Raw genomic sequence first — 124516 nt, forward strand, 5'->3', positions numbered from 1 at the left:
GGAATGGGATTTAAAGTGAGAATTCATGAAAATCCCTTTTGGTTGGATATGACTGTAAATCTTAGAGAGATCTGTGACACTCTCTTATTCAGCTGAGTCCAGCTGGGAACTGGCAGGTTGTGTGTGTGTAGACCTTTGCTCTCTGCATCAGTAGAGAATGAAGTCAGCTCTCAAGTTCAATTCAGCCCAGTCCTATGGTGAGGAAGGATGAGGGTGTTCTGGTACAGGTTGGAGAGGATGCCAGTGCTTGCACAGTGGCTGTGATTACAGCTGGAGAGTAGACTGTCTGCAGGGGTTCCTAAGACCTGCATCACTTTCATGAAACTGGGCTGCTCTCAGCCTTTTGGTTTGGTTCTTGATGAAGAAATTAAAGATTGTGGAAAGCTTTCTGAGCTTGGCCCTGATGTGCATATCACTAGACATCTGTTTTGGCTTTTGCTGGTTACTTCTCTTTTAGTATTGACTCCACAGACATCTTCAGAATACAAATCACCATATTGTGCCATGCATCCTTAATACAGGAAGCAATTATAGTCACTGCCAAGTCGAAAACATCTGCCTGAGAGAACATTTTGCAGGCCCAGAGCATGAAGGTGTTGCTGTGAGATAGACCAGTGACAGGTTATTCTGGAACTTCCCTGTTGTGTGGCTCAGCTCAGTTCATCTGATCATGCCTCCATCTTACTTTTTTTTTCTACAGTGCCCTTGAATTGATGGGTAAAAAAGGCCTCAGTAGCTGAGAAGGACTGGAAGAGCTGCTGTCTGCTGCAATAGGATTGGATCAAGTACTGCAAGGGCTGTAGAGTGGCAGAAATCATAGAATCATAGAGTGGTAGAGGTTGGAAGGCACCTACACAGATCATCTAGTCTAATCCCCTTACTAAAGCAAGTCCACCTAGATCAGGTCACACAGGAACACTTCCAGGTGGATTTTGAAAACCTCCAGAGAAGGAGACTCCACAACCTCCCTGGGCAGCCTGTGCCAGAGCTCCATCACCCTCACAGGAAAGAAGTTTTTCCTTGTGTTTAAGTGGAACTTTTTGCATTCCAGCTTATGCCCATTACCCCTTGTCCTGTCACTGGAGACAACAGAAAAAAGTGTCTCACCCATCTTCCTGACAGCCACCCTTTAATGGACATCTCTCCTTAGTCTTCTCTTTTCTAGGCTAAACAGCCCCAGGAAGGATGGCAACTAAAGACACTGGTCCAAATTTGTACACCTGATTCAAAGTCACTAATTATTATACTTAACAAGAGGTTGATTGTGTTGCATCAGATTTCCTTTCTGTTACAGGGTAGTTGGACAAAGCTGAGTCTTGCCAGATCAACAGTCATCATTGTCTAAAAGATGGGAAATACTTTTATATAAAGAGAGATGGAGGAACCACAGCTGCTTGATTTAGAAAGCAGATTAAAAAGTAAATGTATGGAGTAAATACAGAGTGGAAGATACATAAAATAATAAATCGTATAGAAAATCAAGGTCTCCTATTTATTCTTGAGCATAATGCCAAAACAAGGCACTTTGAAATGGAAGTGAAAAGTGGCATATCCTGAGTGTTGTAATATTCATTTATGGTATTGACTGATTGATTGATGCATCAAATCAAAGGATTTAGTAAAATGAAAAACAAGGAAACTATCTCTGTATGGAGAATGAGAAGATCTAAACCCTGTTAGACAGCACTAGTGGCATGGGAACAAAAGGCAGGCACCTAATTAATTGTTAGTGGGTTTCCTGTCCCTTCCTTTTGGCAGTGATCTGATCAGGTGTTTGAGATGGCTAGATTATTCCTCTGTTCAGGTGTTGCAATGCTGTACAGAGAGGTTTAGGCATGTTTTTACAAAAATGTGTGTATTCACATTTCCAGCTAAAATATGTTTGACATGACTTCAGTTGTGTGGACTACAGACAAGCTGCTCAGCAGCAGTTGCTTTTCACAGCCTAAGCAATACTAAGGAAAGTGAATTTGGCAAGAAGCTTAACCAAGGAGGAGAACACGCATTCCTGAGGTAACTCCACTGACCTTGCTAGAGTTGCTCCAGAGTTCAGTCTAGCCTTGACCTGTTTTTCTGTATTTCACAAGTTGTGTGACTGGAGAACTGCCTCTGCTGTTCCATCAGTCTTTGTTCAAACTAATAAGAAGAGGATTAAAAAGGGTTCAGGGAAGGGTGACAAACATGATTGGAGAACAGCAAAACTCTCCTGTCCAGGGAGATTGATAAGGTTGGAGTTGTTTTCCTTAGAGATGAGACAAATGAAAAAAAGGCATAAAAAAGGAGACAAATTAATAAATAGTTTAGAAGAACTCATCCACATACCCCTTGTAATCCACTAAAGGAACTTTTGAAGTCCGTGACAATGTAGTCAAATGAAACTACTGCTACCTGGCTCTCGTTGCCAGTTTGCTGCACAGTTACACTCTCTGCCTTCTGCCTCTTTTGCCTTGTGGGGCATAAAAGCTGAAAACCATTAGTATAGTGAAGGTAGGTCAAGGGCAGCTGTTGTCTGTTTCCCACTTGTGAAAGCAGGGGTAGTCACAGAAAGTCAGAGAATGTTCCAAGCCAGAGGAAAGGCAGATACTTTTCCACATTGTAACCCAAACATCTGTGGAGCCAGGCAATAAATAATGTTTGAAGAGGTTATGCTTTGTAACAAGAGTTTCCTGGGTTATAAGAATGCCAGTAAAGCTGGGTGCAGTCATACATGCTATGGGGAGGCTGCACGTGGATGTCTCTATCCTATGAGCCCGACTGGGTGCCTTGGGTAGGGGTGGTAATTAGAGGGCTACCGCCCTCCCAAGCCTCTTGCTGTAAGTTTGCCCCTGGTTACCACTAACAGGTGTGCTAGCATGTTTTCAATAGCTTATAGTAATTGGAACTTCAGAGGAATCTTAATGGAGCATCTTCATCATACCACCTCTGCTTAACACAGAGCATCTCATAAGTTCTAACGCCAACTCTCTGCATGCTGCTGGAGTGGGATGGACAGGCTGTGATGGACCATGGCTGCAGCTCCTGTGCTCCTGGATCTGTCTGCCAGCACCAGGGCCGTACAGCCAGCCTGAACAATTAATTTCTTCTCCAATAGGGAAATAGCTCCTGCCCTGATTCCAAAACCAGCTATGTGTTGTCCAAAAGAGTTTTTTCAAACCATTTCTTTTTAGAGAGAGGTCAGTGCTCTGAAAGGGGATCCTTTTGTGCTGTTTCAAACTCCATCCTGTCTTAGTTACATCTCATTCCTATGTCTGAGAATAAAACCTAGTACCTTTTCAGATCACTTAGGGATTAATGTAACATCAAAGTCATCAAAATTTGAAAGCCATAATTGCAAATAGGCTAAAACAACATTACATGTTTTGAACTTTTCTGTAAGTTCATTGAGGAGCAGGAGAGATCTGGGATTGGTTTTCTTGGAGAAGAGGAGGCTGAGAGGAGATGTGATCAGTCTCTACAGCTTTCTGAAAGGAGGTTGTAGAGAAGTGGGAGTCAGTCACTTCTCCCAATTAACAAGTGATAGGACAAGAGGAAACGGTTGAAGTTGTGCCAGGGGAGGTTTAGATTAGACATTAGGAAGAACTTTTTAACTGAGAGGTGGTTAGACAGTGGAATGGGCTTCCCAGTGAGATGGTGGAGTCCCCATCCCTAGAGTTACTCAAAAGACATGTAGATCAGGTGCTGAAGGACATGGTTTAGTGATGGGCTTGGCAGTGTTAGGTTAGTGATTGGACCAAATGACCTTAAAGGTGTTTTCCAACTGAAATGGTTCTGTGATTCTATGATTGCTTTCACTAAATCACACCTTGCTATTCCCACCTCTACCTTCTGCCTTCCACTGGTGTTTGCCTTGAGTTCTGTTGGGCTGGTGTGTCTCACAATGTGTGCTAAAATGTAACATGACAAAAACCAGAAACAGCCATCTATTGGGATGGCAACCTGAACTGACTGGTTGCAGCTCAAGTGAGTGATGGCTGACGCCCAGTTTAATTTTCAAGACACACAGCTTAGGGTTTGGGTTGTGTTTTGGATTGGGTTCTTTTTTTTGTCTTTTAGATAATTTATCAATGCAATTTTCCCAGCTGCAACTAGTTTAGTCTTCTATTTAAAATGTGCATCTGTCCTTAAAGAGCACAAACAGCCCAGAGCAGACTGACTGTACCTGCCAGCTGGGGCACTCACCTGGACTGGCAGAGGTCTGGCCTACTGTTTCTGTATCAATGTTTCAATATTTTACAGTAAGTTGCTTTTATTTGGCTAAGCAATTTGATAATTGATGAGCTGATTAAGAATTTGTCGCTCTGTTGGTGCTCCTTGCTTTGCAAGGATGAAGTTTGGGTTTTCTCATTCTACAGGGTTAAAACAAGCAACTAGGGAACAGGAGACCTGCCCTCCAAGACTATCACTGCTGAAGGAAAAGTTCAATTCCTTAATCACCTCTGGCTTACCAAGAGCCTGCACCAGCGTGTGGGAAGGTGTCTGACCACTCCTGCAGGATGTGCAGTTGCCTGGGTGGGAGAGAGGGTGCACAAGGAGAGGCAGCCACCCTACTTCCCAGGGAAAGGCAAGGCAGAGGTGTCTGAGTCCTCAGCCACAGTGGGGAGACAGCTGCCTGGATTGAGGCATCCTTATCCTGCATCACCTGAGCTGTGAGAGTCAACGTGGTGTGCGTACAGGCCTCATGGTCAGTGTGGAACACAGCAACTCCTGGAGAGATGAAAGTGGGTCAGAGAGAACGTGGTTTCTCATGCATTTGCAGCAGTCTGGCAGCAGACACGTGTAACTGGTTACCATGGTTCAGTTGGTGTTTGGCAACTCTGGGGGTGATAGTGAGATATCACGAGACTAAGTCCTAAAAATACACCACCTCATGCCTCTATTTCATAGGAAACAACCATCGTAACAATCTCTGAGGACTCGTTCAAACAAGTTCCCTAAGCAGTCCATCATAGCGCTGGCCTTTCTCAGTACATTCAATTTTGTGTCAGTGTACTTCATTCTATAAATTTTTCATTTTTTGCTGCATGGCTTCAGCAGCAGAGGGAACGGAAAGTGCCACAGCCTCGCCTTTCACTCGGTGGTTTGCTCCCAGCATGCCTGGGTTTGTAACTCAGCAAGCCCCAGAAATTGTAAAAATGCATCTCTCATGCCTGGGCTGAGTACTGTGGCTGCTCCCTCACTGCCCAGGAATCACCAGCAGGGATTGCCGCAGGCAGAAATTCATTCCTTTCGGAAATGGGAAGTGCCCGGGTGTCAGACCTGCTCACAGGAACTGAGCCCTGGAGATGGCAGTGGATTCCTGTTCCCAGTCTGATGGGAGATCTCTGGGTCTTTTATCTTTAACTTCTTTTTATTGCATAGAGCCTTCAAATTCCAGGAGTTTATTCTTCTCTTAATATGAAGGAGTTTACACCTGATAATTCTTGATAATAGCTGCTAATGGGAATTTTATTCTTAAATTTCCTGTGTTTTAAAGTGCCATTTAATTTTCAAAGCAAACTCAAATTTGTAAGCATTCATGAGAAGAAAAAAACCTCCCATACTAGGCTCTGTACTGCCTAGCTGATGTTATACAGCCTTCTCCAATTCTACACACCTAGACACAGAGCTTTACAGCGCTTATCACTTCGAACATGATATCAACAATCTCCCCCCAAAAAGAACAGGTTGTAGGGTGTGTAAGACTCCCTTTTTTACTCCTTCAGAGAATCTTTACTTTTAATATCAAACAGTTCATCTGCAGCTATTCCCCCAGCTGCTTCAGCGTGACTCCAGATGCTGAAGGTGAGCTCACTTCAAAAACTGGGGCACCCTGCAAGTTCAAAGCAAAGCAACTGGGGTGGGAAGGGATGCACTCTGCAGACACACCTCCTTTCATTATTCTTTAAATTCCCTTTACTATATTATTTTATTATATTTCTGTTCTATTTTTCTTCTCATTTTTCTGACCCAATTAGTGTCATTTCATTTGAAATGGTTTGTATTGTCATTAGAGGGGATTTGGGGAGAGGTAGCAGCTGTGAAGTAGATGCTGAGATCTGATAGCCCTCTGTGACTGCCTCTCTTTGTATTCTCAGAGGCCTTTTGTACATACTAACCTGACCTAGGTAAGTTTATCTAAGGAATTTAGGCAGATCTCAGATTGAGGGGGGGTTGGGTTGATTTGGGAGGCTTATGTGAAAATTGGATATGAATGTCAACAAAAATATCAGTAGAACAGAAGACTATGTAAGAGAATTTTGCCTAACGCTGAGACAAAAATTACAAGTTTGTATAAGCTAAAGCACGGAGGATGAGCTTTCTGATGACTGAGTGTAGGAATGCTTATTTAGGCCTCAAATATCAGGTTGCCTTTTTAATTTTCATTAATGTATGTGAAGAAGTAAGAGATCATTTGCAAGGCCTAGTGTAAAAGAATTAGTGTCATGAAACAATTGCAATATTTTTCTAGGTGAACTTCTGAAATTTATTGTTTGGTCTTTCTGGCTTTAAGCTGTGATTAAGAGTTTACAAGCTTTTCCATCCTAATCTCTGGCTCACATCTATTGAGCTGATGTCTTGCATATTTGTTCTTTTCTAGAATAAAAGTCATCTGTCTTTAAACTGAGCAAAATTTTCTCAAGGACTCTTTGTAGAAAAAAAAAAAAGATAGGAAATATGGCACAATTGTCGTTGTATCTTGTGAGATTTTCTTAACTTGAAAGAATCCAAAGCCATTCTTCAGAATACAGATGCAAAGAATAATTTATGAAGATATCTGTCAAATTATTTTTACAATGGCATTAGAAAACTGCCCTGCCTTGCTGCAGTTGAGCTGAGTCTGCTATGTCCTATGCCTATCATACCAGCCAATCTACAGAAAAGTGTCTGGACAAAACAAAAGAGGGAAGACAAGTGTAGCAATCTGTGTTTGTATTTTATTAACATTCAAAGTGTGTTGCCTTTTGGTGTTAATAGGCTTTTAATGATTTCGCATGGGAGAATGTCCTGTTTAAAGAAAGAGGGAACAGCTGATAAGTTCAAATCTAGGAAAAATAATTTAATGTAACTTGTGTAGCATGGCAGCATATTGAAATTTATAATGTAACTTGTGCTGCCTCAGTTTTGAAATGCTCTCATCTTTATTCCACTCCACACAGTTCAGCAGTCATCTGAAAGGCTACTGTTAATAACTGTTTAATGCCTTCACTAACAGCATTATTTTGCAGCCCATTTTCAACACGTGCTGCATTTTAGAAATAGACCCTATGTTAGATCACGTCATAATGGCCTCTATCCCAAAGGGAATAAATAAGCTGCTTAAATCACTTCATTATTGCCTTGGTGAATGCTTATATGGGCAAGTCTGAGACTTGTAGCTTGCTGGACGATGGGGCTGGATTGCTGTTGGCTGTGTCTGCTCACTATTAAGGGCAGTGGTGGGGTCTCTGGCAGGGGGAGGTGTTCCTCACATAGCCCCCTGCAGCCACCAGCAGAACCTGCCCTGCTGCCATTAGCATCGTGTTATTTGGGGAGATGGTGGTGGTTGATGGCAACTTTCCCTCTGACGTACAGGTGATTTTGAACTTTATTAAAGCTGCCTTTCACTTGAGCTGAAGGGAGGAAGGATTGAGAGCTTGAAGGAGAGCTAAATTCACTAAAAAGGAAGCAAGCACCTAAAACCAGAAGCGTGATAGATAAATGAGTACAGAAAAAAAATGATTCACTCGCTGCCTTGCTCTTGTTCACCCTGTCTTTTGAAAGCACAGTGAAACTCCACACTGCACCTTTAGATGAGGAGCAAGAGTGGTATGTGACTTACAGGCTTTACCTTACACAAGAAGGAATGGTGCTCCTAATCCATCAGACAAGTAAATTGCATTGCATTTAGGCAGTAAAAGGTGGATATTGGAGGAAACAACCCATTAAATTGCCATTTACTAGTCCTAGACAGATGTTTCTGAAGAAATAGACCACAAGGGTGTGAAAGAGCAACCAAGTTTCTCATCAGCTGATTTTGAGTTTGGAGAAAAGCTGTCTGTGCCTGGTTCTGTGTGAGTCAGACAGCTTAGAGTAAGTCCATTTAAAATCTTCTTATTCATTACTACATGGAGAAGAGACACGTGGGCTCCAAGTGTTGTGCATTCCATGCAAGTGGTGCATAGGGTGCTGTAGGGGACCCTTCCACAACCAGACACCCAGGACAGCTTGTAGCAGGTGCATGTGCTCTCTGCCACCCTTTCACCAACTCTGGAAATGAGGTGGGCTTATCCACACTTCTATTTTTTATTTTGTGGGTGTTTCAAATCCTGGCACAGGCTGGCAGTGTGGGGCTGCCTTCACAGTCAAGGGATTGCAGTCCCAGGAGCGCCCCGGCTCTCCAACCCGTTCTGTCTCTCCCTGGCTCCCTTCAGAAACTGCTTAGCTCATTAGCACAGCAAAAGACTAATCAAGAAGTGATATTGTCTGTTTTTCCAGTTGTAGGAAAAAGAACACCTTAATTTGGATTCTGGTTTGTGGACTCAATCTAGGGCTGCCCCTTCCAGATGAAGTTGCATGATGTGAGAGGAGGGTGTTGCACTTGGGGCCAAGTCTGTCTGTCTCTCAGGACTTCAGCAGAAATCTCATCTTCTCAAGAGACAAATAGTTGCTTTTTTTTTGTCTTTTTCCAATTTCCTCCACTGCTCCCACTGTCAGATTTCTGATTTAGGTTTCCCTTTTGATGAACTGGTATTTTTTCCTGAAGAAGAATAGGTGTTGTTGAAAAATCTCAGTCAGCTGTATCCAGGATGACTGGAAAACCTCTTAGAGGGTTGGCTGTGCTTAGCAAACCATCTTACAAGCACGGCTCTTGGGACTGGAACTTCAGAAACCACTCAGGAGTGTTTCAGATATGGTGGGTGAGCAGTGGGGAGTGAAATCCAAGGGCAGGATGAGAAGGTCAGTGGCCAAGAGGTGACTTTCAGCACTTGGACTTGCAGCTGTCATCCCATATGTGAACCCATGCTGGCCATAAGCTGGTTATGATGAGTGCAAAAGCTTTGCTTTGGCTGGCTATATATCCTGGAAAGAAAATCCTTGCACTGGAGCACTCACCTGCATCCATCATTCAAAAATGCAATGGTTAGTGCCACAGCTGGCCCCACCCACCTTCTATCTGCTTCTGGAGGAATGGGAGCTGGCAGCTTGCTCTCTCTGCAGACACCCATACTGCTATTCTCCTCTGTGGTACCATGCTTCACCCTGGAGCTTCCCAAAGCACTGAAAATATTTGTACTACTATTAGTAAAACTAGCCTGGTTTTACAGATTTTAGAACTTGAACGGGTTTTAAAATAAATCCAGTCTTTAAAAAGCAATATCATACATCTTATTTTATTTCTAAGCTAAAGTATGAGTAACAAATGTAAACTGTCAGAAATTATTGCATAACTTTTTAACCAATGTAAATATTCCATTTTTTGTTTTGGTGGGGATTTTTTTTTTTGTTTTTTCATGATTTTTTTTTTTAAATGCAGGATTCATTGTGTTTTTTCCTAATTTACAACCCTGGAAATTTGTTCAGTTACATTTGGTACACACCTAAGATTCAGATGCAAGAGCACTCAGATATCTTACCTAGAAATTCCTCTAACACTTAAGTTTAGAAATGTGAATCTTAAAGCCACCTAGCATCTAAGTAGCTCTTTTACTGATTGATACAAAAGTGATTGAACTTTTTCCATCTGTGTACAAGTTGTAATAAACATATAAAGCACTGATCATGTTTTCATCAAACCTCCCAGAAAGGACAAAAGCCAAACATACTTCTTGACAGATACAGAACATTGAAAATCAGCCTCAAAGCAAAATGAAAATAATTTTAAAATCACCTGTTGGACAACTAAAACTTTCAGTCCTAGCTGGTATTAGCTTTCAAACTGTAAATGGTCTAAAAACATACATTAGTGTCAGTACTGGAAAAGAGTCACATAAAATCTGGATTTTTTTATTTCAGTCAAATTGCATGACAAAGCTAAGGGAAGTTAGGCCTCTGGTGCTACCTGCTGTGTGCTGTGGACTTAGTTACATTTTAGCAGCAATATGTCAACTTTATGGCTATGTAGAATTATGTTAATTTTCAAACTGAGGGATCTGTAGATCAATATGAACTTTGGGAATTTTTTTGCTCATTCACACACTTTCTGTGGAGTGAATCTTTCTTTATTTGGTTATCACTAAACTTATTAATCTAAATTGAATTTGTTAATGCCTTTTTTTTTTACTGACACACAAATCCTTGAGGAAAGGTTTTTGGCTAAGGTGCCATGATTCTGGTCAAAGCTGAGAGTCGAGAGGAGGAGGAGGAGGGAAAAGAGGAGCAGGGAGGAACATCTCTTCCTTCTGCTATGGTTGAGTATCCAGGGCCTATCCTGGGATACTGAAGGATTTGACTCAAATCAGACTTCTCTGACAGAAGATTTGGCAGAAGTGTGCCCAAATACTGGATGGTAGCTGGGATAAAAGTTAGCTGGGAATGACTCTCTGAGTTTTTTCTAATGAAATATTTTTCTGTTGCCATTTTAGGTAATTATGCATTGGTACAGGGACATCAGTCTGCTTTCCCCAGATCCCAGGTGAAAATACTTGACTTCAGCCTTTTTCAGGCTTTTAAATCTGCTTGTGGAAAACTTCCCAAGGTCTTGGGTTTGCCTTGAGTTGTGAAATATAAAACTGTTTGGACTCAGAAATGCTCTGGGGAGAGAAAATATTTCCCATACAGCTCTAGTTAAAAAACAAAAACTTTAAAAAAATTTCTTCTTTACTCAGTTTTAAAGGTACCAGCTAAGAGATTGATAGTTCATTCCTTAAAAGTTGTCTCTTCATGGAGCAATTAATGTTCAAATGTTAACAGATTAAACAAGCTGGTCTTGTTGTATTGGAAAGTACTGCAGACAGCAGGCCTGTGAGTAGATTAAAAAAAGAGAAAAGATGAAAAATGCTTGCCATGAAATTAATTAGGTGTTTAAATAGGAGGAGCTGATTTCTGTAAAACCAAGAGTGCTTTTTAATCTTACAGAGTGATTAAGAGATTCAGTCCTCAAGTGGAAGAAGTCCTAGAGGGCAACGATAATGTGTTGATAGGCAAAGGACACAGACCAGTGAATCAGAAGGCAATATCTGTTTTATAAATACATAGAGACAGCTTCATCTCTGTAATGTGTTCATCATGCAGTGGTAAAAGCACTTTGGCCCCATATCTTGAGAAATATTCAAGTTTTACCATTATTGCAGTGCATTGCGTGTCCTGCTTGGTGCACACGCAATGTATCTTTTGGGCTTGTAATTAGGATGTGTTGAGGGTTATTTCTTTATACTTAAATAGTCACAGAATCATAGAATGGTAGGGGTTGGAAGGGACCTTTAGAGATCATCTAGTCCAACCCCCCTGCAGAAGCAGGATCACCTAGATCAGGTAACACAGGAACATGTCCAGGTGGGTCTTGAAGACCTCCAAGGAAGGAGACTCCACAACCCCTCTGGGCAGCCTGTGCCACTGCTCCCTCACCCTCACAGTGAAATAGTTTTTTCTTATGTTTAAGTGGAACTTTTTGTGTTCCAACTTCATCCCAATTCCTTCAAACATGAGTATAATCTTCCACTGCCTTATCCTGAAAGCAGTTATGCAACCATAAACAACAGTGCAAAACGACAAGATACTAGAAGCATGGTGATTTATACTTATGTTGTACAGGCTAATGGCCACGTAAAATTCAAGGTATCAAGAAAGTTAAACGTAGGTGTGTGGTTAGATAGATTAATTCCTTCTGATCACAAAATTCACAGAATCATAGAATAGTTAGGATTGGGAGGAACCTCTGAAGGTCATCTGGTACAAAATCTTTTTGCACAGGCAAAGCCACCTAGAACTGGTTGTCTGGGAATGTGTCTAAATAGCTTTTAAATATCTCCAAGGACAGAGACTCCACTACCTCCCTGGGCAACCTGTGCCAGTGCTTAGCTGGTCTCACAGTGAAAAGGTGTTTTCTTATGTTCAGAGAGAACCTTCTAGCTTTCACTTCGTGCCTATTACCTCCTGTCACTAGGCATCAGCCACTAAGAACAATCTGTCTCCTTCTTTACTCTCATCCTTTCACTGATGATATCCCCCTGAGTCCTGTCCTCTCCAGACTGAACAGCCTCAGCTTTCAGCCTGTCCTCATAGAATCATCGAATGGCAGGGGTTGGAAGGGACCTTTAGAGATCATCCAGTACAACTCCCCTGCAGAAGCAGGTTCACCTAGATCAGGTTGCATAGGAACATGTCCAGGTGGGTCTTGAAGACCTCAAATTAAGGAGACTCCACAACCCCTCTGGGCAGCCTGTGACACTGCTCCCTCACCTGAACAGTGAAATAGTTTTTTCTTATATTTAAGTGGAACTTTTTGTGTTCCAGCTTCATCCCATTACCCCTTGTCCTGTTACTATCTACTATAGAAAAAAGGGATGTCCCAACCTCCTGACACCACCATTTAGATATTTATAAATGTTAATAAGATCCCCCCTCAGTCTCCTCTTCTCCAGACTAAACAGCCCCAGTTCCTGCAGCCTTTCCTCATATGAAAGATGTTCCATTCCCCTGATCATCTTGGTGGCCCTGCACTGGACTCTCTCCAGAAGTGTCAATATGGCTGCAATGGAGCCAGTGGGACCAAACTTCTTTATACCAGCTAAGGGTCTGGTCCTGCATGATTAAAAACAAATTAACGACCGAAAGACCCATCTATCTACTGAGAGGTTTCATGACCTACTTCTGCAGCTTTCCCCCTTGTATGGGAAGGCTCTGTTGGGCTTCTGCTTCTTCATCTCCTTGGTCTCCCCCAAATTGCTCACAGAAGCGCAAGAGCAAGTTCCACTAGAGAGGGAGACAGCTGCTTCTGCATATATTAATAATACATGGCTCTATAAATGATTAATAAAAGATACCACTGACTTTGGTTTATGGTGCAGTAATTCACACTTTGCTGTTTAGATGGCACTCAGCCTTCAACCCAGTGTTGCACAAGGCACCCAGGATGAATGATTACCCTGTCATGCAGTCTGTTGTTTTTTAGCTGCTTAAATTGAACACTGCATATACCAGCTGGGATCATATGGTTGATTATGGCACATCAGAGAGACCTTGCCCACTACATGGATGGTCAAAATCAAAATGATAATTTTTTCAAATTGCTTTATGATGTATCTGTAGGAATGCTGTTATCCATAGACTGCAAGGGCTTTGTCCTTTGGTGTGCTGGGGACCTAGAGCTGGTCCAAAGAGATATTTAGACTTGTGATCATATTTAATCATTCAGGCATTTTGGTTGATCCTGTGAAGTGCCTAGTGTAGAGTGAGGTCCTGATCCTCCTACGTTGATGGATGTGGTCACATTGTCTTTTTCCAGTTGTTCACTCCACAAACAATCACTGCACTTTCTACTGTGCCTCACTGTTTTCTCCATGAGGTTTGTATTTGTGTGAGATCTATTCCCAGAAAAGGAATACTTCATTTCCAATATGAATTTTTGCAAAGATGAGCTTGTGGTTAAAAAAAAAACCCACAATCCAAACAACCAAATCAAAACACACAGAACTGAGATGCTGAGAACTTAGTAAATTAAGTTCTCCATGTGTGACAGAGAACAGAAACAAAACCAGTGTTGACTGGTCACCTGCAGACAAGTGAGCCAGTCCCCATTTACCTCCAGGAGATTCACCACATCTCCATGTCAATCAAAATGTATGAGATGGATCATGCCTGAAAGGTGCCATTTTTTCTCTGTTAATTAAAAAGGGATCCTGGGGTGGCTTGCTCAGATATAGATATCTCAGTTCCAGAGCCCTAAAACTTGGGGAGGTGAGGCTTAGCCTTTAAATCCCTGTTTTCCCTGTCTTCTTATATTCTGCAGGGGTGACAGTACACAGGAGATGTTTCATATGCTGTCTCCTTAGCACAGGTGAGTGAAAGGCCACAGTTATTGCTAATAACCTGTTCATTGAATAATATTCAGTGTTAAGATGCTGTAGTTAAAAAAATGACTCTGCTGATATGGAGCCTCTAGGTGTGTAAAATCCCCACAGGAACCTTGTCTGTGGGAGGTGGAAAATCTGGTTGGGTTGTCCCAGATGGAAGGATAAACTCCAAAGTATTTAGATTCTCAATTGAAACCTCCTTCCTCTTCAGAGAACAAAATGAGGCCTTAGGAAAGAGGTTGGTGCCTTTGTGCTGGTTTCTGAGTGAAACAAACCTTTCAGGGGAAACAATGCTAATAGAGTCATTGCTTTGGCACATGAGCCCTGCTGGAAAGAAAGTCTATTAATCCCCTCTATAGTCTCTCTATTTATACCCTTAGGCTGCACATAAACTGTCCAAGTACAAGAACAAAAGCAGACTAGAAATATCTCCTGTGACTGTTGTTCTCAGGAGCTATTATCTCCTTTATTAAGGATCAGGATAAGAACAACCTCTGTTAAAGACAATGTTCTGCAAAGAAATGTGATTATCATGCTGATCTAGGTGAAACTTGGCCCCTTGTCTTGCCTCTCCCTCTGCCCTGGCTGCCCATTTTTCTTATTGTGTTTTTAAGTGGTGATGCCATCAGTCAGGCTGGAGGAATGCTGGACCCCTGCTCAGCGAGTGAGCCCAGGGCTATCTGGGTTTGCACATGCACAAGACCATTATCAGCCTAGAAGTACAACTTGGCTTCTCAGACAATACTTTAAGACATTTGAGAATATATTTTTTAGAAAAAAGGAAAAAATAACCATTTGGACTATGTATTTGTGTGTCACCTTAGAGATGAGGTCTTTCAGAGGAAGGGCAAGACATCAGACTGTTCACCAGACCACTGGTGTTCTTCATAGAGCTTCTTATGATCATTTAATAAATTAATGAATTTTCTATTTCTTTTGTTTCTGTAATATATCTGAAGCTTGATAATAATTGTGATTATCTTCTCTGCAGTTTTTATTTCATTACTATAAAAATCCACACCAAGGTCCTATTTAACCATGACCAAAAACCAAAACAAAAAAATTGGGTTTTTTTTTCCCCAAATCTGACTCATCCTGGGATTTGGAGGTGAGTATGCTTATTTTTTTTATAAAAGCAAGACAAATCAGAGTATGTTTATTAGATGTGCACAAATCAGCTAATCCTGACTATGGAGGAAGGAAAATCCACCTCAAAGTCAAAGTTGAGGCTTCCTTATGTCTTACTCCTGGCTGAAGAAGAGGAAATTTGGAGAGTCGATTGTCCACCACACTGAAGATTTTCTCTTTGAGTTTGACTGTCTGAATTCACAGATTGTCTCCTGCCCATTAAAACAGGGATGATCTTCAAGGAGGGTGTCGGTACAGAGCCACTAACACTCATGTAGGAGCTGCAGTAGCAAATATTGGAGGAGAACAACTAGGAGTGTCCCAACTGTATCATAAGAATTTCTTTCTCCATTAAAAAAATCTATTCAAATGTTTCAGAAGTTTTTTTCTTTTCCTAATAATTCAGCTTTAATGGAGGAGAAAGATCTGGAAAGTGGAAGTGTCCTTCTCGAGGCAGCTGTTTGCCAGCCTTGTTAGTATTTCTTTGTGAAGCCACTTAGAGAGTGAGCCTCCACAGCTCCTCCAGCCTCCTCCTGGCCAAACCTTGGTGGTTGCTCAGCTTCCTCAGGGGTTTTTTATTAATCTCCCTTTCACTTTCCTTTGTCTCACAAGTTAAGACATCACATACTGCTCACTCCTCTAGCAATGAAAGGGTTTAATATTAATCTGTGTTTACTCATCAATAAAATTGTATTTAAGATTTTTTTAAATGTAACGTTGATAAATCAAGCACTTTCTTGACATTTGTTCACCTTCTGTCTCAGTCTATTATATAAGTGCTGGACAATGTAATGCATTGCATTCACAAATACACAATAAAGACAAGGAGAAATAACAATCATTTCCAAAACAAGTTGCTTCCTGTGAAGCAATGGAGCTGAGAGTGCTGCAGTTCCCGTGCAAGACTGAGGATGGCTCAGCTGATCTAATACATCCTTACCCCTGGAAGAACAGGTCCAATTCCCCAGCTTCTGACTGTGTGCTCCCTCACCCCTTGCACTGCATCTGGTAAAAATGGGGGTTGGTGAGTTCCGTTGCCTTCTCACGGGGTCTGAGGAATGCACACAGTGAAGGCGGAGAAGGGGAGTGAGGACCTGCTCAGTAGCAGAGATCTATTAGACCCACTCAGCTGCCTCTTCCACCTCCCCAGCTAGGACTGGCTCTGTGAGAACTTAAACTAGTTCAAATGGGCCCTGCTGTGCTGTGACACAATGCCTCACTCTTTCCATGTACCAGTAATTGTGTCCATCCAACCCTAGGATGAGCTGGTTCGGTGTGCTAGACGGTCAGAAAATCATTCAGTATTTGTATGGTTTTAGTTGGGTCTCTTTCACTTTTGCATGTTAAGTTGGTTCAACAGGATCTCGAATGAACACAAGTGATAGTGGAGAAATGTGTCAGAAACTTTGCCTGCAGACACAGAGGGTGGTTGAACTGTGATGGAGGTGGCTTAGATAAGTTGAAACTGTAGGCTGCAGTTCTACAAGGTATCTGGTTTTTTGCATTTCTCTTTTCCCTCTGCTTGGATGAATGAGAACCACTGTCACATTTTTTTGTCTGATTGATTTTCCATCTATACAAAGCCATTGGTATACAATGGACTTAACTCTGGAATCTGGTTTGCAAAAATCTGTACTCACTCACGGAACCTGAGAGTAGCCTACAAGAAGAGAATCTATCTAAAGAACAAAGATACATTAATAATTTTAACAAGATCATACACAGACATGAAAAACAAAACCTGAATCACCAACTCACGTTTGCTCATCAAAAATGTCTGTAGCTGGTCCCATTAATTTGATGAGGTGCAGAAATTAGCAAATAACTTATCTTAAGCTCCCTGTACTTGATTGAGTTTGTAGTGCTGGTGATACTTCTGTGAGCTATGCACACTTTCTGTGTGCCTGGGACTGCTAAAGGCCATTGGAGAACTAAAGCAGTCATTGGCTTTGATTTAGTAGCAAAACCTGTTTTCATTACTTAAGTCTTAAGTCCTGAGGACAGCCCAAATCCTCCAGCACTGCAGCTTTCAATAAGACATTGTTCGTTCTGCTGTGCTGTCAATAAGATGTCATTAGTTTAGCTGCAAGATACGAAAAGATTTGTTAATGGTTCCTCTTGGGGGATGGTGACATTTTTTCCCCCTCATAGATCACTGAGAAAAAATATGGGAGCACTCTGTGGAGGAAAGAAAATCAGTTTGGCTTATTTTTTGCATTTATGCCTCCCAGTTAAAGCTTTAAGTTATGGAGTGCACAAATGCAGACTTTTTCTATTGTTTATTTATTTATTGTCTTTTTATAGAGTCATATGTGAAAACAGTGATATAATACACACTGTACATATCCCATATACCTTTTTTTTTTTTCAGAGGAAAAAAATACTTCAGCATATCTTCAAAAGGAAACTGCTGTGAGAAATGGCAGGTCTATAACCTATTGTTAACCTGGAAGTACAGTGCTCCAGGAGAGGCTGAGCGGTTCTTGTTTTTTTCCCAGATCTAAGTAGTTACTAATTAATACAGCAAGAATTTTTTAGCTCTTGTTTTGGCATATCTGTCAATGGCATAACCCAGGGAATGAGCAGTTGAGAGACAAAGTTGCTCCAAAACTTCCAGCAAATCCCCCTGTTCTGTGTCATCTCTGTCCCCAGCAGCACTGTAGGCTTCTACAGGCTGCCAACACAAAAGTCCTCAGACGTCCTGGGGTTTTGAGAGACTAGGTGACATTTTAGCAGTCTCAGAAAAAACAATGCTGTGTGCTTTGCAAAACCACCTTTAAGACAACGGTTAGGGGCCCGATTCTGCCAATTTTGCACCAGCTGTGTAACCTTCTATGTCGTTAAGTTTAAGAGCACACAGATGACTTGCCTGAACTTGAAAAATTCAGGTGAAGCTGAGCTCAAGGCACAATAGCTACCCTTGAATAGAGATATTCAGAGGATCCAGACCAAGTGCCAACACCAACCCTGCCTGTTTGCAATTGTGCAGGGGACTCTTAAAGGCACAGCCCTGCCCATTCAGCTGGATAACCAGCTCAGGCAGGCAGGAAAGTTCTTTTTTCAAAACTGATTAAAATAGTCATGGGATGACAGCTGGCTGAACACGAGCCAGCAGTGTGCCCAGGTGGCCAAGAAGGCCAATGGCATCCTGTCTTCTAACAGAAATAGTATGACCAGCAGGGCCAGGGAAGTGATTGTCCCCCTGTACTTGGCGCTGGTGAGGCCATATCTTGAATGCTGTGTTCAGTGTTGAGTCCCTCACTACAAGGACACTGAGGTTCTGGAGTGTGTCCAGAGACTGTAGTAATGAAGCTGGTGAAAGGTCTGGAGAACAAGTGTTATGAGGAGCAGCTGAGGGTTGTTTAGCCCAGAGGAAGCTGAGGGCAGATATGATCACTCTACAGCTATCTGAAAGGAGGTTGTAGCGAGGTGGGAGTCGGTCTCTTCTCCCGAGTAACAAGTGTTAGGGCAAGAGGAGATGGACTAAAGTTGTGGCAAAGGAGGTTTAGATTGCACATTAGGAAAAACTTGACTGAGAGAGTTGTTAAACACTGGTACAGGCTACCCAGGGAGATGGTAGAGTCACCATTCCTGGAGATATTGAAAAGCTGTGTACCGAAGCACGTGGTTTAGTGGTGAGCTTGGCAGTGTTACGTTAGTGGTCTTTTCTAACCAAAGTAATTCTGTGAGGAGCACATTTGGTTGCATTTTGGTAGATTTCTTGGGTGAGAGACTGCCCAGCTGCTGGGCTGCCATTCTCACTGCCCTGTTCCCCACTTTCCAGTCTGTATGACCCTCCATGGGGCTGCCTGTGCCAGCACAGCCCCCTATGCCAGCACAGCCCCCTATGCCACTGCACTCTCCTGCCAGGCATAGAGCTGCAGAGAGGTTGGCACAAGGCAGCCCAGGGGTGGCTGGGAAGAGGCTTATGCTGGCATAGACACCAAAATATTTTCACAGGACAAGTAACCTTAACGCCTGGCTCACCTCTTGGTAGCTTGGCTGCTCTCAGCTATATCAAACCCAAGAATGTGACAAACCCCCAAGCACCATTGACCCTCAGTGGAGGGGATGGGTGTTCAGGGCTGAATGCCAGACTAGGGGTGTAGGTCACTATTTCTACCAGCTTGCCAGGCTCCAGCAAGCAAAGATGCTTCGCCTCTGCATTGCCCTTTGCCACAGAGGCATACATGGAACTCTGCTTTGCTTGGAGCGGCCAGACTGGTTTAGAAAATGACTGTATGAATGAGCACAATACAGATGTAACACAAGACCAAATGGAATCCCAGAGAATGGGAAGGTAAGGTGATAGCTGCAGGTGCCTGTGGCTCCCAGCACAGCTTATTTAGCAACCTGTTTTGTGATGTTCAACAAGAAGCTGAGAAATTATGAGAGAGGCTTACATGGATACTATATGAATATCTAAAACAACGCCCCAAACAGAGCAGGCTGTAACTTCCCTTGTGTTATACAATTTAAGAATTTGAGATCCCCTGCTTTCCATAAAAAAGTGGCTTTGGCATCCTGGCCTGTGCTTGCTGCACCATGGAATGTAGTGGGATTTCCTCCATGGTCTGTGTGGTCTAGTTTCTCTTCTTTTTCTTTATCTTCAGTATTTAGAAATTACAATAGCCTATGTATTTATAGAGAATAATCTATTTTGATGTAATTAGATGGAAGGTTCTTTTTCTTTTCTGGAAATGAGCATCTTGCAGTATGAGGCAGGCCAGGAGTTATGTTCTTAACAGTTGGCAGAACAGGCATCAGTGTGTGAATCTGTGTGCTTGAAAGAGGATAGAGTACACATGTTCACGTCTGCATTCCAAATTCTACGCTAGGACTTCCTGGAATAACCAGAGAACTGATGAATCCGTTCTAAAAGCAAGACATTTAATTTCTTTGCATCATTGCTGACTGATAACTGTAACTTTAATCTCAGTGATTAGCATTGCTTTCACAGGACAGCAGCATCAGATAATGAAATAAAAATTGTAGAAAGCAACTTGAAAAGGCTTTTTTGATGTACTTCCATCTTGTAAATAAAACCCACTTTCTTCGACTTTCCTGTTGCTATTATTAGGCTATTAAGATACATTATTTTCTTATGAAGAAAGTATTGCTCCAAGCCATGTGGAGGTTATTTATGAATAACTATAGCCACATCTTTTCAGTGTTTTGTATGGTTAAGGTTCATATAAATGCTAATAAAAATGAAGCTGGTACCTTTGCTGACCTCACCTTTGCTGGTGCTATGGAGGTGGAGTGCAGTGATGAGGAGAGGTGTACCAGGTAGGTCAGAGCACAACTTGCTTTCATCTGGCACACACTGGCTATCCCAATCAGTGCAATTCATCCATTCAGTGACAGAAAGAATTAAAACTAAGCAGGCACCACCAGAAGTAATACTTTAGCTATTTGCCTATTAAGTAGAAAAATGCTAAAGCCTGTTCTTGGAAGGGTTTTTATAGGTGTCAATTTAAAAACACACCAACCTCATATAGGTTTGGCCTATGATGATAGTATAGCCTTCTGCTTGCAGGACAAAACCTTTTTATGGTTCATCATGAAGTTTCTCTTGTTCTCACTCTGATAAAGCCAAACTGATGTAAGAGTGGCAGAACAGCTTGGGTACTGGCATCTGTGTGACACATAGCCCAGAGGTAGTACCTCTGCTTCCACAACTATCATAAAGCTACCACAAGCAGACTTTGGAAATACCTAAGGGAAATAAAAACAGCACACTTCAGTGAAGAGAACGTCTCTGTTTCAGATGACTCTCTAACCTTCCCATCCTCTAAGTCTTAGAAAAGGATTTCCTTGAAGTAGAGAGGAAGAGTCAGAGCAGAAGCGGAAGAGAACTGATGGCTGGATAGATGGACTGTAGGGAGAGACAGAGAGAGTGTGGACTGCTTACAGGTGGGAGCATCACAGACTTTGTTCAGATGAAGAAACAAATGATGACTCTGAAACATAACATGGGGTTTATCATGACAGGAGTGAAAGGTATAAAGACCTAAATTGTTTATTTGTATGAGAACATAATGGTCCTTGTCATCGACTTGGTGTTGAAAGGAATGACTTCCATCTAGAGGATGCAGAAAAAACAGGAGATATATTTCAGTACTAGTACCAGTTTAATGGAAAAAGATTGAAAAAGAGGAAGAATATGGAAATGAGACAGGGATGACATTGTAAGAATTTAAATGTGGCACTTGGCAGTATCATTCACAGAAAACCATCAGATGTTATTTTAAAATAGACTTTATTTAAATGACAATAAATATAAAGAAACCTTAATATTCAGAAACTAACAGCAAACAGTCTTAGAAAAATTACAAAAAAATACATTCTTACATTCTGACTTTTATCAAAATACAGAGTTTAAAACAGTGGCAACGGTCTGTAATTTGTGCTGTTTGTTAAGGAAATGAAATGGTCACTGATTCAAATTCACCCTGACTTCAGCAGATCTTTACAAAGTAAGTTTGGCCTACATATCAAGTGTTAAAAGAAGAGTAGAACTGACTAATAGTTTAAAAAAAAGGTTAGTTTTCCCTTCAAGCAGATCTTTAAATATTATTCAAGTGACCTAACCATAAAGAAAAAACAAAGTTACAAATACTCATATGTTTGCAACTGCCTCCCCAGCACTTGGTTCTGATGCTTCCACAAAGCTCCCTGTGTATGAGGAGAGCACATTTCAGCAGTTGGAGGTAGACACTGCAGAAACTGCACAGTTTAATCAAAGTATTAAGATGCTATTATTAGGCACTCGTGGTTTTCCTCTTCTTTCTCTCTCATTCAGAACTGTGCTGTGATTAACACCGTGCATACGGCAAACTGAACAGAATTTCTGATATCACGTTTTCTGAAATGAAATGTTGCAGCTCCATTAGCAAGGAGCACGGCATTTCAGAAGCAAATCACTAGAGCAGAAAGTTGACGTTGACTAGGTGATGTCTAACAGTACTCACTGCTCTCTGCAGCCTAGCTCTTGGCTTTAGCTCTCTGGACTAAGTGCCTGTCAGAGATCATTAACTGCATATCTAAAACCTGCCTTCTGGCTCAGTTTAAATCACAAGGAATCCAGTCCGTGTGCCCTGAGAACAGTCTGTGATGGTAAGAACTGCTCAGACAGTGGGGACAAGTGGAAGACTATTTTCAAAAGCACGCTCTTGATCTGAACAAGGGAAATGTAGAAACACACCCATTAGGATTTTATTGTGGGAGGAGCCATAGATAGACACACTTTGCTGATGCAGCACTTTTTAAAAGTCATTATTTTAAAGACAGGAATGTAAACTCTCGATGACACTGAGGGCCAACTGCCCCTTTAGGAAATGCCACCAACTGATGTAAAAAGGGGGAACTCAGAGACCACAGGAACCAAACAAAGAGCAGAAGCATGCAACTCTTTAAGCTCTGCTCACAGTGGGACCCCAGGCGAGGCATTCAATTCCTTTGTTTCCCACTCTCTTCACCTCTGGAAGAGGGCAATAAATGTTCAAGACCAAATAATTACCTGAAATGGCCCACTTGGTACTGCATTTTTTCCCTTTACTACAGGAGGCCTCCTTGCCTGCCCCAGCCCTCCAACAGAGCACCTGAAGAGGTATTTAAGGCACACTAGTGATCACTGAGGGAGTATGAAAATGGCATCTCTCTCAACACAACTTCAGATAGGGAAGAGCCAGCTCAAAGCTAAAATCAAAAGCTCCAAGTCTGAAAGGTGCTGGCTGGCCCCTCTAAACCAAACCCATTTTACACAGGGAAGTCCTGAGTTTTTCCCTAAAGTAGTAAGATTAAAACCAGTTTTTTGGATAAAAATTTGTTTTAAACAGAAGTTTGGTTTACTATGCAGTGACAGGACCAGAGGCAACGGACACAACCTGAAACACAAGAGGTTCTCTCTGAACATCAAGAAACTATTTTTCACTACGAATGTCGTTGCACTGGCACAGGCTGACCAGAGAGCTTGTGGAGTCTCCATCCTTAGAGATATTCAAACGCTGTCTGGATATGGTCCTAGGCAAACAGCTCTAGATGGCCCTGCCTGAGCAGCAGGGTTGGACCAGATGACCTCCAGAGATCCTTTCCAACCCCAACCATCCTGTGATTTGGGGAAAAGGTCAAACTGGTATTGAGGGGATATACTTTGATAAGAAATTCTGTCTAGCTTATAAATTTCTGAGTGTTTGCACATCTGCCCGATTTATATTTGCTTCCCAGTAAATTAAAGACTTGTTACGATTCTGATGAAACTAAAACAAATGGCAAATGGTATAACTCCCTGTGCAAAGAAGCACTGGTTCCATCACTGCTCTGGTTGACTGTCATTTATAGTTATAGTCTATCTTGTTTTAATGTCCTGTATCTGGTTTTTTTGTTTCAGGTGGTGTCTACACAGAGTTTTCTGGGCATTAAAATAAATAAGCTTCAGTCCTTCAGTGTCAGAAATGCAAGTGTTTCTCTTGAACCTGTGACTTTCTTTCTTTCATCTTTCCTCGATTTTTGAACCAAGGTTTCCTCTCACGTTCTTCCATGCAATCTTGCTGGGTGAAAGCTTGTGTATCATGACTGCTGAAAGGACTTCCCTCACCTCTTACCTCTTCTTGTGTAAATGTTGCTGTTTCAAACGACAGGCTTGAGGTACACAGCAGAGTGTATTTGGAAGTTTTGCTGCAAAATTCAGAAGCTTGATTCTTTCTGACTATTAATGGGATAAAATACGTCTTACAAATGCTACTTAGTTTCTGCAAACAAACTTCTTAATATGCAAAAAGCTGTATGAATAATCAGCCTAAAAAATCTGCACATCTATTACATTTAAGAAGAGTACAAAATTATAAACACAAAAGTAATCATCTGGTTTACAGACTACAGGTGTACTTTTGCTTTTTTAACAAGATTTGGGTTTCAGAGCTTGTAGAAATTGGTCCACTGAAACTGTCAAAAGAGAAAGCAAGTTAATAATCCGGAATATCACCGCTGCAGACATAAAGCAGAGCTCTGCATACATGCTTCACCTGTAATTACCGAACTCCCAGTTTGCAAAAGGTGCCAAAATAGCCAAGCAGATCTGCAGCCTAATTTGAAGATGACTGATGGCTCTAGCACATGAACCCACATCTCTAACGTCCGTCCTGGTTATTTAAAGCTTCATAACACATTAAATGCTTTATTCCAGTCTCTAGTTTCGATAGATTCATGATGTTGTCAGAATTCACTTTATTATGCAATGTTGTATCACAACAGGCCCAGCTGCACATTCTTCCTGTGCCAAAGTCTATCAGGGAAGAGCTTGGTCTGTGTGATGTGGGAGAAATGCAACAGACAGTCCTACACAAATATTGATTTACTATGTGAAAAGACTTTTAACACTCGTTACTGTTACAGGTAGGAGATCATCAAGGCTATGGTCATTCAGAGCAGGATGGGCAAGCAAACTAATGAAAGTACATTGACCGTGGAAAGATAAAATGCTTGAGTTTTCTACTCACTCAGAGTGCTGTAAAGTCAGTTTGTATGCACTGATTTCAAAGGCAATTCTGTTTATACAGAGATTGATGAACAGGATGGGCTTACAGTCCTGACGCTTCTTGTGATCCAAGTCCATGATTAATTGAAATATCTTGCTATCCATTGAAGTCTCAGTGTGCATAGCTAATTCAGTGCAGCACAACAGCGCTTAGTATGTCAATTCCAATGGCTTAATAACACGACTTTCAACTTTATCTTCCTTCTCTTTCCTCCATTTGTTGGCTTTTTCTCTTCACTTTATAGTTGAGGTTTGCATTAGCAAATAATCAAAACTCCTTCAGAAGACATGATAGTATTCTTATAACAAATGCTTCTTGTTGTTAAGGTTTTATTCAAGTCAAAACAAAAGATCTAATAGTCGATACCTAAATAAAGTGGAAAGCACTCTATGTATGTGAGAATTGATCTGTGTCATCCTAAGATGATAAATAATTTTCACCTTCACAAGTTAAAAAAATATGGCTTACTAAAGCTCTTTAAAAACTGCTAACTCTTATCTAAGTTGCATTGGTTGCATTTGTCCAAAGAAAACAGGTAAATGAGCTCTTAAAAGAGTTGCAAGAAGCAACGTTTAGTAAAGAGAATGAATGCAAAGTGTTTGATTAGCTATTGGTAACATCTGGACAGGTATTAGTTGGTTAAATACTGTTATTCCATATTAAGAAGTACTCATTCAGCTTTAGGTCGGAAAGTGCTGTCTACTTCCTTGATGATTTTGTTGGCTATTTTCCCTATGGTTTTCCTCGCAACTTTGAGGTCGTTCTCATGCAAGAGTTTCTGTGTTAGGTACTTCTCTCGTTTGACCTTGCTCTTGGTCTTTTGCGATACATCCGGAATTACGTATGAAATAATAAACTTCACAAAGTATATGACATGCTGGGGAAGGCAAAAATGAAAAAATGTCAGTCAGGCTGAACAGAACATTATCATTATTATAAACGAGATGTCACCTTATCTCTTAAAGACTGCGAGCTGGTTCCGTCCCAGGATCACCACAGTGGAAGGGCATTTGAAAACGCAGACATGACTAAGGATTAGAAAAATGGGCTGGTAAAAATGAATTTCTGATTTTAACAAAGACTTCTGTGCCTGCTTTAGGGGAACCCTGGTACCCAGTGCTTGCACTTTTCTCTGTTATGGGAGCTCTGACCTATCCAGCTGCATGTTTCTGATGTCCATTTTCTAAGTCTTCTAGAGACTCACCTCTTTCAGTGACCGTCTTTATAGACTTCACTCAGCTAGTGCACATCTATCATGTACATGTATTCACGAGGCTGTGTGCAAACTTTTTCTTCTATGTAAAAATATTTTTGGTGTAACTGTCCCTTTTATTTCTGATACTAAAAATAATTGTACAGTTCTTGAGCAAAGAAACTGCAAACAAATGGGGCAATCCTCAGCTGATATCATGACTCCAGAGACTTCTTTTTCTCATGGTGCTATACGTAATTTACATCTCCCAAGCTTTTGCCCATTCTAGCAGACATCGCCAGCTCTGATAGCTGTACCTGGACAGAATGTCTTTGAAGGATTTTCTGCATGGAAGGAAGAGAAGTTTAAATAAGTAATGCTCAAAACTCAGTACACTTACCTCCATGACAATGATGAAAGCCAGCTTGGCTGCAATGACATGCCAGTAGTATATGTTATGCTCATATTGGTGCGGGTGACCAGGAGGGTAGCGGAGATCTCGGTACCTAAAAGCAACATAGGGCAAGTCAGTAACTCGTCTCGGGCAACTCTGCAGTACTGCACTGTGGCCAGAGGATGGAGCAAGACATGTCTCTTAATGCACCTAGGAACAGTTAATGTACATAACTACAGCAATTGGTAAAACCATATCTGCAGAATAAGCTATATTTCACTGAAATGTCCTGTTTTTTGGTATAACTTCTTAATATAAGAATGACTTATAAAACCTTTAAAGTGCTTTTTGGGAGACTGTGATTATGAGACCCAAAAACAGAGTATGAATTTTCTGAGTAGTACAAACTTACGGGTGAATACTTCAGTGCTGCATTCAAAATATAATGACTTTTACCATGTTTAAATATTTCATATTGGGTATCACTCACTGAATTAGATGATTTGGATATTAAAAAAAATATTTATTGTTGTAATTGGAAAAGAATGGTTATCTGGCACTTGCCTGCATGTCTTCTGGTTCCCAAGCCAAGGGGAAAATGGCTTGCTTGCATTCTTGAAGTCTGATATATTGAAGATAGACAGCGTACTGTTTATATATCCTTTCATGGTGTGACTGCTGTGACTCCCATAAGGAGGGACTGAAAAGGACCAGTAATAAACCAGACGAGGAATCATGTCAGATGTAAAAGCGATGATCATAGCCTGCATTTCAGGAAAAAAAAAGACAAAAAAGCAGAACAGCATTTAAGAAATGAGCCTTAACATGCATGGCTTGGCCATATACTTAGTATCTCAAAAATTACAGTATGAGCTAAAAATAGAAAATAAGTGCTTTTCCAGTCAGTGGTTCCCCCTGTAAATGAGCACATAGTCACTCATGGGCATGAAACAATCTCTTTCTGGAATGTGCACTCTGTATGGTTTTTAAATTATGCTAGCTCTGCTGGATGCCTTAAAAAAAGTTACACTGTAATGCACTTTTTTCTTCATGATCATGCAGTGGAGGTCAGCAGCTAAACTCACCTAAAAGTACTCTAAGGTAACCTTCAGCGGACATGTTTGCTATTGAATGTGCTTATGAGAAGCTTAAAGAAATCCTGCCTGATAAAACCCACGGTAACAATGGAAGACTCCTTCAGTAATAGAAACTGAACATTTCACTAGGAAACTTGAGGTCTGAGTAAAGGAATTAAATAGATTATATATATAGCTGATCCAACTCTGACCCTAGAAACACTCCACTCTTTCCGAAGTGCTAGCCAGTCCATGCTCATCTTGGCAGTTGTTGTCTCATCAGCTTCAGTGTCAGTACATGTGGAAACTGCTCTTGATGCCAAGATAATTTTTTCAGCAGGAGCTGCATAGTGCTGTTTTACACATGACATGACTGTTTGTTTTTGTCACGTTCCCAAGAAAGTCCCTGTCCTACTTGGTCTGTTAGTCACAAACTAGATAGGACATTGGATCTGTGGGTTTGCTGTGGGAAGTCTTTTCTAAACTCATGAACTTCCCAAAACATCCTATTCTGGAGGACAGGTTAACTATGTTTAATCCAGTCTCCTCCTCTGCTATTGCAAATTCAAAGGCTTTCCCTGTGAGGAAGACTTTCCACCAGCAAGATCTGCAGCTGTGTGCCTAGCAAGAGGTTGCCTGGCCAGCTGTAGAAAAAGGAGAGGGGAGAGATGAGAAAAGGTGAAAAAAAATATGCAGACATCTCTTCTACAGTTCCTCAAGCAACACTTTGGTGGCAGTACTAGCTAAAACAATCACCGTCCTTCCTCTTCTCTGCCCCTAGCAGCTCAGGTGTTCCTGCAGTAGATCAGATCATGGCATTGATCTGGCCGGGAATCCCTGTGGGATCCATTGCCTGACCTGGTTCATTCTGTGTTTGTCGAAGTGCTGGTGCCAGCACAACACAAGAGACAGGGGAAAAGAGAGGGAAGGCGAAGGGTAGGGAGCGGAAAAGGGTGCAAGAGCCACTCCACCTCAAGTAGCAGCACTGACAAATGATGAACATTACCCTACTGTCCTATCTTTTGAGCTGGCTTACTTTGAGGTACTTGAGAAGCTAAACTCAAGTTAAAAGTCACAGAAACAATACTTTTGAGATCATGGTCCCAGATCCAAATTTAGTTCTCCAGAATATTGTTACAATTAAGTTGAGAGAAAGTTAATTTGGCTGATGAGAAAGAAAAGGGAGGTCCCCTAAGATGAAAATAAACTTGTTTAAAACTTTCAAGGATAAGATTTATTTTTTTATACTGTATGCTGGCTTAAATCAAATGCACTTGGCATGCACTTTTAAAAACCGTTTTTAAGCATTACATGCCAGTGTGAAATGAAGTGAAAAAAACATGCTGTTTATATTTACATGCAGAGTAGGTGTTTCTGGCAGACAAGAAATATATATTGCTGTGTCTTGCAGTTGCAGGGAGACAACCTCACACTTAAATTACTCTGTTTTTAACTGAAGTACAAGCACAGGAAAAATTTAGTCAAATATTATTTCTTCCTGTTCATTAGCTCCTCCAGTCAGATCACAAATGAACTCATAGCAACTGTACAGTCAGGCAAAAAAAATCCCTCTCCCATTTGGACCAAATGAGTTTGATGCTGCTTCTTTGTATCATTTAGAAAGACACTGGAATATGGTACTTACCCAACTTAAATCTTTGCTTTTACTGAATTTTTTTGCAAGGCCCCAGGTCTCTCATAATCCTAAAACTGAACCCTGTCTCACTCTCCTCCCTCTCAGAATTATTTCCAGATGTGCTTCAGATAGCTGCAAGGACAGAAATATGAAATCTAATCCTATGGCATCCTCTCAAAGGAAAAACTTTTCTTCATTCTGAATTATGGGCTGCATTTCAGAGTATTGCACCGGAGAACTACAAACAAATGGCACATTCTCTACTTCCCAAGCTTTCCTCCACAAAATTTTCAATGTATACCATAACTAATTAAAATCAGTCTTCAAATCAACAGCAGATGCTCTGGTATCATGCAATAGCATGTCCAGTGCCCGAGCAGCAGTCTCAAAACTGATAGTTTTGTGTAGAAGTTGCTTGCAAGTTACTGGCAGATGTTACAAAGGCAATGCATGAAGGTGAAGGTGATATACTATCTGAGTCTAATCAGCTATGAAAAGTCACACAGATGAGAAGAAATAGTTTCAGTGTACTAAGAAAAAAAATCAAGGCAGGGATGGTAAAGGAAAGACTGATGACCCATACTAGACCCTGGATATCAAACAAGAAATAAGCACACTTAAAGGAAGAAAACTGCTTCTAGCACTAGTACATGGCTTTATAGCCCACACTTCATTACCAAGAAATGCTGGTCTCTCTGAGGTCCTGACAACACTTGCAGCAGGGCCTTTTGAATATGAGAGTCTCTGGTGCCGTGCCCCTTGCATGGTAATATCCTCACCAATGTCACCTGTAAACACACTGCACTCACACTGACATCAGCTGTGTCCAACACCTTAAACCTCCAAAAAGGGTAACTCTAAAAGAGACATGTCTTCGGTTAACAGTCACACAAACATTGGGATTGAATGCCTGTCAAGGAGGATAGAGATTAAAAACAAGCTATAAAACATACTTTTGCATATCGAGGACTCCATGTTTTCAGCAACAACTTGTGGGTTGCAGCACGTAAGGAGGAATTTGGAATGAAAAAAGCAGCAAAGCTCAGATTAGTCTCAAGTGGGCTGTGACTGGGTAGCAACAGACACCTATTGGTGGGTCATTTTTCTGCAAAAAAAGCAGGGCATGAACACATTCCTAACAGAAGCCTGACACATGTCTGAGTCAACGTAGGTCACAAAGACCACTTTAACCCTGCCCTGAATTTCATAAAAGACTATGACTAAGGTACCTGTAACAATGTTTTAAAGTCATCTTAAGATGCATATCCAACTTTTTGCTTCAGAGTGGTATTACAAGATCCAGCTGGATTGACTACGAAAGACAGCTTATCCAATAGTATAACATTTTTGGTTTTCTTTCAGGCCACCAGAAACTTTCTTGCCTTTTGTTTTGCAAGTTTCCCAGCAGTACAGTTCGACAGATGATATTAATGCACCAATAATGTTACCTCTACTTTCAGCTATGCTAGGTGAAGCTATGCTTCATCTGTGAATTTGCATTATCTGCTGGGATTTGCATCATTTGCTAGGATAGTTATCATTAACAATTTTTTGCACAAGCACTAAAACAAATGAGCCCCAAAGTATCTCTGGTGCCACCTCACATTTCTAACAACCTGAAAATGTGTCACCCATGTTGCTTTTTTAAAAAACCATATATTTTAACACCAAATTTACTAGTAGGCCTTGGATGTTCACATGCCCGTGGAACCACTGGATTTATGTTTGGCTTGCCTCAGCTGAACAGTGCGAAACAGATGGAGCATATGCTTGAGCTTGTTGCCTGTCTCCCAGATTCTCTTGTAAATTTTCCATCAAGTTCCCTTTTTCCTTCTGACGTTTCTCTGTGCTTAATTCTCTGCCTTTATGTCCTCCCAAGTCTGCTCTCTATGTCCTAGCTGTGTTTACCATACCTGTTGAATTACTATAACGCAAAATAAAGTTCTGAACAAGAATAATGGTCATTTTGGGAGACATTTGGATAACTAAAAATACAGCTGAGGCCGATGTATACAATTTTCCTAATCACTGAAATCCACCCTGGACTCCTATTTATACATGTTACCACTCCCAGCTCCCCAAACAATGAAAATAAACTACTGATAACCCAGTAGGCAGTCAGGTTATGGAAGCTCACCTATGCATTCTTCAAAAGTAATCTCATGCCAAAACAAAGATTTCTTAAAATGGGAGGAAAAAAGAGAGGAATATGTAGGGAACTCATCTGGGTGTGGGAAAAGAAGGTGCATATACCTATATCCCTATATTACTTTTTAAAAGCAGAATCCTTAGCGTTGAGACCCCAGACCAGCCAAGCACCTAATAACTATGACAGGTGCCTGAGATACAGGAATATAAATTCATGCCCTTATTTAAATGTGAATGCTTTTTTTTTGCTTGAAACAAGTGCCTTAACTATCAAGTTAGTATTCATAGTAGAGTGCTCAGCTATGTCGCTCTCCTCTTACTCAAAGTCTACCATTCTCCAAACAGGCAAAGTCTCCTGTGAAAACTTCAGCTAAGATGAACTCTTGTCTTCAGACTCTTCTGCTTTCTCCAGAAACTGCTATTGAGTGTAATAAGCATCCTTGTTACTGCAAAGATGAGGTCCTGGAGGAAGTGACTACCTTTAAATGTGTTAGAAGGAATCCCTGATCTCACTGGTAACAGTAGAAAATTGTGACAGTAGCTATATTCTATTTCCAAAACATCTGGAAAGTAACTAAGCCTACTTCACTGACACTTAAGTCTCACAGGACTGATGCTTGTAATCTATTTTACGATCATTTAAGTGCTACATTGCCACACGTGGCATTCCCACATTTGGAGGTAATGCCTGCAGTGAAGGCATTTTACCTTTTGCAGTTGTTGGCACTGTACTTACATTGGTGACTACGGCCAGAATGGCTATGCCTTGCATGATGGGCTGCCAGGCGCCGATGTCCTGTGCCTTCTGTGGAACCATGCGCCTGAACTGAGTCGTCAACTTCCACGCATCCAGACGGATTTCCAACATGTTGTTAATCAGAGCCAGAAGAGGAGCCAGGGGGAAGGATGCCACAAACAGAGTGACAAAGCCAAACTGTATAACTGTCAAAGGGAGAGGTTATATACATCGATGAGGCTTTCACTTGCTGGAGATAAGCATGTCTGTGTGTGTATACTTTGTGCACTCCAGCTCTGGGAGAGGGAGGCAAGAAAGAGCAGGTTCCTAGCAAATCTTCTGCATGAGAATACAGGAGGACAACAGTACTAAAAAAACCTGCTAGGTGAAGGGGACAGGAAAAAGTTACAAGTCACAATGCACCAAGAGGAACTATTCTGGGTATTTAAACATCCATTTCTTTCTTATGTCTTCATCACAATGACGTAGAAATTTAATGACTGTCTGTCTCAGCACTGTGCTGGAAAGATTGAATTAACAGTCATTCTGTTGGTGTCCCAGGGTGCTGTGACAAGTAGGCTAACAATGCTGTGTCAGACTGGACTGTGGCAACAAAACAGAGAGCTGCCAGCTCCCAAGAGACCAGTAGCAAGTCCTGGTGACTGCAGACTCCTGGCAGAGCAGTGTGACACAGGGCTGTTATACAACACCACAACATGGTCTGCCTTCTCAATGCATTTCTGAGGATGAGATAAAGAAGTGGCAGTACAACTCCTTGTACAATCATGTACTGCTTCCTAGTCATAAATTGGATTAAGGTTTAGCTGCTTAATAAAAGCTTGCAAATCTATCTCATCAAAACTTGTTTTGGAAAACAGTGTCTCTTCTGTCTATACACTTACTAAGCATTGCTTTATATGAAGATTTTCTTTAGAGTAAGTTTGTACCTAGCAGTAGTGGTGAATCTGAACTAAATTGTTACTTACCCATTTCAAGATACTCATAAAATAGTCCAAGTTTTCCAATGGGCTGCAGGTGGTAGTCCTGTTCCCAGCGTGGAATAACTTTTTCTGATCTAGCAGCTGCACAGTATCTTCCAATTAGATTCTTAACCCAACTGTCAGCCAGGGAGAAAAAGACCACTAACATTGGTAAAAAAAGTTCAGTAGATGGAAAAAATTTACTTTTGCACTGTTACAGCTTTGAACGGTGGATTTAGTTACTCTTGAATTACTGAAAAATTCCTTCAAACATGAGTATAATCTTCCACTGCCTTATCCTGAAAGCAGCTATGCAACCATAAACAACAGTGCAAAACGACAAGATACTAGAAGCATGGTGATTTATACTTATGTTGTACAGGCTAATGGCCACGTAAAATTCAAGGTATCAAGAAAGTTAAACGTAGGTGTGTGGTTAGATAGATTAATTCCTTCTGATCACAAAATTCACAGAATCATAGAATAGTTAGGATTGGGAGGAACCTCTGAAGGTCATCTGGTACAAAATCTTCTTGCACAGGCAAAGCCATCTAGAACCGGTTGTCTGGGAATGTGTCTAAATAGCTTTTAAATATCTCCAAGGACAGAGACTCCACTACCTCCCTGGGCAACCTGTGCCAGTGCTTAGCTGGTCTCACAGTGAAAATGTGTTTTCTTATGTTCAGAGAGAACCTTCCAGCTTTCACTTCGTGCCTATTACCTCCTGTCACTAGGCATCAGCCACTAAGAACAATCTGTCTCCTTCTTTACTCTCATCCTTTCACTGATGATATCCCCCTGAGTCCTGTCCTCTCCAGACTGAACAGCCTCAGCTTTCAGCCTGTCCTCATAGAATCATCGAATGGCAGGGGTTGGAAGGGACCTTTAGAGATCATCCAGTCCAAATCCCCTGCAGAAGCAGGTTCACCTACATCAGGTCGCATAGGAACATGTCCAGGTGAGTCTTGAAGACCTCAAATTAAGGAGACTCCACAACCCCTCTGGGCAGCCTGTGCCAGGGCTCCCTCACCCTCACAGTGAAATAGTTTTTTCTTATATTTAAGTGGAACTTTTTGTGTTCCAGCTTCATCCCATTACCCCTTGTCCTGTTACTATCTACTATAGAAAAAAGGGATGCCCCAACCTCCTGACACTCACCATTTAGATATTTATAAATGTTAATAATATCTCCCCTCAGTCTCCTCTTCTCCAGACTGAACAGCCCCAGTTCCCACAGCCTTTCCTCATATGAAAGATGTTCCATTCCCCTGATCATCTTGGTGGCCCTGCACTGGACTCTCTCCAGAAGTTCTCTGTCCCTCTTGAGCTGAGGAGCCCAGAACTGGACACACTACTCCAGATGAGGCCTCATACGTAATGTGCTCCAAGCCCTTCATCATCCCTGTGGCCCTTTGCTGGACTTCCTTCAGTATGTTCACGTGTCTCTTGTACTGGAGGGCCCAGAACCAGACCTAGTACTCCAGGTGTGGCTTTCCCAGTGCTAAGCAGAGAGGATGGATCACCTCCCTCAGCCTGCTGGCAACACTCCTAATGCAATTGAAGATACAGTTATCATTCTTTGTCATAAGGGTACATTGCTGTGTCCTTTCTTCCACGAATTCCAGTCCCTTCTCTGCCAAGACGGGTGGCCCCCAGCCTTTACTGGTGCATGGGGTTGTGCTTTCCCAGGGGCAGGACTTTGCACTTTCCCCTCATGAACTCCATTAGGTTCTTGTCAGCCCACTTCTCCAGCCTGTCAAGGTCTCTCTGGGTGGTGGCACAACCCTCTGACTTAACGGTTTGGTGACATCAGCAAAATTGCTGAGGGTGCACTCTGTCCCTGCATCCAGATCATTCATGAAGATGTTAAATAGGACGGGACCAAATAGTGATCCCTGGAGTGCCATGCTATTCACTGGCCTCCAACTAGACTTTGTCTCACTGGTCATCACCCTCTGGGCCTGTCCATTCAGCCAAATTTCAGCCCACCTCACTACCTGCTTGCTCAGACCATATTTCAGTAGCTTCTCAGTGAGACTTTTATGGAAGGCAGTGTTACCAGTCTTACTGAAGACCAGGTAGACAATATCCACTGCTCTCCCTTTATCTACTGAGGCAGTTATCTTGTCATAGAAGGTTAACAGGTTGGTCAAGAATGACTTCCCCATGGTAAATCCATGGTGGCTAATCCTGATGAGTTTTTGTCCTTCATGTGCAGCGAAGAATCACATTCAAAAAGAAAGGTGGTGGTGGCAAATGTCTATGAACAGAGAAAAAACCTAAAAATACTTCTCTTTATGCTTGCAGAGATGCAGAAGAGAGTAGTTAAGAACAAGATCGAGAAGTGATACTCAAATGTTACTTGTCATGCTGGGAAGTGAATTAAAAATTCTGGTCAGATGAATAGATTTCCTGTATACAGAAGGGGGTGTCAGTTATCTATTGGCTGGAGCTGACATCTTCAGCTATGCTCAATCTAGGGACCCTTCTCCGGGTAAAGGAAGATGCTGAAAAGAAGGATAGGTCTACAGGTCCATCCTGCAACTAGCAGCACGTACAGATCACTGAGGTCTGGAAGAATCACCCTACACAGCATTTGTGACACATCTTGAAGTGTGGTCACTGTGCAGCAAAAGAACACAATTCGTGGGCTTGGAAAAACCACAGCCAGAGGGAATACAATGCCATGGGCTGGTGCTTATGCCATTCAGGAGGGCATGAGTAAACTGGGAGTTCCTTGTTCCAAGTAACATAACAGCCACCAATCAGTATAAAATAAATAACAAGTCCTGGGAGAAGAAGTAGAGACCTGAGTAGTACCTCAAATGAAATGAAATTGAGGGCATTCCCAGTTAGCAGTTTGCTTACTGCGTACATTAAAATGGGACCTTCCAGAGATCTGCCCCACTGAAAGAGAACTTACAGGCAATTAAAACTAAATAAGTTAAATTAATAACTTACATATAACTTTTTAAAGCCCAATGTATAACAACAAATCATTATTAAACAACAGGCTTTAGTTTAACATTTTCAGAGCTTCTAGTGCCTCAGTTTTAAATGTCCAACCTGAAACACATTTGAGTGTAATTTGCAGAGGGAGGAAGCATTTGTGATTAGAACTAAAACCAATCAGAATGACAGAGACAGGACCTCAGATCTACCAGACCAAAAATATCCAAACTGTCTAAAAAGGCCCCAAAGGACTAGCCTTTATAATGTGAGCCTATCAAATTTAGTGACCAAATGCCTGAATCAATCAAAAGCAGTACATTTCAAATATGAAAGAGCAGATTATTTACTAGTTTGAACTTACGGAAGAAGCACTTCTTGAATGTTGTTCCAGATTGCTTTACCTCCTACTATGATGGCAAGCTGAGTTGTGAGTTCCAGGAGACATCCGCCTGGATCACACTGAGGGTTGGAAGAGACACAAAAGATTTTTGAAGTTGGGTAATCTTTCAGGTGTGAATGAAGCATTTAAAATAATGCATTTATGGTTATTATGATATAATTTCTTACAGCAATACAGGAAGACTATTTAGGCAAACCTTTTCAGTAAGGTATGCAAAAGTCAATTCCAGGCTGCATATGGTCACATACGAGAGGTTTGACAGGACACTAGTGAAAGACTGAAATACCAGATGAAGTTTTGCAGGTCCATACTGTGCTGACACTAGCCAAGGGTCACCCGGGAGCACAGGATTACTTATACTGATACTATCCGTTTCCATGTGCCAATTCACAGATTGTTGGACTATGGTAAGATAAGCTTGTCTGGGTAAATGTAATACACTTCTAAGCCCGATTGGTCTTATGCCATATTCTTTCATGCCAGGGGTTGCTAAGGAGATATTGGCTTGGGAGGCAGTCACTTTTTGAACCCTCATGTTAAATATGTACAGCTATGTTATAGACTCCTAACTGCAGCAGAATACCTGGACTAATGGCTCCTGCTGTTTAAAAACAAACACTATTATAAATTCTTACCTCTTCACTGCGATACCTTCCCAGCCAATAAACTGGATTTCCAGGGTGACCTACAAATTTACCCTTAAAGAAGGCTATGTAGAAGCATGAAGAATAGTAGTTGACAAATTGGAACAAGAACATCTTTGTGGTCAAACTGTTTTCATAATCGGTTTGTGTCCTTGGGAGCTCTGCAATTTAAAAAGAAGAAAAAAAAATCTATCTTAAAGGTAACCTACAAGCTGCTTTAAAGCCTCAGCTGGAGAAGTATGTATATGCCTTGTATTCCTTAATAGAATGGGCAGCACTATAAATTAGATTGTACATAATCCCCATGTATACTGTAACCATCATACTAATTCTTAAACTATATGGGTTGTGAAAAGGAAAGGACTTGTTCCCAGACAATAAAGAACAAGCAAAAATTTTGATAACTCAGGGGAAAAAATGCACACCCAAACCCAGCACACTCGGGAAAGATGCAAATGTGGCACTTTGAACTGATGAAACAGTACTAAATGAAACTATATTAAAACACTGCACCACTTCACACATCTAAAGTGAAATAGCTACTTTAATGTTGATGGCCTGGATATAAAGAATAATAATAATATTTGTGACTGTTTATCTATTTAATAACATGGGAATGGTATCTAGCTTTGGAACAGTGACCTTATTTCATTTATTTACAAGAAAATAGCTATTTTTCCCATAAACAAAAGCTAATGTAATTGAATGTGTTATGCGTTACTGATCTGTTTTCATAAAGCTTGGTTATTATAGTAATTTTCTTTGCTTTGTCTGTTTCACAAGCACAAAACTGTAAACAATTGATCTTTCATGCTGTCTCTACCAGGCGATTTCAGGCAAAGAGATGAATATCGTGTCCCTTTGATATTGAGAAACTCTGTATTTGAAAATTTCCAGATGATGTTGTATGGACTTGGTGGGAAAAATCTGAAATAGGTCATACAAGAGTTCATTTCTTGGAGTTCTTACTCTACATATATTAGCTATTTTATCCCAAGTTTCTATCTGAGGTACGTTGGTGACATACCAAAGTCGGTAATCAGGACTGCCACTTTTTCATAGACGACGTTGAGCACCATAATGACTATAAAGCTGATGAGTGAAGCAGTTACTGAGGTGGCTGTCTGTGGAGTCAGGTACTTGCGGATCGCCTCCGTTCCGTTAATGTGCTGTGGCAACGTTGAGGAAAACACCAGGAAAACCGAGAGCCTATAGACAATGATTCCAATAACTGAAGCAATAATCAAAAGAATCTGCCAAGGGAATGCAAGAAAGATGATAATGTCAAACTGTAGGAAAAAAGTGAGTTTGAAATGCTGTTTTAAAATAGGCAAAAGGGAACCAATTGTGTGCCTGTCATCTCATCAGAAGAGGACGATCAAATAATACAGAAGGCCATAAACATAGAATCTATAAAAGAAGCCTTTTTGTTTTCATGCAGCATAGTCAATCCACAGGAAAGAAAATAGATGGTCTGTTTTATGACTAATAACAAGGTTTGTACTGAGGCGAGCAAAGATAATGAGATGCGTAATCAAATCTTATGCCTCGAGGCATGTGGTGGAAGAAATCTCTCTCTTTTGACATTGGGCAACTGGCAGGATGGCAAATGCACGTGCAAGTTTGCATTGATTATGGAGGGGGAGGTACCTTCTCTTTCACATGATAATGTTACAGATTACAGACCTCTCAAAGGAACAGACAAATTTTAAGCCAAGTCATGGAATCTGCAGGAGTTGTAATAATGATCCATGCACTCCATCTTGTTAATCATCTCCTCTCTGCTTCTCCTCCTGTTTGTATATCTTGTTATTTCCCTAGTTATTGTTCAGATTGAAGTCCACAGAGATGTTCATCTTTTCTTCACTATCACTGCACACTGTCATGAATTCACCTGCCTTTTTCTACCCTGCACATAATACAGGTGCAGTAACATAAATGACAATACTGGACTAAATATCTTCCCTGAAGTCCTGCCCATTTAAATCAACAAGCCAGTATTCTTTCCTCTGTGTTTCAGATGTGTTAACACTGAGGCTCTCCTGGGCTGCCAGCCACCACTCTATCTCCTACCTGTCTCTTGTCACCTAGGATGAGGTCTTTTTCCAGCTGCTGTTTGTGCTACAAGGTGAGAAGGACACTGAGCATGCTAAAACACTGAGCTTTTCAAGGTGACATCCTTGACATCCTTCTCAGCAGGCTCACCATGTTATATATTGTCTCATATGTGACTGGACTGCTTTCAAGGTTTAGTTGTAATTAAAGTAGCAGGTTTGGAAGCCTAGAGAGTGTCCAGCTTTGCTACGTTAGGTGAAACGAAAACCTGAAAGAGGCCCAGGACTGAAAGATGCGATATTGAAGCAAACAGCCTGAATAAGTAGGATAGAAACTGGTAGGGAGAACAGTCTATCAACCAAAATCTTTACCCTACTCTCCCTAAAAGCAAAAACATCTCTTTTATAATAATGAGGAGAAAAACAATGGATCACATTCACAAGCATAACTCACAAGCTACAGTTGTAGGATAGTTTGATGTATATTTTCTATTAACTGTATCCTGATGAATATAGGTGACTACAGCTACCTTCTTGATGTAGATATATACAGTCTTGATTTATACATCAGATGGAAATCCAACTGAACCTCTTCCATTGTTGCCTTTTGGTCAGCTCAACAGGATATTTTTTAGACATTCACTAGAGAAGTGAATTCATGAGGTCAAAGAATAAGAGGAGAACTTTACCCAGAAGAAGACTGCACTTGTACAGAAAGCCATCCGTATGCACTTCCCACAAGGAGTGTATGGCACATGTTCTTCTTCCTGTAAAAGATTTAGAAATGGATCAAGGATACATCCAATCTTTGCTTCATATTTTTCTTTGTGTTCTCTAATTAAACCCTTTGTGATATAGAGGCCAGAAAAAAGGGAAGAAGCCCCTAGTTTCCTTTCGTGCTTTGTTATCCTGGAAGCTCACATTTACTTATGATTTCAGAAGTTTACCTGATTACATATGTCTTTTTTTGCTGCTCATTTTAAGACAAAAATTACTTCCATAGAGGGTGAGTGTCCTCAGCTCTTTCTTACTGACTTCAGTTATGACAGGGTGAATAGTCCTTGTGAATGGACTCATCCTTCTTGGTTGATCATAGCATCCAAGGTCATTATCTTTCAAACCCCATTGGCTAAAATTAGCAGGAACTAGAACTTTGGTCCCTGACTTCCATTTTTCTCAACATATCTCATAGGAACAATGAGATGGTCCTGCCAAGGAAAATGCTTACATCAGTACAGTAGTGTGAGAATTCACTGAGTTTTTATAGTATTTCTGAGGATCAAAATCATTCTGTTTTAGTATATTTTTCACTCTTCAAACTGTCTGAAAGGAACTTTCTAGCTATGACTTTTTACATTAGAGGTGGCATAGATTTATAAGGTTTTAAACCTTTTTTGGGTTTGTAGTGTAAGACATAAAAAGATCTATATAGGATAGTTTCAACTATGGCAGTTAATTTTGAAACTTTTCAAGTGCCCTCTAATAAACTTCAGTATAATGTGGATGGAATATGAAAGCAATGCAAATGTTCAGCTAAACGCCACAGTAATATATTGACAGAAAATAATAAAAAGTGAAGCTCAGCTGGAGTGAGCCACAGAAGCTAAAGCTACTAAAAATGTATAATAAATAGAGATATAAACTAAGATCCTCATAAATATGAATCCTATTTCATTCCAGTGAGACTTATCCTTGTCTCTTTGAGTTTGCTGTTATTAATCTTAATTTCATCTACATGCACTTCAAAACAATACCTTTTTATACGTTTCAGACAGAAACAGCTTTGGCTAAAAAAATAGTCTTGTCATGATATATAATGTAATATCTTTCTATTTCACCCTTCTTTCCTGATGCATTCTTTGTCAATGATAGCAAATGCTCTGTGATCTTGGCCTCTGGCAGCAACACTGAATAGTTTCTAGGGGGATTTATTAAAGCAGACTTAGTCTCCCAAGCTGGAGACAATGCTTACTTTTGTTTATTTATGACACAGGAACCTTAGCAGTGCAAGCTCCTAAAACAGACAACTACTTTAAGGTGTCTACAGCTAGATATCATTTCCCTGTCACACATCTGTACTTTAGAAGTTTACCATTTCCAGGCCAGTTTATCAACTTTGATTATCACTGCTGATTTATATAGCTCCAGTACAAATGCACCATTTTCACAGTATCCTCTCACATCTCTATTGCAGCAGCCATCACCAGTCATCAAAATATTCCTTACCTGTGTGATTTCATTCATTACTACACGAGTACACTGGGCTTCGTATTCTGGGCGAACTTGTTCTTCTTGCTCTAAGTACTCAACTGTGTCCCACTCATACTCCAGTTCAGCCTGCCGCCGCTTCCAAAACTCCAGAAACAAAGTAACTGTCCAAAACATAGACAAAATGAGTATTGGATACTGCTTGTCCCCCTAGGCTAAAATGTGTGACTCAGTTTTCCATACACCTTTCCACAGACATGGTATAAAACCCTTATTTGCTAACGCAACGGTGAAAATAATGGGATCTATTCCTTCACACAATTAGTGCTTTGGATTTATAGGTACTTCAGTAAGAGAAATCTGAGGCAAATGGTGTTGTAAGCACATTGTAAAGAATGCATACATGTTTATTTGCTTTCTGCCTAAGGCTAAAATAAGAGCACTTTGCATTTCATATTATAGACTGCTTTTGAAAAAGTTTACCCTGGGATGTCTAAGAAAGTAAGTTGGTTGGATAGGTGAAGACAAAATGCTGGAGAGTACAGGACTTCTAGAAAAGAACTCAGTATGCCAAAAATTGCCACAGGGGGAAGTAGTCTGCAATTTTTGTGTGGACAAAATTACCAGCTTGAAGACTGAAAGAACAAATGATAGTTCAGGTAAAGTTGTTTAAACATAGCTATCCTTCCTCCTCTGCTAGCATGAATCCGAAGGGGCTGCAGCTCTTTTTGCATGGCACAGAGCTTAGAAACTCTTCAGCCTGGGCCAGCAGTTTCCTTGGTCTGTGTTTCTGCAACTGGAACCACTCTGAGACTAAGTACACAGATGACTAAGTGGTACTGGCTAGACCAAACTCATCCAGCCAAACTGTACCTTGTCCCACAACATTATGCAGGTAGATCTGGCAGAAGCAGCAGTGACAGACCTAGCTGAGAAGGCTGGGAGGAGCTCAGAATAACAAGTGTCAGTACGACACTCCCCAGTACACTCAGATACTTTACTACTAAAGACTCCGTCCTCAGACTAAACGAGTGGTGTGGCTCTGCAGCACTGCCTCCAGGAGGAGTTAGTATCCCATTGCTACACTCCCCATTTCTCCCATTGTCTGGGAGTAATTAACCCCAAAAATAGGATTTTTTTCTTCAGTTTGGCCCCTTATGCAGAATGATGAAACATCAATGGCATGCAGTTACAAGTCCAAACATTAAAGGTTATTTCCAAAATCAGGTATGGTTAATAAGCCGCAAACTGAAGCACTTTAAAACCAGAAAACTCCATAGGCTGGGCTGAGAGACGACCTTGGCATCCACACACAAACCAAATCCCTGGAAACCCCCCTCCCTTGATTTTCCACAGGCCTCTTTCACCAGGACTTCTCCACTACTTCATGCCTAGAAGCACAGAGGACATTCCAAGCAGCGGGCCAGAGAAGCACAGTCTGTCTTCCCCTGCAGAGCAAGGAGATTAGTCTTCCATGAACCTTTAACTGCTGCCCAGCCCAATCACAGGAAACTGCAGGCTATACTGATTTGCTCCAGCTGAAAATCCAGCTGCTGCTGGGGAGCCCAGAAGTGCAGGGCTTCCTTCTGTGGTAGCTTCTGAGCTAAAGCACAAGGAGGGCACATAACATGGTGAAAGCTGTCTCAACCTCAGAACAAACAAAATTTCTACTAGCTAAACTAAGCCAGCAGCCAAGTGTTCTTTCAGAACCAGGAAGGAGCTGCTGCTGGACTTGACATTTTCCTTTTGTTTTGAATCTGTATTTTTTTTAACAACTGGAGTTTCAGAATCAGGAGATTTGAGCACTAATACCACCTTGTGGTGTCCCCTTTTGCATGTCCCTCAATGCTGTCATTCAGTATGGCCCATGGATCCTGCCTCTGAAGCTATGCCACTAAGAACTGAAAAGAAATGTCTCATTTGGAGAATATTTGCTTGTTTAACTAACTGATCCTGTTGAGGGAGGTGATGCAGTGATGGCAGCAAGTGAAGTGGAAGCTGCTGCTTCAAGACCCTGCCAGTCTAGGGATACTGTCACAGAAGTGGCAGAAGCTCTGGTCCAGAGCACTAATATATTTATAGAGGATTCACTCCTGAGGCTAAATTCCCTGACGTTTTATGGTCCTTTGAGATCTTTGAAGGGAATATACTAAAAAAACCCCAGTATTCAATTACTAGAAAGTGCACTGAAGATAATGATGCAACAATATATCTAAAAATCTAGTATTTTTTCAATTGTTTTGGACCAGGAGGTCTACAAAAGTATTAGAGGAAGATGAAAATAACAGCTGGAATTGTACCAGGACCATGGGTCATTTGGATTCAGTACAAATTTGACTACATTTCTGCAATACAATTCACCTTTTTATATAGCAGGATTATGATAAAAATACCAGTGGACCTTGCAGACAGAGCTATAACCATGCAGCTTAACTTTGTAATTATCACTCTTGGAATCGTTCTTCAAAACCAGGAACACAATTTTAATTAAAAAGCAAATTGCAAATACATTCACTATTCAGATGTCAGGAGAAGATTACATTAGTATCAAACTTCTGATTTTCTTTTAGTAATTTTCCTGCTGCTATTTTAATAGCATATTTTTAAAGAAATGTTTGTTTCAAAATGGTATATTTCATCTTGTGTTTCTTTAAAGCAGTAGCTATTTTGAAGCACTTTCAGACTTCATAGGAAAATAAAAATATAATGCATTTTACAAAGAAAGCAAATTATGTAGTCTTGTGTTGTGGTTTCCGCTGGGATAGACTTAATTTTCTTCCTAGTAATTGGTACAGGGCTATGTTTTGGATTTGTGCTGAAAACAGTGTTGATAACACAAGGATATTTTAGTTATTGCTGAGCACAGGTTGCACAGCACCATGGCCTTTCTTGCTTCTCACTCTCCCCTGCCAGCGAGCTGGCTGGGGGTGCACAAGAAGCTGGGAGGGAGCATGGCCAGGACAGTTGACTCCAACTAGCCAAAAGGCTATTCCATACCATAAGATATCATGCCCAGCATTTAAACTGGGGGGAGTTGGTGGGAGGGTGGATCACGGCTCAGGCACCAGTCAGAGGGCAGTGAGCAATTATATTGTGCAGCACTTGGGTTTTTTGGGTTTGGTTTTAATTTCCCCTTGGGTTTTATTTATGTCTCTTTTTGTTATATCTCTTTTCATTGCAAAAACAGCTACAACTTTTACTATTATTAATAATAGTTATTATTGTTATAGTTTATGTCACTATAGTCATTAAACTGCTCATCTCAACCCATGAGTTTTCTTTTTTTCCCCTGAGTTGCCTCCCATCCCACTGGCAGGGAGCAGTGAGCGAGTGGCTGTGTGGTGCTTAGTTGGTGGGCAGGGTAAAACCATAACATCTTGTCAGCCTCCATATGAATTCAAAATGTTACATGAGTTACTTTCTGTATAGTACCCTGTGTATGACATAACATATAACTTATTTTGGTAATTTATGGATAATACAGTTCAATAAAAGCCAGCTAACACACAAGCTAATATGTATAAATGAAACTGTTTCTGGGAAGATAAACCTTGCCTAATCCCTGACATACAGCGCCAAGTGGTTTCACCCATGGGAAACAATCTAGTTTCTGATACATTTTTTCCTGGTAAAAGATATCTCTGGTACTTGTTATGACACTTTTTACAATCAGTTTCTTAAATATACATAGGAGGTAAAAATTCCTGGGAAATACAATAAATAACTGTTTTTCCATGGCTTTGTGCAGTCACACAGCTGTTAATAGACACAGGCAACTCCAAAACTTTGGAAAAAACCCTGGCGGCACCCCTGCCAGATATGCTTAAGCATGTGGCCAGCTCCTGCTGGATAAACATGAGGCAGCTCTAATCACTTCTTTCAGACTCTTATCCACGTCAAAAAAACCCAAACCAGACACTGACAACCAGCTTTCAAGTTCTACACTGTTTTGGTTTATTATGATGCTAAAAGAGAGTTCCTGTGAATACATGTATCTTCTGTGGAATGACCTACTGGTGAATTCCTGAGTGTTAGAAATTTGCAAAGTATTTGCAAATTTATCCATTTTCTTGGCTGACCAAACTAGATGCTTGACCAAAACCAGATGACAAACCACAGTTATTGAAATTGACTTACCCCATATTCCCATAAATACTGCAAACACCAGTGTCCCAAAGCTATCAAATATACAGAGTTTCTGGCAAAAAATCAAAAGATAAAAAACAGGGCTTAAGATACAATTGGCCATTATTTTTTCCTCTATGCTGACCCAGAACAGAAGGTACTTACTGAATACGTTGATTTTTAGCTTTTATGTAGTTTAATAATCAGTCTTTATGGATAGTGTTTACTGAATTTCTGTCAACATATGCCACTGTCCACTAAATTAAGAAAATTAGACACAAGGCTCAGAATTAAAAAGATAAGCCAAATATGCAGCAAGAGGATAATCAAACGATGTGCTATCAGATTTCCTTCCATTGTTACATAGGAAGAGGAAAAACAGTGCTTCTGGTTTGGGAACTCAGCATAGGGTTATATATTCTTACTATAGCCAGAAAAAGGCAATGAACACATCTGGTTCTCATGAGCAGGATGACAACAAATCAAGCTAGTTAGTAAAAACACAATCTGACAAGACACTTTGGTCACAGCTTGTCTTTGCTTTCCTTTCCCTGTGTTCTTATTTATTTTACCCTTTAAGGCATTGAAGCAACACATAAAAGCTGGGCAAAATATTTTTGACAAATAGCTGAAAAATTGCAGTTTTAGGAGTGACTGAATCTATGGAAAGGAATGACAAAATGCTAACATTAGCCTACTGAGACAAGGTAATGAAGAAAGAAAATGAGTTTCCTCTAGACGGGAGCTCTCTAGACAGAGATTCTGGCTGTGTCACAGCTAACAGGACATGGCTGTGTCACAGCTTCTGTCATGGCCAACATCAGCCTCTCCTTGTACCCATCTCCTCCCTGACAACATGGGTCAAATTAAGGCACAGATGCAGATCACCTCCTTGGGGAGGAAGGGAGTGGAATTCAGAAATGTCAAAACATGCTTTAAACATTTCCTTATCAAAATTAGTTCAGAGCTACCAAATCAAGAATTTAGTAATCTTTTTTCTTTCCCAAAACCGAAGAAGTATCCTCAAATGAAACCAAAGTGGTTCATTTTCAATTAAAAACCACTTTAGTCTTGTGTAGTCAGCAGTGATGTGAAAAAAAAACCCACCACAGTCCACATTTTTTTCAGCTTAGATCAAATTGGAGCAATTAATGTTCTTGCATTTCTAAGTTCAGTTGTAGTATCAAAAGGAAGAATTATTTGCACAGTTCTAGTGATTCTTTAAGACATTAGTGGAGGGACAACATTGTTTTACACGCATTACTAGAGAAAGTGCAACTGAAGTACGTCTATAAGCTCTAAAGATAGTTACCTTGGATGATTCACAAGTGATGGTGAGGTTCCAGTAGGTGCACACTTTATCACACTGAGGGCACATTATGATATTACCTCCTATGTTGGGATCACACACTTCTTGGCTAAAAACAAAACTAGTCAGTCACTCACCAACACTAAATTCCTTAGTCCTTTCTCATACATGAGGACACTATAATAATTTCAGGGAATTGAAAAATAATTTACCAGTGATTCGCTCTCAAGAATTCCACCCCCGCCCTGGCAACACATCCCCATTTCCATTCTTAGTCATCTCAAAAATGGATGACACGGGAGGAAAATAATTTCCATCTCTTGTACGTGGTGATAATTCTGAAAATTGCTCACATTAAAAATAAAACACCTCTTCAAAGATCTCACAGGCTTCAACAGAAAATCCACACTTGCATGCTCATGCATGTTATAACAAGTCTGAGGGGAAAAAGAAGAGGAACATTCCTACCAGAGTAAGGAATAGCTGCCAAACTGAAATGGCTACCCAGTTCCTGTGGTCTTCTAAAGAGGATCAGATTGGAAAATGTGCAGAAGGAGTTTGCTAGGGTGAATCAAGGAATAGCAGATCTGTCTCCTAAGAGATGATATCTAACTAGTATGTACTAGTATGATGAAGGCTGAAAGGTGATGTAATTTCTTTCTGTAAACTTCAGTGGGGTAAACAACAGGAGGGAGATGAACTATTGAACTAAATGATAGTACTGGCATAAGGATAAATGTCTATCAATTTGGTACAGGAGTAGAGCTCTGGAACAGCCCTTCAGCATGTTTTATAAATACCCTTCCTCAAGGAGCTATACAGTGTGATGGCCTGTAGATGATCTGGCACAATGATCCAGGTGTTTTTTCCTGGGTCATTGTGCTACAGTTGAATTTTGTCATGTCCTGTTGAGAGAATGTGTGTCATGGCTATGCCTCTCCTCCCAGTGTATCCTGGGTAGCTGAAGCCCCCTGTGTTGCTGCTCTTCCTCTACTCTTCTTAAAAAGAAGAAAGACATTTTTAGGGTTTTATCAAGGTCTTTAGATATCTCCTTTAAGGATTACCACAGCGCAACTGATGTGTTACGGCAATTGATATTGACTTCTGACTGTCACTTTTCATGTTTCTACACTAGGTGTACTGAACCTAGTGCAAAATATAAGTAAAATGATGAAATAACAGACTCTCAGATGTCTATCACTGTAATGGTCCATGGACATCCATTACTCTTCTTATGTTACATTTTATGCCTTTACCTTCAAATCTACAATCATTCTTCTCAGCCCCCTTCCTTTTGCCCCTTTTATTATGTAGTGCCTTGCAAATTCCATACAATCTCCCTCCGTAGGGAGCTGATCAAGATTGCATGTGGTATTACAATAGGTCCGATCAAGTACCTCCATGTGCAGTTGTCCTTTGTCAGACATGCATACAGGAAACAGCCAACTCCTACAACCGCAGCCACGATCAGCATATTAGTGTAAAATCCCAGCCAAGCAAAGTAGATTCCAATCTTCTCTCCATAGTACTTCCTGTGGAAGGAAAAGGTTTGGGGTTTTTTTTTCTAAAATGCAAGTAAATTCACATTTCTGTCTCAAATGGCTCTTTATTTGAGACATTTTGTGTCAGCTCTTAGGGTCATATTCCTCTAATTTGAACTTTGGGAATGCAGTATTACAGCTGGGCATTTATATCACCATTTTAATGTTTTTATAAGAGAACAGGAATAGGAAGAGGGAAGGAAAAAGAGAGAAAGATCACACCTTGCAAAGGAAAAATGTAAATGGTTGCCTTTTTATTAATTGGTTTAGCATGAAACCATGCTCAAAGCATTCTCCTGTGCATGAGCTGATGACATGCAGATGCACCTGCCCTCAGTACTGAGGTCTGCCCTTCTGACATTCCCAAACCCAGACCTGTTATGTAAGTTCTTATTTCCTTTTCATTAATCTCACCCCACTCACACCAACCTGATGAAATCCAGGGGCTGCAATTTGAAAATGTTTTTAGGATGAGCCCACTCTCTGTATAGAAGGTAACGTTCGCTTGGGCAGTCAGGGTCTTTTGACAGGTGCCTAAAACTAGACTGCAAAACAGAAATGGTGTACGAAGAAGATAGTGTTAATGTAAGCAGCATAGATCTCATCTCTTCAGAGCCTATGTCATGAAGGCAGAGCCTGGAATAGCCTTTTTTGCCCAGTCCCACTGCAAGTCATGAAAAGGAGCAGGGAGGTAGCTCTGGGAGTGCACCATGATTCATGATAGAAGGCTGTCAGAAAGGCACTGAATTCTCAAACGTTTTACATATGTGAGCTGAAAATAAGAGAGATTCATCGTTAACTTAAATCTAAGCACATGTCAGCACCTTGGCACTTAAGATATAGAAAACAGAAAAGGATCCATTCTAATTAGAGCCCAGGACTGAATTAAAATCGATTTTAAGTAGCTCTAACTTGCTATCATGCTTTCCTTCAAAATACTATTGTACTGGTATGAAGGCTGGAAAGTCTGAGAGATAAATCCAGGGCTTTGTTTTAAATTTAAAAGAGAGTTCACACGGCAATAATCCTGTTTTTCACTAGGTTATTTGAAAACCTATTTCAATACAGCCTACTTTATTTGAGGGAATTTTCCATTCTATATCCGTTACCCAACAAGTGGCATTTGTAGAAATCTATAGGCTAGTTTTGATTTTCAGAGTGGCTATGATACATAATTTCAATTTATAAAAAGACAGTCATTAATTACTTAGCATACTGAGTGCAAATTCTCCATGCCATGATAGAAATAGCCTGCAAGGCAGGTTTTAAATCTTTAAAAGGAAACCTTAAAAATGGATAGTCATGATGATATTAATTCTATCCTGTAGAGCTTTGGGTTACTTACAAGAAACATGATTTGTCTTGATTCTGCCTTAAAGATTTTCTTGAATTCCTTGGAAGCATCGTGAATAATTTAAGCATAGTCCAAAGCTGAAGCAGTTACCATTCCTGACCAACCGTGTTCTCACTGCCTTCTCAGTGAGAACTGCCTTCTCAGACACAGAACAGCGGCCCTGATTGGGAGGTGTGCTGGGGTGGATATATAATAGATAACATGTAGTCTTTGCTTACTGTATCCTATTTGCAGACTCACATGAAGTTTTTCTTTAGTCAAATACTCTGAAATATTTTTTTTTCCTTCATTTTCCTTTTCTGTGTTATTGGTAGCTTTTGTATGCAAAACAATTTTCAGATAACTTGCTTCTTTAAAAGATATGCTTTAAAAAGCTTCAGAAGCGTGGTTACAAAAGACAGAATTCAAGCTTGTTAAACTTTTCTCCACGAGTGACATCACCTTTGAAGTGCTGGACAGGCTGGATAGAGCCTTCCTGCAGAAATGCAGAATCCCTGCACCTATGTTGTAATGTCTGGGAACTGTGGGAATGTTTCTCACTGTGTGAGACTGTCACACATCCTAAGATGAGATTTGTAATCTACATCTTTGTTACTAATGGTGATATTTGATATAATTTTAATGTTGAAAAATGGAATACTAAGAAAAGGCAGACTATTAAAATTTATTTAGAACAGATGATACAGTCTGTCATGGGAACTATCATTCAGATCAGGCAATTTACTGAACTACTTCTCCTAAAGAATGTAAGGTTAACACCTGCTAAATGAAACACATGAGTTTTTAGTTATGTAGGTACATTTTTAAACAACGGTGTTTTGGAAGAGAATCTCTTTAGCCAAACGATTCTAGTAGGTGGATATAATAACCAGTCAAGGTTAAGATTAACAAGTCAAACAATAATACTTGTACCTTTTGATATATACCCCACAGATATAGTTCAGACCTCTATTTCAAAACACATTTTAGTTACAAGCACTGGACTTACATCATGAAGGGGAAATGCCGCTTTGTAGATTCCAGTGTCCAGGAGTTTGTTAATGCCAAACCTTTTCACATTGTTTTTGGTTGCATATTCAACACGGGACAGGATAAAATGAACCTGAAATTTAGAAAACGTTTTTATGTCTCTTGCAACCTGAAAGTAACCATACAAAGCTATACCTGCTTCAGCATATAATCGAGTTAGGAAAAGGTAAGCATTGCAGATAAAATTAATTGCATAGGGTATAGAACCATTCAAACCCTTCCTTTAAATTCAGGTGGAACAGTAATTGGACAAATGTTAAGGAATGTCTTCCTGATCTGGATTGTCCAGGCTGTTCCATAAGTGACACAAGACTACTGCATCCCAAATATAATTTTTCAGGATGCCTTCATGAAGGTAATTGCACTGATTTGGTTATAGGGGTTTACTTTAAGATTAAATACTAGAAATGGACTTACAATTCGGCTCCTGGTTGCAGGATTGAAAAATGTGTCTTTGTCTTGAATATAAAAGTTGGACAAAAGTTCCTTTTGAAAAGGGGCAGTGAAAAATTCTTGCTCAGGCTTGATGATATTTTCATCCACCCTGAAGAGCCTACTAAACCAGTTGAAAGCTGAGTCTTGAGTTTTCAGATCATTGGGTTGCAGAGGCAATTTGATGTGCATAACCTCAGCGTATGTGCACAGCACTTCCCAAGGTGCATGCACTTTCACAAAAATAAGTTTTTCATCCAAAACCTGAAATGAAAGAATATTAAAAAAATCTGTGTATGAAAATGAAAGCAAAGGCCTTTTCATAACACTTCTTAAACAATCCAGAATTCTCTTTTTCTTTATAGATTGTAGATGACCTACTCAAAGATGCATTCATTGTCCACCTTCGCAAATACATCATTAGCTTCTGCAAATGCACTGACATGAGGTGGAAATATTCAGGCATATAAAGGCATATAAAAGTATATAAAAAAGACACCTAAATGTTGCCTTAATGCTTAATGTCTATATCTCTGCAAAGTGTTTTACAAAGCAATTTAAGTTTAACAACTCTTCTCCCACACGGTTTAATTAGGAGTGTTTGTACTTGTCTGGCTGAGCAGCTGTGGCTTTGGTGATGCCAGCAACTCCCCAGCAGCTCAAGTACAAGCCAGAGTGACATGATTTGATGGAAGCAGGCTATGCACCCATGGGTGCCTCTGGGTAATGTGAATTCACAGCTTCATAGGGACAATGGGAAGAGGGAAAGGGAAATCAGATAAGACCATTGCGAAAGACAGCATGGGGCACATTTTCTCCCAGTTGTGTGCCCAAACCAGCACCAGTATACAGCAGGAACCATGACAGACCCTTTTGTCTCCTGTCCACACATGGCCTGTAGACCTTCTATCAAAGCCCTGTATTAGTGAGTTTCAGCCACATGAAATTACATTATGTAGCTCATTGGCTCAGGAACATGGGTCAGATGTCTGATCTAGCTTCCAGTTTCAAAAGCTTCTCAGTCATGAACTTGGCAGAATTATTGAAAATCGCAACATGTATAACAAGAGAACTACATCAGATTTCCAGCAAGGGGTTTCACTTACACGAGAATGTGAAGAGTCACACTGCAGGAGCCTTCACTACAGAAATCAAACACTGTGACACTATGGATTCTAACTTGGGGCAGCACAACCTTTTCTGAAACTCATTATAGAGCCAAACAACAACAAATTTGGACTGGAGGCAATTGGTCTGGATGGAGCGCAGCAGCCTTGCAGGGCAGGAAGGAAAGGGACTCTTGAGGGGCTCTAACTCTCCCTGCAAGAGGCAGCAACTCTGACAGCTGGTGTGTTTTAACACAGTGCTCTTGAACTGCCCATAGGCAACACCACAGCACCAAATATCCAAAGTATGACAGTTTCAACCACTTGCACGGTACCAAGCCTTGCAAGGAGCAGGGTGACGTGCAGGAGCTCTGTGTTGCTCTTCTGGTAAGAGCACCTGTCCTGGCCAGAATCACTGGCTTCCCACACATCCTACACAGCCTGAGTAGGGGAGAACCTCTCCTCGGTGTATAGTCAGTAATTTTTATCTGCCAAGTGCTGAGCAAACATGACCTTCATAATCTCCCAGCTTCCCATTTTTTATTTTGCAGAGGAAGGAACAGACACAAAATGCGAAAGATTTTGCATCAGATCACAGAGAAGTCACTGATGGAAAAAAGGTGGGCTGCCTTCTCCTGAGAGAAGTGTTACAGTAAATTCATACATTCAGTTTCCTTATTCCCACAGGAGCAGCTTTGCTTGCAGGCACAGCTGTTTGCGCAGAGAAGAGCACTCACCGATCTTGTTGCTTCAAGTTGCAAGCCTTTGTTTATCAGGTTTGATTCATATACTTGCCGCTTCCTCTGTTAAAAAAAGGTATTGAATACTGTGAAACATCTGTTCCAAACTTCACAAGTATGTATGTATAGAAGAACAGAAATGCCCCTGTTGGGTCGTTACCTCTATAGCCCACTTGACAGCTACTGTGGTGATAGATATAGTTTTATCTACTAATCCTGATCAGGTTTTTTTGTGTGACATGCAATATTGCTCTCAAATGCAAGTGTGGTGAATTCATCCTTAGTTCCTGGTACATTACAGAGGTGCCCCAAATTTTGAATTTTGAGAGCAACTACCCCTGAAACTTGTGACTTCCTTCACCTTTAGTCAATATTTGAAGTACTGATGGCAGCCTTCCTCCCCCAATTTACCTGCCCTTTAGAAACTCTTCATCCCAAAAGCTTTCCATCTCTCTTTCTTTCCAGCAACCTGTAGCTTTTTTCTTCCTTCATAGTAATTGTGTGAGTTCACAGTGGTTCAAACTGTAGCAGCTCTCTACATTTTAGTCCATGGCTAATATCCCCAAAGGAAGAAGTCGAGAGCTGCAGTGGTGCTATTCTAGGAGCATTCAGCGATCCCAGAAGGAAACAACAAGTTTTTTTCAGTAAAGGTGAAATTCATGGATCATTTTAATTTCACTTCACAGCTACCAGCATTTGGCAGGTAGCGAGTAACAAAAAATCTGAAATGTCTTTGTAATCTTGAGTTTGCTTCTCCACACACGACCTCCCCTCCCGCCCAAATGCACAGAGACAAGCAGCCCCTCTCTCCTCAAAACACAATATACACAACTCTATAAGGGACTGGTAAGAAATAATGAAACTTCATGTGAAGTAATCCAATTTAAAAGCTATCTGCGTCAACTGGATAGCTCCCCAATGAGCTATTTGTTTTTGTAACTTGAGGATAGGCAGCTCTTCTTGGTCTACAAACTGCATGTCAAAATATCAGTATGGGTAAGTGGAGGCACCTGTAGGCAGCTGGGCCCAGGAAGGGGCTTCTGTGAGCGGTTCACCAGAAGGAGATGACATCAAGACATAGAGGACTGATAGCTTTGCTCCTGAATCAGGCTAGGCTAGGCACACCATGAGGTTCTCTGAGTGACTTCATGATACTACTGTCTCGATTCAAGATTGCTTTTATGCCACTGGGCAATTCTGGGGTTAGTTTACATGCCCTAGGCTTAAAGGATTATGCACCTACCACTACAGGAACTTAAAAGACGAATGGTCCAACGGTTTCTGTCACCTGGATCTGTATGGTCAGACTAAGTGCCTTAGGATCCAGGCCTATTGCCACTGTGAAAGACTGGAGTCAATGAATGATTCTTTAGATAAAGTCTAAGGAACCTTGACAGGTACATGGAAATTGGCCTTCAAGACTAGACACTCACTCTGAGGGGCAAAACCCAGATGCTTCAGCAAAAAGGGCAAAAATCTTCCGGAGTTCCACAGGAACGGGTCAGTGGTATCTCCACAGAAGTTTCATCCAGCTCTTTAATGTTTACAGACTATTTTAAGTCCCCAAAGCAGAAAAATATATTTTTCCAAGATGCTAGCACATCTTGGAATTAAAAATCATAAAACTGAATAATAATATAAACAGTCTATCCCATTTGTCCTTTGTTACTTCCCAGCTGCAGCACCTGCACGTGTCAACAGTCACAATGGACTCGTTTCATATTTTGTTAGAAGATATTGCTTTTAACTGCTTTGGGTTTTCTGCCTTTCTGTTCCAGTGAATATCATTATCTTCTAGGGTTATGGACGGAAAAATCCAAATCTTTCAATCTGATTTCTTCTTTCATCAATATTTATCATATTTCTCTCTTCTCACGATAAAACCACAACCCCATACTTTCATACTACTCTTCATGGAGGTATCTCTCCAGGTCCTATTAATTCACTTGCTTATTGGTAGCAGTATAATGCTCTTCATATTTTTCCATTGTGTGCATAACATTGTGTATATATATATATATAATCTCCACATTTATAATATAACGTATATATCTAATATTTTGTATTGTCTAGGATTTTGATGGTAACTGAACCTTGAAGAGGACACTTAAATATATCTGTTGCATGTGACATCTAAGTCTCTTCCTTGTACTGAGAATGCTAAATTAGAATCCCAAATGTGAATGAGGTTTTTTCCTTGCATTTTTCAACATTTCATAGGTAATAGTGCTCTCCACTCTCCTTTAGAGCCAAAAGTCTGCAGCCATCTTGGCTTCTGAGTAAACTTTGTAATTATTTACTCTGAAATTTCTATTTTATTGTAACACAATTCCCTTAACAGATCACTAATATATGTAGTACACAATACAGGAGCTGTGTGTTACTCCACTATTAACTCTTCTGCCATTTCTTCCTACCTCTTTGCATCTTCCACATTCACATGGTTCTTTTTAAGGTGAATAATATTGAATGAGGTAAATATTTCAACCTGAGTTCTGCTTCGTTTCAGCACAGAAAAAAGGCAGAAGGATGAATATCAGTTTGATTTCTTCCTAAACAGCACAAAGATGGATGAAAGGCAATTCTGATTTCTAGAAGCCAAATACTTTTTCTTTTAATCTTACCATTCAGATGGCTTTAATAATTTATTATGGCAAGAAGTTCCCCAAATTAATTTTGCCCTCGAAATCTTAAGAGGAATGTTGACAATATTAAGTCTTCTAATAATACATTAATGCAAGTAGTGAGAAATAAAGCCCCTGGGAGGCTTTGCTAATTAGGGGCTTTGCTATTTTATATAAATGATTGAATTATGCATATGATGAGCTATGGAGGAGCTAGACTTTTACCCAGAGGAGTCTATAGTGGTTTTGCATTGACTGGGGAATACAGCATAAAGACATGATAGCTTATTAAGCTTGAAGGTGGAGATTGTCCAAAGTTTACTTCAGTACCTGGCATTTTGCTCAGCTACCTGCAAGGCTAAATTGTAAGAATGATGTAATCATGGTAATGCTCCTGATAAAAACCTGAGATAGAATTTGATGACTGAATGGTTAGTCAATAGACTAGGACACTCCAGAGTGAATAATCACATACAATCTTAACAAAGTGAAAACATGATGTAAGTAAAAGTCAAGTATTACAGGCACGTAGAAGGGTAGCTCTTGGAAGCTGTTTCTTCACCATAATGCTTTCAATGTTGGGTTATTGTCTTTCCTAGCTGAGGAGACAAACAGTGTTGTGGGTTTGGAAATTGGTAGTGGACCACTAGCAGGTTTTTTTCTCTGTGTCTTGTAAATTGTAGGGCACACTTGCTGCGATTACAGTGACAGAAGAATACCAGCTCATACCTTTGTTTAGTTTCTTTTGTGCAAAAAGCTCCCCACAACAATATCCATGTGGTTTCAGGGGTAAAATATCCTAACAAGGAAGGAGTGCTTGAGTAGCCACTCCTACCTCACCTGACTGGCAATGGATAAATCACAGTCAATAAGTGAAAGAGCATGGGGCCCAAAATCTCCCCCACAGAAATCAGCTAAAGGCAGTGAAGAGGATCACTGTATCAATATTAGCTGCTGACTCACATGGTTTCTTTGATGGGTATTTGGAAGCTTTTCTGGAAGTCCCAGCTGTCAGGAAAGTAACTGAGAAGCTTTGATTCTGTAAACTTTTTTCCCTTATGTTTGAAGATAATAATAAAAATGTGAAGCAGAATATGCTTTAAAGGCTGACATGAAAAAGTAAATACAGAGAACTCCAAATACATATTATCTGATATACTCTCTGATTTTAAGCCAGCCTTGTGATTTTCTGAAACCTGATTCGTGACCACATGAAATTGGCAATACCACGATCTAGCTCTGCTCTCAACAGCAGCTTCTAGTAACCCTGTTTGGAAAGACCCATGGTCCTATGAACGTATGCAGTAACTTCACAGTAATTCCCTCGCCTTTTTCTTCACCTTTTTCATCCCATCCTTCTGTCACCCTTTTTTGCCATCCATTACACAAAGAAGTAAAATTTGGGTTTGGGGTTGCCTCAGGAACAGAGATTTGATTTTGTGAGTTCCTGTTTCAAAATCAATCCATCCGGCAGAGACCAGGGTAGGTGTGGTTGCCTTTCTCCCAGTGCCAAGGGTTCTTTTCATTCTTGTTATCAGACTTTCTGTGTGGGTTGGGTACTGAGCACACCACAGGCATATAGAGCCTGTCATCCTTTACTGCCTCAAATGTCTGCATAAAATGACATCAAGGCACCTTTCCTTCTATCTGTAAACTCAAGTGTTGTTCTCTCGTTGCAAGTATAACACATACTAAACAGTGGGAGAAGTACAATTAGTTTTTGAAAAGTCATCCAGCTTTTTTTTTGCTGGCGATCTAAACTAAATAAGCATAGGGGCAGGAACTGTGCATTGTTTGCTTATCAAGACAAAGTTCTCTAGCCTTGCTAAAGTTTTCCATAAGACTGTACTTAAAAGTGTGTAATATTCTCTGTGAATTACAGTTTTCATTTAATTAAAAAACAAATCTATTTCTGTGAAGCACTGATTACTTCATGGCTGCAAATGAAGATTTTGCCCACATTCCTACTAAAATTACTGGCAGTCTTTCTGTTTATTTCTATTAAGGGAAGTAGACGGACTAGAATGACATTCTGCATTGATTCATTTGGAGTTCACCTTTCTGGTGCTGACCCTTTCACTTTAAACAACGAGCTCCTTGAAGACCCCTACAGATAAAAACTGGCATTTTGGAGCATTCCTGGAAAGGCCTGTGATATTTAATTTCTATTCTGATGGTAACCTATCCTGACAAATAGGGTAGATAAATTGTAGGTTTAAAAAACGTGCTTTGAGCAGGAATTTTAATGCTTGCAACATAGATTTTCTGGAACCTGCTCCTGACTGTTTGACTTTTGCTGGTGCTTGCAAAATTATTTGTATACCAACTAAAAAAATTTTGGAGTTCAAGTTGAGTTGCATATATGAACCTTATCTGATAAGTTTTGCATCTATAAATTATGTCAGAAACTTCCATGAGGGTGTCACATCATTAGTTTGACTTTGCCTCCTTTAAACCACATTTCAGAAGCACATGAGCGAAGCAGAGCACCACTGCACATTGCCAAGAGCTTCTAGTAACCCTCTTTGGAAAGGTGTTTTCTCTGTAATTCTATGACCTGCATCCTGCTTGGGAGGGGTTACGGAGGAAAAAATGTTATCAGTGCTGCCGAAGTTTGTGCAGCATTTGCTCAGAGAGTGACGACTTGAAGAACATACAGCTTCCTCAACTTGCATAGCAAGTGATCCTAAGTGAGACAAAGGATCTTTCTGTCTTTGGGATGACTACAGTGTTTATGTGTTTGGAGCTGACCTGCACCTATCCCATCTTAAAAAGTTAAAAACCTTACATCACATTTAAAATAACCATTCTTCCAACAATAGATAAAGGAACTGCATTTCTAAACCAATGTGGCCTGCATGTGAGGCATTAGAGGAAGACAGTACTTCTGCCTTGTGTCAGAGGAAGTAGTTATGACCAGGTGGCTCATTTCTGCTTTTGTGATAGGTTAATCAAAAAAAATCTTCTCCTCACTGCCTCTTCTCCTTCCTCCCCTTTTCAGTGTCCTCTAGTACTTTACCCTATGTGCAATGGTTTATCTGTTTCATGGATAGCTCTGGATATTTTTCATTGGTTCTCCAGCTCAGTGTCATCACATTTTTATCCTTTGTTCCTGTCCTTGCAAGTCCTCTGTAACTATCACTTCTTGATCCTTGTCTCTTTCTATGCTTTCTAACTGCCCTTTTAGCACTGTGTGCATTCCCAGTATCAAGGTACTTGCCTATACTTTCCACAGTACTCTGACTGCTTCAGATTCTCCCTGTCCATGGGAAGCCTGGCTCTGAAAACTGTTACCACAGCTATTTTCAGCTTTCATCTGACATATCTGCATCACCTCAATCTCGATCTCAATCTCCTGGACATACTTCTGTCCATACAGCCTTTGTTGGCCACTTTGCTGCCAGGCCACACAGCTGGCTCTTGTTCAGCTTGCTGTTCACCAAGACCACGAAGGCCTCTTCCACAGAGCTGCTCCTCAGCCACTCAGTCTTCACCTTATCTGATCATTAGTCTAATATAGCCTTGTTCTCACATTTGTTGCGTGTAAGTAGACTACTTCCTCTTTCTCAGTAGGTGACAGATTCAGTGTGCCTGCAGGTTTCTGTTGGACCAATGCTTTTGAAAGTAAACTTTTCTTACAAGCACCTAGCACATGAACCACAATCTCCTGCTCTAGTTACTCATGGTTTCATTCTGGCTAATGTCCTAACATTAATGCTACCCTGAAAACACTACTCCATTGCTCACATTTAATTTCCATCACTGTTTGGGAAAGACACTCATTATATTTTGAAGTACATTTGGGCTATTGCCAAATATTAGAAATGCAAATTAAATGCTAATTGATAAAAACAATTGTTTCCAAAGGGGCAGCTTTTTGGTTTCAATTACCTCATTCAATTAAGTTTTATTGCTGATCCTGTGATCGTGTGTAATGCAACATCCACCCACTGCAGGACTTCCTTAGACCCTACTAACGACATTCCTTATAGCTGCCCCATTAATGCCAATGACAACACTGTGTAATGAATATCAGCCAACTGAGCTACAGGCCTTTTTACTCCTACTCTTCTCTTTCCTAACTGCAAATCACTACTTTTATATGAGCTGCTCTTAGGTACTTTATTGGTGAGAATGTCAGCAGCTATGTTCACAACTGATCTGGAACACCTGGTCAGTTGCTTGCTTCTATTGGTTCCTCTGAATATCCTAATTTTAATACCTAAGTCTACTAATTCAATCACTGTAGATGCAGAAAATTGCCCTAGTCTCAAGATCTTGTTGTCTAATTTTAACTCAGAACTCCTGAAGGCTTCCCTCCTGGAAGGATGTTCTGAGGTCACCCAGCACACTGCCAGACATGAAGTGCAGTGCTTTGCCCATTTACAAAGCAGTCTAGTGGCTTCAGGTCACCCCTGTTCCCTGCTCAGTTTGAGAGCCTTCAGTCTCCCAGCTCCCAAGAGTACCCCTAGGACAGGGCACGCAATTGCCATTCTGGGTGAGGGCACTGTCCTTTCTGCCCACTGCTCTTAGCACCCAACAAATGATTTAGATTTATATTGAAAATAACTTACCTTTTGCTTTTTACGGTCACTTCTCTTATGAGACATTTTTTTGCTTTCATCTTCATACACCAAAACAAAGTCAATTCTTCGCTGCCCATCACTGAAGAACAAGGAGTCAGGCTTATCTTCAAAATCAGCCTGGGAGGTAGGACATATTAATATGAAGAACTTTATTTGTCAGTTCCTTACTTGCTTCCTGTTACACAGTAGTTTAGTGAACAGAGCAATTCAACATGTCAGACTTGTCTAACACAAAGATCAAAGTGACAACACAAGAAGCACCAAGACAAAAATATTGAGAGGTCTCTGCCTGACGTAAGAACAGCAGAACTGTGGCCTAATTCCGTTCTCTAAAAATTTGGCAATGGGAGGAGCATTGGGACGCATCACCATTCCTGAATAATAAATCTGTCAAGCAATTTGCATGCCATCACGGATACAAATGTTAGATAGTCTGTCTAAAAGATATGGTGTTGCCCAATGGGAGTTTCAGAATTAGTGCATTCCCATCTGTCCTCTTACCTGCCAGAAGCTTAAGCATCTCTGCAATTAAAAAGAAAAGCCAAACAAAACCACAGTAGTTTCGTGCACTCTAATACCCAAACCCATCATTGTCCACAGAACAAAAAACATGAGCAGGTTGCAGATGAACCCTCAAATGGATGCATTCTATGTAGATTTACTTCTCTTTTTACCCACAACAGCTCAGCAAGCAAAAAACATTGCTATATGCCACAAATCCATCATATTATAATATATGCCAAAATCAAAAGGATTAGTATAAACATAAGCCATTATCTAATCCCCAGAGGAAAAGTAGGGTAGATTGATATATCCGCTAATAACATCTTAATGTCTTATTTCATGTGTGAAATGATACAGACACATTGATGATGAGGGAACCTGGATCCTCGAGTAACGATTTTGTAGTTTATTCAAGTACTCTGAGGGCACCACCACATGTAACAACTCCTTCCTTCAGGTAACATATAGCTCTAATGTTAACAGAATCACCATGAAACGAGCACTAAATTCTCAGGTACTCACTTGATCATCAATGGATGTTGTTAACAAAGGCAGTACCTCTGGAGTTGACAGACATCAAACATGGGACTCAGCATTGCATTAGAGATGATAGTATCTCCAGCAATGGCAAGACTCCCATAGAACCACTAGGGAGGCTTGGATTCCAGATGACTGGGGATGCAGGGTGGCCCAGGGCAGGATTAGGCCAGGTAAAATGACCTGGCAAAATGACTCAGCAAAATCTCATGAATATGCTGTGCATCTGGGGACATGGAAAAAGATTCCCAGGTGTTCTATCCCTGAAATTTCCCTGTTGCTGCAGACCAAACTTCACGAGGGATGCCAGATCCTGTTTTGGGAGCTCTGGGATGTCTGATCCTCAGAAAGGCATATGAAAACGTGGTTATGGTGCCAATGACCTCTGAAGTGCAGACAGAATAGCTGTTATTCAGCTGTAATAAATCTGAGAAGAATGTCAGTCTTCAGACAGGAACATCTCAGTTCCAGGGAGCATAAGGTGTTTCATGAATCACATATGTCAGTGTTTCCAAAACAAAATCTCCTGGGAGTTTTATTCTAAACCTCTCCCTGTAGGCTATTTTGTTACTGTTTATTGTCTGAGTCAAAACTGTCAGCCAAGAGGTGTCTCCCTGTAATTATGACAAAATGTCCACAATTTAGATAAACTCAGGGGAGTTTAAACTCACATTGCTTTAATGTTGCCTATGCAAAGACTAGGATCTGCTGCAAAGAAGTCCTGTTAACTTACTTGCTTCAAATAATCTGAGCAGATTCTTGGTTAGAACAGTTGTCTTTAAATCCCACCTGTGCACAAATCTCTGTGACAAACCTGACGGCAAGCAGCTGCTGACATACATATTTACATGTCTGTATATATACATGCTGACATACAGCCCATATATATATATATGTATATATATACGTATACACTCTACCTTAGTCTCACAGTCTGGCCTACGATTCATAGGTATCCATGATTTGGTGACCTAGGTAGTCACCAAATCAACATACAATTGCCCACTGTGAATAACAACTTGGGAAAAAATTCCACTTTGAATTTTCAGGTGGTACTGCCAGACTCAGTGGTACAGAGTATCTCTATCACAAGTGCAAATTTCTAAATTCTTGAGAGCTAGAGTTGGCATAGTCCCATCAAGCAATCAGACTTAACCCTGAGGAGTTTCCTTCCCACTGAGGACTTGTTATAGGTGTAAAATGCAGCCCTGCTGCAGCTGTTTCTCGTCACATTTAAAGCGTAATCATGATGCCTTCATGTTGCCTAGATTCTCATCAGAAGGAAAGCTTCAACAACAGCCAGCAGTCTCTATTGGGAAACTGCTTGGGAGGTGCTGGGGCAGCAGCAGAAGCAAGGGCCCAGGGAGCTGAGCCCAGCCAGGCACAGAGCCCAGATCTGCAGCCTCCATGCTCCCTCAGCAACTTGCCAGGCTCTGGCTAGGGATAAAATTGCTCCCTGTTGCAATGCTGGAAACACAGAGCCCAAGCCTTGTGATAATGAATAAGCAGGGGAAGTGCTCCCACTGCATAAACCAGAAGGTTTTTTAATTGGGCTTCTTTGTCTTTTGAATCTTAGAAACGGCATTATAATAACTTCAGTTTAAAGAGACAGAGTTTAGTTGTGAAATTCAAGCACTTGAAAGCTTAAAAGTAGTAATAGCTTTGACTTTTTTTGCAGCTTTTACTTCTTTTTTCCTCTGTGACCTAACTACAGGATAAAAAAGACAAATGGCAGACAGCAAACGTGAGATTAAGTTTTGATCTAAGAAGTTTTGATCATAATTTGTGATTGCATAACTTCAAAGTTGAAATACTTCTCCTTTAAATGTAGTCTCCTTTAATGTTATAAAACTAGTATGTAACTTAGTGATAGTTGGCTTAACTGGATTGTCAGTTGCCAGATGCAAAGACTGCCTGTTAATCAGTATCCTGGCTCACAAATTTACTGACATACATGATTTAATTTACATGAGTATATATATATATATATGCGTTATCATATACATCCACCTTTCTATATAGGTATCACACTATGCATATATATAAAAATATATCTGAAAGATTAATCAACATTGGACTGCATTAATCTAAATACACAGAAGTTCATACTTATGAAGTCAACTTCTTAAATGCAATCTCTATTGCTTTTAACCATGAGAGCATTGTTCAACTGGCTTATCCATCGACACTTTATATATCAATACAAGTAATAAAGAATTGACTCATTAAGCTTGAACACTTAAGAGATCAAGATTAAGACCCACAGAAATAAATTGTAATGTAGCATTAAATGTTTTTCAATTAAAAGTAAGAAATAAAATGCAAGTGGAAATATAATAGTTCAGGTTCCAACATCCACATTAACTGAGATGTGTGGTGTATCTTGTACTCCCTACTGGATAGTTTGTAATAAAAAATTATATATTATTCAACATAATTACCAAGGGAAAAACAAGACTGGAAACCAAAAAAGATGTGCTGTACTCTGTTGTTAATAATTCCTTTGAGACAATGTTTGTTTTTCAAAAAAGACACGCTACTATCTGACAGTATTACAAATGTTATTTTCATCCAAACGCACACAAGCAGTGTGGATAGACACATAAGATAATGGGGCTGAAATTCCAATACATAATTTTTCTTAGGTTTCAGTAGCAAATTATAACCTAAAATAATGAACAGGCCCATCGATACCTCTTTGTTTTGGAAGAAATAAACATGGGGTCTATTTAACACACGTTCTAATTTTCTTAGCCTCAGCATAATCACATTTGAAGTACTGATGGAGGCAATTGGTTGTGCGCTCTAATGCTATAATAACACCCCAGTGGACAGCAGGTTAATATTGATTAACACTATTAATAAATAAAGAACCATAATACATGTAGCTGTAAAATACTAATTATATTTAGCACATGCTCTGCAGCGCTGCTGAACTCTCCAAGTGCCGTACAATAATTACTCACCTACCACGGAGAGATAGAGAGCTATTTAGCTGCTTTATTAATAGAAGGAATCCAAAAGAGAGGAAGGCCTGGCTGTGGATAAAGCTTTTCAGAACAATTAGGTTACACCTAAGTGTGGGCTAGCTATGTTCATGTTAGTGTACCTCTGTGTTTCAGTTCAGAGCAGGGTCAGATGAGGTGAGCCGCAGTGGCTCTTCACTACAAGGAAAAAGACTAGAGGTAGCCCGCGATAACAGAAAGCCCAGAAATGTGTATAACGCGGACACAATCCTCAGCACCAAATAAATGTCTTGTTCTAAAGATTTAGTGCTTGGGTCCTCACTACCAGTGGAATTTGACACAGCTAGTGGGATCCTGCCAGAGCCAGGAAGTGCTGCACAGGTGCAATCACACTGAAGGTGTGGGTCAAAAAGACAAGCTTGCCCCTTCACACATGGCTGTAAAGGCTGAGGTGTCTGGTTTGGCTCCAAGTGACCACATCATGGAACTGAAATTTGGCCCCTCGACTCAGAGCTCCTCCAGAGGGAGACTATGGTGTGCCCCTCTGCACATGTAATCAGGTTTGCTGGTATCTAAGGGGAGCTGCTGTGCCTTACTCTTGAGACTGTTCCTGTAGTCATGGCTACATGCAATGCCTGCAGCAGAAGATGAAAGGAGACCAAGCTAGTGGAAAGATCCCTTCAGCAACAGTGATGCTCTGTGCCAGGGGAGGAAAAACAGTGGTGTTACAAAGAAACCTGTCCTCACTTTTACAGGCTTCTCTGGGCATTATATTGTTAAACATTCAGTGGGGATAATGGTGGGAAGCACAGCATGGAGACAAGCATGAAGAAAAATGTGTGTGTGGGAATCACAGTTATTTATTGTTTACTGCACCCTGAACAAGTGCAGTATCGTGAGCTGATTTTTCTTTAATAACAAGAGGTTCTGCAGGAATGACTTCTCTAACTGGAAGGATAAAAGAATTGCTTTAGTTTGTCCACATCTGTGACTGTCTATAGCACCAAATGTAATCATTACTGGAGAGCTAAACTACTTGTCCACAACCTTACATAATTTTCAGATGCGCTTCAGAACAGCTTCCTGCAGCATGCCAGGCAATAAATCAGCACCGGGAAACAGCAGAGCAGAGCCAAGCCTGTGTAACATCGCCTCTGCTGACTGGCACCTGCAAAAACTCCTCCCTCCGGAGCAATGCAACAGTCTTGTTGGAGACTTGCAAGGTTACACTTCAGTTGTGGGTTTTACGTAGGTGAAAATTTCACAGGGCCTGTTTAGGAGCAGTTATTTCTCTCATAGGCCTCAGGAAACTTCGAATCAAGTAAATAAAAAGGAATCAAATTTTATTACCAGGATATCATTAAACATAATTATTTGTAAAGTGCTTTGAGATCATCTGAAGAAAATGTTACAGAAATACAAAGTTCTTATTATCATAGCTATATAAAAAGATCTTTTATTTCTCTATGTTCTGAGTGACCGGTCGAGACAACTTTCTGACAAAGATTCTGGAACGCTTCTGGAAATTATATATATAATATATAAGATACTTCTGGAAGATGTAAGTTTATTTTATACCACACACTAATGTTGGTCTGTCTCCATAGGGCTATAAAACTGTTCTGCCTTTTAACATTTTTCCTTGTGACTCATATTTGCTAATAACAACAGAGGACTGTTTTAGTTCTGTTTTTAGCAACAATGAGATTATTAGCAAGCACCTAATCAGAAGAAGGTGTTGGTTTTTTATTGATATTTCCTCAACATGCAAAGACACTTTTGCTGTATAACAAACTGAAATAAGTTGAGACTGAAGTAGAAAAACTACGGGGCATCATTCAGTCATACATTTCTGTCAGCAGAAAGCAGTTGGTAAAGAGCCAGGCATTGGGATGCCTTGCCCCCTGAGCTAAGTTTGGACCAGACACCCACTTGACTTCCTGTCTGAGCGTCAGGTCACTGCTGGCTGCAGAAGGAATTCCAGTCACTCCTGATTAGAGAGAGACCGAATGGCTTTACTTTTAAGGAAAGGTGAAAACAGTACTCTGCTGAAAACCTGCTTTTCAACACCTCCCACGCTTCTGGTGATGCAGGAGCTGGGAAAGTCACTCTTTCAGACTTCCCTGAAGCCTTCTCACTGCAGAATTTGTATTTGAGGGACAGCACTAATAGACAACTTGAATAGCTAATAGACAGTAGACAATTTGAGCAGATGTTGACTCTCAAAAAAAAAAATCTCAGTTTTACATCAAATCCTATAAAGCCAATAAGACTGCAAAATGAAATATCTGAGAGCTGGGAAAGGCCTGAATTAATACTGTCTATGCAGTTTTGTCTTCTTTGTACTGATTATGATACATGACTTAACTGCACAACCACATGCTGTACTTCTAACCTCCTCATAATAGTTATGGAACACTCCTTTATTCAATGTCAATTTAATCTTCTTTATTCAATGTCTTTTTTTGCTCACATCTCATCTAAATAGCCCGAATGCTTAAAATAGTGATTTCCTTGTGACTATGCCTGTGGTACTCTCCTCATAGAATCTCAGTGTTCTGCAAATGTTGAGAAATTTAGTTTTACAAGATCCCCTCAGGAGAGAAAGTAACCGTATAAGTTTCATGTTAATGGTGATTATATAAAACACCTAGAGATCAATGCCAAAACCTGACTGTCACACTGTCTCCTAAATTTGGAGTTCCAGCTTGAGACATCAGGACAGTGACATCTTTCCAGGGATCTCAGCAATTCTCTCTCTTCAAAGAGCAATGTGCTCACTTTCAGGTCCATGTGTGACTATTTTGAACTAATGCAAACAGAGCCATAGGTGTTCCCCCTTTGATATCCAGGGAATAAACAAAAGCTGGTTGTGACTTTGCAAGTCATGCACAGAAGCCCTGTAGCAGAAGCAGGGAAAAAATCCAATTGTCTAGGACTGAACTCAGTTTCTCTAGTCTTAAAAGCCTTTCATTCCTTCCCTGAAATTTCCTGACACTTCTACACCTTGCTAAAGTACTACAAACAACATCCTCACAGAATTTGGGCTTTTTGGAGAATAATGGCCTACTCATGTGCCAAATGAGGCAGGGATTTTCCAGAAAACTTAGCATGTGATTCTCTAATTAGAAACAGCACCGTAAGAAGAAGAACAGGACTGCTTTTACTAGCCAATAACTTACTCAGTTTTGGCTATTCCAGGATGATTTCCAAATCAAATTTCCAGAATATTTACAGCTGCAAAGTACAATCTAAGTTTAGACAACTGGCACAGCACTTCCCTTCTATTCAATCATTTAAGGTTAGCCTTCGTATTCAGTTTCCACTTCTAGCTACAATTAGCACTCGTCCTTTTCACAGACAGGCTTGGTAGATCTCAACTTTATTTTTCTGGCCCCTCCAATCCACTGAAGTTGTCCAGTGGCCAACAAGGAGGACCTGACATGGAAGGAGTGGTGCAGAAAAGATGCTCTAAAACCGAGCAGAAATTACAACTGCTGGTAAACATGAGTAATCAAAAATAAAAATTGATTTTGACAGTCGATATTCAGTAGAAATAAAAATAAATTCTACCAAAGTTGCTCGGAGGAGACTGTTCTACCCACAAGGTATATGACATTCCAGCTGTATTGATGCTATTTCACTTCATATAAATACATTTTAAAAATCTCATTGAACCACAAGTAGATTCTAAGATGGATTTTTATAACATTCTCAGTTGAGAAATGGAAGCTCTTGGTTCCATTTCACAATCCAAAATATATTTAAATATTTTTCCAGAGAACAAAGCAGCTTCAGACGAAGAACACCCTGCTACAAAATGCTGGGGCAGTGGCAGGGGAGGTGAGGGTATCCAGCTCTCAGAAGGACACTAATTTCCTGGTACTTTGGGTATTTGTTTCCTACAGCAAAGACTAGAACAAACTCCCCTGACCTGTAACTGTGACAAGTACTTTCCCAGCTAAGCTGCTAGAGCAGCTCCTCGAGGCTCTGGTGCACCTTGACACAATGAAGACTGAATCTATCCCTTCATTTACATCGCTTTCAACATGCATTACCACTACAGAAATCCTTCATCTCTTTCTTTTCTGATACTGTTTCCTATTGCAGTTTGATATGAATAAAAAAAGCACTCAGTTTTGTGACCAGGCTAAAAAATAAATTATCTAAACAGCAACACTCATAATATCTAATATCACAACATAAGAGTTGGTGGCTTCATTCAGCCCCCTGGATTTGAACTCTTGATTTGCACTTTTTAACTTTTCAGCTTATTTTTCATTTTACTGTATGTTCTCCTAGTCATATAAAGAAAACAACATATTTCATTATAGGCAGCAAGACCTTGGCCTCCACAGGCGTAAGAGACCTCCCGTATGCAAGCCAAAGGGATAGCTGGCAGCTGCAGTAGCAGCCTATCATTCCTGCAGACGGACCCAGTAGACAGCGATAGAGATGCACAGGCAGGTTCAGTTATTTGTAAATAGCTGACAGTTTAAATGACAATGCCTTGGACAGGGCCGACTGGGAACCAGCTCCAGCTCTCATTACTTGGTGGCACCATTACAGTACTTTCTTAAACGATTTCTCTACGTGAAAACAGTCATGAAGCTCTCAGGTGCTCAGAATTAAACGGTCCAACAAGCAATTCTTGGCACTGTTGAACCTGTTTATTTATGTCTTGTTCTCTTGTAACACTGCTTCACTTGTAGAGGTAGCTTAACTAGAAAAGACAATCTATACATACTCAAAGCCAGTGACACTAACCTCTGTCATTACTTAAAGATAGAATAGGCTTTTTTTGACTAGTTGTTCCAATAGCTTTAGGATAAGTATGTTACTTTACTTATTTTTTTAATCCAGGCTTATAGCCATCTCCCTGTGCAACTGTAGATCACACTTGTAACATTCTAGGGGAAAAAATAAAATTGGACTTATCAATATGCACAGTTTGGCAAAGTGCATGCTGTGGCACGTTGGGGTCAAATGGACAGCCCTTAGGGACAAATGAAACCTTGAGCTAAAGCCAGAAAGACTGTTAGCTGCAGAAAACATTAGGTGAGCTGGGAAACTTGAACTTTGGATAAAGAGAATGGACACCTCCAGGTCTTTTTTCTTCTTACCACTTCCATTTCTGACTGGAATAAGTGGTTCTTGGTGTCTCCAAGCTTTCTGTAAAAACCAATCCTGAACTTGCCTTGCAGCTGACTAACACCTTGGTGTGTATGAAGTTACAGTGTGTGTGTTCATATGTAGGGTATGTTCAAAACTATTTACCCTGGTATACACAGAGAGAAATTCTATACTTGTGTGTACAAAATTATATATAGAGAGGAGGTGTATGTGTGAGTCTAAGTTTATACTGAATATATATTGGTGACTTAAATGAGTCCAGTGCGTATGTCAACCTGCACTTTCACATCTGAGTCAATGACACCAGGTCCCTCCAGGGAAAGAGAGATTCAGCAACTCAGATTCAGTCACACGGATGAAATGGATGTGCTGCAAATGCGAAGGAATGCTAGTTGTCTGGAACAGGTACTGACTGTTGCATATCTATATGAGAAAATATTACAGGCAGTCATAGTTGAAGCAAATAAGTACCTACCCATTCAGGAGTATGAAGGTTTTGCTGATCCGGCACTGTTCCGTAAGTGGGAATAATCACCTGGTTCAGTTCCAAGACTAAAAATAAACACAAAAAATAGCAAAACATTTTAGCATTTTGTGTGGTAGGTGTTTTTTTTGTTTGTTTGGGGTTTTTTTCTAAATCATTTTAATGGTTTTGTTGTTTCAAAACCAGAAAGTTTGTGTCTCATGAGGTATAATCAGCAAGTGGCAAGAGAGCAAAACATAAGTTTCACCAGGATGACAAGCTAAGGTAGGAGAGCATCCTGACCAAGCTACAGCAACCCTTTGCTAGTATGTGTTATTTAGCATTTTGGAAACTCTACCTGCACTCTACCATTTACAGTTACATTTATCTTTCAATAAATAAGGGTACCAGAACTGGCTGTGTCTGCACAAATACCCCTAGTTCATGATGACTGTACTTGTCAAGCAATTACAAATAACAATATCAGGGAATTATCCAGAAATCCTGGAATGGGTGTGATACAGGCTGTAACGTTCACTCTGTAGCAGGAATAATTTTCACATCATTTAATGACACACCTACAAGTTCCATGTGTATTAGTGCCTCAGTTATTCCCCACCCATTTCTCCAACACCTGTTAAAAACCAACAACCTGCAAACTGAATTGGTTTCCTGAAAATACAGCATAAAATACAAACAATCTTGTGCAGTATGCTACTCCATGGTATCACCATTCTCAAGCACACTGAGAACACTGGCTAGGAGATCAAGCACTGGACAACACACAAACTCATCCTAATAAAGCTGCCGGAAATAAGTTACAGAAGCTCTACAGTCGCTGCAAGATATTGGGTTTAGTCTCTTGACAAACACTTTTGAGTCTTAAGAAGAAGTCAGATAACATTCTGAGGCTGAAGATCGAGCAGCTCAACAGAGGAGGCTGCTTTCTGCCTATGCATAACAAGCAGACGGACCTCCTGTTATTTTCCTTAAAACAGAGAGCCGTCTTAGCTGTGGTATCAATGCTACCTAAATGCTGGTGGTGTATGGAAAGGGTAGCCTCAATTTATCAAAAAATTCTATAACAATATCAGAAAATCTCCAAACTCTAAAACAATCTAATCTACAGCGCTCTTAGGATGCCTAAACACCCATTAGATACAATTCCAGGACAAACACAACTGATATGCCTGGTGGTTGGTTGGTTGGGGTTTTTTTGTCTTTAAAAACTCATTGATATGTGGCCAAATTCTCAAGAAGCCTTTTTTCACTGATGATGCTCATTTAGACCAGTTGAAGATATGTCAAAATATTTACACACAGTGTGTTCTCTAGGGAGGAGACAAAATCAAGCCAATGAACTTATCCATCAACATCATTTTAGAAACACTTGAGTCCTAATCCAAAGGTTGACCCAGTCGAATAATCAAAGCTCTCAAAAAAGATTAAGATCTTTAGTAATGTTTCTCAGCATTTTAAAAAAGAACAGGAAAATGTGGACTAGCGCAGGACACAAATGTCACCTTGTGAGACCATAATTTGAGGACTCAGAAAACATGAGGACATCACTACAGCTACTGCAAGACTGCTCGTATGTACATAATTAATGAGTTCAGCTCAGGCTAGTGTGAGAAGGGCAAATACATATTCTTGATGTCACTGTAATGGTCAGTGTAACACATCATCCTGTATTTCTTAGGACATTTAAAAATTCTCTATCTGGACACAAAAATATCCAGATACAACGAGCTGGACACAAAGATGTCCAGATACAAAGAGCATCTGAAAATCCACAGAAGAAGGAATGTTTCTGCTCACATATAATGGACAAAGTGAAGGACAAATCTAAGCATCTGGACTTGAAGTAGAAACATCTGCTCTGAAACTTTGCATGCCATTACATGAAACAAACAGATGTGGACAGAGATACAATGACTTCTGCCATCCACTGAACTGCAGTAATGAGAATTCTGAGTTAAAATGGCTGTTTTGCTAAGTCCTTGTGATCTGCAACTACATATCCCTCACCAGCACTGTCCAGAAATCCCTTCAGCTGGGACCAAAGAGAAGGGGAAGACACGGCACTCACAGCAGGAAGGATAACTCCAGCTCTCTCAAATCCTGATGGATCTGGCACTGGTGAGGAATACTCTCTGGAAAAATCTATATGCAAGTACAATTTGCTCTGCCTCAGTGTCTCTGGGTAACATATCTTCCCCATGATATAGTAAGTGTCATGCATAGTTTATCATTTTATCAGTATTTAGTAACTTAACACGTTTTTACTTAAATACTGCTCAGTATAGTCTCTGGCTCATTGATCCAAAGAAAAGAGGACTCACACAAAAGAGATCTGACACTCTCAGTTCTCAAGGGACATTAGCCCAGAACTTCTCTCAAATTTAACACAGATTCATGTTTGTGTGAAGCAAAAATTACAAGGCCTTGATACTACCTGAACATGTGCGTACCTAAGATTTGTTCTGGCAGTGGTTTGCAAGGACAGCTGTGTCAATTTGTGCAGTTTTTAGCTGAAGAGACCATTCAAGTCTCTCAGAAACACAAAAATGGTACCTGCAAAAACTCAGCTTTGCCAGAAAAAGCTGCACAAAATCTTTTTCCTACACTTAAAAGCAATTAATTTATTTCTCTGGCTTCCTCTCCAGCACTACTGTAAGGTCAGTTTTAAGCATGGAGAACAAGAAAGACAATTGCAGCACAAAAGTTTAGGGTTGGACATTAGGAAAAAAATGTGTAATAGTGAGAACAATAGAAAAAACTGCCTGGAAAGGCAGGTGAGGCCACATGAGGTCTTCAATATCAGAGATTCTTCAGTACAGATTAATTAAGTACCTTGGAAAAATCTAGGCCAAACTGAATCTGGCATGAACCTTAGGAGGATGGTCTAGATGAGCTTTTGAGGTCTTTTCCAGATGTAGTTTCCTTTAAGTGTATGTCTGGTCATAGTGTTCTCATATAGTTAAATCTAAAAAAGATGACTGTGCTGAGATCTTATATTAAAATAATAGTTCTACTTACCTATTTCTTCTTCAGAAGCATTACCACTCCTGTTAATGTTCAGGTCAGACGCTTGTGTTCTAGTACCCAGCTGAGCAAAGCAGAGATGTAGAGGAACAAAGAAATCTACTGGATTTATGTCAGCATACTCTGATTATAATTGATTGATATATCAAGTTCTATCTTCAAGCAATTCTGGCCACATATGCTTTTGTCAAAATATTTTATCTATTTTTTTTTAAATGATAATCATAGGTTTTGAGTTCCTGCTCAGTGATACCAGCTCATCTTTGATCCAGTCCTTACAAAAGATGCTATTGTAAAAATTTCAAGTGCTTAATCAGTACATGCTATTTTACAAGAACATCTCAGTGCTATTTGAGCTGCCAATGTATCAGTGGTATTTCCAGTTGCCTAGAGTTCATTCTGCAATTCAGGACACTCAATTGTGTTGTCAGCGTTCCACACCTTACCTCAAATATGTCAAATATACACAAGTACCAAGAACTCTACGTTAATCCAATGCTGCTTCTTTATAACCCATGTATACTCCATGCTGTGGGCCAGGCCATGAGAGATGAATCCTGCTTTTGATTCTACCAGTGGTTTGTTTTACGAGCTTCCTCTATGGCTTTGCTTTCTCACAGGTCAGCCAGCATTTCTGACGTGATTGAATAAAGTCATAAAATTCCTTGAGAGCCGACATAAAATGCCCAATCTTTTCATTAGTTAATTGATAGTAACAGTGAATAGTTTTGTAAGTTCAGTGATCTTCCTATTGAATAATTCCGTTTTAAAGGTTTTCATGAACATTACTACTAGAAATCTCTACCTATTCCTATGGCATACTGATAGGCATGGAAGCTGCTCTCCCTTTGGAATAAATATAAAGAAGAATTAAACCTTTCCTTGGAGTCGGAATACTGTGTAATAGAAGATGCTCAAAGCACAGGAGGTAGAGATGAAATAGTTTTCTTAAGACTGTAAATTAAGAAGCCTGAGAATGGAAAAAACCCATAGTATCCAGAAGTGAAAAGAAAGATGTTGTCCAAAAAGACATTAATGACTACAAAACCTCAAAGATATTAGATAAGTTAACAGTTGTAAAAAACACCAGGCTTGCTCTATAAGCAAGGATGTTGCCAAACATACCTGAAGTTGCCAGACTTTTTGTGCCAAAGAAATTCTTGGCTATCGTAATTTTCCTCTCTGATGGAAATAACCAAAGGTGAAAAAGGGCAACAGCACTCTTTAAGCTTTTACTTACATAAGTTAAATTAATAGGCATAGAATTATTTTGAGAAGTCAAAAAAGGTTTTACAACACCAAGGTCATAGTTCCTGGTACTTTACTTCCCTCAACAAACCTGTGAGACATCACAAAGAACAAGATCTCAGCCCTAGCACTGAACATGGTACCTCATGAGCAATCATGAATGTAAAGCCAGGAAGAGGTTTCTGGAAGCCCCAGGCACTGCTGCTTTGTAACAGATACAGTATCACCTCTCACTTCCCTCTGAGCATTTTGTAAGAGTACTGTCTGTCACACAAGTTTTAAAATGTTTAAGTCAAAAACCCTGTTTTTACAGAGGGGGAAATAAATTTAATAGAATATTGTGCTCTCCCAAGTACAAAACTGATGTACTCAAGAACACCCGCTGAGCCCCTCGGTGGGATCTGCCTGATACATGGAGTGCCTGCTCCAGGTGGAAAGTATGGGAGAAAAGAGTCACAGGCATTTACCAAAGGAAAACACTGAATAGATGGTGTGTTTCAAATCCACACTCTAGCTTAGCTCGCAGCATTGCCCTCATGTAATTATGCCTTAACAATAGCCACCATATATGGAAAGGTAAAAACATAAGTATGTAACTAGATACACTTAGGTCTTTTCTGTCTCAAATAGTGAAGAAAATTAATTTCATTACAAGATACTTCACTGACTGGAAAATATCAGCAAATATTTACATGCAATTTTTATCTGAATCAACACATTCCTTAAAGTGTTTTTTGACAGCCCTGTCCCTCATTAGAACAGTGAAAATAGTCATTAGCAAAGTCTATCTATTCTAATGAAAGCTAAATGAAAAAATTGTATCACATTTGCTGCTGTGAGGCTCAGAGAATTGGATGGAGCCATGTTCCCATCTGCTGGGATAAACACAAAGATCCAAAGACAGTGGGCTTTGCCCAGATACCGCCTTCTCAGTAGAGGTGATGCTGCTTCACATACCTCTTAAAAAATAGCACAGCTCTGTGGTACTATCTCTCCATCTCAGCGGTTGTGTTACCAAAAGATCGCTTTCTTGATACCACCATACGCTGCACCCAAAAAGTAACAACAACAACAAAAAAAGTTCCACTTCACAAGTACTGTCTCAGAAGCCACAAGAAGGCATGAGGTAAAATACTGGATAGGAACTGAGTCCTGGAATGAATAAAAACTACTCTGAAGCCCATCATCTAATCAAGTCAAATTACTTTAACTTTATTATACCACTGCTGTCTGGAATAAAACTAATATTTCAGAGAGATTTATCTTTTAAAAAAAGATGAGTATCCAAGACAGTGCACCACGTGAAGGAACAGCGACCATTGTATCAAAACGGTGGAAATAATAATGACAGGAGAGCATCATTAGCAAGTCAATCAGTCTAAAGACCCAGAGTAATCCTCACACAGAGCAGACCTACAGGCATTGCTACCCCAAAACCTAATCTATGCCACATAATTAATTTTCATTTCAGATGCCCAGGCATCTGAAATATCTATAGGCATCTTATGAAGCTATAGATGCTGTTGAATCACAAAGGAAGGGAAATGGCTGTCTTGGAAGACGATTTTTTTTCTTGTTTGAAAGACTATACTTTCCCTTCAAGTTATCTTCTCTTACAGCTGTGCAAACAAAGGATTGGAAACATGTGGTATGACTTGGAAAAATAAATACTCTTTTATAGCTAACCCTAAACAGGAAAACATTCAGTTGGGAATATAATAGAGAATATTGCTAGTCTAACAGCCCATGTCCTGAAACAGCCAGCTCAGTGTCAGGGTAGCTCACCAAAAATCATAATGCAGTAATTATCAGGCAGTTATAGAACAAGAAATTACATTTTGTGGAAATTATTCTGCTGAGGGAAGAGTCTAAATATTTAAGAGCTGGAAGGTTTAAAAGGGCTCACAAATTGTCAACCAGTTCTTATGTACTCGGAGCTCTAAGTGGGACGCTTGCCCAAAACCTGTGGCAAAAATCCTAAATCATTTCTATGAGACCTGGACTAGCCCCAGCTTCAGTTTTGAAAACAAACAGTGGGCTAATGATTTGTTAGTAACAATTCTGTGAATGCCGAGTAACCCGCTGAAATGGAAATGCTTGGCTCCTAGTTTACACTGCTGCAATGCATGCCAGAACTAACCTGTTTGCATCCAGTCTGCACATCAGACACCAGCTGACTGTAAGTCACTGCAGAAATTCAGTTGCGAATTAGACTATTCTGAAGCTAAACAATTTACTCACCTTCAGCTGAAATGGCTGTTAGAAAGAATAATTTTGGTTCCAATCTCTCATTAGGTAATATATAGCTACAGAAATAATTGAGTTTAGAGTGTGTTAACATTCTTACCTGCTATAATTTTAAACAATATCTGACGTGTTTTTTGCTTGTATATTGAATGCATAAGTGTCAAATTGCTAGACAGCTTTGTCAGAGAACAAAATAATGGAATAACCAGATTAAGTCAGAAAGATTCAGACTGATAATCTTTACAGTTATTGATCTCAGGTTGGAATATGGGCTTCAATCATTTGCTTTTCTCCAGGTACACACTCTTATAATCTATTAAGTGATTTAAATACATTAAAATGATGTAACAAATGGCCCTTAATTTTTTTTTTTTCAATTAAAGGTTGCTTTGTTTTATTTATATACAGAATCAGGTAGAAAACTCTTGTAATGCTGACTGCCAGATGAGCCAGTTTCATGACTGATTCAATATATGTTTAACTATAATGCAAACACTATCACTCCTGTTGTCAAAAATGCAAGTTCTTAGGCTCTAGGGTTAAGAAAAATAACTACATCGGTCACATTAAAAACATAAGATATAAGGGATCATCTGGGTCATTGAATCTAACACTAGCTTTAAATAATTTTGAATTTTAGTCTTGTTACTAGGATCTGAGAGAAATTTTTCTTTATTTGGAATAATCTGTTAAAAATTGAAAAAGGGATCACGCAGAACTGGACACAGTGGAGCCCTCAGCAATGTCATTATTCATCAGAACACAAGGATTTTACTGTCTTAGCTACTCTACCAATGAACAAGAAAAGCCTCTTTCCTTAGAAAACCTTTAAAATAAAAATTCAAAGCATTAATAAAAACTCTACACAGGTTACTATTTATTACAACCTGTAAATTAAATCACTAACTTCAATCATTCCACTTTGGTTAATATTGCTCTACATAGTAGAATCTGGTTTTTAGGGCTCTATAAAGAAATAAAATTTTATAGCCAAATTTGGTGAGTGAGCTGGGCAATAATACTCCAAACTCAAAACTCACAAACATTGAAGCAGTGCTGGTTCAAGACTGTCATGACTGTTGCTTATTTTAAAGAAAGTTAAGGAAGGGATTGGATCCTGGTTCTCCCATTTCAGAAGTTGTTCTTACTATGAAAAGGTAAAACATACACAGTGATATCACTTGATCTAGCTCAGGAGATGCTGGTGGACTTTTAAAGCAAAGGAAGTAATTTTTCATTATGAAGCCAAAAATTGTTATTCATTTTTCTTCAATATCCTATCTCCTTTTGTATACAAGACGGGGCTGCAATGAGGATGACTCCAGGTTTGGCCAACAAAGAGAACTTTTCTGTCTTCAACTTATTTTTACAAAAGATGGATATAACATACAGCATGTAGAAAGACTGAAAGGAATATAGATTACCTGATTGTCAAAGAATTTGTGTGCAGCCTTGGAGGCCTATGTCCCAGCTTTCAGATCTAATACCTGTGATGTTGGCAAGCTACTTGAACGTCAAGTTTTCCCTGGGTTTCCACAGGAGAATTTTCAAGTTAACTGCCCAGGGTGCTACAGGTGGGAAGCTTGGCACTCTTACAGCAGAGCTAGGCATTTGTCACTAAATTAGCTGAAGTACAATGCACTACTTGGAATATCGATTGTGAAATGCTTTTATTTCTGAAAAATCAGTTCCAAAGCTTTTGTGACTGACGAGCATTTTTTGGACACCTTTGTATGAAACACAGGAGTTTACCAATCATATATCCACATTAGTGTTAAAGCCTGATTTTACAAAGGTGGTTGAAAATGAATTCTCTCATGGCCCTGCAGTAGACATGTTCTAGAGAAGTCTGCCAGTGGGATGTGGGTCTCAGTGTCTTTACACAGCCCACAGCATGCCTTCAATAGCCTGCGTGCCTGTCATGGGAGTCTGGATTCCTGAAACTCCATCTCCCCCTAAAAAGACAGTTAGGCAACTGAACATCTCACATGCCTGTTGGACATAGTGCTCAAATGTGGTAAAAGAAACACAGAAGCACAGAGAGGAAAAGGAATGAAAATGTATGCTGTGCAAAGCTTGGATAATTAGAGTTAAACACGGCTTGGAGCCAAGCTCTTAACGAGGAACATAAAAATAACTTGCAATTACTACTAGTTTACTGAATGAGGTAGTGGACTTAGGAGAAAAAAAAGAACAGTGATTGTGTAATTAAAAAGTTTAACATGAATGCAACATGGAAACATATGGCAGGAAAACTGAAGTTTCCTGAGCAACATTAATGCTGACATCATCCAACTTCTAAGTGCTTGACTTCATAACCTTAATGTTAACATTCTTTAGATGTAATATATAATTAACCATAGCTGATTAGGGATGTTATGGCTCCTGTTGGTAACTGGTAATATTTACATTTAAATATGGAGAAAGATGACTGTTGGTTATACCATATTATTTAATTATACAGTCAATTTAGAAACGAAATTATATCTGAAGCATTTGAGAGACTCCCTTGAGCAGAAGAGGTGGAACAATCATTACTGCAATTTAGCATGAGGAAACTTTGCTGAAAGTCTAGAATTTCACCTAATCAGACAATTTGATTAGTGGACCATGTGGGAGCACTCTGTGCTGCTGACAAGTAATTTCAAAATGCACTGTAAGAAAAGTAATCGTAGTAACTATAGACATTTCTCCCTAGCAAGTCACGTACAAAATTTATTAAGTTTTAAAAGTCACTTCAGAACAATGTAATTAGTGTAAATTCAGTACTATGATGGATGAAAAAACCCAAACAGTGTGTTTTAACTTTTATAATCACTACAAATTAAAAGTTCTAGTTTCTGCTGACATTTCAGTTCATGATGGTCAGCAGCTATAGCTGGATAAGATCTGACAGTTTGATGCCAAAAAGCTGTGGCGGTCAAGACAGAGGTTTCTAAATTACTTTCTGGGAAAAGAGGCATTAACAAGAAAGATGCATGCATACATGCAGCTTTCTAGTAACAGTAATGTGGGCAGACTGATGGAAAATAATATGCTCTCTCTGCCTGGCATTGAAAAGTCGACTATACAACTAAAGGAAAAAAACAGATGCACATGAAAACACCAACTCAGGAAACTTACACAAAAACATATTTGGAAAACATGAAGGTAATAAAAACAAACTCCAGAGTGATCACAAACACTTCTTCCCCAGCCATTGAGAACCTGGGAGCAGGAGGAGGCAAGATCTCAATAGCCATCACAGTCCTCTTACAAGGATGGAAAAACACAGTGGACTCCTTAGGAGAGAGAATGCTGTGCTGAAAGTCCTGGTTGTTTCAACCACTGGTAAAGACCTTCTAGCTTTAGATGATGTGAATACATAGCACATGTGCCGGACCAAGCCTCGAGCTTAGGCAGGGTTGCTAATGCTACTATCTTTTCCAGCTAATGCCACCATCAGTCTGCACCTTTGGCTGCAATTGGCCTCCTGTTGGGACTTGCAGTCTGTCATCCAGCTTGTGAGCCTGATTTGGTGGCTTGTCCTTCCTATCAGATGTGAGAGGGAAACTCACCACTTGCCTGAGGTCATCCAGCTGCAGGCTTTAGCGCCAGCTTCTGGTTCCTGCCCTTGGACAGGCCAGACTGCCTGCTCCCAGTCCCCTACTTTATGTTGTAACGGAGTCTTTGGTCTATAGCCTGCCTTCTGCCCATGTTCCTGCCTCGCCTTTTGACTGTAAGGCTGCTCACTTGTTTTGCCCATGGTCAGAGATTTCTATGAAACAGAGTGTGTGTGAAGACAATGAAGAACAAGGGCAAGTAAGAACACAAGAAGGTGTTCATGGAACATCTCAGCGGTCTACCCAACCTAGTTTGCTGTCCCCATAAGTGACCAATGTTGTTCTGGCCAAAATCACCATTCAAGTGGTACAGAATGATGAGTGTAAGATGAGGGCACACAAGCAGTGAAGCTCCCACAGTATATGATCAGACATAAACAGTGTATTTTTGTTATAGATCATCCTGTGGCTTTTCAATCCATAAATTTCTCACTACAGCTTGTGAACCTGCAATGCTTCTTACACTTCTTGGCACTGGGAAGAGTAAGAAGCAGTGGGATTTATTCATCTGCACTCCATGAGGTGGCACAGGACAAAACCTCAGATATGTTACATATTATTACACACCCTGAGGCATGTACCACAGATCCCTCAGCAAAAGTATCAACAGTGCTGCTCATGGGACAGCAAGAGCTTTTTGAGTGCTTGACATGCAACTATGTTAATAAACTTATTTGGTATCTAGATATTATGTCACCTTCAGATTTGTGCTTATAAGCAACACATATGAAAGAATGATACCCTGGGTGAGTGACCACAGCTTATATTTCAGTATGGTCACCCACCACCATTGTGAACAAGTCTTCCAGAGCGGGCACAGTGCAGGCAGCTTTAGACCCACCAAAGTAAGCACATGATAGTGTGGCATAAAGTGCCATTTCTAGATTTCTCTAACAATTGTTGCACCTTCTGGACTAGCCAACCCAGAGTGAGTAAATTCAATCTAAGCATTTGTCAGGAAAGACTGTAGGTGAATTTTAAAATACAAGCCTCCTTTTTATTGACAGCACAAAAATGTGGAAAATAGGTGTTTTGATAGCTCATCTCAGGAGGAAGCAAAAAGAAGTCGGGACTATACACTAACGATGCTGATGAAAAATGACTGGCTTTGAATCTTAGATACTGTTCAGCTATGACAAAAACCAGCAAGAATAACAAGGAGTAAAAAGCTAAACTGAAATTCTTTGGTTTTCCTCCTGTATCACCCATACCACAGTGTAATTCCAAGAAATCTTTTAAAAAGCCCACAAAAGAGGACACACAAGCTTTGTTTTGGAAAGCATGAAAAGAGATTTCACTTTGGTGTCTACAGAGTCCTGCTACATTGTTTTACAACGCTATGAAAGTATCAGATGCCAGTAATAGAAAAACAACCACGGTGCTTCCTCATTTCATAGGACATTGCAGACCTCATGAAACTACAAACAGTGCTGAGGGTCAAGGACATACCCCTCTTCACAGACTCGTTTCCACTGAGATTCTAACCCATTTCTTCAAAACTATGGAAGTGAGAAGATGCAAAAAACCCCAGTTTTCAGATTTTAAAAAAATCCAACAATCAGCGTCTACAGAGTTGTTTTTAATTTAAACTTAGGTAAGATTAGTTACACATCTCACTATAACAGTAAGAAAAAAGCAAGTGTGATAGGCTGTTAGGAGGCTAGTCATAATTCCTTGACATTGCCTATGCTGTTTTGTTTTATTTTTTAAGAGGAGACCACAATATATTTTTTTGCATCAAGGGGAACAAACATGATTCTTCAAAATGTGTGAATCCAGCTCATAGATTATAAGGTGAGAAAGTACCACTGAGGTCATTTAGTCTGACTCCTGTAACAAAAACCATGGGATTTCACCTCCTACTTCTTGTACCAACTACAACTTGTGGATGAATATGAATAAACTTCTCAGTTCCAAAGACATTATTGAACTTCAGACTGATAGAATGAAATCAAAGAGATCTCTTAAACAGACAACAAAACAGGATTCATTAAATACATCAAGAAATCTCTTCGCACTTCATCCTGTGCAGACTTCACAAATCAATAACCTGACATAAGGACACACTGAAACACCACATAAGCTATGAAACAAATGTTGCAACCAAACATCCAGAAACAGAAGTATCCAAAGACAAACCAATAACCACTGTCTCTATATTGGGCTTTTTTTAGTTCTACCTGTATTTGTAAACCAAAACTCATAGTATATAGTATATAGTATATATTCAGACCTCTAAGTTTAAATGCAAACTCAATTTTGGAGAGGTTTAGCACTCAGGCCTTCCAGTTGCTTACTAATTTTCTTGGAAGCCCTTAGAGTAACAGGTTGATGGAGATATTGCAACACATAAGCCAATCTCAGTATCTTCTGCTGCAGCAGTGAAAACATTACATGCTGCTCTCCCTTCACACGGTGGAAGTCGGACAGAAGAAGAGGTGGACAAGAGGGCTTCAGGACTAGAAAACAACAGAATGAGACGGCAAAAGTTCCACTTAAGGAAAAACTTCTTTACTGTAAGGATGAGGGAGCACTGCAGCAAGCTGCACAGGGGGGTTGTGGAGTCTTCTTCTCTGGAGGTTTTCAAAATCTGCCTGGACACGTTCCTGTGTGACCTGATCTAGGTGGATCTGCTTTAGCAGGGGAGTTGGACTAGATGATCTCTAAAAGTCCCTTTCAACCCCTACCATTCTGTGATTCTGTGTGATTCTGTGAAATAGGTGACAGTGTTAGTTGTATCAGCCATTTTTTAATGTAGTCACACACTGAGGGGACTGCAAGGGGGTTTTCTCATAGGCTGACTCTGGTGGCCTCACTTCTGAGCTCTCTGCAAGAGGCATGATCTACTCTTTAATGAAAAAAACCCAAAGATATCATATACATTTTAGGAATATTTAAGGTAGAACATCCAAATTCGAAGCTGCATTTTTGTTACCTACTGCTTATGCCTAGAATCAACAATGCAAAGCATCTCCACTGATTTCAGTAGCAATGTACACTTGAAAAGCAGGGATACACATTTGAGACCAAAACCTTTAGCTGAAATTTGGTTTGCCTGACTTCTTATTGTCCCATATTAAGGGCATATATTAGACAAGAGTCCACAGATACGGAAAAACCCACATCTAGAAAAGTACTTTCATTTCCATTGTAATGTGAAATGGAACAATCATGTTCAGTAAAAAAAAAAAAAAAGTGGAAAATTCTTCTCATATGCTTTCAGAGACAAAGAGAAAAAGGGCAATGCTGATAACAAGAAACATGTATAATTCAACGTTTCCACTCACCTGACAGTAAACTTTTGTTACAATTTTTTGCTCCTTTTTGCGAGGATATTGAAAAAAATACCAAATATACATTTTCTTACTTCTGTAGTCTTCAGTTCCCTATATTAGAAAGCCATCTAATCATGTAAAAGAAAAAGTTTTAAATCTCACTGATTGTAAGTATTTGCTGTATCAGTCCCCTGCTGCACATAGCTCTGATGGGATAAGTTCACACTGAACTCACACAGCTCGGGTTTCAATGGTCACCTTTCCAAGTTGAGACTTGGGTTTAGTGTAGTGTCTGCAAAGCAGAGCAATACTGAAACATGAAATCACTGCATGACTCTGCTCTCCCTATTTATTGCAGGTTGGCACTTTGGCTGTGCAGTCTGGACTCTGAGAGTATCTTCTGTTATTTCTGAGTGACATTTCTCTTCTGCATGACTCAGATCTGCTCATATGGAGTGAAATTCAGCACTCTAAAGGCCAAGAGAATTGCTGACCCTAAAGGTGACATAATAAAACTGCGAGGAAAGCAGTGAAGGGGATGCAAAATAACTATTCTTTTCCTCAAACCAAACAGGATTTCTCTGGAGCTTACTTTTATGTGCAAGGTGTCCCTATGTGACAACCTCTTGAAGAGAATGGTCACTGGTTTTGTTCAGTGAACTGTAACCAGTGAAAGATGCAGAAAGTCCTCTCATGGACACCTTTGGTCTTATCTTGCAGTGCAGCATAAACATCGATCCCCAAAACATTTCATTAAACTCTCCTGCATTCAGAGGAAAACAAAAGGAAAGACAATGATACAGACCACAACTGATAAATGGAGTACCAACGTTTAGACATATGTTTGTGCTTCCATCATGGATAGCTTTGGAAAATAAACCGCCAAAAAAAAGCCCAACACTGATAGAAATTCACTCTGAACAGTAATATACAGTCTCTGGGGGCCGAGACCGTGACATTTACACACTTAAATAACTGTATGGATGCTGACAGTTCCACTTATCTCAAGAAGATTGTTCTCATGTTTGTGTCATGTTTGGCTTGTAATAGGTCCCTACACAGACTGCTGCACAGATACAAGTAGCAGCCTGTTACCTGAGAAGTTTGTGCTGCTGTATGAGGACTATAGGAGCAAGCTGCAGGTAGTCCTGTAAAAATCAAGATTCCTATCATGGGCTGAGAAGAGTATGGGAAATTGTGGCAATGTAGAGCTATCAGAAGCACTATATTACTTGGGCCCAAACATCACAAAATGTAATTGTTTTTACATGTCTTCTTTCCCTAAGAAATTTCAGAGGAGTTGTTAATGAGATCTGACTTAAGTCAGCTCTGTTAAATCACAATACTGCTGGTATTTCAAGAGGTATAAAGGATAAAATGAAGAAGCAGCACAAGCTCTTTATGTGTTAGCACTCTACGTAGATAACATGCCTATCCAGAACCTGGCCTAATAAACATGCTTATCTCTAAAAGCTGATTTGCTGCAGGACTGTGACCTAATACTTTGGTGGCAACTGTAGAATTAACCCTCTGGTCAAGAGTATGATAAGCTGTTTTATGCCTGGTCCAGCACTGAAGCACATCATTGCACAAATGTACCGGGACTTCTGCTAGTCGCTGAGTGCCTTCCTGAATCTCAAGGGGTTTCCTTCATTGCTTAAAATAACTTGAGGGCTTTTTTTCTTCTTTTTATTGCAGAGCAACTAACCCAAATCAGCTGCCCTTAAGCAGGAAACATAAAGAAGACAAGCCACTTTTGCTTTTGCTGTGAGATAGACTTGCTGAAACCAACCCCAAGCACACTGTCAAAATTACTGCCCAATTACACGGAGAAACAAGCATACTCTGCCTTCAGAGTATTTTACAGAAGGGCGGCCCATATGTAGCAGTTGCCCCAAGCTACAAACACAGCTTCTTTAGCTACCAAGCTGATCCCATGGTGTTCCTCACCAGTGCCAAGCCTCCAGGCATTTGTGGAGCCTTTTCATTGGGAACTGAAATGATTAACCAAAATTGTAATTGCAAATTCCTGTTTGGTTAGACTTCAATGCCTATGGATCAATGAGTTATCTAATTAGAAATCTTAAGTTTGAAATATGTTTATAAAATGATACCCATTGCTATTAAATTTATATGTCTCAAAGGACATATATTTGAATTTCTGTAATGAGTTTCTCAGCATGTTGGCTTTAAAGCATTTCCTACACTCAGCTGTTACATAGTGTGTTTACAGGAAAGTCCCCAAATGATACTTTTAATTACTTTGACCATGAAAATACTAAGCTTAAAGTCAAGCCAGGCATTTTTGAGGTAGTTTGTGTGTGTAGGTGTAAAGGCTCATGTCCGTAAGCATTCCCAGTGCTGAACTCAGAGTTGAGAAATAAACTGTATACTTTTGTTTCCTAATCAGGAAATATGTTCTAGTTTTACCAATTAGAGGTCTCTTCAGATTTTTTGTCTAACTGCTGCAGCTTAATAAACAACTTCTTATGCACCTTCTGTACATAAGAGGTCCAAAAGAGAGCTTTGCTCTTGCAAACTCTAATAAATTTACAAAAACACCTGGAGCTTCATTTGGCCAGACTTCATTGCCTGTGAAATGTTTTCTCTCACTTTATTATCGTCATGGAACAAGCTAAAAAAATTAAAATCCAGTATTGACTCATTTATTCTTTAGGTCTTACAACTTTCTTTCTTTTTTTTCCCTAAATAATACATTATAGAAACACAATAAAAAAGTCTTACCAAATATTGGAGTTTTTGTTGGGCTGTTTGTCTTAAGCACAACCATCAGTTTATGGATTAAACTGTGCTTTTGTGCAAATTCCTTCTTGTCTTTTATAGACAGCAGAATAATTAAATGAATTTAATTATTTTTCCTGGAATAAATCAGTATACACAGAGATGATGAAAGATTTAATAAAGATATTACCCCCATTAGGGACTAGTTCTGCATTGTATACTATGAATAGCATTTTAAAAAATAATGCTATTCCCACTCTAGTCAATGAGGCTGCTCACAAGGGTAAAGTGTGCATTGTTAACCTCATCCTTGTTCATTAATGCCTATAAAAACTCCATTAGAGTGCTTCAAGAAAAAAATACATTAAAAGAGAACACTAATAATTTCACTAATATTGCACACAAACTAATAAAACTCTCTGGCAATGATAGAGCCCTCTGGATCATCATCTCAGTCTTGGTTTGTAAATGTTTTCCTCTCTAACTTCAGTGCCAAACCAAGAGCTGTGGAAATTTTTTGCAAATAACCAATGGTATATAAAGACAGTCTTTTTTTCCCGCTGTATAAATTATCTATGAACACAATGTGATTTTTACTACACATTGAAAAGATGCACAAAAACGCCACAGATTAATCATTTCAATTCACTGCAGAGTTATACTACCTTAGTCCCCTGTATTTTCCCGATGAACTGACTTGGAAGTATTTTCATGCCACTGCTCATGAGTTCCTGACCAGAGAAATAGGTGAATAACTGCACTGGTTGGCTTTAGCTTTATGGATGTTTTCAAAAGTTCTTACCCTTTGGCTTTTACCTTCATTCTTAGTCTGCACTCAGGTCTCAATGGATGCCTTTACTGGCTTGTATCAGAAATAATGTGGCCAGCAGGACCAGGGAAGTGACTATGCCCCTGTACTCGGTGCTGGTGAGGCCACATCTCAAATACTGTGTTCAGTTCTGGTCCCTCACAAGAAGAAGGACACTGATGTGCTGAAGCATGTCCTGAGACAAGCAACAAACCTGGTGAAGGGTCTGGAGAACAAGCCTTACTAGGAGTGGCTGCAGGAACTGGGGTTGCTTAGTCTGAAGAAGAAGAGGCTGAAAAGAGACTTAATCACTCTCTACAAGTACCTGAAAAGAGGTTGTCCTGAGGTGAGGGTTGGTCTCCTCTCCAAAGTCTCAAGTGACAGGAGAAGAGTAAATGGCCTCAAGTTGTTCCAGAGGATGTTTACATTAGACAGCAAGAAAAATTTCTTCATCAAAAGTGTTAGCAAGCATCTGAACAGGCTGCTCAGTGAAGCAGTTGAGTCACCATCCCTGGAGGTATTCAAAAGACACACAGATGTGCTGCTGAATGACACGGTTTAGTGGTGGATATGGCAGTGCTGGGTTAATGGTTGGACATGATCTTAAAGGCATTTTCCAACCTAAACAACTCTATTATTCTTAAATACTTCCATTTTCTTACTCTTTTCTTCTCTTCAACACTTCTTATTTTACCAGACCCTTCAATCAAGGCCCCTGCTTGTGCTACAAGAGCCTCTTCACTGATCTAAGTTCTAGCTTTCTGTGCTTATCTCAGACATCCTTCACGGACATTAACAGATTCCAGCTTCTTCATTGCAGGACGTGGCTCTTCAACTTCTCCAATGTGGCAGATCACAGCAGCATGTTCTTGGATTACTAATATCAGTTCCCAGTATCTTTTAGCAGGGTTGCTACACCAAGATTTTATAATCAGGTCTAATATTTTCCACTCTGATCTGCAATCCAGATGACATTTTCTAGTTAAATATTCCTCCCACAAAGGAAGGAAAATACCCATAATCTTTCACCCACTGAGAAATTGCTAATCTCATCCCCTTCTCCTGAAAAAAATACATTACTACCACCACAGCATAGGAAATCCAGTGCATCTCGACACAAATGCTTCTACTTCCCACTCTTCATCCCAAATTCTCTTCCCTACCCAGTGAAAATACATCATCTGACTTGTTATTTCACAAAGTGTTATCAGCTGAGGGTCTCTGCCACAGCAGTGAAGCAAGAACCTAGATCTTCCTATACACACTGTGAAAGGCAGATGCCTTAGCAAAAGGTCTATCCAAGTTAGAAGCCCACAGGGCAGAAACACACCATGGACACTCAAATTACCAGATATTTAGACTGCTGTGAAACAGCAATTGAATAGAATAGCGGAGGTGGCTACTTCCTACAGAAGAATCCTAGTACAACAGCTCATTCTGATGACTGTACTGTAAGCAGTCTCCTATGCAAATATTTAATGTCCCATGATAAATCACATCTAAAAAATGCTGGAGAACCTGACTAACCAGAATAATGGGGCCAGGTTAAATCCATCAACAAAAAAATTGAAAGGAAGAGAAACTAAAAGCATAGCAAAACCTGGTTTTGGTGGCAGTTCCTACAGAACTCAGATTTTCAGTTATGTCTAAACAATATTGATGATTAGTGGTTTAGTTGGAAATTATTTAATGTAAACACTAAATTGAAGGGTTCAAACTTACTCAACCTTCATATAATAATTTCAAACTAAGCTACAATTTCCACCACATGAGGCATAAAATCAATTAAAGAATGTTTACGCTTGAGCAGACTTTTAACTACACTGCTTAAAGTTCAGTCAGTTTTTGTTTTAATACATTTTTGTTAATTTTCCAATCCAAATTTGCTATTCATTGAAGATGTTTAAATGTGGTCTCTTTCCAAAGTCATCTTACTGCTAGCAGGGTCTATGCTGGTCTGAATCATAGAATCATAGAATCATAGAATGGTAGGGGTTGGAAGGGACTTTTAGAGATCATCTAGTCCAACCCCCCTGCAGAAGCAGGGTCACCTAGATCAGGTCGAATAGGAACATGTCCAGGTGGGTCTTGAAGACCTCCAAGGAGGGAGACTCCATAAGCCCTCCAGGCAGCCTGTCCACTGCCCCATTACCCTCACAGTGAAATAGTTGTTTCTTATAGTTTTTTTCTTACCCTATAACAAACATAACACAAATTTTATTAAGATGGCTGTTTTCATTACCAAAACTATCTAGGCTCTGCCTATTTTGTATTCAGTAATATTATGCCCTTCAACAGGTCAATTGCTGCAAGGGAGATGGACCATCTATATTTATAAGGTTTGGGACTGAAAGGCTTATGAAGAGGAAGCTGTTCTGATGGATGCAGGATAGGAATGGGAGAAAGATATTACAGTCCCATTTGATGGTATCAAGCAATGGAAGAATATGTGCTGGGCTTCCTGATGTTAATGAAACATTAAGTCTCCTTTCCCTGTCCTTTGCCACTTAGCAGTCCATCCCTGATAAACCAACAGCTATGTTAAGTGAGTTTTCTTACAAGCAGAGTGTGACACTGTGTAAAATGAAACCGTGAAACATGAAGCCTGAGCACTCCTCTTGGCTTCCTCGGGGAAGGTAACCCATCTGCATGTAACGAGGTTGGAGAGTGATTCTGAATCCTGCACAGGACTGGGGACCACTCAAAGATTAAATCTGGCCATCTTGAGGTTGAGATCTTTTTTTTTCTTCTTTTAATTAACTCTAGAGATGCTTCAGGATCTCGCTTGTGAAGTCCATGCAGTGAATCTTGCCTGTATGTCTACTGTTGCTATCAAATGGTTGAGTTTGGGATGGATGAGAACAACAGCTAAAAAATATATTTCAGATGCCCATGTAATTCCTCAAGAAGTACTCAAGATGCTCCTCCTGTCACAAAGCATTTAGAGAGGTGTGGGATGTCTCAGTAAAGTGTGAAGGGTGGAGAAGCCCAAGGATTCTGTTCTCAGATGTTTGCATTCTTAGATTGACTATCAACTGAAATCTATTTTTAGATGACAATTTGCATGACTGCCAGTTTTAATTTCCCACAGATACTGGCAATAAGATAAAGGGGTTACAGGTCCTTCTTTACAGCTTTGCTCTCCTACCACCGACACATCCCAATAAAAAAGATAAGGCCAAAGTGCCATGGAGGCTTAATTTGCTGATGTAAAGTAATTGTAGAGTGAATATTTCTTTTGTTAGCCAAGCCAATTTGTGGTGACTAGACACATTTGTGACATTATGGCCTATGGCTTTCATTTCAACTTCTAGATTCATCAGACCTGAACCCTAACACAAAATGTTAACAACATCGTAGTGGGCTCTCAGCGCAGCTAGCGCAGATGAACACTCTTCATTGGGAAAGCTGTTCCAGATACATTCATGGTGAGTCTGGATTTGAATCAAAATTCCCAAAACAGTTATAAGCAATATTAGGCCCATGCCTAGGTGTAGATTTTCTTAAATATTATATTAAACATATCAAATACTAGTTTAATAACATATATATTCTATAGAGTGATACTTCAGACTGTTAGAAAGGACCATGTCAGAGACATCCACTGTAGCAATAGCAACTGTCCAGCAAAAGCAAGCTGGTTTTTTCTACTCTTTAGGATATAAAGTTCAACACTTGCATATTTCTGTCTCCACTTTTGTTTCCTGAGTATAAGAACAGTACACAATCCAACCTATGGCACAATTCTTCAGTGCCCTCTTCCTTGTTATTCACACCCTGTCAAATACATGATCTTGTTAAACACACAATTGCAGCAGCTCCATACACTTCAGGCCTGCAGCACCTTTTTCAAAGATCTTCTCATGTCAAGCACAGGTTACGTAGTTTAATTATTTATGTATTATTTATAAAGCACAAAAATAAATAACCCTTCTTCCTGATATACCCCAGTTAATCCCCAGCTTAGGCTAATGCTTCTTTATTTGACTTCACAAGAATGTATTATCTCAAACTAAAACAAAAAACCTTAAAAAAACCCTTAAAAAAAAAATCCATTGTTCGTTATAAGGGGTAAGCTGAAAGGCATTACCAAGACTATTTAATTTATGATAGGTAATTGCTCTCATACAAAAATACCATTGTGTTTGCTTCTTTTCCTTTCCTTTTTGTTTTTTTAACCACAGCGGAAAACATTCATTTTAATATCAGTTCCCCCTTGGGGTTTGCCACATCTCTAGTGGCAAACTAGACCTTATTTCCACAGCATGCAACCCAGGTACCAAGGAACACTAGGGTGAGTTGATTCAAATGATAACAACTTTATTGAACTTGTCATGCATATGGTAACAGATCTGATTCATAGTCCTTCTCTAACTACTTTTGAAAGGTCCACTTGTGTGGGAAAATGGCATCTGTTGTGGCATGCATAGATCACCCCTTCCATGTCTCTGGTCTCCTGAAATTAAACCTCTACCTGCAATTTGATATACTGCATAAAATGCAAATCAGCTGATACTAGGACAATTTTTGAGAGTATTTGATTGCATTACTTTCAATAACTGTAACACTGCTGTCTGTTTCCTATATAACAATTTTACTAAGTTTTCTTTTTTGCAAATGATAATGCTTGAAAAGACATTTAAAAACATCTAAGATGTTGAGCATAGATGTGCATAGGGTATTTTTCTTTTTAAAAGAACTTATGGTTGTGTAAATAGAGAAAAACTTTAAGGCACCACATCTGACAAAATTAATGACTTAATATCCAGGAACAATTGTTACTATTAAAGTTGTGCAAATGGCAAAAGTTGATACAATGGCCGATAACAAGTCCTCCTACAGACTATAGACTTATCTATATACTGGACTCATATGTTCAATACAGCTAAATCCAAAACACAGGAACAAAGAATACTTTCAAATTATACAAAATTTGTAACAGACAACTGGAAATTCTGTCATGGTAGAAAAACTTTTAAATGAGGAAAATCTGGTAAATTAGTGAATTTTATCCATTTTCTAAATTCCTTTCTGATTATTGAAATACTCTAATATCCAGAGTTTCTGAATTATAAATAGCTGCAAAACGGTGATTATATTGCAGTTACATATTTATACTCCCACTATTTGGGTTTTAGCAGTTTTGTAGAAGAATCATTAAATCATAATTAAAAAGTGAGTGGTACCAGCAGTGTACTGTTTGAATGTGACCATACCCGGTGACAAGCTCGTTACTCCTGTGCAACTTGGATACAGGGAAGGAGAAGTGGGTGGAAAGTTGGGAAATAAAATTGTGTATGAAGAGAGGAAGAAATGTAGGTAAACCATTGGGGTAGTAGACATAAGAGGAAGGACATGAAGGCATGAAAGCTAGTTTAAATTTTGATATGCACAAGAAGAAGTTTAAATTTTGACATGCACAGATTCCAGGAGCAGAAATTCTTGATTTTCAGACATATCATCCCACAGACATACCATCTCACATTCTTCAGGACACTGAGTGGCTGAAATGTGCCCCGATAATCTTTAGGTTGATTAAAAGAGAGAAAAAAGGAAATCCACGTGTGGCAGAAGTGGGCTGGAGTAGCCTTACTCATTACTGTAGGTCAACTGAAATCAAGATATTGTCCTTTCAGAAACAGATTTACTTTGTTTTAAAGAATCTGCTTATAAAGTCTTACCTGTTATAAAATTATCAGATCACCTACTGCTGAGCAGATCACTTTTAAATTTCCCACAGCTTGAGGATTACAGTTAATAAATTGAAGGACAAAGCCATGTTTTTCTATCAAAGGAACCTGACTGTTTAGTCTTTCCATTGCCTTTAGAAGACTTCTATAGAAAATTGACCATTTCACAGCGCCATGAAGGCAAACACTGGAATAATTTGTAAAACATTGTTGGTATCCTGTACATTCATACTGTTGTACAGTATATTATACTAATAACTAATAATATATTAAAAATTAATGAAGTTGTTGAATAGGAAAAAATAGAAGCTCTAAGGTTGGCAATATGATAAAATTCAGTACATGCCATGAGGAAACAAGCAGAGAATAGAACAGTGAACAAAAGTGAGGTGAAGAATAGCTACACCTGCTCTCCACCATTTAGATTATAACACCACCCCTTAGGACAGAGTTCCAGTTGTACAGTGGGCTGCACAAACCTAGTTATTTTAGGCTGTCACTCCACCACTAATGTTGCTTGAATAAGCCAGTATACCTATTGTTGTATGTTTTTATTATATTTGGTAAAAAACCATGCCAAGCAACAGCAGGAAATCCTTTTCAGTAGGAAAAGCTGGCATCCACATCAGCACAGTACCTATACTGTGTGACAAGAAAAAGCTTAACATAGGAACATCCATTTCTTGGTCACCTGTAAAGCATGGCTTGACAGTTACTGAAACACTGTTAAAACATGGGAAGATGTTGTATACTCGAGGCTCAAGTATCAAGGAGATATATTTGAGCAAAACCAAAGAGTAAGCAAGATACTAACATATCCCAATGAAGAGAAAAGTATTTTGGGCAGAATGATTAGTCTGAGTGGATGTCTCTGGATATTGCCTGCAGAAGTTAATTTTTCTGGAAAGCACACTCAGATATTCTGCAAATCCCAAAACATGAGCAAACTAATTTAAAGATGGTATGAGGTTTGGCACCAGAGAAAGAAAAACTTCACAGTTTATGGAACTGTCTGACAGCTCCTAGGCAGAAAATAACGGGTTTGGAGAATTTTAAGTGCTGTGGCAACTGCCGGTCAATGTCTTTCTCACCATTTATGCCTGATAACAAGGTATCTCAGAAATAAATTGGTGCTACTAATATAATAATCCTCTTGAAAACAATCTGATCCCAAAAGAAAAAGTTGCCCTTCTTGTTTAAGCACTGGAAAAGAAGGAGTTTCAACTTGTTAAAAGAACCTAACCTTAGGACAAGACTTTCTTCCTTAAGCATGACTCTGACTGAAACGACTTCCAGCATTTTGTATGGCCGGCAGCATGGCTGTGGGATGTTCCTGTGGACTCGGACTCGAGTCCCTCACTTTCCTTGGACTCTTGCCTCAGTCTGCTTCTGCTAGTCATCAGCATGGATAACTAAAACCAATTGTATGCCAATACGAGCCAGGACACTCCCTTTATGTGCCATGACTGCAAGCTTTGATATGCCATAATAATGCTTTCCTGATGAGCTACAAACATTCGGGATGGATCTTGAATAGAACTGGGAAGAGTTCAGAAGTTCTACTAAAGCAGGGATGGCTTTCTTGGAAAAAAATGCAGATGCAAGTGGTTCAATACAACTGGAGGAAAATGGATTATTTACAAGTTTCTCAGACTAATAAAACAACTCTTCTGTAATTATACTTAACATAAAAACCTTGAGACAGTACATTTGCATTTTGCAAGGGAAAACAGCAAACATGACAGACCTGGGCACTGCATACCAGGCTTCACATCACATCACAACTCACAAAATCGTCACTGCTCCATTTTCTGTCAATTTTGCCACACAGCATATGTTTTTCCAAACTGCCATATCCTGAAAACAGAACATGCAGCTCACGAATTGCTGGCTCTGGGAGCCAAACTAACTGCAATTTTGGTAGTCATGAGTGGGAAACAATTTAATTGTTCTCTGGGGTGAAGGATGGAAAGAAAAAGGCATGTGCTGATTAATACATTGCAGTGGTGATCCACCCTCTAACTTGGGGACTAGAATTCAATTCCTCTGCCTCACTTCATATGGAAAACTGAATTTCTCTTTGGACTATTGCTGTAAAGTAAGCGATACTCCCACAGCATCTGAAACAAAGGTTAATAATTTGGAGGAAAGACATTCCCTGATTTCCACAGACACTGGGTGAGGCTCAAACTTTATACACTTTTGGATTGAGCTAACTGAACAAATAAGGCAAATTGTGTTGGCCATCATTAAGGATTAGTATTTAGAGGGAAATGAAATATTAGAGAGAGTCAGTGCCACTAGAAATGTTTTACTAATGCAGAAATTCAGTCCTAATATATATATAAAAAAATCAGTAATTCTCAGCAAAAACCTTCACAACCTTTAGGACACTAAGGAGTACGAACCTTTTCTGTATGATACAATTTATATATGGAAATCGACCTTCTACTTGCTCATCTAATTGACATTTGACTGCATTCCTTGTTTGTTAAACAACATTCTTTTAAACAAGTTAGGCAGAAACAAAAAGACTTCAGTATCCAAACTGAAGTAAATCCATGTGTCTTTAGTGAAATGAATAGACCCCTTAAGTCTGAACCAGCTGAGAACCAACCCCTTTTGGGTTGTTTTCTGGAAATACTTTTACTAGAATTCATTCCCACGGGAAATAGGAATGCCATTGTCCTGGGTTGCTGCTGTTGGGACAAGATGCTTTTGAATTTAAAACTCTGGCCATTTTACTGTCTGCATTTCTAGCAGACACAATATGCTCTTTTTTTGTTTTTTCCAGGAAAATTATAATTTTCTACGCTTTGCCAGTTTTCTCCCTTACTTTTTTTGGGGGGGAGGGGAGGGGGGTGACGGGGTGGAGGGAGTGGGTAGTGATGGTTCATTTTGCTTGGCTGTCAAACTAAAACACGGGAGTCGGGCGGTCCGGGGAGAAGTAGCGGCTGGCCGCCGGGACACTGCCCGCGCGGGGCGTGCGGGGGCCGTGGGAGGGCATTCCTCACATTTCCCAAGGGACCGAGGCGCCCCGCCACAGCCCGCGACAGCAAGGCTCTCCGGCATCGCCCTTACTGCGGAGAGCTGCTCCTGTGCCACCACACAGCAGAGGGGAAGGCACAGGTAAAGTTTCCGGCGCTTTTCGAAACACTGCAGCCCGCGCTGATGCTACGGCAGCGGCCGCACCTGGCGCACACCGCCACACAAAGACAACGCGTGTCGTCCCCGCGGAAATTCGCCGAAGTTGTGTCAGGAGCGGGCGCGCCGCGGGGCCAGCACCCCGCCTGCCCCCCTGCTCCCGCTCCCTACCCGCCCGCGGCACCGGCCCCACGACGGCCCTCCCGCGACAGCCCCCTACTCACCGGTCTCTCCGTCATCATCATCTTCCTCCTCCTCTCCCTCCTCCTCCTCCTCCTCCCCCTCTAGATCCAACAGTACATCTTGATTCTCCGCATTCATCTTCCCGAAGTTGCGGCCCCCAGCGCCCGCTCTCCCGCCGCCGGGGAGCCCGCCTGCCCCGAGCCCTCCCTGCCCGGAGGCGGGGCGGGGGGCGGTGGGGGACGGGACGGGGCGGGGCGGCCGCCAGCACCTTCCCGCTCGCGCCCCGGCGCTGGCTGCTCGGCCCGGCTCGGCTCGGCTCGGCCCGGCCCGGCCCGGCCCGGCCCCGGCTCTGGGCGCTTCCCAGCTCCTGCCTCAGGCGCCGAACCCCGGCAAGGTGCGCTTCGGGCGCGGCGCAGGGCGGGCAGCCATCTCCTTCCCCGGTCCTGACCTCGCTGTCACCTTGTAACGCGCAGTTTGCTGGAGCAGTCGCAACGGGGAGAAGACACTCACTGATCTTTGGGCGGAAAGAGGCAGAGATCGTTGTCAAAATCGCACCGCGTAAGCAGGCACGAGTACATACTTCATTAGCAGTAGCCCAAATGATTAAAAGAGGGGAGCTGGAAAAACGTTGTATTAATCACGGTGTGTTTTCTTCCATTTTTGCAGTTGGCTGTATCATAGCATTCATTCATGCGACCATATTATAAGCTGATCAAATGACATCTTAAAACAAATTAGTTTTTCTTAACAGGATCCAAGGTGAAGATTTTACAAAGATTTCTCTGGTTTCATCTATTTGTTTATCTTTTGAAAACTGGGTGAGGAGTGTAACCCCTGGGTCTTTTAAAAGTATGTCAGGTTATGCACCCAACCATTGAAGAACTCACCATTGCTAAATACTTCTGAAAATGTAAAGCCCACATACGTAAAAAACCCATAAACTGCTAAGTATTGGCAAAATTATTTGGAGGAGGTAGCAGAAGTTGGAGGAGGAAGGCTTAAGGACTGAACAAAAAGCCCATCTCTAGACTTCCACTGATGTGTTCAACTCAGTTGACTGGAGGTTGTCCTCATCTCCATCCTTGTGTTCAGATACAAACTAGGAGAAGTGTGCAACATAAGGATTGCAGAACCTTATACAGAAATGCTGTGGTGGCAGAAGGACTTTTCCAGCAAGAAAGCAGAGGGTTCTCCAACCTGAAAGACATCTAGGGGAGTGGCCAGGGAAGAACTGGACCGAGTTTAAATACTGGGAAGAAATGGAAATAAGGCAGGAAAAATGGATTGAAGAAAGGTGTTCCTTTTGGGGAAAGGATGAGATGAGAAGAGCAAAAGAACTTGTTTTTTCCTGCATAAAGCAATAAATACCCTATAAGCAATCTATTTTCAATCTCTAGTCTATTGCTGATACCAAAATGGCCCATAGGATCTAGGATGTCAAAAGCATACAAACAAGTATCTGGACTAAAAGCTATTTGTCAGATAAACTTGTCTCTTGCTAATATGGTTGTCTTTGTCAAGCAACTGTGGGTTGTTACAGTGAGTGTAAATGCAAGCTCCTTCTGACAAAAATTAGTTGAGAAATTTAGTCGGAAAGTCTTGGAGCAATTCAGCATAGCAAACACCCCCTCACACCACTCATCACTTGAAAAGAGAAGTGGTGACTTCATCAGAACAGAAACTACTTCTCTCGACCTTGCTGATGCACCATTTGACACTGAGCCTTTTCCCTCACTCTGTTGGATAGCGAAAGCCTCACAGAGCCGAGCCACAGCAGGGCAATGCCACCATCAGGACATCCAGTAACAGCTAATGCCAGATAGTGAGACATATTTTTGTGTGTCCCAAGTTTGGTATACAGTGTGTCACCCTGTGACACAGTCAGTCTGCCCCTGAACATCTCAACTTGTACCTTGCTTGTTGTCATGACCACCTGTCAGGTTTTGTGCTTGGTGAGGTTACAAGGACAGAGCAAGCTGCGCGGCTCCTTGCCAGGAGCATTTACCCCAGGATGCAGACACTGCATGGTTTCACTGTGTCGGGCAAACATTGCACTGACATTGTTATATCTCTGTATTGTGTAATATTCCACTGCTCTCCTTCCTCGTGGGTCCTTCCCAGACTGTTGGCCCACTGCTGAGATCTTATTTTCTAAATGATGGGAGGACGGGAGGAGAGCAGGGAACGTTACAGACAAGGGACAGCTCAGGGCTCTCATCCAAGATTTGTGCACTCTCAGATACACAGCAGGGTCATCATTGTTTTACAGGCTTCCTCTTTTCACATTTCACAAATGAAAATGTAATTAAAAACCCGCAAAGTCAAAAAAAGAGAAAAACTGTAGGAAAAAAAGAGGAGCATTTCAAAACCAGGCTATAGACAAAATGTGGGGGGTTTTAACTTGATCTTATTAAAATACAGCTAGAGGGTCTACCTCCTCAATCCTGCTCGAACACAAAGATTTTGTAGGCTTCATTCAGCCTTCAATATCTGAATGTTCAACTTCATAAATTACTTAAAAGCTGAGTTTTGCAGTTATCTGAAAAGGCAATGAGTACTGTGTCTAAAATTCCCGTGAAATCATTTGAAAATGCATAGCTATTTATTTTTTAACTTTATACCTGATGCAAATATTTCCATGTGTACTTTTGTTTCCATGTGTACTTTTGTAAAGCACCAAAGCTTCAGAAGCTCGGTTTTGTCTATCCTGAAAAACAGAGATTAAAAAAATAAAAAGAAGAGAAAAATGCAACAGCACCACCCTGCTGCCATCTCTTTGTCAGACAGGTAATAACAAACGAGCTGCTCCAGGAACTGCAGTTGTGTAACCTCCAGCAGACAAACTGAGTTTTTCAAAAGTCAGCTGAAACGAAGAAGTTAGGTTAAACCAAATTTTGGGGGTTTTTTTGCCCCAGTTCAGGCCTGGCTGTTTTCAATTTTGCTGAAGAAGAAATAAAAATGTTTTAGCATTCCTTGTTGAGAGAAATAACTGCAAAAGTCCATGGAACCAGTAGAAAAATTGCTTCTGTGAGTAAAGGTTTCATAGCAACCATAACAACATATGTCAGGAAGAGACTAAAAGAGATTGTTTCGTCCAGCGGTGACAAAAGTTTGGTGTGGGCACCAAGTCTCTAACAGACACAAACCTGGCCTGACACCAGGGTCTCTAAGTCACAGGGTCATTGACAATGGATCTGGTGCTGAGCATCAGAAATATGGTGTCAATCACTGGTCTGGTCCAGTCTGGCCCCCAGCAGTAAGACGGTTTTGAATATATCCAGACATTGGTGACAAGAATTTGCCAGTCAGGTGCTTCACTGTTTCCAGTGAGGGGTCCTTGAGGTCCCCTGATAAGCTCCTGCTGGTGTTTCACTCCTGTCCATAGACAGCTAAAATAATTTTTCAGCAGCTGAAGCAGCTTCCCCCTTGTCCTCTCCTAGCATCCATGACAACAGCTGGTTGTTCTCTGTTCCTAAGCACCAATACAGGCTGGGGGTCGAACTGCTGAAGAGCAGCTCTGCTGGAGACCTGGGAGTCCTGATTGATTAGAAGCTAAACATGAGCCAGCAATGTGCCCTAGTGGCCAAGAAGGCCAATGGTATCCTGGGATGCATCAAGAAGAGTGTGGCCAGCAGGTCAAGGGAGGTTCTTCTCCCTCTCTACTCTGCCCTGGTGAGGCCTCATCTGGAGTCTTGTGTCCAGTTCTGGGCTCCTCAGCTCAAGAGGGACAGGGAAGTGCTAGAGAGAGTCCAGCGCAGGACCACCAAGATGATCAGGGGATTTTGGAACATCTTTCATATGAGGAAAGGTTGCAGGAACTGAGGCTGTTTAGTCTGGAGAAGAGGAGATTGAGGGGTGATCTTATTAACATTTATAAATATCTAAAGGGTGGGTGTCAGGAGGTTGGGACATCCCTTTTTTCTATAGTAGACAGTAACAGGACAAGGGGTAATGGGATGAAGCTGGAACACAAAAAGTTCCATTTAAACATAAGAAAAAACTATTTCACTGTGAGGGTGAGGGAGCAGTGGCACAGGCTGCCCAGGGGGGTTGTGGAGTCTCCTTCCTTGGAGGTCTTCAAGACCTGCCTGGACATGTTCCTATGCGACCTGATCTAGGTGACCCTGCTTCTGCAGGGGGATTGGACTAGATGATCTCTAAAGGTCCCTTCCAACCCCTACCATTCTATGATTCTATGACTCTCCTCTTAATAAAAACATATTATGTACAGAAAACAATCACCTTGTTGCCTCTGAGGCTTTTCCCATCCAGGCTACATAAGCCCAGGTCTTTCAGCCTTCCAGCACGTATCACAGTCTGTGCTTTCTTCTCTTCTAAGAAGTTAGTGTAAGAAACTCAGTGTGAGACTCCGTGGAGGCAGAAGATGACAGTTTTTACAAAATCTCTTAAGAACATTGGCTTTACTCACTCACAGTCCCTTTCTGAATGGTCTCATTCACTTCCATCCTCACACCCACATACTTAACAAAGATGTAAGTGCTCAGGTGGTCTGTCCAGGATCACTTCTGTGTAGCTCAGAGCACAAGGGCACTGTGGAGCCTCCATCCTTGGAGATATTCAAAAGCTGCCTGGACACAGTTCTGGGCAACCAGCTCTAAGTAGCTCTGCTTGAGCATCAGGTTGGACCAGATGACCTCCAGAAGTCCTTTCCAACCTCAACCATTTTGTGATTCTTTGAAGGGATGCCAGATGTGAGGTGGTCATCATGTAGGTTAAGAAATAACAAACAATCTTTTGACAGGTCTTTTATACTCAAGAGGCAAAAATCACTATGGCATAATTCTTTTCCATCAGAATTTTGCTTACTTTCACCTCCATAAATTTTGGGCAAGTCTGCTCAACATTCCTTAAGGCCATTGTCTGTGTTCAGGCTGGGACAAAAGGAAAAGGAATAGAGTATGTCATGTGCTGTTACCTTCTTCCCATCTTCCTCTCATTAGAGGGTAGGGTTGTCTGCCAACAGGTAGACTGTGGTTGGTTTTCCTGAAATGCAGGCCTCCTGAGCTTAACAGAGGCAATGGGCCTCAATTTTACTCCTGTGCTCCATGTCCTTGTTTATGAATATGGTCCATTTTTTACATTGTTCTGCTGGTTTTTTTATCATGCTTTTGCAGCTATATCCACTCACACTTCATTCCTGCATTCTTAATGCTTCCATTGCAACTCAGTACCTCTGTACACCTTCTTTCTTTGCCTAACCCTTTATTTTAAGGTACAGTGCCCAACAATAAATACTGCATTCCAGGTAAGAACTCACTCACAGTGAATACAATTGCAGTACTATTTTGAACGTGATGCTCCTTCTAATGTATCCCAGAGCAACAATTAATTTCTTTGCAGCAGTACCACACTGTCAACTCATATTTCTATTGCACTCTGCAATAAGTCTTAGACTAATTTCTGCAGTTGAGTTTTTTGTCAGGCTATCTCCCCTTTTGTATTTCTGTAGTTGATTTTCTGCTTTTAAGTGAACTTTTTTTCCCCCTTTGTTTCTGTTTTCTTTCTTCATTTGATCAGCTCTTTCTCATTTACTGAGATAATCTTGAATTCAAATGTTGCTTTTCACAGCGCTTGTGAACTGCTGACAAAATTCATGCTGCTTAAACCATAATCTTAGCAGAATGAAGACCATGAGCACTGAGGGAGCACACAGTCTGTGAATGTGAAGGACTGGTAGCACAAGTGTGCTTATAACAAACCCCAAACAAACTTGGAGGGAAAGTTTTACGGGAAAGGTATCAGTTATTGAAACATACTGTATTAAGGCCACTACAGCAAAAATTATATCAGTGAAGACTAAATTTGAGAAGAATGGCAGGAAACAAGTATCACTATGTGAAGAGCTCTTTAAGGATATAAAGGTCAAAGTGTCCATCACTGTAGGATTCGTTTCAGAGCAGAGAACACAGACGTCTTTTTGTCCTGCATTCTGGAGTGGAATGGAAGAAGTAATTATCTCAGAGATCAAACAAAGTCTATTACTTCACATTTCATAAAACTTCAGGCTTTTTAATAACTGCTAAGATATTGTACCTTTGTGTCTGAAAGCAGATGAATTTTAGTGCATTACTGAAACTGTCTGAAACTCAGTAACAGAAAAGATATAATTTGAAATGCTGTGATAGCCTGCAAAGCCCCTTTTCTAATGGAGAAATAAAATCAGAGAGAAAATAAAAACAAATAAAATGGCCATTCCCACACAAGAAGTTCCCTTAAGTGCACTGAATTATTCAGAAATTTGCTGCATTAAAATCAGCAAAAGAAAACATAAGAGAGTGTGCTTCCAGTTCAGCAAATCATACATTTTCCCTGATACTGTTAAATTAATGCTTACAATCTGTTCAAGATCAGAGAAAAAGGACTGTGAAGAGTTTGGAGCTGATTTTATTTCACTAAGTTCTTGTGTTTATTTCAGTATGATTCACAGATAGAGAGAGCAGTGAAGCATTTAAGGGAAATTAAAATGACCCAAACCCAGTACTTTTCTTTGACTTCAGTCATGTTTCCAATTGTATGTAATTCTCCCAGATTTCTTAATTCGCACTCTTGCACGCAGCCTCCAGTCTGACAGCTTCAGTCTCTTTTGCCCTCTATTGAAGTGAATTGGTAACAACAATTGCCAATAAAATGTGCACTGCAATATAAGGGAGGATATAAATAATTGATCTCAAGCCAGTGACATGTTTAATTACTTTATGTAAAAGTCTCATAAGTGCTGCCAAGTCTTTTTCTGGCTCCTACCTATAAGTTCATTTTACCTTCTTTCACTAGCTGTCCTTACTATGGGATGTAGACATGATAATTATATGGCAAACTTTTTGTCCGATATTTCTAATCTGTTTAATACAAAGCTTTTAATTCTTAGGAAAGGTCTATCTACAGCCAATGAATATCTTAGAATAATAGGCTCAGAGTTCAAATAGTTTTCTTTTTCTAACGCAAATGTCTCACCTCCAACAGTTCAGCACATTTAAATTCCAGGGAGTTAATAGGGTTGTTTCACCAGGTGAATTACGAACAATTGCATACAATCATTTCATTTGCAATGTGCTGTAGTAGTTTTATGATATTTTAATAGTACTTACAAAAAAAGCAATTTAATTCCGTATCTGTCTGGATATCCTTAAGTCACAGGAAACGACTGTAGCAAATCTTGTTCATTCTTCAAGAGAGGGCATGTTCTCAATTATCCTGACTTACCCTGTGAGTGCTCAGTTGATTACAAATTTTACTCTAGGCAGGTGGTATGTAAGGCCAAGTCACTCACATGGGTTAGTTCAGGCATGGTACATTACTAGCATGACTAGTTCTTCCAAAGCCCATGCTAGTAGCTCTGCATGCTGCTGCCTTTTGCATGGGGACATACTAAGCTGCTCCAAATTAGCTGTGATATCTGGCTATCATGTTCAACGGATGGAGAAACTATGTCCCACGCTTGTGAGACTGCAAACAGATTATCCTAATGTTCTGAGAATATGCAAAGAGCTACATTTAGTACTGAGCTGAACCCCATGGAAACTGTTAAACTGAATAGTGTAGTGCAGTATTCTCCTGTCCAGTGCAGGTATAGCCTGGATGAGGAAGCAAAGAAGTACATGCAACCACATTATATAACTCTGTGTTCAGACTGCACTGGGCAATGCTATCAGTGGGACAGATATTCTTGGAGTAAAAAACTGAATTTACCTTGTGACAGATATGCATTTGTTTATGCACGAGTAAGGAGTTTATCAATTATAAGGTCAGAAATATTTATCTTGGCACAGTCAAACTAATTCATCTGGGCTACATCTCCTCCCCTTATCATCAGCATCTCCTCTTACTGTGGTCACCAATGCATTCCACTCTGCAGATAGTGTTCATTTTGATTGCACTTCCAGTGGGATAAGCAAGTGGTCCCTCTATGTGCTTTCAGAAAAGTTCTGCGTTTATGGTGAGCAAAGCACTTTCAGTGACTGCTGTTGTATATCTCCCCCACCACTTGTAAGCACAGAGTAAGAAAGAGAAATTCTGACATCAACCCCACAATTAGATAAGTGAAGACTAAATGTCAAAACACTTCACAGCACTTTTAAGGATAATTTGGTTCTATCTTGTGGCCAAGAAACAATCTTAAAATAACTTGTCAATAACTGCATCCTGCAGGGATAGGATAGGACTTTCTGGCTTTAGTGAAAAAGCTGGCAATCAAGCTTCATAAGGCTTTACTTATAGCTGAAAGCATGAATATAAACACACAAGAAAACACTTAGCAGTAGTTTGAATTTTGATACTCAGCAGTTCCTCCTGACAGGTAGAAGGAAACTTCAAACTCTTTTGCCTCTTCTTCCAGTGGGACAGAAACAGCTTTCTGCTATTTCTGGATCAGCTGGTTTATATCAGGATGAGTAGCTCTTCTGCTGGAATTTGCTCTTAATTTGCAACAGTCCCTCATCTCATCTTCAGTAACATCCCTGTTGCTAGGTTGTTCTGCTGTTAGATGCTATGTCTGTACTTGCTTGTGGTCATGTAACAAGTGTATATCAGCAGACTCTGCAATTTAGGATGGGAGAATGTACTTGACAGGCTTTAACGCTTGAGACAGAGTTGGAAGAGCACATATGTCTGTGTGTATCAACTCCTCTTCCTTTCTGCTGCAAAAGGAAACAGTCTTGTCACCAGTCCTTCCCCTCCTCCACTCTGTTGTACCATGTTGCACCTCACTGTTTTTCAGCTTTACTCCAAGATGGAATTATGCAGGCAGATGAGAGTCCTGGTCTTCCTGAAAGATGTGGAAGGAGGGGTTCTGCTGTGTGCTGGTTTGGAGCCCCAGGTGGAATACCATTCCACTCTGCAAAGTCTCTTTATTGAATGATAAATTGATCCTTTTTCACATATCTTCCAAGCCATGCAATATAGAAAGAAACTCTTATTTAATATTATGAAGCATTAAAAAGAAACCCCAAACCACCTACAGTGTGAGAACTTCCTAACCTCAAGGTATGAGTTGATTTTAAGCAGCTCCCTTTTTTTCTTCCCCTGTCAATTCACTCTTTTATCTTCTGTTGAGAGTGAGCTTATACAAACCTTAAGTTAGTTGAATAAGACTGATATCATTCACCAGATAGAAGGAGGAAAAGAAACAGATAGATGTGTGAGGAAGCTGGGGCCACAGACTGAGTTAACCATCCTTTGTCATGCAGTTTTGAAGTGAGGAGTTTGCTCTGTTTGTGCCTTTGGCCTCCTCAGCACAGGCTGCAGCTTCATCAGGAATGTGGATGCTTTCTGCTGCCCAGAATCCTGTTTTGTTACCGCTTCCTCCTTCGACCACTTGCCAGAAAATCACCTTGGAAACCCAGGCACCGGTTTCCATGGTCACTTGGAGAAGCGTATGTTTCCTTCCATTGCATTGGGTATTAGGAGGAGGAAGCACACAAGCCTTTTTTGCCAGAGCCAGTTCAGTGGGATTGGACTCAAAGAGCTGTATCTTGACCTTATTTGCTCCATCAAATCCCCAGTGAAACCACCAGAGCTGCAGAGTGTAAAAAAGGGCAGAATGTGGCTTTACATAAACATAAAGCTCACAACTGAGCTGTGAAATGATGCCTTACAAAAAGCTTGTCTCTGACTTATTACCAACCTAGAGAAACTCAAGAGTGAGATAAACAGGAACAAAACAGAACCTTGTTCTCCTTCAAATGCAGGCACGTAAAATTCCACAAACAAGAAACATAAAAGCCTTCAAAAGCATTCACCCGATGGCTGAGATGAAAATCAGCAGTAGCTGGTCAAATTAAAGATATGACTGTGCCAGTACCCTGTACTCAGAAATGTCCTGGGGCTGTCTGGTTGTGGAAAAAAGTGCAAGAAATAGCACAAGCGTTTTTCCTGTCTTCCAGGTTCCTGAATCTGCTAGTTGAGTTCAAGCACTCTTGTGCACATAATCTAAGGAAAACCAGAAATGTGCCTCAGGCTGGTATGAGAAGACCTGAAGCTCCTCTTCATTGTGACCACACAGGCCACACCAGAAACATCCTCACATCAGGTATTGTATTCAGGCATGGGGAAACACAGCAAATACATAATGCTCTTCTGTGGCTTGAACTTTTCCAGGTAAAGGTTGTCACTGTTCCCCTTCCAGCTCAAAGCTAATTTCCTTTTGAAAGGTGTTATACCCATCTAGTTCTTTACAGAAATAAGGTGTCTAGCCACAGGGACCAGGATGATGATGAATTGGTAGATCACAAAGTCATCTAGGCCACATTGTGATCCTGCATTGTACCAGATCTGTTTAACACTTTGCAGCAGTTTTCCAGATCTGTAACGTGAAGCCATGGTGATTGCTTTGTGAAAGGTAACTCTGCTTGTTGCCATCAGTGGTTAATGTTTCAAAGCAAGAAATCTTCCTTCCCATTTACAGATGTGACCACTCTAAAACTTGGGTCTAAAACACCAAATCACTTACAGCTCTTGCTTATTCAATCTTATTTTTCCATTCTGAAGGAAAATTATTAGGGAAACAGTAAATCCAAAGTCAAACACCACAAGAACATTTTCCGTTAAATTTGATGTTTCAAGTGTGAGGGTGTGAGGGAGACATATCACTGCCAATGCACAGAAGGATGTGAACAGATTTGAGCTTACTTTGCCCAAGCTATGAGGTGTCTAGGTGCCAGCCCATCCAAAAGCTGCATAAACATGGTAGCACGCCTTATGTGCTGCCATCTCTCTCTAAGCCAATATGCCCTTGCAACCCAAAGTAGCCCTGCAAATTATTTTCCACATTATACTGAAGTATGAAGGAACTAAATTATACAATTGATGTGGCACTTTAAAAAATAGTTTAAAGAGAATCAGCTCAGTAAGTTCAGGTTGTTTGGGCCACGCTTCACCCACACTGGATAGCCCATTAAATTCCACTAACTCTCACAGCAACACATCCGTGGAAGCTACTGTTGAACGATCGGTCAGTTCCCTGTTATGTGATATCCCCTCAGAACACCCAGGATGCTTTTACTGTATTTGTATGCCATCAGCAACTTTGATTCCCCTGAAACCAGATGATGGTTTTCAGTAACCACAGCTCAAGTAAAGAGTTCACCTCTGTGATGATCAATTTTGTGCATATCCTGGAGAGCCATGGATAGAGTTACAGGCTTTTACTGCTAACAAGCAAAAAGAAAATCAACTCTGCTTATATTAACTTGCAAATTTACTTCAGAAACATCCATCTGCACCTTCACTACCTACTTATTTGCAATTTCACCACCATATTTTTGTATTGCATCAATTATGAAGTCTAGTTTGTAAACAGATACAGTAAATTCTGTGGAAATACTGCAGCATAGCCTTCATCATAGCAGGGGTAGGTTGCAATGAGAACTGGACCCTTCCCTACCCATCTAGACCCACCAAGTCTTCACTTTTTGTGATTTTTTTCTTGGTCATACACGCCAGTTGTCCTGTACATGAACTGTTCCAGCAAAGTCTAATATCAGGCCTGACTCACTAACCTTTATTTATTCCTTTGCTTGGAGATTATCTTGTTTCTAAACTGTAAACATCAGTTTCTCCTAACCTCCCTGCCTTAACTGGACAAGACTAATATTAATAGTTTTCAATAATTCTTTATTTTCTGGTGCATTTACTTGTGCACAAGAACCTTGGCTTGGCTGTAGGAATGTGGGATGTCAAAGTACTCTGTCACTCTTTCTAAAATGCCATAAAAATAATTAAACAAGTGAAATGCCTGCAAGGCTGACGTAAGTTTAGGAAATGACAAAATGCCGGCTGCCAGACATCCTTAGTGGGTTTACTCAGTATATGTACTTCAGTTTAGACTCCACAAAACAGTATCATGTCACTTTTTTCCCCAAAGTATTATGGAAAAAACCTCCAAAATACCACTACCACCACAATAATAACAACAACGTAATTAGACATAATTATTATATGCACAAAAAGTTCCACATAATAACTAGTGCTCTCATGAATGGGGCCTTAGCTAGCTAAAACAAGATGATATTAGAACCCTGCCATGGGAAGCCTTATGAATAAGTGCTTGTGACAGGGTCACTTCATAGCAAAGCCCATAGGAAAATCAGATGAACTCAACCCTGCACACAGACCATGGTAGATGCAGGGTAGCGTGGCTAAAGCAAAACACCAATCACTTTCTTCTCCAAGTGGGTCTCACATTCTGCCTGATGGGTGAAGTAAAGGTCCTGTGGCAAAAACAGCGTTTTATAAAGTAACTGCAGTTAGTGTCAAAATGGAAGTTGCAAAAGCCTTTTCCAAGTTTGAGATCTTTGATCTGACAAGTTTTTTCAACAGTAGCCTTTGTGTGTGTGCAACACAAACTTGTTCATGTTATCCGTACAATATTTTCATCATTCACAACAGAGGAGAGAACTTAAAGAAAATCCTTTCCCTGATCATTTTTTCTGAGTGATGGATCTCTGCCACTGAAATGCCACAGAATATACTGTATTCAGTTTTATTCTTAGCCACTGAATATAAATGGCTTGCTTCACACTGCACTCTGTTGCCTCTGCATGGTGACTTTTCTGCTTCCAAGCATGATCGGCGGCTCTTGAGAAGCCTCACAGAACAACGTACATGTGCGGTAGCAGATGCAGTGCTGTCCATTCCTCTCACATTTGCCAAAGTGTTTGTGTTTTGATGGCCAGTACAATCTTTTGAACACAAGGTCATGCATTAGAGAAGAAGGACATGGCATTTTGGCCAGGCACACAGACCAGCAGTGGGTTGCTTGGCAGTGACCTACCCTTTGCCTTTGCATTTACAGCAAGAAGCTCCTGTTGAACCCCCCCAAAGTCTCCAGTCCATCTCAGCACAGATGAAATGGTTTTTGACTCAGGTTTTGGGTTGGTGTAAAATACAGGAAGTTGTAAAGCCAGAAAGAAAACACATCATTGCTCTAGTCTGGAGGGCTGTTAACAGCCCTCCAATATTTCTGGGAAGAGATGAGGATTTTGAACCTTCTCTATTCCTGATGAAGATGGGAATCCATCCATCTCTTAGTAGGGAGCAGCCCTTGATGGGGCTCACCTCTACACAGCTGTGAGGGAAACCTGGTCCCTTTTCATCTCTTCCATGCATGTATCTGCTTAGGGCCCTGGAAATCCTCCTTCACACATCTGTGGTGCTTTGCCTTTGGAGACACACCGCTCCTGTTACCACAAAGGGCCTCAAACATGCTTTTTCCAGATCATCCTCTTGATGTGGCCTTCCAGAGATAAAAGAGTGGTGATCTGTGACATGCAAGAGACACCTCATTGTGCAGATGAGAGGCAAGGGACATCAGACAGCACCGCTCTTTAAAATTAGTCAGACACACCTGGCTTTGAGCTGAGACTGATGGGTTTGTTGATGGCAGAATGAGCCTAGTGTTAAGGAAGAGTATCCTGTGGTCATGAGGGGATAAACTGAGGTGCTAAGCCACTCTCAGCTGTATGCCTGGAATTCCCAGACCAGCTCCAGTATCTGCCTTGCAGTAACACGATACAGTAGTTTGATCTGCTTTTATATCTTTTTTTTCATTACTGAAGAACATTTCTGACTCTACAGTCTGAACTTTCAACCTTGATGTACCCAATTAGTGCAACCAGTTTCCTATAGGAACCTCAGTTCTTTATAAAGGTCAAATCTCAAAGTTAGAATCTCATTCTAACAGGCAATTTCAGTGAGGGTTAGGGTGCGCTAGCCTAGGGCTTGGACAAAATTTCCGTGTAGCTGTTCATCATAACAGCTATTTTTCACTCAGAATAAAATGTAAGAAACAGTAAACTCCTTTGTGGAATTAGATGGCTGAAACAAAAAGAGCTAGTGCCAAGAACATAGCAGTATACAACATTGTAAAGATTTCAGAGAAAAAAAGAAGCCTTGTTTGGGCTTGAGACAAATGCAGAGGTGTGGGCGCTGTTTGATGGAGCTAGATGTGAAGAGAAGCAGCAAAACTATCACAGGCTGACACAGAAACATCAGAAAAGCAAGGCGATAACCATACCAAGTATTAGGTATATGACCTCATAAAAAGTCTAGTCAGAGATATCTTTCCCTGAGAGCTCTGCAGAAAGGATTTTGAAATTGAGAATAAAGTGCTTGCCCTTTTCCAATAACTTTGGTTTTAGTCTCTGTATGTAAAAAAGATGAAAGTAAAAAAAAAATCTGACTTTAACACCTGGTTTTGGTTCCTGGAGGAAGCTTCCAGTAGGACTCCAAACAATGAATAGTAGTTCATACCCAAAAGAGACGTGTCTCTCCCCAGAATCTTGCCATTATCCTGCAGGCTGGGAGGTGGGCTGGTCCTGCCAGACAGAGAGGAATTCAAATTGTAACCTTTTAAAACATGTAAAATTTGTACAAAAAAAAAAAAAGAGGTTAAACTGTAACTATTTAAAAACATGTGAAACTCCTCCACCACACCCTGAATGATTAATAGAACAGTAACAAGAGTGACAAAGATCATTACAGCCTTTGCTTGTTCTGTACTTCAACAGAACAACTGCCCCTCTCTTCCTCCCCTTTCAGTGGGAGCAACTCTCCACCTAGATGTGCTGTGCCCCAGCTGGCAGAAGCCAGCGTCTCACCCAGGTGCTCCTGCTTCTGTCACCCTGGAGGAACTTCCCTCTCCTTTACAGGAAAAAGTGATGCTGTTTCCAAACTAACCGGCTTCAAGTGGCACTTGGAGCCTTGAACTCCCAGAAGAGTTTCTTTCTGATCCCACTAGGAACTATTGTGGGTCACAGAGGCATCATAGAAGGGTCAGCCACTAGGTCTGAGTATTAGATTCTCCTTTTTTTGGGTGGGATTCTTGCCTGGGTTTCCTTGAGGAAAGCCTCTTCCTGTATAATCTGCAAAGTTTCCTCAGGTGAGAAAAATCTTCCTTTCATGTGAGGTCAAAGAGACAGCACCTGTGGAGCATCCTTTCAACCCAACTGGTCAAAGTTTAAAGTGACTCCATAGAGCATGATGTACAGAAAAAGAAAGGGTGGTTGTAGCAGAAGGCCTTCCAGGAGCTGTGCAGACAAAATGAGTTGCCAAGAGAGACTGTATATTACAGTGGAAGTAGGTAGGAGGCACAAAAGAGCAGCAGCTCCTCTGAAGTTTGTTTGTGCATTTGTTAGCCTGAGCCTTGTGGGACTAGTTGTTTCTTTAGTGAATTCCCATTTCCTAGAGCTCTTTGAACCTTTCTGTACTTGCACTCATCCCTGAAAAGCCAGGCTATTTAAAATGTGTTCACCATTTTTGAAGTGCAGAATATGGGAAGAGGGTGCTGACACCACCAGGGTACAGACAGAAAAGAAAGCAAAATGGTAATTTTCCAAATGTTTTAAGAATTCATTAAGAAAGAATTAGCATATGGTTCTGGCTCCTTTAGTTGTGGCCAGTGATACAACACACTCACAAATTCAAAAGACAGCCGCTACGTATTGTGAATAGAACAGCTTAGTAGAGGAAACAGTCTCGGAATAAACAGCATCAGTACAAAAGATATTGTCCATTGCCTCCTAATCAAACTAGAAAACAGGTGATTATTTTAAAGTAAACAGAGCGGCCCTTGAAATTTGGCTGTTCCTATTTAAATTTTGAAATAGATGTGATCGTACACAGGTTATGGGTGCTGAATATGTGGACATTGAGAAGTTGCCTCTTGCTGATTCAGGTGAGGTGCCCATCAAACTGCTGGGATCAGTCTGGCTTTTGTGGAGGGCACAGGCAAGCATTTGTGTGTACAGACAAACCATGTTTTCTGACTGCTTTTGTAAGCTTGGGACCCTTGAGCCATGCCTGCCAGCACACAGGAACATTATTTCCTGCTGCCACATCAGCCACCTTCAGATGGTCTCTGAGTTCAGAGATGGAGCCAACTGTCTTACCTGGTGGTGTGGCTAGTTGAGTGTTTTAAGGGGTCTGGATGAATCATATTGCTAACAAGAACTAGAGATGGTCCCTTTCTCCAGTCATATCTAGGCTGGCTTTTCATGGCAACATAGGAAATTTAGCTCAAGAGGGACAGAGAACTTCTGAAGAGAGTCCAGCAAAGGGCCACCAAGATGATCAGGGGATTTTGGAACATCTTTCTTATGAGGAAAGCCTGTGGTAACTGGGGCAGAGTCTCCTCTAGTCTAGAGGAGACTGAGGGGGGAATCTCATTAATACTTGCAAATATCTAAAGGGTGAGTGTCAGGAGGTTGAGACATCCCTTTTTTCTATAGTATCTAGCAATAGGACAAGGGGTAATGGGATGAAGCTGGAACACAAAAAGTTCCATTTAAACATAAGAAAAAACTATTTCACTGAGGGTGAGAGAGCACTGAAACAGGCTGCCCAGGGAGGAAGTGTAGTCTCCTGCCTTGGAGGTCTTCAAGACCCACCTGGATATGTTCCTGTGTGACCTGATCTAAGTGGACCTGCTTCTGCAGGGGGATTGGACTAGATGACCTCTAAAGGTCCCTTCCAACCCCTACCATTCTATGATTCTATGATTAGGATGTCTAATATGGTGTGTGTAATGATGGTACTGAGATGGCATGTACGAAAATGGCATTTGTAAACTGCTTCAGCCCCACAATGTCACTCACCAGTGTTGGAAACTAATTGTGACTAGGAAGCCTGAGCAGCTGTCCGTGCAGTCTCTGGGAGAAGGGACACTGCTTGGCACCTCGGCTGGACGCAAAAGCTGTTACACTTCCAAGTCCCTTTCCAGTCTCATAGAGGCTAATAATTATTTAGTTGGATCTTCATCTAAGGATGACAAGGCAATGCTAGGGGGGTGCATGTGTGTGGCGTGTGCTCGGCTGGGGCTGCGCGGCGGGCGCGGTGCAGCGCCTGCGGGGGGCAGCACGCGCCCGCACCCGCACCGCCGCCGCACGGGGAAGCGGGCAAGAAAAGGTGTTACGGAAACAGGCGGAAAGAAGAGGAAAGAAAGGAGCGGGAGAAAAGGAGAGGAGAAAAAGCAGAGGAAAAAATGAGATGGAGGGGGAAGGGAAAAAAGATTAAAAAAAATATAAAAAATAGGAGAGGCAGAAAAGGAGAGGGAAAAAAGAGGAAAAAAAGAGAAAAAAGCAGAGAAGGGGAAAGGGAGGAGGAGAGAAAAGGGGAAAAGGGAGGAAGAGAGAGAAGAGAGACTAAAGAGAAAGAAAAAGACCAAAAAAAGAAAAATACATGAGAAAACAAGAAAAGCAAAAAAAAAACAGGAAAAAGAAAAACAGAAAAAAAGAGAAACTGAGAAAATGAGATAAAAAGAGGAAATGGAAAAGGGGAAAAGAGGAAAAGAGGCTTATTACACCAACAGGCTGCATTTTGGAAATGTTGTTAAATGGAGCAGGTTAGATGACATTTCTCTAGGAAAATAAAAAACCATCTAATTATTAATTTAAACTTCTGCAAGCTTTTAAACAATTAAAAAATATTAGATATTTGTTGGCATTTTGAATGCAAATTTGAGCACACTGTGTTATGAGGAAAACATTTTGTATGGTTTATGCACTCCATATTTGAACATACTAATTTATTTCCCCTGTAGGTAAGTTCCTTTAGTAAAAGGATTTAAGTCACAACTTGCACTGACTAAGAATACTTTGGTATTTTTAACCACAGAAATGATTAATACACAAGAAAACAAAAAAGTGCTGGTTTTGCCTCCCAGTTGTTTATTTCAGTGCCTACTAGATATTTTTTCATAGCAAATAGAAGTCTTCACTTGCACAAATGAATTTATAGCACTGAAAATTCAGATTTGCCAGTCCATGGCAACATGGAACAACAGTCCTGCTCACAGCACAAGAATCTAAGAAAAATCCTGGAAAATTGATCCCCAAAACAGGTGGTGTTGGTCCCAAGAAGACCTTTCTTGGCAGCTGTGTACTGGAAGCAAATTTGCAACAAGGAGAAACTGCTTTGATGCAGTGTACTCCCAGAGTTTCCATACATTTCTCTTGCGGATCCTTAGAGCAAGAACTTAAAAATAGGCAAAATTTATCAAAGAGAAAATAAAAAGTGAAATCCTCACGATTTCAGTCAACTTAAAAAGTTTTTTTTAGAGTTACTTTCTCATTCCAAACCTTTGCCCAGCACCACCCCTAAGGAAAAACAGGCATTACCCCATGTTGATTTTTTGTTTGGGTTTTTTTTTAAGTATTTTTTGTTTGGTTTAGCTGGGCCACACCAAGTTCCACTCAATCTAGCTGAGCAGAAGAGTGAAGGAGAAGCTCTCAGGGAGCTTATAATAATTCCTGTGCCTGGTAAGCTCCCTCCTTATCCCCAACATGCCCATTTCACCCTCTTCAGCAAGGAAAGCCCAGGTGCTGACAGAAAAGTGGTAGCTTTTACCAGCTGGACCTCAATGTATAGCGATTTTACAGAGAAGGAGGGAACCTCTGGCACAAACAGCCATCCAAGTTCATGTAATGGCAGATGAACCTCCAAAGAAACTTTCCTCTAGCAGTAGATAAGGAAGTAGGACTATGCAATAACATTTGGGGTTTGCTCACTTGTTTGCTTTCAAATGCAAAAGCTCAGTTCTGCCCATGAGCCCCATTTGCTGATAACGTGACTTTGTGCTGACAGTGGCACTTAGAGGCTGTGTGTTTGCTACATGTTTCTGCCTTAACCTGCCTTCCCCTCTCTCTGTCTGCAAGGGGTGTACTTTTCTCCCTAGAAAATAATACTCCAAATTGGAGGTTATCTTTAACCAGTATTTTCATCTTTGCCAAACACTTAACTAGAAGCAATCGGCTTAACAGAAGAAGTGGGTTCCTTGTAGAACCCTATGGGGTCCACTATGGGAACCCCATTCCACTGTGAAAGTTATCTTCCCCAAGTTCTGTATGCTGAAGTAAGGTAACTGGATTCAAAGTGTTTGTATTTTACAGTCTTTTTTCTCTATTCTTGGCCAAGCAAAGAAGTGCATTATCTCTGTTTTCACTGTAACAGACTGGTACTTAATCTGATTCACCAGACTACAAATCCATTTGTAAATAAAAGGAACTCAGACAGGATGTAATCATGATGCAGGAGTGATTCAGCTGTTTGACTTTGCCTGCAAGGGAAAAGATGTCCCATGGGCTATAAAAATAGAGGAAAGTTAGAGTGGCTCACACATCTCACATTGTCTCCAAGTCCTTGCAAGCCTTCCCTCTAGCACAACACAAAACAGACATGACATATTGATGTGATTCTGCTTTGAGTGTAGAAGTAAGAAACTCTTCTGCACTTAACTGGATGGGAAAATATTTGTGGTTAAACATTTTGCACCTTGACACTAGGAAGAGAAGAGCCATAATTTTGATCATTCAAGTGTAAAGTGTTGCAGAGTTGCCTAGGTTTGAGAACAAAGTATTTATTCTTTGTTTCATCACTGTTTATGTTTTCATTTTGTCTAAGCAAAAACATGTTAATTTACAATTACTGGAGAGACAATCTAAGCCCAATATGCTGACTGTTGAACAGCCAGGCTTTCCCCCAGGTTGCCTGTACTCTCGGAAGAGCTCTTGTTACCACTGCCGTATTGAAAAATGGTATTTTTTCATGATGAAGAAACAAATTCGAGATTTTCAGGAAAGGAATGGTATTGTTACTTTCATTGTTTATGCTATAACTTTCAGTTGATGGAAACCTTTTGGTTTGGAGTCACATGTACTCTTGACTGTTATGTGCCAAGTTCAAAAAGTTGAGTTAGCCTCACCATACCCATTCTTCTCCACCTGGCAAATGCCATCCAAGGTTTCAGTGGCAGCTGGGTGAGAAACCCAGCCACAGCCTTCATGGTTGTTTGACATCTGACCTGTCTATTAGCATTAGCACACAGCCTTGTTCAAAGGCTGTTATTGGAAACACATTACTGAGCTCTGTTGTTGCAAAGGAATGTAACAGGATAACAAGGTATCACTATATTTTAATTCTGTCATCTTTGCCACTGAGAAGATTGTACTATGTTTGCTGTCAGAATATTGCAAAGTGGCATATGTTATTAATCTATTAATATGGTAACATATATTAGACATTACATCATTCCTGAGTAAGGCTTCCTACAAAGCTAGAATTCCGCGGCAATGGCTTTTGCATCCTGTTTCTCTTCCCTCCATCACTAGAAGTGAGATATACCACCTCTGGTAAGATCTGTTCTGGAGTCTATGAGCACTTACGGAAGTGTACCAGCAAGTATAGTATGAATTTAACTGCTAAGAGAGACAAAATTTTCAGCTAAAAGCTAAGTGATACATGAAATAATACACTATTGGAATGAATACTTACATTCTGAATATAGGAGACTTGAAGATTAAAGACACACAGCACTGCACATTCTGGAGAGTTTGGTCCAGTTGCTCAGAGTTTTCTGGACCTCTCTCATTTATTTGTAACATGTAAACCCAGGTAAAAAACAGGGGGTCTTGTTTTACAGTAAAATAAGATGGAGCAACATCTGGTTAAGTGACTATTTTATTAATAAGAGTTGTAGTACAAATGTTAAAATATAAATCAGAAGGTACATATCTCCTGAGAGAGAAAAAGCATTATAAAAGCACATTCCTTGCCTACAAATGGGACGTTCTGCTTTTGTTCTGCAAGAGACTCTGAGTGTTTATACTCCTGCTCTTCAGAGATCTGCATAATAGATTTTTTAAATGACTAGTTCCTTTTCAAAACTTGCACAGACACATAGGTCAAGCCTTCATATCTAGGCAGAAAGATATAAACTGGAATGAACTTACTATTGGCAAGGTTTACTATTTTTTCTAAGTATGTTGTACTGTTTTTAAACATGCACACACATATATGTATACAATATAAGTATGCACACATTGCTCTTATTCCTTAGAAGAGATTTTTATTCCTCATAGAGAAGCTGGGAAACTGACAAAACAATTTCTGAAGTCATCTCTTTTGGAGTTCATGGTTTTTATATTTTAAGCACAGCTGCTGCCTGACAGGCTATTGTTCAGTTGAGCATGTGCCTCTCAGTATGGACTGTACATTTGTATTGAGTTAGAAAACCTGGGACACATGGTTTTCTCTGGAAAGCACTGAGGTCTTCAGGTCAAATGAGAACAAGAAGCAGCCACATATCATGCAAGCCTGAGGAGCCTCATGATTAAATGAAACTGAATGATATGAAGTATCAAACAGAAATGAGATTGGTTGGCCACAGCCCTAACCCTCATGTGCTAAAGACTGTACAATCTGAAGAGGTTATCATTTTCCTTATCTACTCCACCATCTACACTAGACCTCATGAGACATGGTCCAAGAGAGACCATTAAAAGTCAGAGCACAGGTCCTCATTCAATCAGTGCATCTCAAACTTGATACCAGAAATCACACCTGAAAAGCTACCTAGAAGACCTAAATAATGGACAGGAAGCTGTCTAAGCTTAACCAGTGGAAAACACAGGACAGAAAAGCCAATCCCCACCATTTACCTCTTTAGCTAAGGCATATTTCATTTACTTGTATATACCTGTATTTCAATACGTCACATGCCACTTATTCAAGAACTGAGAGAGCAGGTTTCAAGTCTTCCTCTGAGTTTGTGTTATATAAATTCATTATTTAATGCATACAATGTTTCCTTATGATTTCACCCACTGCTTGAAATAATTTGTGACTTCACAATATTTAATTTATACAATAATTACTTTGATTCTCATTAAGCTCCATTCATAACTGTATTGTTTCAATGTAGTTAGTTTTCCTAAAGTTAGCATAGTTTGGTTCAGATTTTAATTTTTTAATTGCTGGTTTCAGAATTTTTTTCAACAGAAAGCTTAGAATCCTGCAGAGTTGTTGTTTTCTTTCAGGACTGCAACATATGTTCACCAACCATGGATGATATGAAGTAATCTCAGATGATAAACTTGAAAGTTGCTGTGTTCTCTTTCTGATCTGATAGTCTCTGGTCACTTTGCTCACATTGCAGTAAGGAAAGAGGCACCTACTATCCTGTTTTTTTTACTATATTCTCAACAACAGATGGAGGAAGTCGGTTTCTTAAGTATGTGAGTCAAATTCAAAATAGAAGAGAGTCCTAAGTCTGAGAAGAAATTTTGAAGATGTTAGTTTAATTTCACTCAGTATTGATAAAGTTGTACAGCCTGGCTTGCTGTCCATGCCTTGGAGTCCTGGAAATGTGGATAGCATCATCAGTTTAGAATAGGACAGAACAGAATAGAATAGTTCAGTTGGAAGGGACCTACAAGGATCATCTAGTTCTGCCTGATCATTTCAGAAAGAAATGCTTGCTAATGTGCAGTCTAAACCCCCCTTGGTGCAGCTTTGCACCATTCTCTTGTGTCCTGCCACTGGATACCACAGAGAAGAGATCAGCACCTGCCTTCCAACCTCCTCTCCTCTGGAAGTTGAAGACAGCAATGAGGTTGCCCTTCAGCCTTCTTTTTTTTCCAAACTAGACAAGCTTAAAGTCCTTAGCCACTCCTCACAGGACATCCCTTCCAGCCCTTTCACTAGCTTTGTTGCCCTCCTCTGGATGTGCTGAACACAGTGGCGTAATCACCTCTTTTGACTGTCTGGTCACACTGTGTTTGATACAGCCTAGATTTGCCTCTGGGCTGCCAGGTAAGACTGCTAATGCATGTTGTGTCTGATGTCAACCAGCACCTCCAGACTCCTTTCTGCAGGGCTGCTCTCCAGCCACTGCTCTCCCAATTTATACTTGTGCCCAACATTACTCCATCCAAGGTGCAGGAAGGACTGGGCATTGGGATTTGTTAAATTTCATCCCATTAATCATTGCCCAGTGCTCCAATCTCTGTGCAAGGCCTCTTATCTCCCAAGAGAGCCAACACTTCCCAGTTTGCTATGATCAGCAAACTTGCTAATGGTACATTCAACTCTTGCATCCAGATCCTCGAACTGTCCCTAGAATTGAACCCTGAGGAACACCACTAGTGACTGGCTGCCAGCCAGCTGTAGCCCCATTCACTATAACCCTTTGAGCTCTGCCCTTCAGCCAGTTCTTCACCGAGTACACCATGAACCACAACTCATTCCACAACTGTCCAGAAGGATGCTGTTTGGGACAGTATCTAAAGCCTTACTAAAATCCAGAAAAACCTACATCTGCCACCTTCCTTTCATCCACAAGGTGGGCGATGTTATCACAGAAGGATATCAAAGTAGTTAAACATGACTTTCCTGCTGTGAACCCATGCCGACTGAGCCTGATGATAGTATTGTTCTCTAAATGCCTTTCAGTAGCACTCAGTATAATCTTCTCCATAATTTTTCCAGAACTGATGTTAGACTAACAACTAAAGCTGGCTTTAGAAACAATGTTGTGGGCTCAGTTTTCATGATGGATAGGGAAATGTCCTCTGGAGTGCCCCAGCAAGACAACCATGGTTTTGTGAACCTCTGGATGCTGGGCCAGTCCATCTCGGTGTCTCCTGCCACCTCCCTGCACAACTCATGGAAAGCTCAGCAGCACACAAGTTTCTACACAGACTCTCCCAGACAAGGAGCTGTTCTCCATCAACCCATCAACCTTTAATTTCCAGAAAGAAAGAAAAAAATCCATGTTTTAGACATGTTTGCAGCTGTCCTATGGCAGAAAAGGAGGCCATGCCGCTCCACTATTTTAATTTGCTCACCAAGAGAAAAGACCAACCCTCCCGCCCCTCTGGGGTTCCCAGGCAGGTGGAAGCCACTCCTCATTCCCATCACTGCAAGCACATACCGGTGCATGCCAGGTCAGAATCATATCAGGCATCTACAAGTGGGCAATTTTCTGTTTTTCTAAGTAAAAAGATATAGTTTTTTAAGAAATTGTCAAATTAAATATAATTACTAACCTTAAGAATATTTGTTTTGCTTAATCTTTCTGTTTTCCATTTCAAGCACCATACATCTCTGTAGGGCCTTATTTCAAAGGGAGAGCACACACTTTTCATACAGTAGCTGCTGCTTGAAGTATATCATTGGAAAGTATTCAGCTCTCAGTCAGTCATCAGAAGAGAAAGTAATCTCTGCCCCATGAAAAGTGGGTTGTTTTAGAAATGCTTTTTTGCCACTGCGAAAGTTCATCAAATCACTGTTTAAACCTACATTTTAATTCAAAATGCAGTCAACAATAAAACCTCCTTATCTACAAGTGAAATTTAATATAGGGCTATTTCAAATATAGTGTTAAGCAGTTCTGGACTTGCAAACATATGCCTGTGAAAAGAAGTTAAATAATTAAGTAGGCTATTGAAATGCTGATCTCTGGCATTCCTAAATATCTGTATTTATTTCTTTGTTTTAACTAGAGCTTTCATTAGCACTTACTACTTTATTGTTTCATATTAAATAAATGTTACAGTCACAAAGGCTCAGGCCATATACTGATTCATAATTTAGCATGAGTTATCAATTAACTTAATTAGTCAGACAAAACACTTTGTGCACACATAAACACTTCAGGACTAAATAAAAAGTGAGAAATCTTGTTCACTGTCCAAAAAAAACCCCACATTGATCTGTTAGTACTGGAACCTCAGACACAGAATGAATAAACTGTTTGCTTCTCATATGCAAATATTCTCTTACTGCAATCTGACAGATTAGAGAGGTTTTCTTACATCTAGGTTTTTCAAGGTCCAAGATTAACGAGAAGTTCTGATGAATATTATTGGCTAGATATTACATTTAACAGACATTAATATGATTAATCATTTAGGGCATGTAGGTAAATTGTGGTGTTTATAATACAAGGATGCATTGCAAAGTTATTTCATACATGGAGGATTTTCAAAGTCCCGCATGATGACATTGATATAGTGCTACTACTCTGTTATAATCTTTGTATATTATTTAAGTGTAACAAATACTTCATTCATTGCCTGCCCTAAACTTTGCATTTGGTGACATTCTTGCTGCTGTGTTAATATCAGGTCTATTAAGCTGGACCTCATGGTCCATTACCCTTTCTTTAGGCCTGACCTCATGAAGTTTAAGGGTCTTGAGCACAGTGTGAAAAAGCAAAGGGTTTCACTCTCACCCAAGGAGCTCATTAGGACTTTATAGAAACACAAAAAATACTCACACAGTACCAACATTTGCACTGAGGGATACTCACCAGACAAACAGCCTGGTGTCAGGAGGTGTTCATTGTTCTCTTTTTCCAGGCCTGCACACCAATTTAGCAGGCTAACTAAAGAGATCGCTCATTTGTAATCCCTCATTTCAGCCTTTGTAGCAGAGATTCATTTGCCAGCATCTTTTAACTCTGCTTCCTTGAAATTCCAGTTTCACTTAGGACAGCGTATTTGAAATGAACTGAACTATGCTGGGTAGGATTACACTTGCCAGTTGCTGTAGTGGGATTTGGAGGTTGTCTTTGTTTGCTGCCTCAAGGCAAGTAAACAGTCATTCACAGTACATTTTTAAAAAGACCTTTCTGCAAATCACTTATTGACCGAGGGCCAGGTTCTGCTCTGTTTACCTGCCTCGAATAACGCTCCTTTTCTCCTGAATTGCAGCTGAGTTACGGAAGGAGCACTGCACTACAGAAACTGCAGAGGCTGTCAGAGTCTGCCCCTAACCAAGACTGAAGAACTGCTCTTCTGTCATCAACAAAATAAGTTTGCTCTTCTCTGGCTGTAGTCGACCTGTCTACCTGTCTCTACAAAGTGTTATCATCTTTGGCAAACATCCTGTGTGCCATTAGCAGATGATAACACTGTTCACTATGGCTTTGGGTTCACTATAAAACATCTCCATATCTAAGACAATACATTGTTAAGCCTTTTGCAGCATTCAGCCTCTGAGAACATTTTCTCTGACCATATTTTAAACTGGTTTTGTTTGGTTTGGGTTATTTATTTATTTATTTAAGACTCTGATATGAAACCTGAAGTACTGATTTTCAAATAATTTTTCTTTCTTTGAAAGCTGGTGCTCATTGCCTTGGGCAGCAGCAGGCAGCTTGCCAGGAGGCAGCTTTTGGTGTCATTTTCAGAATTTCTATGCTTTCTACAAAGGCAGAAACGACTAATTTGCAAAGCAAAGAGATCCACTCTACATCAAACCCTAAGGGCCTTTTATTTTTCTGGGAAACAGGAAAATTGTGTAGATAATTTTGTCTGGTGAAGATTCCTTCTGATGTTTCACAATAAGGTATCTTTCCATCAGGAGAACCTATTTAGTTTCCTGGCTATTTCCCACTTTCACTGAGCAAGGTTTGGCTCTAAGAAACAGCAAGTGACATTGAAATAACTATAGCTTTAGGCTTGGCAAGGTGTAGGAAGCTGAAGTAAGACAATTGTTGTTTGCACATAAATGGCATCTAGGTGGAGTATTCCTCTTACTCGCCTATGTTGATTCACATTAAGCTACAAAATCGATGGAGATAAATATGGCAAGTATTTGTTATTCTGCTTTAATATATCAGCCACACAAAAGTAGCACTGCATGACACCTGTATATCTTCATTTTGTGCAAAACTAGTCCTGTTAGTCAATGTGAATTTTTTCTACTTTAAAAAGTTACCATGAAGTCAATTTGGTACTGTCAGTGGATACAATGTAAAATACATACAAACAAAACATTCCATTAAGGAAATTTCATATCCCTTCAGGCTCACTAGAATGGATTTGGGTCACTGGTATAGCGCTGGAATGGTGTACATGTGTTGACAAATAAGTTCATAGCTAATTCTTGGTCAATGACTTTGCCTGCCAAATCAAGTGTGATTTATTCAAGATCCTCACCTAATGGAAAAGCTTGTGCCCTGCTTGTTTGAGAGTCATCATAAAGCAAACTCCTGGGATTTCCACAGCCACAGTTTGGTTATTTTTTTCATTACTATGCTATCTCTATATAATTGCCTTAACTCACAAGATTACAACTTAGTTCCTTAGCTCCAGCCTCAACTCTTTCATCTCAGCTTACCTTTAACTAAGCCAAAACAGTTAATATAATTTTTAGAGGAAATACAAGAGGAAGGTGCCAATGGAAAATTCTGTGTCTCATTCAAAAGGAGATGCTGAGAAGGATGCAACTAGGTTAGGTGGTATAAAAGGGAAGGAACCACTGGTCTTCTAGATCACACACAATATGAGTGGGGAATTTTTGGTAACAGTAGCCACCTACAGCTTCTCAGTTCAAGTGTGAGGGACAAAGGACAAAACATGAAAACAGTTAACAACAATTTCAACATAGACTCAAATGATAGTCTGTACAAAACAGCTCATGTGAAGACTCAATACCGTCTTCATTGCAAAGTCACTGAGTTTATCCTAAACAGCTTTTCACTGACAACTAAACTTATTTGATATTGCTGATATTTGGATTCAGGAAAACGCAAAGCCATTTACTCAATCTACTTTGGCATCTCTGCTTTGGGAATGCAGAGAAAAGAGTGCACAGGGAGGTAGTAGCATGTAAACAAGCACTGCCATTTCTGCAATGAATGTCTGATTGTGGCCTAGGATTTTGGCCTTTGGCCTCCAAATATATTTAACCTAAGACATGGTCAAGACACTGTAAACAGGAAGGCTCCTCAAGCTATCACATTTATAATCAGTGATTTTCACTTTGTTCTTTCAGGAGCAATGCAAACAATCAAGTGAAGAAACTGTTCTTCCAACTACCATTGTTTTTAATTATAATGCAGAGGAAAAGTGAAGCCAGGAGTTAATTGAAGTGAGCCCACTAAAAGTCATGGCTTGTTAGATAAATTGTAGTATAAAAATCACCAGTAAGTCACTGACAATTTTAATGTTTCTTGTATGGATTTATTGGCATTCTTAAACAGACCAAGGCTGTGTGTAACACTATTCTTTCAACATTTTTCAGGATATTTCTGTTTAGATTGAATTGTTACTTGGGATGAACTGCTCCTTTACCTTGGGTTCTGTTGTGTTCAGATTTTCACTGCCAGATGCCTAGGGACAAGTCCTTGGTGAGCTAAGAGAAACTAGAAAGGAGTGTCTACTGCACACTCCCACAGATGTAAGAAATAAAGTAAGAAAGTATTAAAATCTTATAAACAGCATGGGACCCTCACTGCTGCATTTCAAGGATCTATGCTCTCTCTATCTGATGGTACTGTTCAGCTTTCAAGTTTTTTTCAGACTTGCTTGAAACAGAAATTGAGGCTTCTAAGTGCTATCAATGAATACTCACAAAGTACCTATGGCTAAATGAAAATTCATTCCAGTTTTTATACCTGCATATACAGCTTTTTGCACAATGGACCATAAACAGCTGATCTCTAGACTTTCCAATTATATTACCACTAACAATGTAAAAACAATATAATAGAGTAACTATGATATAACAGTAATTAAGATAACTAATAGGACAACTAGAACAGGTGTAAAGTTACCTTCAGAAAAAATAAACCAGATGTACAGCCCTTATAAAGTATCATACATGAAATTCAACAGAATTCTGTATGATCCTGCACAATGACACAGAGTAGCAGGCCTTCTGAAGTGGTAGCATAGGGCAGAAAACCCATACAGGTGGGTTTAACAAAGACTGAAGACAAAAGGGGATTCCAAGAGATCTGAAAAGCAGGAGAGATTGATTGTATGAGGTGCAAAGGTTGAGCGTGGGTCTAATAAAGGCAGATGATGCTACAATATTACAAAAGCATCTTTAAGTGGGGTTAGGAAACCATGCTAAAATAATAGCTATGGCTTTGATATCTAGGAAAAAAACCCCAAAAAGTTAACTGGCCATTGAATCAAAAACAGAGTCACATTTTTCTAAGTTAGACAAAATAGTAAGAAAACACCCACATTGTCAGCAGCTGATGAGGTATTGCCTGGAAATGTCAAAGAGAAGGTCCTGCCGTGGCAACAAGCAATATCGTATTTCAAGTAGCGTGAGAATAAAAAATGGCACTCCAGTTGAGGTTGGCAGGAGGACAGTCAGAAAAGCAAAGAGTCATAAACTCTGCAGGGCAATCTATTACATAATCACTTCCAACTTTTTGAAATTGCATTCCCAAGTGGAATAATAACTTGGGACAGTACCATTTCCTACCAAGTGACAT

At 40.3% G+C, this 124516-nt stretch overlaps 1 protein-coding gene across 1 annotated transcript; it reads right to left on the reverse strand.

The window, feature by feature from the left end:
• Positions 1-25080: 25080 nt before the first annotated feature.
• On the reverse strand, positions 25081-71727 carry ANO6 (anoctamin 6). Its single transcript, XM_062018054.1, has 20 exons — positions 71535-71727; positions 69519-69595; positions 59892-60020; positions 52691-52756; positions 50833-51111; positions 50375-50488; positions 48462-48577; positions 47889-48023; positions 46495-46600; positions 45195-45255; positions 41076-41221; positions 39539-39616; positions 37823-38048; positions 36787-36956; positions 36113-36210; positions 32806-32936; positions 31820-32025; positions 26788-26987; positions 26230-26335; positions 25081-25514 (listed from the first exon to the last, which is right to left on the reverse strand). The coding sequence occupies exons 1-20, from the start codon at positions 71725-71727 to the stop codon at positions 25308-25310; spliced, it is 2844 nt and encodes a 947-aa protein (XP_061874038.1). The 3' UTR covers positions 25081-25307.
• Between the last annotated feature and the right edge of the window lie 52789 nt (positions 71728-124516).

Source organism: Colius striatus, chromosome 1 (assembly GCF_028858725.1).
Source record: "Colius striatus isolate bColStr4 chromosome 1, bColStr4.1.hap1, whole genome shotgun sequence".
NCBI classification, from domain to species: Eukaryota; Metazoa; Chordata; class Aves; order Coliiformes; family Coliidae; genus Colius; species Colius striatus.

What these genes read in the sequence shown, in the direction of transcription:
- ANO6 (XM_062018054.1), bottom strand. Translation starts at nt 71,727, where the DNA reads ATGGGGAAGATATGTTACCCAGAGACACTGAGGCAGAGCAAATTGTAC. An exon ending in AACTTGAAGCAACAAGATCG is followed by an intron (nt 51,112 to 52,690) that starts GTGAGTGCTCTT and finishes CTTTCATTTCAG; the next exon opens with GTTTTGGATGAAAAACTTAT. An exon ending in CAGCCCCTGGATTTCATCAG is followed by an intron (nt 48,024 to 48,461) that starts GTTGGTGTGAGT and finishes TTCCTTCCACAG; the next exon opens with GAAGTACTATGGAGAGAAGA.